This window comes from Megascapheus bottae, chromosome 16, assembly GCF_031878675.1.
Source record: "Megascapheus bottae isolate mThoBot1 chromosome 16, mThoBot2.hap1, whole genome shotgun sequence".
NCBI classification, from domain to species: domain Eukaryota; kingdom Metazoa; phylum Chordata; class Mammalia; order Rodentia; family Geomyidae; genus Megascapheus; species Megascapheus bottae.
This window is the reverse complement of record NC_143524.1, coordinates 12329351-12444653: the sequence shown is the minus strand read 5'-3', so window position 1 is coordinate 12444653 and position 115303 is coordinate 12329351. Positions and strand designations below refer to the sequence as shown.

Sequence of the window (115303 nt, the reverse complement as noted above, 5' to 3'; positions counted from 1 at the left end):
CCACTGAGATCTGAGGATCATACTTTAAAGCCAGACCAGGTAGAAGGAAAGACTTTATCTCCAATTAATCACCTCCAGAAGTGGCTCAAGAAATAGAGAACTAGCCTATGATAGTTAAGGGACAGTGCTCAGGCTCTGAGTGAAGCCCTAGTATCAGCATACATGCACACACACGCACGCGCCGCTGTCCAGCTATCACTCAATAGTTCATCAGATAGGACTGGATAACATCCAGGGGCTAGGCAGTTGGTTAATTGCAAATCAAGAGGAAGCAAAGCAAAATCTAGGTTAAGGGTACCTCCACACACAACCCAAAACAGGGCTTTCCTGGTATGTGTAACATAGATTTCCACGGCTCGCATGTGCTTCCATCTTTCATGGAAAATTTTCTAACCCTAAAAGCAGATGAAGGGAAAATGTAGCATCAAGCAGGACATTTCCCTTGCTCACGAATCCTGCTTTTGTATTTCCTGCTGCCTCTGCTAGGCATGCTGTCCACATCTACCTAACTCAATCTCTCCAGATTCATCTTAAATGTTACCTTCTTTGGAAGAACTTTGATTTGATCCTTTCCTTATCCCAGCTAACTTACAGTGTCCCTCTTCTGTAACCCTTCTTTCTCTTCATGTTTCCTTTCCCATGCCAGTCTGGCCTCAAACACTGCCTACCAAGTTGCTGAGAAACCAACTTAAATTTATTACTTAAAGTATATAAAATATTTAAAAAATCTAACTGACATATAAAAACATAAAAACTATACAAACTTATGGGGCATCATCTGATGTTTTCATATATGTACCATACCTATTGTGTACTGTTTAAGTTAAGTGCATCTCCTGAAATATCAGTTCCTAATGGTGAAAACATTAAAAATTCTTCTAAAAAATATACAGTACATTATCTACAATTATGTTTTGCGATTAGCATAAAAAGAACTTATTATCAAAATTCGTTTCATAGTCTTTTGAGCCCAGAGGGGCCTAAAATTCATGATCCTGTTGCTTCTGCCTCCTGAGGCTGCCTTGACAGGCAGCCACCACACCATGGGCTTCTCTACCAATGTCTTAAAGAAAACTTAGCCGCTCAACATGATTGGCTTCACATCTGTAATCCTAGGTAGTCAGGAGGATGAGGCCTGGAGGGTCTCAATTCAAAACCCGACTGGGCAGAAAGCCTGTAAAAACTCCAGCTCCAATTAACCAGAAGAAAAAAAATAATAAACACATAAAAAGCAGAACTGGGGGACCAGGAGTTTGGCCTAGTGGTCCAGTGCTTGCCTAGCATGCACAACACTCTGGGTTCGATTCCTCGGTACCACATACACTGAAAAAAAGCCGGAAGTAGTGCTGTGGCTCAAGCGGTGGAGCGCTGGCCTTGAGGAAAGCCCAAGGACAGTGCTCAGGTCCTGAGTTCAAGTCCCAGGACTGGCAAAAAAGGAAAAGAAACAGCAGAACTGGAGGTGTAGTTCAACTGCTAGACGCCAGCCATGAGCAAAGAAGGCTGAGCAAGCGCGACTTCCTGAGTTCCAGCCCTGATACCTGCACAAAATTAAAACACCACCCCCACCCCCACCCCACGTCTACGATGTGAGAGGAAGGGGGAGGCAAAACCGAAGCAGATGCTGAAATGGAGAACGGTCTGGCCACCCTCGGCGTTTGGACAACCTTCATCTCTTCGCCTTCGTGAGGACAGCTTTTGTCATGACCGGCGCAGTAAGTCGGGGACAATCTAGGCCTCCCCGTGGGGTAAACAACAACAAACCAAAACGAACACTTCGCAGCTTCGCGCGGCGGCGGCGGCGGCGGCGGCAGCGCGGGCGGCCCCGCCCCCCACGCGCGTCACGTCTTTTGCACGTCCCGCCCCCGCACGCCCCGCTCACCAGGAAGGGGCGGGGCCCCGGCTGAAGGGGCGGGGCCCCAGCGCCGCTCTGAGCGTGTTTGGCGGGAAGTTGGCTTCGCTGCGCGCTGCGTGTGGTGGTGAGAGTTCCCGCCTGTTCTCTCCGCTGACGCTTGGAACCGGCGTGAGACGTTAGCAGCTCCTTCGCACCCGAGTAGGCCATGGCGTCCAAGAAACGCCCAGACACACAGAAGACCTCGGAGATCGTATGCCTGGATAGCAGAAGTCTGGAGCGGGAGCCCGAGGCCAAGAAGCTCCGCGTGAAAGGCCCGGGTACTGCGCCGCGTTATCACGTGTCGGCCGCGTTACCGCGGGTTCCCGCCATTGGGGTGCACGCGCCGCGGCCCGGAAATGGGGTGGTGAGCCCACTTCCCGGTCGCCCGTGCCCACAGGCTCTCTGTTTGGTCCACTTCAGCACCTGAGTGTAGGGTTCTCCACTCCCGTCCCAGGTGACCAGAAGCCTGTGGGCAGAGCCCGGCCTCTCCTCACCTCGTTCGTCCCAGAAAACGTTTGTATGTTGCTTGTGTGTGTGTGGGGGGGGGGTTCTGGGTCTCGAACTCAAAACCTGGGCGATGGCCCTGAGCTTTTTGCCCTCAAGGCGAGTGCTCTACCACTTGACCCCCAACTCCACTTGTGGCATTTTCTTCCCCCTAGTTAATTGGAGGTTTTCTTGCCCAGGCTGGCTTCGCACCATTCTCAGATCTCTGCCTTCTAAGTGGCTAGTTGCCTCCGGATTTTTTTTTTCCTCTTTCACTCCTACACACATTGAAATAATGTGACCACAAGGGTACTACCAGATTCTCAGATCTCAGCCTCTTGTATAGCTAGGATTGCCTCAGGATTTTTTATTTTTCTTTCGCTCCTACACAGCTTGAAGTAACTTACCTTTACTGACCACGCGGATGCTACATACCCACAAGGTGGATTGTTAGCTGTTTGTCCTTGGTGGTTTCAGATGCGAGGATTCCAGTTTCTCCCTGTCCCTCTTAACTCGTTCAATACTTGAACTTGAGGCTGTTACAGGAGTTGGGGTGCAGTGGATTTTTTAATGCATGAGAAGAATTGATGGTCAAAAAAAATGATCCTGAAGATTGGGTTCCAGTACATTTTGTATTTTATTATTTTTTATTTTATCATTATTATTTTTGAGCTGATACTAGGGTGTGAACTCCAATCCTGGGCACTGACCCTTAACTTTTTAACTCTAGGCTAACAATCAACCTTTTGACCCATAGCTCCACTTCTAGCTTTTTTGGGGTGAAGGGGGGTTGTAGCAGTCTCACAGACTTTTCTTGCTGGAACTGGTTTCTAATCATAATACTCAGATCTCAGCCTCCTGAGTAGCTAGGATTACAGACTAGCCACAGGTGCCCAGCTTTTTTTGTTTTGGACAATGCCTTGCTGAGTACCCCAGATTATTTTTAAAGCTCCGGTGTTCCTCCTTCCTCAGCCTCTCCAGTACTGGGATTATACCCTGACACCCTACTGCTAGATTATTTTAATATAGGATTTAAACATACTTTTTTTCTTAAACAATTGTACTCTGCTGCCCTAAAATCTTATTGTGTATTTTGTGTGATTTTAAAACTGTCTTCCAACTCCAGTTTTCTATCTCACACTGGAACATCTTCATTGTTCTTCTTTCTTCTTGTTTATTTCTTTGGCTCAGCTTTCAGGAATACTGCAATATCATTCTTGGGGGGAATATTTTGGGGAAGGGAAGAATCTGTACTCATATCTTTCTTGTGCTGAATGAGACTAAACAGATCATGGAAAGGCTTTAGCAAGTGATGAGACAGATGGGCTCTGCTGAATGAAACAGCAAGGCTGGGATTTTAGCTGAAGACTTTTCTGAGATTGGAGAGGAAAATATGTGTCTGTTCTTCTTGGCAGGTTGTAACAAGAGATGTGAGTCAGACTGCCTTTGGGAAGGTTTGGCCAGCCTGCAGGTCCCTCCATCATGCAGCAGCCTGCAAGTCTCATCCTCCTGCAGCAGCATTGTCAGGGACCTCTACCAGTATAGGTTGGATGAAGCTGCCTGGCTACCACTACAGCAGGTGAGCAGTTCCTTATTGAAGTATTGGAAAGTATGGTTTCAACTATTGTAAGGTTTTTCAACTATTTGGTGCTCTGAAGATAGATGATAGGTTGGTTCAACAAGTTGGCGGAGTGATCGGATCACTTCAATCATGTGACTGGCCTCCTGGGCACTCAGCCAGGGAGAAACATTTTTTTACTGAAGGAATGCACTACCCCCTTGCTTGCCAAATTAATTCATGTATATAGTAGATACTTCACGCACAACTCTAGGTAGCTTTCCTGTGATAGAAGGACTTGGCTCTAAGGTTCATCTGTGAAGGAACCAGAGATTGACAGTTTATTAATGATTTGAGTTTTATTTATGTACTTATTTTGGTGGTACTGGGGTTTGAATGCATGGACTCTAGCTCTCATTCAACTCACAGCTGATGTTCTACCACTTGAGCCTCGTCTCTAACCTGGCTTTTTGGGGAGAGAGGAGGGGTTGCTGGTCCTGGGGCTTGAACTCAGGGCCTAGATGCTTTTATGTTCTACCCTTTGAGCCACAGTTCCACTCTGGGTTTTTGATCATTTATTGGAGATAAGAATTTCATGGAGGAGCCAGGAGTTTGGCCTAGTGGTAAGAGTGCTTGCCTAGCGGCACTTGATTCCTTGGTACCACATACATAGAAAAAGCCAGAAGTGGTTCTGTAACTAAAGTGGTAGAGCTTTAGCCTTAAGCAAGCCCGAGGACAGTGCTGAGGCCCTGAGTTCAAGCCCCAAGACTGGCAAAAAGAAAAAGAAGAAGAAGAAGAAGAATCAGATGTAGTTGGGCACCAGTGGCTCATGCCTGTAATCCTAGATACTTAGGAGGCTGAGATCTGAGGACTGCAGTTCAAAGCCAGCCCAGACATTAAAGTCCTTGAGACTCTTATCTCCAATTAACCACCAGAAAACTGGAAGTGGTACTATGGCTCAAGTGGTTGACTGTCAGCCTTAAGCTGAAGAGCTCAGGGACAGTACCCAGGCCCAGAATTCAAGCCCCAGGACCAACCGAAAAAAAAAAAAAAAGAATTTCATGGACTTTCTTGCCCTTGCTGGCTTTGAACTACTATCCTCAGATCTCAGTTTCCTGAGTATCTAGGATTACATGTGTGAACCTCTGATACCCAGCTTCTAATCTTAGTTTTTGGTGGTTATTTTGGTGACTGAGTTTCATGGGATTTTTCTGCCCAGTTTTGCACTATAATCCTCTGGATCTCAGTCTCTTGAATAGCTAGGATTCTTGGCACTGATCTTCAGGCTAGGACTTGAGATTTGTTTTGTTGTTGGCTTTTTTTAAAATAGAACTTGAGTTTTAATGTAACTATTTCAACTTAGTTCTTTTTTTTTCTCTGTGGCAGAGTCTTCAGAAATCCTTTTTGCATTCTCTGGCTTCTTACCAGATATTCCATAAAGCTGCCCCCTTTGATAGGAGGGTTACATCCTTGGCATGGCACCCGACTCATCCCAGCACCCTGGCTGCAGGCTCCAAAGGAGGAGATATCATGCTCTGGAACTTTGGCATAAAGGACAAACCCACCTTTATTAAAGGGGTAAGCAGTTTCTGGTGCAGGATGATAGTGCTAAAGAAGTGCTTGTTGAGTGAATGGGTGCAATGTAGACATTATCCAGTTAGGGATCAAAACTGGACATTTTCAAACATTTCAAATGGCAATGATACTCATTTATTTTTTGGATGATCATGGGGCTTGAACTCTGTGCCTGGGTGTTGTCCCTGAGCTCTTCAGCTCAGGATACCACCCTGCCACTTTGAGCTACAGTGCTACTTCCAGTTTTACAGTGTTTAACTGGAGGTGAGTCTCATAGACTTTGGTGCTCAGGCAGGCTTTGAATCATGATCCTCAGGTCTAGCTTCCTGAGTAGCTAGGATTACAGGCGTGAGCCACCAGCACCTAGCTAATACTCAGATATTTACTGAATGCCTGCTCTTGAAATATTATGATCACTTAGTCTAAGCCTCTTCTTAACTCTGAGATCTTCTGGGCTTTTTTTCTTCCCTTGTTAATCAAGCTTTCATAATTGAAACAGGTACTTGGGAGAAACAATTTAAAGGAGGAAGGATTTCTTTTATTTTTCGATTTCATTCTGTGCCTGTCTAGTTTTATTATTTCTGGGCCTGTGTTGAGACAGTATATTATGTTTGGAAACTATTGGAGCAGAGTTGCTCAGCTCATGGCAGCCTGGTAGCAGAGAGAGACAGGTAGGGGCCAGGGGATGATATACCCCTCAGAGACATGTGCCTGGGCCTTCATCCTCCAACCAAGTCCTGCCTCCTACCAGCCTGAATAGTATATACTCAGAGTTGATTGGTGAAGTTAGTTCTCTCCTATAGTCACCTCTCAGTATAGATCACCACCTCACTAGTGATAGCTGGAACTAAACCCTTCAACACAAGAACTTTTTGGAGGGCTACTTAATATCCAAACCACAGCCCTTTGCTTTAGATACACCAACTAATGCCTTCCTGCCCGCCCGCCCACCCATCGTCCTTTCCTCCTCCCCTCCACACCCTTCTCTCTTTCCTTCATTCATTTCTTCACCTTCTTCCCCTACCTTACTCTTCTTTCTTTTTCTCCCCACCAGTACTGGGGATAGAACTCAGAATTAGAGGTGTGAGCCACCAGTACCCAGCTTATTCTTTTTTTGTATGTGAGTACTGGAGCTTGAACTCATGGTTTGGTTGCTGTCCCTGAACTTTTGTATTCAAGGCTAGTAGTGTTCTACTACTTGAGCCCCAATTCTACTTCTAGCTTTTTTGTGGAGTGGTTAATTGAAGATAAAGAATCTTACGGACTTTTCAGCCAGACTGGCTTCAAACCGTGCTTCTCAGATCTCAGTTGAGTATCTAGGATTACAGGCGTGAGCCACCAGTGCCTGGGTCATTCTGACTTTTTAAAGATATGTTTACTGCTGGGTACTTTATATTCTTTGAAAGAATGAGGGCTGTGAAATATAGCTTGGAAATTGTATGTATGCATACAAGAAAACTAACAATGCAGTTGCTAAATGCTCCAGACTATGAAAAAGAAAAAAAATCCTTATGAATTTAATTGAAGGAGAAGTTTCAAAGATGAGTAAGAAAAGGAAATAGTAAAGTAAATGAAGAGAGAAACAGGAAAGACATTGTGTGTTGATGCAAAGGATGAGATGGATGTTTAAGGAAATAAGTTCTGGAAACCAGAGGGAAGACAGCTAGAAGAGTGCAGAGCACAGAACTTCGTGGGTCTCCTGCCCTCTGACAAGGCAGGAAATAAGGGGAGCTTTAAATTTGAGTTTGAACACAAAGCTCCTCAGACAAAAAGAGATTTTTTTTCCTAGGAATCTAGGACTTGTGAGTAAAAATTTTTTTTCCTGAAAGTGATAAGTTTATTCTAAGGATGACAGAGCTTCTTTTTTTTTTTTCTTTGCCACTTCTGGGGCTTGAACTCAGGGAATGGGAACTGTCCCTCAGCCTCTGCTCAAGGATAGCATTCTACCACTTGTGCCACAGCACCACTTCCGGTTGTTCTTAGTAGTTCATTGGAGATAAGAATCTCATGGGAAGTGGGACTGTTGCTCAAGTGGTAGAACCTCTTTAGCCTTGAGCCTTTAAAAAGTTCAGGGACAGCACCTAGACCCCAGGTTCAAGTCCCACAACTGACAAAAAAAAAAAAAAGAATCTCATTGACTTTCCTGCCCAGGCTGGCATTGAACCATGATCCTCAGATCTCAGCTAGGCTCAGCTAGGATTACAGGCATGAGCCACCAGTTCCCAGCCCTCATGACTTTTAAAGAATGAAAATTATTTTGAATTTGTGCCATACTGAGGCCACTTTTGTTATGCAACATTTTGTGTGTGTGCACACACATGTACAAATGCTCGAGAGAGGGTGAGCATGTGCACTCTGTGTACGTTTTTGTTTTTTGGTACTGGGGATCGAACCAAGGACATTGCACATGCTAGGCAAGCACCTTGCCACTGAGCTACATCCCAGCCCTGTGTGTGTGTTTTCGCATTCCTACGTTTTGCTGGAGATCAAACCAAACTTATGTGTGAGGGCTTTGCATACTCTACCATTGAACTATATCCCTGATTCCCTGTATCACCCTTTACTAAAATATGCATGCAACTAAAATTTCCTTACACCATCATGGTGATTGGTTTGTGCATTGGGATTTTGTGATTGCAAGGAGTTAGCATAGAGCAGAGGAAGGTATGATAGTTTGAGAAGAACTTTATTTTACTCCTTGATGTTGATAGCAGGAAGCTGATTTAAGATCAGTAACTAGTGGAGCAGTAGTGCAAAGTTTTGTTACTTCTTTATTCATCTGACCTTGGCTCCTATCTTGACATTTTTCAGGCCTCTTGATTGAGAAATATGTATTATAAAAATGAAGGTAGGGGCAGGGCGTTTGGCCTAGCGGTAGAGTGCTTGCCTAGCATGTAGGAAGACCCGGGTTTGATTCATCGGTACTACATATATAGAAAAAGCCAGAAGTGGTGTTGTGGCTCAAATGGCAGACTACTAGCTTTGAGAAAGCCAAGGACAGTGCTCAGGCCTTGAGTTCAAGCCCTAGGACTGGCAAAAAAAATGAAGGTAGGGTTAGTGTATTCATGCGCGATGTCTATTCATCATTCAAATTGAAAAGTAAGTATAAGTGATAAAAGTATAAGTAAGAGGGCCGGGAATTTGGCCTAGTGGTAGAGGGCTTGCCTAGCATGCATGAAGACCCAGGTTCAACTCCTCGGCACCACATACATAGCAAAAAGCCGGAAGTGGTGCTGAGGCTCAAGTGGAGAGCTCTAGTCTTGAGAAAGTCCAAGGATAGTGCTCAGGCCTTGAGCTCAAGCCCAGGACTGGCAAAAAAAAAAAAAAAAGTATAAGTAAGAGCTGATAGTATACATCCATTATACTAGCACTCCAGAAGCTGAGGCAAAGAGACTGCAAAATCAAGGCCAGCCTGGGCTATGTATTAAGACATCCTATCTCAAACCAAAAAGGGAGTGGGGACGGAGAGAGAGGTAGGGTGAGAGGGAGAAAAGATTATAAAGAATAAAATATAAACTGATCCCAAATCCCTATTCCCAGCACTGGTCTATATATGTATACACCATTACACATACTCATTCTATTGCCAGTGTTGCTATATAAATACTTTGCTGTAGAATCTTTCCTGGTTTAGTTATGTCAAATATTTTAGTTTAATCATCCAATACCAGAAGAAGACCATTTAAAAACATCCCATAATTGTTTGTTTCTTTTTTTAATGTCTTCAGTTTTGGTGGTCTGAGTAATGCTAACCATGAAACAATATGGAGAACATTCTCTTTGTTAATGTTTTCTGGAGAAAAAAAAAAGTGTAGATGACAGCTGGGTGCCAGTGGCTAACGCCTATAATCCTAGCTTAGCTACTCAGGAGGTTGAGTTCAAAGTCAGCCTGGGTACTAAACTCTATGAGACTCTTTTTTTGTGTCTGTGTGAGTCATGGGGCTTGTACTCGGCCTGGATGCTGTCCCTGAGCTCTTCAGCTCAAGGCTACCACTCTACCCTGGAGTCAAGCCCCACTTCCCGTTTTCTAGAGGTTAATTGGAGATAAGAGTCTCAGGTCCTTTTGGGCTCAGGCTGGCTTTGAACCTTGGTCCTCGGATCTCAGCCTCCTGGGTAGCTAGGATTACAGTATTGAGCCACTGCCCCTGGCCAGATTTTTTTTGTTGTTGTTGGTTGTGGGGCTTGAACTCAGGGTCTGGCTTCTGTCCTTGAGTTTTTTACTCAAGGCTAGTGCTGTACCACTTTGAGCTTCAACTCCACTTCCATTTTTCTGGTGGTTAATTGGAGAAGAGAGTTTCACAGACTTTTCTGACCAGGCTGGTTTTGAACCTCAGTCTTCAGCCTCCTGAGTAGGATTACAGATGTGAGCTACCAGCTTTCATTTTCAGATAGTTTTTTTTTCTCCTCCTCTTCCTCCTTCTCCTCCTCCTCCTTTTCCTCCTCCTCCTCCTTGTCCTCCTCCTCCTCCTTGTCCTCCTCCTCCTCCTTGTCCTCCTTGTCCTCCTTCTCCTCCTCTGCCTTCCTCCTCCCCCACTCCCTCATTCTTTTTCTTCCCACCTCTTTGTAGCCTAAGTTGTAGGTTTAAATCAGCCCCACTACCTGGGGGTATTTTTGTAAGGATGGATTCCTTGTGTATCATTCTGGATGATAAGAATCCAGATTGTGCTGAGGATTTCTCTAACTAGCTTCTGATGTTTTTATTTCCTTCAGCCTGGGTAGTTTCTCCACATATAGTTATATATGTTTATACAAATATAAATATAAACACACACACCCACACATACACACACACACACACACACACAGCCAAATGCTAGATCATCTCTGGAAAGTCTTCTGAGTTTCTCCTGAGAATTCTGCCATTTTGGCAGTATCTGCTCAGCTGAGTGAAACTAGTTGCTTATAGTTCTTTGTGCCTGTCTGGATACTCCCTTTAAGTTTTTACCTCGAGTAGTTGCCAACCTAACCCCCTCCTTTTTTTGTCTGTCATGTGACTTGAACTCAGGGCCTAGACACTGTCCCTTAGCTTTTGTGCACAAAGCCAGTCTCTGCCACCTTGAGCCACAGCTCCACATCCTGTTTTCTAGTGTTAATTGGAGATACGAGTGTCACAGAATTTCCTGTCTAGGCTGGCTTTAAACTGCAGTCTTCAGATCTCAGTGTCCTGGGTGCTCGGATTATACGTATAAACCACCAGCTCCCAGCTCGTACCCCATTCTTTTCCCTGTCTTGTGTGTCTCATTGTCTAGACTCTGGAAACTGACTTCATACATTTTGTTCACTTTCCTAGATTATTTTTTTTAAATAAGAGAAAGCTTATTTGAAGAAAAGCAGTGAAAGAAAATAGCAAGTACTTTATATGGAGAGGAGATTCAAGAAGAGTTACTCTTTTCTAGTTTTTTAAGGCAGGAGAGCCATTATCAAGGCTGGAAATGGAACTATACATTTATTAATGTATTAATGTGGTGGAGAATCCTATGAAGGTCTGTCTCAAGAGAGACATTTACATATTGAGTTGCAGTACAGGCCAGGTCAGAGTGGTAGTTCAGCAACAGAGCCAGCACCCAAGCAGGGTAAGGAGGGGATTGGAAATAGGAGGGCAGTGTTGGTATTCTACACAGAATAATAAAGCCTGATCAACTGGTGGGAACAAGACGTTGTCTTACTAGCAGCAAAGGTTTGGCAAACGGGGTGCTGGTTAGAATGTTTATAGAACAATTGGATATGCCAGTTAGTATGTAAGTGTTGTGTAGAAGATCTTGTTTGAGTCTAGGTGCAGGGTAGCATTAGCACAAGATAAATAGAAAAGGGTCTCTTAAAATTGTAAAGTTTTTAAAACAGTGCCTAGAGCCAGGAACCTGTGGCTCATTCTTATAATCCTAGCTTCTCAGGAGGCGGAGGTCTGAGGATTTTGGTTCAGAGACAGCCAAGCAGAAAAATCTGAGATCTCATCTCTTTATTTCCAGAACCAGGACTGGAGGCATGGCTCAAGTGGTAGAGTACCAGCCACAAACAAAAAAATCTAAGAGTCCTCAAGATCTAGAGTTTAAGCCCCCATATCCATATAAAACAAACACCAGTAGCTGATATAGATAAGGTAGGGATATATAATAGGTAGGGATAATTTATTATATATTATTTAATAAGCTCTTACTACTTTTTTGTGGTATTAGGAATTAAACCTAGGCCTTCCTGCATGCTAGGTAAGTGCTCTATCACTAGTTATACCCCAAACCCTCTCATAATAATTTTTTATTATCATTGCTAGAATATATTGAAGAATAGGAAAGAATGCAGATCTGTTTCCTGCCCTTCTAACCCACATGTTTGTTCTATGCTGAAGCTTTTCTGAAGAGTGCAGATGATTTGTCATAAATGCAGCACCATCGTGATATAGACTAGATTATTAGTTGCCAGGGGTATTTGGCTAAGTGGAAGACATGATCCAGTGGGAAAGAATGAGGGAATTTTATGGAGGCAGAAAACTGTTCTTCATCCTCATAGGGGTTATTCAAAGATACTCATATGCTAAAATCCATAAAGCTTTAATACCAAGCACAGTCATACTTACTGTATCGTAATTTAAAATATAAAAGTAAAATAATGCCTTAAAAATAGAAGTGCAGGGGCCGGGAGTTTGGCCTAGTGGTAGAGTGCTTGTCTGGCATGCATGAAGACCCGGGTTCAATTCCTCGGTACCACACATACATAGCAAAAAGCCGGAAGTGGTGCTGAGGCTCAAAGTAGTAGAGCTCTAGAACTGAGAAAGTCCAAGGATAGTGCTCAGGCCCTTAGCTTAAGCCCAGGACTTGCAAAAAAAAAAAAAATAGAAGTGCACCAAAGGGACAAAATTGTCCAAAAAGAAATGTACTCATTACCTGATTTATAAACTAACCCCTCTGTACATTGCCTTTATAATAACAATAAAAATAAATGAAGAACTCTATGGAAAGTATCCTAGGGATAGGTGTCTAAGCTGACATAGCCCTGGTGCTGACTAACTGGCCTTTCTGTTGGCATATTATGTATACTCAGGATTGGTCTACACTTTTTGATCCATAGTCACTTACTGGCTTTTTCCTTCCTTGTGTTAGATTGGAGCTGGAGGAAGCATCACGGGGCTGAAGTTTAACCTTCTTAATACCAACCAGTTTTTTGCCTCCTCAATAGAGGGAACAACTAAGCTACAAGACTTTGAAGGCAACACTCTCCGAATTTTTACTTGCTCAGACACCTGCAAGTGAGTAGTTTAACTAGTAAGGTGTAGTTCTGGTAAGAGCATCTGGATCCTGTTTTTTCTACTCAGACATGGCGCAGGGAAGAAAGGAAAAATATTAGCCACTTTTCACCCCTTCCTCTCTTCCTGAAACTCTTTGGCGCCCTGATTTTGGTCTAGGTGGATTACTACTTTGGGAAGCCTTGGCCCTTCTCAGGAAAGGACTTCATCCCCTTCTTTAAGGCATACCTATACTAAACTTGACTTTGACTCTTACAAGCCAAGCCAATAGGGTATTGGTCCAGAAAGCCGCATAAAGAGTGAAGCAGGAGCTAAGAACTGAAGTTTTAATGCCGTTCATTTATTATGCTATAATTACTTGAAGCTTAAATTAATAGAACCTTCTCCTAAGAGAAACTGACTAGAGAAATTATAAAATAGAAATCACTTTTATTTCTAGCCAGAGACACAACTTTACTGCTTCCAAGAAATGAATGTGGGTATGAGATCTAACTAGCATTGAATATTATCCTAGGCTATCCCACAGGGGTGAGAAACACAGGAGCGATCAAGACCAATGACTGGATGAACTCGGCTCCAAGTTCCTTCTCCCTAGCAGCCTCCTCCTTACATCCAGGAACGTAAGGCAGTGCAGCAAGATGTTGAGAGTTTCAGAGAAACACTGTGACTCAGAGCTCTTCTGGCTGTAGATTTGCATCTATGAGGCATCCTCAAGTAGTTTTCTAGTGGAAAGAACAGCTGGCTTCTATTTGCTCTTCCCTACATGCTCAGAAGGGGGCAGACATTCCTCTCTAGCTAGCTGTAAGCCACGGAGCTGAACATTTCCTGTTTGGTTTGTCATCTTCTTTGGCTCAAAGGGTAGAGTGACTGGTAAGTTAACAGCAAACAATGTTTCCTCAGAACCTGCGCTATATGGAACAAGCTAGCTTTAGGACTTGCCTTGTGAATCTGAGGTTTAGCTACTCTTACTAGCTGAGGATGCTGGCTAAGCAGTAACTGGGCACATAATAAACAAGTCTGGGTGCTCCATAGAAATCCATAGTGGGACAATTATTCATTCAGCAATATTTATTGAATGCCTATTGAGGATTAGGTTGGAGCTTCAACAGTGAATAAATGGGCCCAGCCTAGTCCTGAGAGTCTTACAGCGTAGTCTCTTTCTCTAGCATTTGGTTTTGCAGCCTGGATGTGTCTACCAAAAGCCGAATAGTAGTCACAGGAGACAATGTGGGAAATGTGATCCTGCTGAACACAGATGGCAAGGAGGTAGGTACTAAGGTCTGGGTCCTCTATTCCCTCCCTTGGTTTTGTGTTCTCATCTGAATGAGCCTCTTTTCCACAGCTTTGGAATCTCAGAATGCACAAAAAGAAAGTGACCCATGTGTCTCTGAACCCCTGTTGTGATTGGTTACTGGCCACCGCCTCTGTAGATCAAACAGTGAAAATCTGGGACCTGCGCCAGGTTAAAGGGAAAAACAGCTACCTCTACTCCCTGCTGCATAAACATCCTGTCAACTCAGGTGTGACATCCTAAACCTCATCTTTCTTGCGATCCCTTCTCGTTTTACCACTCTTTCAGTTTTTCCTGAAAGTTTGGAAGCTATTAGATCAAACAGTTATCCCCCAAGAGCATCTGTCAAGATGATGGCTGGGAAATCTTTCTGGCTTTAGTTTCTTCTTTCCCTGGTGAATTTTTAGAATGTTTCCAGATTTTCTCTTCCTTTCCACTTCTGTCTAAAGAGGAATGGAAGGGAGGGTGCCCCTACTTGGAAAGGCTTCTAAAGGCCAAAACAGCAGAGGCTTTGGGAAATTTTTAGCTTAAGGGGCTTTTCATTTTTTCAGCTTATTTCAGCTCTGATGGATCCCGCCTCCTAACAACTGATCAGAAGAATGAGGTCCGGGTTTACTCAGCCTCCCAGTGGGACAACCCAATTAACCGGATCCCTCACCCTCACCGTCACTTCCAGCACCTCACACCAATCAAGGTGAGTGAAGGAAGGGGGAGGTATGTCATGGGGACCAACCAGGACTGCCCAAGGAGCAGAAAGGGGCACACATGGCCGGCCTGCAGTTATTCCTAATCTCTTCTTGTCCAGACACAAAGCAGCAGTCTGGTAACCCTTTGGCTTTCTCTGTTCTTTCATCCCACTTCTTCAGTTTCATTTGTTAAGCTTTCTCTTTTTTTCTTTTCCTGTTTTTGGTACTGGTACTGAAGATTGAACTCCAGGTCTCATGTTTGCTCAGCTTTTTGTTCATTCACAGCTGGTACTCTTTCATAAGAGTCATGTCTCCAGTTCCAGGTTTTGGGGGTTTGTTTTTTTGTTTTTGTTTTTTCTGATTAATTGAAGATAATATGAGTTTCATGGATTTGTCTTCCCAGGCTGGCATCAAACTAGGATTCCTTAGATCTAAGCCTCCTGAGTAGCTATGATTATAGCTGTGGGTGCCCAGCTTCTTGAATTTTCTTAAAAATACTCTGTCTCTCTGATAAGCTATTTTGCTGATCTCACTATAGGCATTTTCTATGGCTCTCTGTTATACACATTGTTTCAGTTTCCTGGTGTGCAGATGATCCAAAAATTAACCTTCACATTCTAAGTTTGTCTTACAGGTTTAGGTGGCTTCTAATAATAGAAATAAGTCCCTTACTTTCCCAATTTGGATCTCCGTTTCGTCTGTAAAAAGGGAATAATAGTATGTAACTGATAGGGTTGTTGTGAGGAGGAATCAGTACACTTAAAGCACTTGGCACCATACCTAGCACATGGTGAGTACTTAGTAAGAGATGACTTAGTATCCCGTGTACCTCAAATCAAACCCAACACTAAATAATATCAAGACTTCTTCACCAGTTGCTATTCTTGCTAATCTATTTGTTCACATCTACCTCATTGTATATCATCTAGACCAACTTCTACTTGCTGCTGTTGTTGTTATTGTTTTAGTGACTTATTCCATACCACTGCATATACCATTTCCTTTTCCTTTTAAAAAATTGTGTGTGTGTGTGTGTGTGTGTGCACGCGTGCACGCGCGAGCACGTGCACACGCACCTGTGTGCACATGTGCACGCATATGCCAGTACTGGAGCTTAAACTCGGGGCTTTGCATTCTTGTCTGCCTTTTTTTTTTTTTTTTTTTGTCATGGAACTTGAACTCTGGGCTTGGGCACTGTCTCTGAGTTTTTCAGCTACCACCCTTCCCCTTGAGCCACAGCACCACTTCCAGTTTTCTGGTGATTAATTGGAGATAAGAGTCTCGCTGACTTTAGTGCCCAGGCCAGCTCTGAACCACGATCTTAGATTCTTGAGTAGCTAGGATTACAGGCATGAGCCACTGCGCTAGGCTTTTTCTAGGTCTTTTGAGGACTTGGATGCCATAGAAACTGACCAGAAATTTGCCAGTGATGGTCATTGGCAAAACTCACCCAGTTTCTACCTTCTTGTTAGTTATGTTCATTCTTGCTTTAAAATTCTCTGAAGCAGGATAGTGGAGGTGTCATCTGTAATCCCAACACTCAAGTGGCTGAGGCAGGAGAATCTTTCTGTATAAAATGAATTATTATCTCAAAAATAGAAAAAACTTATTGTATAGATTGATATGTATCTATGAGATACAAACTCTAAGTTCAATTTTAATTCTGTTCTTAATGTGCCAATGATTGCATATAGAGATCCCATTCTTCAGTACTTATTTGTTAAATGTGACATTTGAAATATGATGTAAAAAAAAATCAATGTTAATAAAAGTCAAAAAACCTCAGCTTTTTGCTTGCTAGGGAGACACTGTACCACTGAAACTGTGTGTACGAGTGTGTGTGTGTGTGTGTGTGTGTGTGTGTGTGTGTGTGTGTGTGTGTGTTTTGTGCAGGTCCTGGGTTTAAACTCAGGGCCTAAGTACTGTCCCTGAGCTTCTTTTGCTCAAGGCTATAGCATTCTACCACTTGAGCCTCAGCTCCACTTCTGATATTTTTGAGTAGTTTCTTGAAGATGATAATCTCAATCTCATACACTTTCCTGCCTGGGCTGGCTTTGAACCCAGATCCTCAGATCTCAGCCTTCTGAGTAGCTAGGATTAAAGGTATGAGCCATCCTCTACTTTTTTTTTTTTTTTTTGCCAGTCCTGGGGCTTGAACTCAGGTTCTGAGCACTGTCCTTGGGCTTTCTCAAGGCTAGAGCTATACCACTTGAGCCACAGCACCACTTCCAGCTTTTTGTATGTATGTGGTACCAAGGAATCGAATCTTTATGCGTGCGAGGCAAGCACTCTACCACGAGGCCAAATTCCTGGCCCCCATCCTCAACTTTTTAAGGCTTCAAAAACGAAAAGGGGGCCAGGAGTTTAGCCTAGTGGTAGAGTGCTTGCCTAGCACACGTGAGGACCTGGGTTCGATTCCTTGGTACTACATACATAGAAAAAAGCCGGAAGTGGTGCTGTGGCTCAAGTGGTAGAGCTCTAGCCTTGAGAAAGCCCAAGGACAGTGCTCAGCCGAGTTCATGGCCCAGAACTGGCAAAAAAAAAAAAAAAAAAAGAAAAGGGAACTTGTTGGACCTTTGAAAGCTCAACCTTGACCTAGAAGTCTACTAGCCTTACTTCCTATATTCCAAAGCGTTTAAAGGTATCTTTTCCTGGAAGATACTGAGCAGTTCAGATTTCTACAGTTCCTGGAGATGCAAGTTACAGAGTGAATTATGTCCCTCCCAAAACTTTTCGTGTTGAAGCCTTAATTCTCAATATGATGATATTTGATGTAAGATTTTAGGAAGTTATTGGGTTTAGATGTGGTCATGAGGACATGACCCTTACAAGATTAGCACCATCCTTATAAAGAGATAGAAGTATGTGAGTATGTGTGCACAGGCCCTAGGGCTCAAACTCAGGGCTTGGATGTAGTACCACTTGAGCCATAGCTCCATTTCTGGCGTATTCACCAAAAAGAGATAAGAGTCTCATGGACTTTCCTCCTGGACTGGCTTTGAACCATGATCCTCAAATCTCAGCCGCCTAGCTTTTTTCATTTATTTATTTTCATTTATTTTTGTCTGTCATGGGGCTTGAAATCTGGGCCTGGTTGCTGTCCCTGGCTCTATCTCTTGAGCCACAGTGCCACTTCTAGTTTCTAGTGGTTAATTGGAGATTTTTGTGTCCGGGCTGGCTTTCAACTATGATCCTCAGATCTCAGCGTCCTGAGTAGCTAGAATTACAGGCATGAGCCACCAGCGCCCAGTTCTTACTTTTTAAGGTATTCCACCACTTGAGCCATAAGCCTCCAGCTGCTTTTACTCTATTTTTAAGTTAAGATCTTTTTTTTTTTTTTTAACATTAGTCAGTATGGACCATGATTCTCCCCATTTCCCAAGTAGCTGGCATCATAGCCATCATCATAGACATGAGTCAATCACAGTCAGCTCATGTAGATTTTATCTTCAATACTAAGTTGCTGGCATTTTAGTGGCAAAGAATACCTTTTGTGACCCTCTACACTCTTGTGATCGACCTCTTCATCTCTTAGGCAACCTGGCATCCTCGTTACAACCTCATTGTTGTGGGCCGATACCCAGATCCTAATTTCGAAAGTTGTGCTCCATATGAACTGAGGACAATCGATATATTCGATGGAAACTCAGGGAAGATGATGTGTCAACTCTATGACCCACAGGATTCTGGTATCATTTCGGTGAGGTTTGGGCCCTCAAAGAGTGATGGGAAGAGGCAAGGATTTGACCTACTTTACCTAAAGCTGATCCTATTTGTCCTCTGTCTCTGCCAATACCTTCTCCATCTTCTTACCAGTATTCTTATTTTTGCAGCTCAATGAGTTCAACCCCTTGGGGGACACATTAGCCTCTGCCATGGGTGAGTAGAAGCAGGTATATCTCAGAAATGTCCAGCCTGGCCCAGTTTCATGCAGGGTGAGTTCAACCTGGCCTTGCCACATACACCCTAGGGCCAATAAAGATGCCTGGGAGATAGAGGTATTCTGGCCTTGACCCTTTATGGTGGTCCTAACAATGCTTAGTGAACACTAGTGAGTGCTTGTCTCCTACCATTTCCTTACTAAAACCTAGCTCTCCTAGGCCAGCCCCAAGCCCTAATACTGATAATGGAAGTGCATCAGGCTGCTCTTGCTCTCTTTAGGTTACCACATTCTCATCTGGAGTCAGAAGGAAGTACGGCCGTGGAAAGAAAAAGAGAGACACTGAAGAAGGTTGAGCCACAGCCTGGAGTCCAAAATGGGAACAAGTTCTTCAGAAGAGGCAGCTGTTTGTTAATGGGCCAAAAGTGCCACTGTCTTGGGGTTGGAGCAGGGACACTGGCTTATCACTATTCTTAGCTCTGGAAACTTAGGGCAACCCAGCTTCTCTAAGGGTCCCTGCTGTCTAGAGCCTGGGGCCAAAGCATTTTTCTCCTGTTTGTTTTTTTCCTTGTGTTGCTGGGGATAGAACTGAGGGCCTTGTGCATGTAAGCTAGTTTTCCTGCTGAGCTGTATCCCTAGCTACCTTTTTTCCCTTCTGATGTATGGTGGCAGAATGACGAAGGAGTGTTTTTTCATTTGTGCTTACTATGGACACAGCCAATAAAAACATTTAACTAAGCTTGTGAGCAGATCGGTCACTGACCCAGTCAGAAGGGCTCCTTGGGTCTCAGAAATGAAGAAAAGGCACAGAACCAGCAGCACTAATAGTCCAAAACTTCATTCTCAGAGCTGCCTCAGCCTTACTCTGGGCCATAGTCAGGAGTTGTCCGTTCTCCATCTCCGTTAACCTCATGTCCCTCAAGAGTCCAGCCCAGCTGAGGGAGACTATCATAGGATTCTACATGATTCACTCCTTCCCTTTACCCCCAACTCCCTCCCCAATACAATATAAACATCTTTCCAACTTGCCCAAGCTACCTGCTCAAGCAAGGGATGACAACAGTACCTGAGCACCAATAGTACCGACAGTAATGGTGGCATCAGCCAAACAATGGTAAACTTGGCTGGCTGGTTATTGGGTGATCTGGGCCTTTAGTAGACAATATTGTACCCCCAGTGGTGTGCAATCTATCCCTCTTAGTAAGCACTGAGTGGCAAGACAGTCCTCTGAGTCCTTTGCCAAAGACTCTAGGCTGGAAGAGAGAGAAGAGGGTTGGTGGAAGAGCAAGGCAGATCACACACAAGCTTCTTCAGGTCCTGAGTGAAACAGGAACACTTGTCCACGTCTCAGGTCCTTAAGGAGTATGGAAGAGGCAATCCTGTTTAGAGAAAGCCAGTATCCAACACAGTACTTGATAAACATCAGGCATGGGAATGCTGAATGATAGGTGCCATGGCCAAGCTCCACTCAGTCAGGGAAGCTCAACCCAGGTTCTCCTGTCCATGGGCTGGGGAGCAGCAACAGTCAGGAGGAAGGGCCCAGCCCACCTCCCCTAGGAGGCGGAGGGAAGGGGGCTGAGTGGTTGTCAGGCATGGTCTTCCCTGTCTGCGACGTGGTGGTAGCCGGGAGGCTGGGCCTGCATCCGGAAGAGGACAGTGAGGAGCAGCACTATGAGAAGGAAGAGGATGGAGCCACAGACAGCCAAGGCCACGATCACCTCTGGGCAGGGGGAGGGGAAGAGAAAGGTAATGTTAGCATTCACCCAGCAAATACTGAACACCTGCCATATGCCAGGTACTGTTCTGACATTCAGAGGATATACAAAGTGGTCAAGTTTACATTCTAGGAAAGGAGATGTAATAGACACATGACAGGAAGGACAGGTTAGTGATGGATGCCATAACAAGCAAGGTAGGTAACTCAATGAAGGCATCATAGAAGAGGTGAGAACAGAACCTGGAGTCAATGGGTAAGATACACACAGGGTCCCGCAGTGGAGGAGTCAGGAAGCAAGGACAAAAGGCTCTGATAGGAATGAACATGTTCTGAGATAAGCAAGTGTCACTGAGTCAAATTACTTTTTTTCTTTTCTTTTTTTTTTAGCTTATGCTAGAGGGAAGTAGGAAATGGGCAGAAGACCAGGACAAATAGGACCTGGGAAATCATGGTAGAAAAATAACATTTCATCCTTTATGTGATGGGAAATGTCTTTAAGGGTAGTAGTGATAGGAGCCAATTTGTGTTTTTTTTAAGAAATCAACTGCTATATTGAGACTTGTAGGGAAAAAGAGCAAAAGCCAGAGAGGTTATTAAGAGGCTTTTCAGCAGTTCAGGCAAGAGATGAGAGTAAATTGAGCTGGAGAGACATGGTTCATGGAGTTCATGATGCCTGAAAGGTTGAGCCGAGAGGATCTGCCAGTGGTCTGATGTGAGGTATGAGTAGCAAATGCCTAGGGTCGTGCTATGTGAGTAGGTGCCTAAAATGGGGAAGCCTGGAGGATGAGCAAGCATGTGTGGGGGAAAAAGCATTTGGTTTTAAATGCATCAACTTAAGATGCTCATTGGACACCCATGTAGAGGCCTTAAGTCATCACTTGGCATATGAGTCTTGCTCAGAGAAGAGGTCATGAGTCTGTGAGACACAAAGATGGAAATGGATCACTGTATGGAAGCCATGAGCTGGATGAGATCACCTCAGGCTGGAGACAAGGCCTTGGGTCACCCATTGTTTAGTGGAGGGAGAACCAGTAGGGAAGCTGTCGGTAAGTTAAGCGAATAACCAGAAGAAGCAAAGCAAGTAGATTTTGTTGTTGTAAAAATGATCTCAAGGTAGAAGGGGGAGCCGTCCAGGTAAGTGCAGTAAGATGGCTGGAAGTGGGACAGCTCCCTCAAGATTAGGGGATGTGAACTGGGCACTGATCTGGGCCATGACCAGCACAGAGTCAGGTGGCAGCTCACCTGTGTCTGCAGAATCACTGGCCAGCTGGCACTCCTGCTGCCAATCCTTGGGTACAACAGGCTCTGTGAGGCGAAGGAAGTCCTGCAGTGGGCAGCGGTGAGGGCACCCAGGTAGGGTCAGTGGCCAGGGAGCCTTGTTGCTTTCATTCCGAAAGTACATCTCCACAGAGAAATTCCTGGGAGTTGATAGGAGGCAAGATGGGACTGCTCACCAGGCCCATAACTGAGTCCCTGGGCTGTTCTTAGTCACATGCAAAAACCCCTCCACAGGACACTCTGGTAGCTTACCCATCATCTTCCTGGTGCAGTTCAAATATGTGGCAGGAAGCATAGGGAGCCTGTTTACCATTGTAGACATCCAGTGCCATTTGCAGAGCAACCAGGGTAGTGTCATGCTGCAAGGGAGAGGCCCTGCCCATCAGCATTGCTCACTTACCCCCGACCCCCAGGAACTGAACAGAGAAAGAAACCCAGCTCCTGGCTGGAGACTAGAGTACAGAGTTTAGGAGCTTACCGCAGAGTAAACCAGCAGCTTAGGGAGTTGGGAGGTGGTGGCCATTAGAGTCAGGTTTTTCCGTATCTGAGCCAGCAAGACTCCTGAAGAAGGAAAATCCCAGTGTCTGTATGTAGCTATCACTATCTTCGGTGATGCTGTATGATCTGCTGCTCTCACTATTGGCTAGTCCTGGGTGTGATTGTGAACCCAGAGAACTCTTGATTCCTGGGAACTATGCTGGAACCCTACCTTACTTTCTGCTCTCAACTGAGATGCACAGAGGAAAGATAAAGCAAGGTCACTGTATTTAAACAGACTGGAGCCTGCTTATTTATAATGAAACCCCACCCACGTCTGATTACCCGATCATGGAACAAAAGGTAAACTTTAACCTGCTTCACTACACCCAAGATAGAGGTTCCATGCCAGGGTAACTGCCACATACAGGCTCTGAAAATGACTGAGATGTTAAAGGTATGAGAGATGGCATGTTCTTGGGCATTCAAATGACAAAAGTGGCACATGTTTGATCCTTAGCTTTCTCTTCAAAGAGCCCCGGGAGGTCTCTGGAGGAAGGCTTGAAGTTAGGGGCGGGGAAAGAGCTATCTTCAGACGTGGGTGATGTTTAGTAATAACAGAAAAGAATTGTGCACGCCTGCTTATGCACACACAGGGATACACGTGTCCCAAATACACGTGGGACTTTTTTGGGGAGACTAAAGGGAATGTCAAGAAGGCGATCTGGTTTTGAAAGAACACAGACTACTTTGGGGAGAGACATGTATAAGAACACCCACCCTACCCCCCTCATAACAATTTTTTCAATGTTGGAGGGTTCTGAGGAGGGGAGTGCCATGCTCTTCTTGTCACTCACCCCCCTGAAGCCGTGCCTTCTCTATTTGCTTGTGGATCCCGAAGAGGAAGGAGAAACTGAAGTCCTTGAGCTGGCTCAGACGCTGCATGGTTTGTGGTGAGGCCCAGGCAGGCAGGACCAATCCATGGGTTTGCTGTATATTGCAGCAGGTCAGTTAGCTCCCCAGGCCTAGGCCAAAGCCTCTCTGGGGGTAGCTGTCTTCCCAGAAGGGAAGTGCCTGTGTGTATGATGGAAGGAGAGGAGAGCAGAGGTGAGGGAGAGGGACTGGAAGAGCAGACATAGTGGATGGAAGGGCATAAGAAAGGAAGCTAAGACACAAAGCGGGAGACTCAGCAGAACAGGGTCTCATACTCTGAGAGCTATGTATGGAGAAGAGAACAAATCGCTGACAATTAGTAAACCATTTCCCACTCGGAGGTTCTTTTCACCCAGCAGGGAAGTCCCCAGATTTCTCAAGCCGTGGTTTGTTGAACCTCCCCAGTGGGAATGGCTTATGTTCTCTGACCTTGTGACCTGGGCCTGCTGAGGGGAAGAGAAAAACAATTCTACTGAGTCCCTTGGTGGGCTCACCTCACAGAAGAGTGTGTCATAAACATTCCAGATGGTCTCCAGTGTCAGGTCTGTTAACCCCGTCTCATTGGCCACCATGTCCAGAAATTGCTATGGAAATGGATTAGGAGATGAGCTCTAGCCAGCAGAAAGAGCAACCCGATGAACCCCAGCTTCGGCCACCACTCACCAGATTCTGAAGACTCTTGTTCTGATACTCCGGTGTCTGCCGAGTCTCATTCTGCAGCTGCTCGTAGCGGGGACATGGGCCCAGTGGGAACTTCAGCAACTGTAAATGAAAGAAGGGAAACAAACATAGAGGAATCTGGGATCAGCAGCCGTCCCCTCACTATCTCCAGGGAAGGGCCGACCAGCCTTACCCTATCCTCAGTGACAGGCACAGTGTGGACAGGGATAGGCTGCCAGGAGATGTTAGGGTTGAAGCGCTGCATCCCATCGGGAGGGAAGAGTCCAGCCAAATTGGCCTCAGCACTCATGAGGGTTCGATCAAAGTCTGTGCTTCGCACATAAACCTGCAGAGATAGCAATGTGGGTATTACCTGTGTGTGTATACATGCACTTTGGCCCCTTTCTGGGGCCCCAGGAAGAACCTGTTCTTGATGCTTACCCAGAACACTCTAACCCCCCATGCATTTCCCCCACTTCTGGCTTTCATTATCTCTCAGGGGCTCAGACATTCATCTGGGGGCTGTCATTACTGTGTAAAGAATTCAGCCTGTGGATGGCTCCAGTTCATATATCCCTTCCCTCCTAGTCAATAGTGCTTAGGAGGAGCCAGCCACTGGTAGCTCCCACCTGTAATCCTAGCTACTCAAGAAGCTAAGATCTGAGCATCATGGTTCTAAACCAGCGTAGGCAGGAAAGTCCATCAGACACTTATCTCAAATTAACCACCGAAAGGTCAGAAGTGGTAACTATGGCTTAAATAGTAGAGTGCTAGTCTTGACAAAATGCCCAGGACTGAGTTCAAATCCAAGTACCAAATGAAAAAAAACGTTCTCGGTAGACAAGCTGGTCCGTGGCTCATGTGGGGTTTTGTTTCATTTTGTGTCATGGGGCTTAAAATCAGGGCCTGGGTACTGAGCCCATTGGTAGGCTAGCACTCTACCACTTTGAGCCACAGTTCCACGGTGATAAGAGTCTCATAGACGGGCCAGGGGCATGGTCTAGTGATACAGTGCTTGCCTAGCATGCACAAAGCCCTGGGTTCAATTCCTCAGTACCACATACACAGAAAAAGCTGGAAGTGGTACTGTGGCTCATGTGGTAGAACTCTAGCCTTGAGAAAGCCTAAGGACAGTGCCCAGGCCCTGAGGTCAAGCCCCAGAATGGAGGGGAGGAAGAGACTCAAAGACTTTCTTACTCAGTCTGGCTTTGAGCTGAGATCCTCAGGTCTTAGCCTCCTTGAGAAGCCAGGATTGCAGGTGTGAGCCACTAGGTCAGGTGTTTTATTCTTTTGTTTGCTCCTGGGCTTGACCTGAGGACCTGGGCCTGACCTTTGGCTTTCTCTAGCACTCTACCACTTAAGCTACAGCAACATTTCTGGCTTTTTCTGTGTATGTGGTACCGAGGAATTGAACCCAGGGCTTTGTGCATGCTAGGAAGACACTCCACCACTAGACGACACTCCTGGCCCCTATGTGGTTTTATAATAGCAACTATAACCAGGTTCCAAGCCTAAGTAAGAAAGTCTATGAGATTCTTACCTCCAATTAACCACTAACTATAACTTGAGTGCTAGAACACTAGCCTCAAACACAACACTCAGGGATAGCCCTAAGTTCAAGCTCCAGTACTACACACACACACACACACACACACACACACACACACACACACACACACACACAAAGAGCACCTGTTTCCTCATTTCACATAGTAAGACCAAGACCAAGACCAAGGTCCTTTTTTTTTTTTGTGGGTCATGGGGCTTGAACTCGGCCTGGGCGCTGTCCCTGAGCTCTTCAGCTCAAAGCTACCACCCTACCCTTGAGCCAAGCCCCATTTCCCGTTTTCTAGAGGTTAATTGGAGATAAGAGTCTCAGGGTCTCAGGTCTTTTTGTGCCGGGGCTGGCTTTGAACCTTGATCCTCAGATCTCAGCCTCCTGAGTAGCTAGGATGACAGGCGTGAGCTACAGAGCCGCTGCCACTGCTGCCCAGCCAAGGTCCTCTTTAAAAACTGGCTTAGATATGGGAGAGAGGCTGTGAGAGGGAAGAAGAAACTGGGGAGGGGCAAGCTTAGGATGGAGGGGGGCCTCAAGGGAAAAATAACAAGCAGAGACTCCGGAGAGCTGTGGCTGAGACTCCTATGGCAGTAACCATAGGAGCAGCTACCTCTGTCCCTGAGGTTGAGGAGAGGATCTCAAGTGCCAGTCTTCACTACTCCATTTTATCTTGGACCTATCTAGTCTAACTAGATAGCCTCCAGCACTCCAAGTTGCACTAAGCTCCATGCTGACAGAGATCAGACCTGTGTGGCCCATTGTTCTATGTGAAATGCTAGTACTTGACACCTAGTAAGTACTTAATATTTTGATGGAAAGTCTGCTATCTCAGAGTCAGAAACTACTTTGTTCAGGACAAAGCAGTGTAGAGCCTTGTACAGTTTGACTCCATCCAGTCAAACAGTAGAAACTCAGTCTCCAGGCCTATACTCTCGGCAACTATTTGAGGTTTTTCTCCTGTGACCAAGAAATGAAGTAGGGAGGCCAGAACAAGCAGCCTTACCCTTACCTTCCTTGAAGGCAGAGAATTAGGACAGAAGATCCTATTCTTGCCTCTCTAGCTCTTAGCCTTACCTCTTGTCGGTGGTAAGAAGTGTTCAGAAAGCCATTGTAGCGTTGCCGAAGAGCCTGGCCCAGCTCCCAGTGCTGTAGCATCCCCTCCTGTGGGCAAACACAAGGGTTAAAAGAATCCGAAGGGCTGGGCACCAGTGGTCACGCCTGTAATCCTAGCTATTCACAAGGCTGACCTCTGAGGATCACAGTTCAAAGCAACCTGGGCAGAAAAGTCTGGGAGACTCTTATCTCCAATTAACCACTAGAAAACCAGAAGTGGTGCAGTGGTTCAAAGTGGTAGAGCTCTAGCCTTAAGCAAAAGAGCTCAGGGACAGAGCTCAGGCCCTGAGTTCAAGCCCCATGATCGCCAAAAATAAAAATAAAATTTAAAGGGGCCGGGAGTTTGGCCTAGTGGTTAAAGTGCTTGCCTAGCATGCATGAAGACCCGGGTTCAATTCCTCGGTACCACATACATAGAAAAAAGCCGGAAGTGGTGCTGAGGCTCAAGTGGTAGAGCTCTAGCCTTGAGAAAGTCCAAGGACAGTGCTCAGGCCCTGAGCTCAAGCCCCAGGACTGGCAAAAAAATAAAAATAAAAATAAAATTTAAATTAAAAAAAAATCCAAAGGAAAATCCAAAGCTCACAAGCTCCATAAGGCTTAGGCATTATTATTTAAGCTTACCCGTGGCTGGAAGAGGGAGTGGGTTAATTGGATCCCATAAGTTTTGGTAAATAGCTAGTTGTGCGTACCATTGTCCTAGTCACAGAATAATGTAGTTAAGACATCTGGTCATGCCAGGTGCCCATGGCTCATTCCTGTAATCCTACCTACTCAAGAGGCTGAGACCTAGACTATCAGGGTTCAAAGCTAGCCTGGGCAGAAAATCCTGTGAGACTCCATCTCCAATTAACCAGCAAAACACTATATTGCAAGTGTGGCCCAAGTTGCAGAGTATCAGCTGTGAGCCCAAAAGCTGAGTAAGAGTATGAGACCCTGAGTTCAAGCCCTGATACTGGTATACACACATGCACACAAGTGCATACACACACACACACAAAGATATCTTGAATGGTGGCTCATGCTGTAATCCTAGCTGCTCAGGAGATCTACAGTTTAAGGCTAGCCTAGGCAAAAAGTTCCAGAATCTGAATCTCGGCCAATGAAAAGATAAGCACCCTGATGCTTTTTTTTTTTTTTTTTTTTTTTTTTTTTTGTGTGGGTCATAGGGCTTAAACTCAGCCTGGGGCTGGCTTTGAGGTCTTCAGCTCAAGGCTACTGCCCTACCCCTGGGCCTGGGCATTGTCCCTGACCTCTTCAGCTCAAGGGTAGGGCTACAGCCCAACCCTAGAGCCAAGCCCCACTTTTCATTTTTTAGAGGTTAATTGGAGATAAGAGTTTTAGGTCCTTTTGTGCTTGGACTGGCTTTGAACCTTGATCTTCAGATCTCAGTCTCCTGAGTAGCTAGGATTACAGGCGTTAGTCACTGCACCACTCCACTCTGTGATGCATTTGTCATAAAAGAAGCACTTAAATAGGATTATAGCCCAGGCCAGACCTGACCTAAAAGCAAGATCCTATTTGAAACAATAAAGCAAAAAAGGCTGGAGGAATGGCTTAAGTGGTAGCAAGCACAAGGCCCTAAGTTCTAATTCTAATATTGAAAAAAAAATCTGGCTATTGCTGGGATGTAGCTCAGTAACAGAGCGTGCATGAGGCCCTGTGTTTGATTCCCAACACTTCAAGTAAACAGCACTCATATGTGATTGGGCAGTTTAGGGAGTCTACAGACTGCTCCAGAGGCCACTCATTCTATAGCTTATCCTGAGGGTAGGCTATCTTCTGACCCACCTTGGTTAGTTGGCCAAACCCCTGGGGCCATTCTTCTTCTTGATAGGGGTCCTTGGGATATGTCTTCACTGGTGAGCGATCTCCATGTCGGTACAGCTGAAGAAAGAAAATGGTTAGCTTGCAAGTCATAAGAGTGTCTTTGATGGGGGTCCCTCGGCCCACCACTGACCTATGTTGGGAGAAGGAAACCTTAATCCCTCTTGGAAGCTGCCCACTATCCACTGCAAAGGACTCCACTTCTGAAGGATTCTAACTTGCTAAGCAATGTAATCAGAGGCTACAAGCAAAGCCAAAAGCACAGGTTGGGAAGGAAAAAGTGTAGTGACGGAATGCATTTGGTGGTGTTGGGGGAAATCATCGAAGTCATCTTTGTGGTTCAGACTCTTAATCTTTTAACTACATCCCCATGCTAGGGCAGGCTCATATCACTTACCCTTAATAAAGAAGTCCCTCCTGAGATGCTCTGCCCGCGCCTCTAAATGCCCCAGGCCTGCCTCGAACATCCCCCAAGCAGACTATCTCCTCAAATCAGCTCTTCCTCTACCTCCAGCCCAAACCCTGTCCCCCCCCCCTCCACCTGCAGGCCTCTGCCCTACTAGCTCTGCTGAACCATTTGGCGACTCTGAGGCCCATTACCAAGGTAACGAAGCGCAGACTCCGGCTCTGGGTGGATGGTGTCACCATCAGGTTTACGCCAAGAAGGAGCTGGAAAACAGCCGCCCGGCTCCAACCAGACTGCCTGCCCGCCATCACTGCTGGGCTCTGTGCAGCCAAGAGCGCGGAACACCCGGAGAGGCGCTCGCTGCAGCCGCCCGGACGCAATTGTAAGACGCACCGGAAGTGCGCTCGCCGCCATCTTGCTAAGGAAGGCGTAGGGTGGGGCGAGAAAGGTGGCCTGGTGTGGAGGGACTTGGCGGAGGACGGTGGCGATCTGGCGATGGAGGAGAAGCGTGGGCATGGAGCGCGTCTTTGGGGGAGACTTGGAGACCTCGCCTTGATAAAGAGGCACTGAGCTCGGGTCTTCCTCTTCCTGTACCAAGGTGGCGCTTGTTCCGGGCGGGAACGGTACCCTGGAGAGCGAGCGCTGCCTCAGGGCCGGGGCTCACTTGGGGTGAGGGGTCGTGGGGGACGGGCGTCCGTCCGTCCTCCCCGCCCTTCTTCCTTCGGGTGGCTCTCCCCGCAGCCAGCCCTGAGCCTGGGCTTGTGTGGGGCACTGGGCACAGCGTGTCGACAGCCCTTTGGACTCCCTGCGTCCTTGGGCCAAGCTGCTCCCAGGCGAGTCTGCTGTGTCGTCCGCTAGGGCCCGGAGTAGAGCGTCGCTGGCACTCTCACTTCCCTTTTCCAGCTCTTGCCTTGTCCTCCCATTCACTCCCAAGTAGCAGACACACACACACACACACACACACAAGACGTCACACTTCTTCCCCAAGGAGTTGGTTTCAGCAGGATGTTGCGATTCTCCAAACCCCAAAGCCTTGCATTCCTAAGGGAGGAATTTCATTTCACTTAGAACGATGATATTTTGGGGACAGGCACGTAACAGAGTGGGAGTAGGTGAAGTTTCCACAGAATTCAGAGGGGGCCCTCTTGGCCTTTTAGGATTGAATTAAGCACAGCCAGGACTTTGTGACTTGGCCTTGGGTGATGCACAGTTCCAGGATGTCAGATCATAGGCCCTTGGGATGTGTTGACTCATCTTCTCACTAGAAGTAAATTCACTTCAGAAACCAAACTGATCAGAATCGTTAATATCTTGCCCCAAGATATGTATGTGTACATATACATATATATGTGTGTATATATATATATATGTGTGTGTGTATATATATATACATACATACATACATATATATACATAGGCTGTAGACCTGGAGTATTTTAGTCCAAAGTCTGCTGGGCAGAAAAGTCCCTGAGAAAAGTCCGTCTCCAGTTAGCCAGTGAAAAGCCAGATATGACTCAAGTGATAGAGGTCCTGAGTACAAACTCCAATATTGGTAAAGGGGGGAAAAAATAAAACATAGGAGGTTGAGCAATGAATAGGATTAAAAGGCTAGTCAAATATGTCTAAACTTTCTAAGCCACGTGTTCCTTTAACAGTCTTATGAAGGACTGGGAATGTGGCTTAGTGGTAGAGGGCTTGCCTTGAGCAAAAGAAGCTCAAGGAGTGTCCAGGTCCTGAGTTCGAACCCCAGGACTGGCAAAAGAATCTCATGAAAATTTATCCATCTCTCCAGAAGAATGTCCACACGTAACAGAATTTTGCATATAATCACAAGAGGTTCACAAAGATGCCTCATGAGTTTGTATTGTCGAAACTCTGAATCCCTCTGTTACTTTACAGATTAGAAAATAAACCCAGAGAGAGGAAATGATTTGCCTGAACTTGAATAATTTAGGAGAATGAATGGAATGTCAAGTTTTCTGAATCACGGATAAATGGTTTATTATGGGGTATTTCTTGCAGGCTACTCAAACTTAATTGCTAAGTTACATTTGATAGTCTCAAAGCACCTTGAAACTTCTATACAAAGAAACTTCCACATTAGTAGAATTGAATGGTGACATAGCTAACTGGCAAAATACTGCATATTAGTGGTATTTAATTTTTGCAAAGAACATTTTATTTTACTGTGACCCTTACTGTCTGCAAACTATCCAGATGATTGTGCCATTCAGAATATACATCTTTAGGCTACCAAAGTTTAGTAAGTAGAAAAATAGCCCCTTAAAAATCATTTTTTTCCTTCCCACTTGCTCAAGTATGTCTATATCCTTTTTGTCTGCAAGTATCTTATGTAGGAGGGATTGAGAAAATGATGTTATTTCCATTTTTATAGTTAGAAATGAATCCAGGAAGGGTGTAGATGGACCTGGAACAGAGCCTCAATTTCTTGATGACCCAGATTTTATGTATTTCCTTCCAGACAGATGATTCTGTGTACTTGGTTCCTAATTACAGTTCAAATTAAACAGATACATAAAAAGATGTGTATGAGTAGATAAATGGATACATGGCCCTATTCCAGAACAAACAAATCAGAATCTGAAAAGGTCAGGATCTGGGAAGGTAAGAAACACTGCAAGTCCAAATCCAAATAAACAAACCATCTTCCCATGGTTGTTTTGTTTTGCTTCTGGTGCCAGGGCTTGAACGCAGGGTCTCATGCTTGGCTTTTTGCTTAAGACTGGTGCTCTCCCACTGAAGCCACATCTCTGCTTCTAGCTTTTTGTTGGTTAATGGGAGATAAGACTCATGGACTTTTCTGCCTGAGCTGTCTTTGAACCGCAAGTATGAGCCCATCTTTCTTTTTTTTTTTTTTTAAATACTGGGGGTTTTAACTTAGTCTCAAACTTGGTAGGCTGGCATAATACTGCTGAGCCACACCCCTAGCACTTCAATGAGTTGGGGTTCTTTTTTTTAATATTTTGCTTGATCTTTTAGAGGAGCTTAATGTATATTCAAATTTGATATTTGTATCTTGCCAGTAACTATTCATTTTTCTAGTCCTGGGACTTGAACTCTGTACTTTAGTGCTGTCCTGAGCCTCCGTGCTCAAGACTAGCTCTGTACTATTTAATCCACAGCACTACTTCTTGCTTTTTCTGAGTAGTTTATTGGAGATACAAGTCTCACAGTTTTTCCTACCCTGCTTCAATCCTCAGATCTCAGCCTCCTGAGTAACCAGGAGTACAGGCATGAGCCACTAGTGCCCTGTACCACTGACTATCTCCTATGGTTTATTATAAAGATAGATGAAATAATACATGTAAGTGATATTATATAGATGACCCTAAGTAAATGTTATTTGTCTTTATTTTCTGCCTTCAGTATCATCTCTGAACTTACATGTACGGGGAGCAGGAATTCCTGGCTTCTTTGCTATCTGTGGTTGGGAAATTGGACAGAAGACTCTTGAGTAGGTGCTTGTGGTATGTGAGATAACCCTCATAGCCTTCCAAAAGGAGGAATAAAGGAGCAGTTGCTTTGGTCTATTCCTGAAAATTGTATCTTATGGCCTGCGTTGTGGAAGGAAGGAATTGGGGGCAGAGTTATCTAGAAATATGGGTGGCCAAGGGCTGGTGTATGCACTTATTTCTTTTTCCAGAAGAAGCCTCTGGAGGCCTTAGGGGTCAGAATTGTGGCTTGGGAGATTCCCAAGAGTATTCCAAGGGTTACGGCCTCTGAAGGGCCAAGGAAACTAGGAGAGGTCCATAGGACTGAGACATTTTGGATCAGAACTTCCTGTGGACTGATGGAACTATGCCATGGGGGTGGGCCTGGCAAAATAGGATGTAATTCCAGCTGCTGATCAGTTGATTGCCCTGGCTTAGGACAGCTTTGCTAGTGGCTTGTCACCAGAAACTGAAGACACTGCCAGCAGTTCTTCCCTAGTTTACTCTCTAGCCCCCTTTTTGTGGTGGGGTCTCTTCAGCCCCCATAGCCTGTAGCAGTGAAGCTCTGGTAAATGCCAGCAGCACCCCTGGGAGACTAGACTGAGCTGACTCCCTGACTTGCTCACTCAGTACTGGGCTATATAGCCTGTATCACAGGGTTCTACCTGGGGTTCTTGTGCGGTTCTGTGTGAGGAACCATCTTTGGAGAGACTAGGTTGTCAGGAGAAAATTGAGACTTGTTAACTTATTTTATTTTTTTGTTGGTTATGGGACTTGTACTCTGGGCCTGGGTTATCCCTGAGCTCTTCAGCTTAAGGCTACTGCCCTACCCCTTGAGCCACAGGGCCATTTCTGGTTTTCTAGTGGTTAATAGGAAATAAGAGTCTCACAGACTTTATAGTGCCCAGGCTGGCTTTGAATCACAATCCTCAGATCTCAGCCTTCTGAGTAGGTAGGATTACAGATGTGAGCCACTGCACCCAGCTTGTAACTTTTTAAAGATATATCACTGGGCCCCAGATCAATATATATCCACCCCAGGATCCTTAAAAGCAGATGTCTGAGGAACATCTCTGACTGGTGCTGGAGCTTGGGGCAGAAAGAATGGGAGATACATCGGGATATGGGTCCTGAGACTGAGCAGTTCCAGTCCCTCAGTGGCTGGAGTCCCTGGTTACTAGGAGAGAACAGTGAAAGGAATAGAGAGCTTTATGCTAGTGACTCAGATGTGCCCAGACCAGGGTGGTGTCCAGTGAGGGAATGACCTTGTGATGAGAAGGAACAAGAGCAAATGCTTAGAGGCAGAAGTTTTAGATGGGAGCTTCCAGAGGGGCTTTTCTGAAATGCGAAAATGAATACATGAGCAGATTTTGCAACATCCCCCGCGCCTTCTGTCTTCTCACGTGTACTCCCAGTCCCTAGCCTGTTCCCCTGTCCTACCCTAAGCTTCCTCCTATCTTTCACCAAGCCCCCTTTCTACTTCAGCTTTCTTGTCCTCCCATCCAGTTCCTCCCCCACACCCCATGTCCCCTCTTCCCTGTTCTCTGTTCTCTTCCCTGGTGCCCTGCTCATCTCCATTTTTGGTACCTCTGGCTGCTTGCCCTGGCCCCTGTACTAGGCTTTAATGTGGGCCCATGGGAATGGGAGTTCACAGCAAAACAGGAAGAGCCTGTGAGCAGGAAACTGGGAATGGGGAAGGGGGTGAACGACCAGCAGTAACCTCAGCCCTTGCCTATCTGCAGGACCCTCCCTCGGTATCCCAATGGCCCTGGCTTTGCTCCTCACCGCACTTCACTGGTCCATTAGACCTGAGAAAATAAGACACGAGTTCCTGGACTCCAGTGCTGGAGAAAAAGAGCATAGGCACTGACTGGAGTGGGGACATCTGGATTTTAATCTCAGCCTGGCCACTAACTGACTGTGTGTGGTCTCAGGCAAGGCCCTCACAGGAGTGTCAGAGTGCTGTGTGAAGTGAAGATATTTGCTCTCCCTTCTGAGAGTTGCTCTACAGAGAGTAAGGGGTTTCATATGGAAACAAGGATTTGGAGTGTTAAACAGTACACATTCCTGGTCCCAAAGATATGGGAAAGTAATGATAATTGCTGCCAGTTTTTGAACACCTACTCTGTGCCCAGGGTGCTATGATGTGTATAATTCTCACAATGACCTTACGTGGTAAGGCCAACATACAGGAAGCAATATACAGCCAGGCTGTGAGTATAAATCAGTGGTAGAGCACTTACCTAGAGTGCCTGATATCCTGGATTGGATCCTAACACTGTGTAAAGGGGAAAAAAAATCTTATCTACTGATCTATCTATATCAACATATATATATAGATAGATTTATAACTACATATGTCTAGTTATAGATCTCTGTATATTTATATATAGATACATAACCATGTATCTGTCTGTTTGTCTATCTATATGAATGTATATATGAAATGAGAAGTAAGACCAAGGTTTGAACCCAGAATCGAAGCCCAAATGTTACTAAGTCATAGTGCTGAGTTGAAACTGACTTAAGCTAACAAGGATGGGATAGAAGAGGATCTTTCTTGTTTGTTTGTTTAATTTATTCAGAACCACAGAACCTAGTTTGTTGCCTCCTCTAAATCAGGTCCCAGGAGAGATAAAAATCAATAGAACATGGGGCTGGGTCTTTTGTCCCTTGCAATAGGGGCAGGAAATGGGGCTGTAGTCTCAGTCTCAGTGGGTCATGCCACAGCCTCCCATGGGACTGTGCCAGATGAAGCAACCTGCATACCTTGGTCCCTGGACTGCTGCCATCTGCTACTCTCACCCCAGTCCCACGCCTGCCTTGGCTCAGTGCTGACTTCCTCCCTCTTTCCTGGCTTCTTCCCCTCTGTGCCCCTGCAGGGCACCCATGTGCAGGCTCTGCAAGGCTCAGCACCTGCCTCTCTTCACTCTTGGAGTTCTACCAGCTTGGCTCAGACCTGAGTGGGGAGAGCTTGGCCCCTTCCCAGAGGCAGAGAAGGAAAAGGAGGAGGAGGAGGAAGGAGGGAGGAGGAGGAGGAGGGAGGCTGAGAACGAAGTTTGGAGTTTGGTGTTGCAATTCCTGGCCGTGTTGGGACCTTTGCTCTCGGAGGTGTCTATAGAGGGGAGGGAACGCTGTCTCTGGAGGCTGCGGGGAAAGAGGCGCCTGGGAAACAGTCCTGTAAGAGCAAAGAACCTCCAGGGTAAGGAGAGGAAGGGCAGAGAGAGGACTGAAAAGCAACTGTCTTGGTGGAGGCGGGGGTGGGGGCCGGTAGCCAGCCAGGGAGGAGTCAGCTTGGTGGGGAACTGTCTATCCTGTGGGTGGGGGCCGAGGAGGCCAGGGCTCCAGTTTGTCGGCAGGAAGGAGAGGTGGCCAGACTCCTTGGTAGTCCCTCCCCTCAGTCATTTCCCACTTTTACTTCTCTGGGCTTCAGGACCCTGTTTCGTGCTCAGCTCTGTTCACAGGCCTGCCTGGGGACTCCGGGTCAGGGGACTGCACCAACCTCTTCTCCCAGCGAGGGGGCTCCAGAGACTTTGCAACTAGGAAGTCTGGTGGCTTGGGGATTTGGTGGGTCTCTCCTCAGCAGCAGCCAGAGGCTCTGTGTGGGTGTCTAGTGTGGGGAGAAAGATGGACGTCAGAATCCTTCAGATGGGTTTGTGAGAAACGAGGGGTGTTGGAGATGGGAGCTCGAGTCTTTGAAGAATTCATGAGAGACTTTGGGAAGACTCCCAGAGCAACAGGTTTGTGCTGGGATCCCATGAAAGTGATAGGAGTGAGACTTGGACGCTCAGCGTTGATCCTGTCTCCTGGTACTGTCCAACTTTGGCTCTTACCGATGCTAGAGTGAGGAGAAAAGGACTAGGATAGCCCTATGGTATGATGGTGGAGAGAAGACAACACGGTGATGGAAGACATACTCTGGATTCTGAGAAATTGAGGTTACAGTCTTGGCCATCGGCACTTACTTAATTTCTTTGAACTTTAATTTGTTCTTCTTTAAAATGGGATTAAGAATAGTCCTGACAAGCTAATAGTGTAACTCAGGAAGAGTTTGCTCAAGCTTGTATGAAGCCCTTGGTTTGGTCCCCAGGACTGAAAAGAATAGTCCTGATCACATAGAGACATAATGAAGAAGGCATGCAAAACCTTAGTGTGGGCTAGTAAATGTCAGTTCATAATGTAAGAAATTATTTTTTAAAAAGCAGGCACAAGAGAAGGGAACTGAAGGTCTGAAGGAACCCAGTTTTGGAAGAGTGAAACCTGGGTCATTTCTACAGGACAGTGCCTCGGTAATGTCCAGGGCTCTAGGAAGAGATGTCCTTGTGGCTGGAGGCATCTCTGCCTGATATTTCTCCTGGTAAGCTTCTTTGTTTCTGAGCCCAAACTCTGGGCTCCTCTCCTCCCTTTAGAATCAACCTTTTTTACTCCCTACACTCAGCTTTCCTCCAGAGCCCAGTGCTCAGCTCTTCTTGGTGTTATTTGCCTCTTGCCCAGACAGACCACTGCTGCTCTGGTTTCCTTTTTTTTTTTTTGCCAGAACTGGAGCTTGAAATCAGGGTCTCACACTTGCTTGGCTTTCTTGCTCAATGGCTAGCAGTACTTTTGAATCAGACCTCCAGGCTGGCATTTCACTGCCTAATTGGACTCGGAGTCATTGGTACCCAGCTCTGGCTTTAGTTTCTGATCCATATCTACTCCTGTCCAGGACTCCTCAGTCTGGGTTTGCTGTTGAGGAGAGCTAGCATGTCCAGTGTTTACCCAGCTTTGGCTTTGAAGAGAGCCTCTGTGGCCTCATCCCAAAGGAGTAAACGTTAACATCTTCATTGAAGGTCTTAATGATAGGTTTTGCCAGTCCAAGAGCCCACAAAACCCCAGAGTCCCTTAACATGAGCTCTCCCCTTGTAGGGTAAAGAAAAGCTTTCAGTTTCACAGCTAGAACGCTTGGGGAATGGAGCCTGGATGGAACCAGACCATCTTGTGTCTCTCTTGGGCTGATTCTGCAGTGGAACTATGGGAACCAGACACCCACAATGCAAGCAGCCAGGCCCAGGAAGGCAGCAACTTCCCTAGAGAGGAATCCAGGATGCCTTCATCTGCTGGGGGCACCTTGGGGCTGCGGCTGGAGGCAGCAGAGCCCACTGCGCTGCTCACAGAACCCACAGGTGAGAGCTTCTTTATTTGGAGGAAATAGGGGCTGGATTAGGAGGGAACTGGTGAGTCCTTTTATTTTTAGACTATCATGGCGGGGTCCAAAGGTTTGAAGTCAGCTAGACCTGACTGATCTAAGCATAAATTTTTGTTTTCATCTTTGATCTTTTTGAGCCTCAAGTTCCTTATTTGTAAAAATGAAATGAACAATTATAGTGTCATCAGTGCATGTAAAGGGCTCCTACAGTTCCTAAGACAAGGGGCTTTTGGTGAATGAGAGGTATTCTTAAAATAAAAGAGATAAAACCGGTACTGTAGAACAAGCCTGTAATCCCAGTTACTCCATTGGCCGGAGCAGGAAGATGCCCACCCCAGGAGTTCAAGGCCAGCTTAGGCAACATAGCAAGACCCCATCTGAAAAGAGAGAGATGGGGGGAGAAAGGGCAAATGGACTTTATATAATAAAGGAAAATGAGTTCCCAGAGCAGTGACTGAATTGGAGAGACCATTAAAACTCTTCTCTGAATCCAGAGCTCCGTCCACAAAAGCGGAAAAAGGGACCGGCCCCCAAAATGCTGGGGAACGAGCTATGCAGTGTTTGCGGGGACAAGGCCTCAGGCTTCCACTACAACGTGCTGAGCTGCGAGGGCTGCAAAGGATTCTTCCGCCGTAGTGTCATCAAAGGAGCTCGCTACGTCTGCCACAGTGGTGGCCATTGTCCCATGGACACCTACATGCGTCGCAAGTGCCAGGAGTGTCGCCTTCGCAAATGTCGCCAGGCAGGCATGCGAGAGGAGTGTGAGTGCCTGCAATGGACCAAAGACTGATGAGAAGGAAGGGTGTCAGATATGAGGGCAGATATTTGCATCTCCAGGGGCTTCCCACCTAGTCCCTAAATGGATTAAAATTGCTCCCTTGCTTTTATCCAACACTCTGCATTTCTACAGCTCTGCTACCCACCTCACCCTTGCTTCCCTCCCCCTCCTCTCATGATCACTTCTGGCCCTGTCCTTAGGTGTCCTGTCAGAGGAACAGATCCGTCTAAAGAAACTGAAGCGGCAAGAAGAGGTACAGGCTCATGCCACATCTGTACCCTCAAGAGCCCCCTCACCTCCCCAAGTCCTGCCACAGCTCAGCCCTGAGCAGCTGGGCATGATCGAGAAGCTGGTGGCTGCCCAGCAGCAGTGCAACAGGCGATCCTTTTCTGACCGCCTTCGAGTCACGGTAGTTGCCCTGCCTGGGGAGAGGGGCCATACCCAGAGGGACCAGTTGGCTTCTCCATGTCCGACTCAAAGCAGTTTGCCTTTTCCCTTTCGTTCTCCTGGGTAGCCTTGGCCCATGGCACCAGATCCCCAGAGTCGGGAAGCACGGCAGCAGCGCTTTGCCCACTTCACAGAGCTGGCCATTGTTTCCGTGCAGGAGATTGTTGATTTTGCCAAACAGCTCCCTGGCTTCCTTCAGCTCAGCCGGGAGGACCAAATCGCTTTACTAAAGACCTCTGCAATTGAGGTAGCTGGAAAGGGCAAGGGATGCTGGAAAAAGCAGAATGTGGTTATCTGTTGGGGGAGGTAGGGGTGGCTCCAGACATCCAGCTGGGAGAGCCCAACCCATTGGGAAGCTGGGATAGGAGAAATCAACCCTGCATGGATGGGCCATGCACCACCATCAGCTCTCCTTATCCCTATTTGCATGTTGTTATTTGTGTGCAGGTGATGCTTCTAGAGACATCTCGCAGGTACAACCCTGACAGTGAGAGTATCACCTTTCTCAAGGATTTCAGTTATAACCGAGAAGATTTTGCCAAAGCAGGTGAGAGCCGAGATGGCAAAGGTACTGGGTTGGATGGACAGCTGCTGTATGTTACCAGGCCTTTTATGATTACAGAACCATAAGCTTGAAGTTTTGGTGGTTGTAAAAGGAAGACTCATTCTGGTTGGCCAAAAGAGAAGGTTGGAATGCCAATAAGCCTCTCTCAACTGTTCAATAAATCTTGTCATCTATTGTACTAAGCTAATTCTTTTCTATTTCTTTTTCTTTTTCTGTCAGTCATGAGGCTTGAATTCAGGGCCTGGGTGTTATCTCTGAGCCCCTTTGTGATCAAGGCTGGTGTACTACCACCTGAACCACTTCTGGATTTTGAGTTGTTAATTGGAGCCAAGAGTCTCACAGGGACTTTTCTGCCTAGGCTAGCTTTGAACCATGATCCTCAGATCTCAGCCTCCTGAGTAGCTAGGATTACAGGTGTGAGCCACAGGCTCCTGGCCAAGCTAATTATTTTCAAACTATGTCCTCTGTAATCTGGTGAGTTTATGGAAGCATCAGTTTAGAGGAGATAGAAGAATGGCCTTCATCCATACTTTAGCCAAACAAGAAGTCTCCTTAAATCTCCAATCTCTTTTGTGCTTCTGGTATCATTTTCCTAGAAGAAAAGATTTTTTTAGCCAGTCCTGAGGCTTGAACTCAGGGCCTGAGCACTGTCCTTGGACACATTTTGCTCAAGGCTAGCATTCTACCACATGAGCCACAGCACCACTTTCAGCTTTTTCTGTGTATGTCGTATCTAGGAATCAAACCCAGGGCTTTGTGCATGCTAAGCGAGCACTCTACCACTAAGCTAAGCTCCTGGCCCCGAAGAAAAGATTTTATAGCTAGCAAAAAAGTTGAAAACCACTACACTAAACCACTTTCCTCCTTTCCCTCCCCCTCCTCCTCTTCTTCCTCCTCCTCATCCTCTTTATCTTCCTCTTCCTGTTGTGCCAGTAATGGGGCTTGAATTCGGGCCTTATGCACTCACTTGAGTACTCCACTGGCTCTTGACTCCTTGAGCCACACCTCTACTTCTGGTATTATTTGATTATTTGGAGATAAGTCTCCTGGATTTATCTGTCCTGACTGGCTATGTAATTTAGTCCTCAGATTTCAGCCTCTGGAGTAGCCAGGATTACTGGAATGAGCCACTGATACCCGTCTTACACTAAAACTTTCAATAATGAACAAACTTTTTTCTGAATGATCATCAGATTCACTACCTCCTATTCTTTTTCTCGATCTTTTCAATGAGGTGTAGAACTGGAGTTGAAACATGGCAGATGGTATAGTTATAAGGGAGCAGTGACTGTTTCTACCTTCTTGGTTTTTCTATAGTATCTTCTCTAAGAACTGGCTTATGTGCTTGAAGTCTGATGCTTGCTTGGGTGTAAGCAGAGGGGTTTTTCTGCTGTTGAAAATTTTGTAGGTGGGGGATAAGGGATGGGGAAAGATAGAAAGCTGAAGAAGCTCTAGAAAGGACCAGAACTGAAGCTTAACAGGAGACAAAGTGGCTTAACAGTTGAAGGAACAGATATGTAAAATATGGCAAACACTGCAACTCCATTCTCAGACTTACGTGATCCTTGGTTCCAAGCTAGAATTCACAGAGCCTTCCCTGATTTCTGGTGACTTAGGCCAGTTCATATGCCCTGTGCCCTAACATGAGCCACCCAGTGAGCTTTCTGAGAAGGTCTCCCTTAACTGAGGACAGAGCAGAGCTCTGTTGATCTCTGATGCTTTGTGGAGTGTAAGGTGTGAATGTATAAGCAACAAACAGGGAATTTGATGGCTTCTCTTAGCTTTAAAGCCCAGCTCTCTCACCCTTTATCTACTAAAGCACCTTTCCCCAAATGGCAATTATCCCAGAATTCCTCAGACCCTTCCTCCTTCAGAAACCAACCTTTCCTCCTAAACTCTTCCCAGTTCCAATCTTTTGTCAGTGTTTGTAGACTTGTGCTATCTTCTTTTTAATTTTTTTCTGTCCATTATGCTGCTTGAGCTCAGGGTTGGGCACTGTCCCTGAGCTCTTTTTTTTGGTTGGAGATAAAGAGTCTGGTGTGGGGGCCGGGAGTTTGGCCTAGTGGTTAAAGTGCTTGCCTAGCATGCATGAAGACCCGGGTTCGATTCCTCGGTACCACATATAGAAAAAAAGCCGGAAATGTTGCTGAGCTCAAGTGGTAGAGCTCTACCCTTGAGAAAGTCCAAGGACAGTGCTCAGGCCCTGAGCTCAAGCCCAGGACTGGAAAAAAAAAAAAAAGAGTCTGGTGTGGAGGGTGGGGAGGCTAGGAGTTTGGCCTAGTGGCAGAGTGCTTGCCTAGCATGTATGAAGGATCTAACCTGGTTAGATTCCTCAGTACCACATACATAGAAAAAGCTGGGCTTTCTGGTAGAGCTCTAGCCTTGAGAAAGCCCAAGGACAGTGCTCAAGCCCTGAGTTCAAGGCTCAGGACTGGCAAAAAAAAAAAAAGTCTCATGGACTTTTCCTGCCTGGGCTGGCTTCCGACCGTGTTCCTTAGATCTGAGTTTCCTGAATAGCTAGGATTAGAGGTCTGCTCTTGTGCTATCTTAATCTGTATCTAATTTACAGACTGCTTTATTTCCTTCCCTCCCTCCATCCCCTCTTCTCTTTATTTCTGTCCTTCTTTCCTTTCAGACAGATCCTCACTATATAGCTCAGACAGGCCTTGCACTCTCCAACTCTCCCTCCTGTTTCAGTTGGAACAACCATACCCTACTATAGGTTTCTTTTTATTTTTTTGTGTGTGCTAGTATGGAGGGTTGAACTTGAACTCAGCCTAATGCTTGCTCTCATTTGGCTTTCTAGCATATAGCTGGTGATCTACCAGTTTAGCCATGCCATTAATTCTAACAATTTCTTGTTGTTATTGGTTGTGGGGCTTAAACTCAGGGTCTAGGTACTTGAGTTTCTTCTCTCAATGCTAGCTCTCTACCACTTTGAGCCACAGCACCACTTCCAGTTTTCTGGTGGTTAATTGGTGGTAAGATTCTCATGGACTTTCCTGTGTGAGCTGGCATTGAACCCAGATCCTCAGATCTCAGCCTCCTGAGTAGCTAGGATTATAGGTGTGAGCCACCGGTGCCTGGCTACTTCTGGCATTTAGCTGATGAATTGGATATAATAATCTTGGGGATTTGTCTTCCCAGACTAGCTTTGAACCACAATTCTCAGATCTCCTGAATAGATTAGGATTATGGGCATAAACTACCAGCACCTGGCTTAAGTTCTTTTTCTTTTTTTAAGTTTTCTTTCTTTTATTAACCAGTCCTGGTGCTTGAATTCAGGGCCTGAGTACTTCCTTTGGGCTTTCTCAAGGCTAGAGCTCAACCACTTAAGCCACAGTATGTACTACTTCTGGCTTTTTCTATGTATGTGGTACCAAGGAATCGAACCTGGGTCTTTGTGCATGCTAGGCAAGCACTCTGCCAGTAGACCAAACTCCTGGCAAGTTCTTTTGCTTTAAGCAGGTTTATCTATTTAAACATCTATTTATTTATTTTGCAGTGCTGAGGATTGAACCCAGGGTCTTGCATATACTAGGCAAGTGCTATCCCCCTCATTCACCAAACTGTTTATGAGACAAGGTCATACCACTATCTTTGCTCAGACTGGCCTCATACTGGTGATCCTTCTGTCTTCACCTCTGGAATTGCTGGGAGTATAGTCATGTTTCACCACCTTGGTTATTTAACCATTTCAATGTCATCATATTTGACTTTCTTATTTCATCTGTGAGGTCTTGGGGAGAAAGGACAGTGCCCCCTTCCTCAAAGGGCTTTACTTTGTCAGGTCTCTTTCCCCCGCTGCATTCACTACTGTTTACTGTGGGCAATGGATGCCCAACGATGTGAACTGATCCAATTTGAAGTGTTCATTCACTTGAGTATTAGCAGACCCTGTGTGCATAACTTCCTTCTAGGACCTGTTGTAGTCTGTACGGAGGACCTGTTGGATATATGTTAAAGCTTAAAATTTCAGGAAGTAATGCTTTGTTAAATGGGCTTTGCCCATTTAATGCATTAACACAGTTGGTAAACATCAGGGCAAAAGAACTTTAGGAAGTGACTAATGAGTCTCCAGGGGCAATGTGTAGTAGCTGGCTGCTTAAAAATGAAGTCTGAGAAAGCTTAGAAAACTGTGAGTTGCAGGGCTGACTGTGGGAGAAGTGTCCTCTAATGGTCAAGGCCTTACATCATGTTGATGTTAGAAAGGCTGAAGGAAGGCTGGTTCCATTCAATCTCTTGCTTAACAAACACATACTAAGTACTACCATATCTCAAAAACTTTATGAGATATATTGATCTCCATTTTACTGATAAGAAAACTAAGGCCCAGAAGTTAAATAGTTTGCCCCAAGTCACAAACATCCCAGCATTTTCTTTCTTTTTTTGTTCTTTTTTGCCAGTCCTGGGCTTGAGCTCAGGGCCTGAGCACTGTCCTTGGACTTTCTCAAGACTAGAGCTCTACCACGTGAGCCTCAGCACCGCTTCCAGCTTTTTTCTATGTATGTGGTACCGAGGAATCGAACCCAGGTCTTTGTGCATGCTACTCAAACACTCTACCACTAGGCCAAGCTCCCAACCCTATCCCAGAATTTTCTTTTTTTCTTTTTTTTTCTTTTTTTGCCAGTCCTGGGCTTGAGCTCAGGGCCTGAGCACTGTCTTTGGATTTTCTCAAGGCTAGACCTCTACCACTTGAGCTACAGGCACCACTTCCGGCTTTTTTCTATATATGTGAGTACCGAGGAATTGAACCTGGGACTTCATGCATGCTAGGCAAGCACTCTACCACTAGACCAAACTCCTGGCCCCGTATCCCAGCATTTTCTTTCTTTCTTTCTTTCTTTATTATTGTTGTTATTATTATTATTTGCCAGTCCTGGGCTTGAGCTCAGGGCCTGAGCAAAGTCCTTGGACTTTCTCAAGGCTAGAGCTCTACCACTTGAGCCTCAGCACCACTTCCGGCTTTTTTTTTTTTTCCCTATGTATGTGGTACCAAGGAATCAAACCCGGGTCTTCGTGCATGCTAGGCAAGCACTTTAACCACTAGGCCAAACTCCCGGCCCCCCAGCATTTTCTTATGGGGATTCAGATCTTGACATTCTGGCACTGATGTCTATATTCTCATCCATTTTGCTTAATTCATCCTTCTGGGAGAAGATGCATAGAATGTTGTAGCATTTTACATTACAAAATATGAATGAGAATGTGCTATATATAATTTATATTTTTTCCTTATAGTAAGAAAAACCCACATTGTGCAACTCTATTGTTGGAAAGTTTCTGGGGTAGAGGGAGCTCTTATTGCATTCTTGACTGGATGGTTGTATATGGGTAGAACTTTGAAAAGATTGGAACTTGCAGTTGGGTGCCCATGGCTCATGCCTGTAATTCTAGCTACTCAGGAGGCTGATATCTAAGGATTTTGGTTCAACGACAGTCCAGGCACAAAAATGCTTGAGACTCATCTCCAGTTAACCAGCAAAAAACCATAATTGGAGGCAAGGCTCAGGTGATAAAGCATTAGCCTTGATTGAAAAAGATGAGCAAGCAAGGGTATAAGGCTCAGAGTTCATGCTCCAGCTTCTTCCTCTCTCTCTGTCTCTCTCTCTTGCTCTCTCTGTCACACACACACACACACACACACACACACACAATATCTTTCACAAGTTTTTAAAAAACAAACTGTAAATTGAGAGGCTGGACTTTTGTTCTGTTTTGTTTTTATACTTTAGTTACCGAAGCCTTACAAAGTGAGGTAAAGTAGTATCATGTACAAAGGAGTTGGAGATTTGGCTCAGTGGAAGGGCTCTTGCCTGGCAAGTGCAAAGTCCTGAGTTCTAACCTTAGGTTTTGGGGAAAAAAAAATAAAAATAGACAAGAGAATTCTGTCAATGCTGTAATGTGACTCTATACTGGTGAAAATAACCTTTTGTTTTTCCCTCAACCTTTTTTGTTTCCCTTATTTAAACCCTTAGTGTCCTTTTTCTCATTCATGGCTTTCTGCATTACCCCAATTAATACGTGTGTGTGTGTGTGTGTGTGTGTGTGTGTGTGTGTTAGAAACTATATTCAGATAAAGCTGTTTGCCAGGAAAAAAAAAAAAGGTGTGGGAGTCTTCTTTGCCAGGCACCAATGGCTCATACTTGTAATCTTAGCTACTCTAGAGGCTGAGATCAAGGATTATGGTTTGAAGCCAGTTCAGGCAGGAAAATCCAGCAGAAAAGTCTTACCTCATTTAACCATCAAAAAGCCAGAAGTGGAGCTGTGGCTCAAAGTGATAAGTATTATCCTTGAGATAGGGCGGTAGCCTTGAGCTGAAGAGCTCAGGATCAGTGCTCAGGCCCTAAGTGCAAGCCACAAGACCAGCACAAAAATAAAAATGGAGTGGGGGAATGTCTTTATAAACAAGTCAGAAATGCCTTTATTTCTAGAAATGTAGAATTCTTTGAAAATTCGAACAAAACTTAGCCAGGCACAATGTACACCTGTAATCTCAGCACTTGGAAGACTGAAGAGGAGGGAGAATTCAAGGCCAGCCTAGCTGGTCTTGGTGAGGTGCTGTCACCAAAACAAAGCCAACCAAACCAAACCAAACAGAAAGAAGACAAAAATGAAAAATACTCCTTCTTCAAAATTGTTACTATTTAATTGAGCACTTATATCCCATAACAACATTAATTTATAATTTTAAATTATTTATTCATTATTTTGTTTGTGATAGGGCTTGAACTCTGGGCCTGAGCACTGTCCCTGAGCTCTTCAGCTCAAGACTATCGCCCTACCCCTTGAACCACAGTGCCACTTCTGGTTTTCTGGTGCTTAATTGGAGATTAGTCTCACAGACTTTCATGCCCAGGCTGACTTTGAACCGTGATCCTCAGATCTCAGCCTCCTAACTAGCTAGAATTACAGGTGTGAGACACTAGCACCCAGCTAATTATATATATATATATTTTACAATTTTAAAATAATTTAACCATCACAACAACTAGCTAGTGTATTTCACAGGGGAGGCTTAGAGAGGTGCCCTTACATAGCTAAGCTCTGGAGACATCTTTGTGAGGTCCTAGGGGCTCCTCAAGGTGATGGTTGGAGGACATTCCTGCTACTCTGGTCACCACTTCCTTTGCTTCTTTCCAGGACTGCAGGTAGAGTTCATCAATCCCATCTTCGATTTCTCCAGAGCCATGAATGAGCTTCAACTCAATGATGCAGAGTTTGCTTTGCTCATTGCTATCAGCATCTTCTCTGCAGGTGTGCAGGAGGGACAAGAGGGAAACTGAGTAAGAGACCTGCATGCAAGAGGGCTGCAGGCCCCCAAGCCCACCACCAGGACAGGAATTAATGCCAGTGAAGTTTCTTGCTGTGCTTCTTAGCCAAGTGGGAGAGGTTGCTAGGAGATGTTCCTAACTTTGGGTTGTGCTTGGGGGTGTGGAACTGAGACCCTGGCCAGAACTGTGTTGGTCACCTACAGACCGACCCAACGTGCAGGACCAGCTCCAAGTAGAGAGGCTGCAACACACATATGTGGAGGCCCTGCATGCCTACGTCTCCATCCACCACCCCCATGTGAGTCATGTAATCCTGCCCCGGTGTCCGGTGTCCGTTTCCCCTTTCCCAGGCTTTCTCCCTCTGTTCCTTTCCCTTCAAGTGCCTCTTGGCCTACGTCTAGTGTAGGCAATTATTCATGTTCCCCATAACTCCTCTGCCATTACACCTCCTTCCCTGAGAGAAGCAAAGGCCAGACTTGTCCCTTTTCTTTCCTAAGGACCGATTAATGTTCCCACGGATGCTAATGAAACTGGTGAGCCTCCGAACACTGAGCAGCGTCCACTCGGAGCAAGTGTTTGCGCTACGCCTGCAGGATAAAAAGCTTCCCCCGCTCCTCTCAGAGATCTGGGATGTGCACGAATGACGGTTCTTTCCTTCAAGATTTCTGTGTTCTAGGCTGCATGGCTGGAGGACCCCTGGTTACCGCTATGGGGTGGGACAGACTGAGAAGGGCAAATAGTTCCTGGAGCTGGGTGAAGGAGATTCTCATATGGCATTGGAGAGTCATTGTGTGTGTGGGGGGGAGAGGGAATGGCGGGCGGGGGTGGGGGGGTTATTGCCAAAGTTATGTTTCATCTGAAGGCAGTATTAACCCAGTCAAGTGGATGAACCATGGGTCACTTTGCATAAGGTTCACCAGGGCCCTCCCTGCCCATTCTGCCCTGCCTGCACCACTTCCTGTTATTGGGGGGCCGAGGGGGGGCTCAAAAATATATTCTCCACGGTTCCCCGGTGGCTTGGCCATCATCGCCTCGGGTCTGCCTCACTGATAGTTCTGGTACTTGGAACAGGAAGACAAGATCAATACAGAGAGAAAGGAATTTCTGCCGGGGTGAGGGCTTGGCTGCAGAGGAGGAAGCCCGCGTCCTTTAGCATCCGCCTCCAGACTCAGTCGAGGCTGTCAGTAACAGGGGCCCGCCATGCAACTGCTGAGGCGTCTCAGACCGCGCTCCTCCCGAACGGTGGGCTAGGTGGGAGCGGGTGGAACTTCCGTGCTCTGCGGTGCACCTCACAGACGTGACTCATGCCTTCGTTTTTCCCTGGGCGGATGAAAGAGGACACACACAACCTGCAAGATCTAGGACCGGAAAAATCCCTACTCCCGGTCCCCAGACCCTGCGAGCCAAGAGGCCCCCGCCCCGGAGGGCCGGGGTGGAGTGGTGGGAGGGTCGGGCCGGAGCGGGAACGTGGCCCTGAGCCGTGGACTCCATTTCCCAGCGGGCACCGCGGCGCCGCTCTCGCCCCGCTCACGCCGCGGGGCGCGCACCGGTGGAGGTGTCGCCGCGGCCGCGCCTTCAGTCCCCGCCCTCCCCACCCCACCTCCCCGCCACACCGAATTGGTAGAGTCCGTCGGCCGGCTATTCCGCCTTCCAGTCCGGGCGGCCGGGCACTTCCAAGCCGCGTGCGGGGGGTAGGGGTGGGCTGGCGTGAGGCGAGGTTCGACGAGGTGGGCGGAAAGCGTTCGGGGGCCGCTCCTCTTGACAACTCGCTCTCGGATTAAAGCGTTCTTTCGTTAAAACGGGCTCTGTGATCAAAGCGAACAACGAGAACCAAGCGCTTGTCCTTTGAGTTCTCCCCCGGGGCTCCCGGCGACGCTGGGCTGGCCCAACGCCCCTCACCAGAGGTGTGTCCCTCCGAAGCTCGGCTCCACCTCCCGCGCTCGTGTGGTACGACCCTCCTTCCCCCACCCCGGCGGTGGATGGTACGGCCCCGGCCCCCTCAGCCTCCCCCTCCCGCTCCGCCGCCGAGCAGTGCGCGCCCCCACCCCGTGCGGACGCGGAACTGGCGCCCGCGCACGGCGGCGCCTCGCGGGGGACAGCGGCGCTCCCGGCGGGGAGCCCGGCAGGTTCCTGGACACCCGGGAGGTACGAGAGTCCGGACCTTTGCGCGGGGCTCCTCGGCGGGGTGGGTGAAGAGGGTCCTGGGTAGCCGCGGCGTCTGCGAGGAAACGGGGCTTCGGGAGCGCGGGGTGTTTGGGGAGGCCCTGAAGGGACTTGAGGGGGGCGTGGAGTCCGCGGGGGTCCGGGGAGGGGCGGGGCGCGGCCCGGGGTGGGGGCGCGTGCGGGCCGGGGGCGTTGGCACGGCGCGGCCCCTTCCCTGCCTGACGGGCGGCGCGGGTTCCGGGGCGGGGGCGGGGAACTGTCCAGCAGGTGAGGAGGCGGGCAGAACTGTCCAGCCCCGGGCCCGATCGGCACAGGCACCTGGCGTGTGTGCTGGTGCGCGTGTGTCTGTGTGCGCGTGCGTGCGGGTCTTATTTTCCATCAGGATTTCGAGATTCGCGTTTGGCTCTTTTACATTCATGCACGCGCACACACTCGCACACGGATACACACATGTTTCGGTTTTGATCTGCTGAAGTGTGGAGATACGAACTTATTCTTTCCTGCACCTGCTCACCCTCCCATCCCCATGCATCTAAATTCTTCCTCCTCTTCCTGTGCTCCTCCCTCTTCCCCAGCCCTACCTATCTCCAGCCTCATTGCTCCAGTTCTCCCTCAAGCTGGACCAGTCTGTGCTGATGAACTTGCAAGGTCACTGCCTGGGGAAGGGGAGGAGGGGTGAAGAGTCTCCCGTGGTGCTCACGTCAGCAAAGATGTCCTCAGGTTGGGTGCCTGTGGTTTTTACTAAGATCCGGCCCCCAAAGGGTTAGTTAGCAAAGGCTGAAAAGGCACGGATAACCTAGAGATCTATGGAGTCTAGGGTGTTGTAGGACTTCAGCAGAAGGTATGTATTTGTAACTAAACGATGCATGTGCATTAAATGGGGACAGCAGCTAGGGGTTCTGCATTAGTAAACAGGATTGAGGCAAGAGGTAGAGTCTGGCTGGTTATGAAGACAGTAGGAGTTGTAGTTGATGTTAGAAGAATTAGAGTCTGTGGAATAGAAAAGACACCAGGAAATGGGAAGAAAGGCCTTGATTAGGCTCTGCAGCCTGAATAAAGGCAGTAGCAGTTGGTGAGATATGAATTGTGGTTGCAAAAAAGCTCCACTGGAAGCTAAGGTAGTCACAAGATACCAAGATCCTTAGAGTCCTAGAAGGAGAGGACTCTTGAACATAATGACTTGAGTTTGGATAAGGGTCATAATCCCACCAATCCTGGAAAGACTTCAGTGCCTAATTTATCAGTAAGAGGTGCTCTAAGCCCCATCTTGGAGACTTTAGCCAGGAGTTTCTACTTTTCATTGTAAACCTATATTATAAGATAGTCCTTATAGGACCAGAGTTGTACTTTGAGATGCTTTGATTCTCACTCTGGACATTTCAATATATTTCTCTCTCTCTCTCCCTCTCTCTCTCTCTCTCTCTCTCTCTCTCTCTCTCTCTCTCTCTCTCTCTCTCTCTCTCCCCCTCCTTCCCTCCCTCCCTCCCCCCTCCCCCTCTCTGCTTCTCTCTCCCTCCCTCCCTCTCCCTCTCCCTCTTTCCCTGCCTGCCTGCCTGCCTTCCTTCCTTCCTTTTTATTTTATTTTTTTCTAGTTCTGGGGTTTGAGCTCAGGGCCTGGGCACTGAGTGAGTTTCTTTTGCTCAAGGCTAGCACGCTACCACTTGAGCCACAGCACCACTTCTGGCTTTTTCTGTGTATGTGGTACCAAGAAATCAAACTAAGGGTTTTGTGGGTGCTAGGGAAGCACTCTACCCCTAGGCCACACTCCTGGCCCTCAACATAACTATTATAGAATGAATCATGTTTTTGTCTATATCACATTTTGTCTCCATTCTCTTCCCTTTTTTTGTTCTGCTTAGGAGATGCTGAGCTCAGTTTGTCTCATCTTGTGCAGTATGCTTATGTCTCTAGCAGTTGGGAGAACCAAGAAATTGTTTGGAGTCATTAAACAGTGTGGCCCCCAGAAATGAGTGTGTGTATGACAGGTTTGGTAATATGGTATTGAGATAGCTCTGGAAAAAGCCACAATTGGGTCAAAGTACAAATGAACAGGAGGAGATAACCTAATTCTTAGCAGATGCTGTCATTGGAGGCTGTGTCTTCGGGTTTAGGGAAAGTGAATTGTTGTGGGCTCTGGCCAACTGGAGTAGCAGCTGCTAGCACTGTGCGGTCACCAACAGGGGAGGGGCTGTGGCTCTGCTATAAATAGTGCGGGGAGCCAGAGTCGCTATGGAGACACAACTGAATCCTATTACCTGTGGGTCCTCTGTTGGGAGCAAAGCAAAAGAGGGAGCATATTTTGAGGGCATCAGAGGTGTTGTAAATAAGTCTTACTTATTATTAGAGGAGAAAAATTAGTTCTAATCATTATCTGAATCAAGTATGGCCTTAGCATACAAAGAGGATATATACAGTATGGAAGTACATACAACAATAAATGAAGGAGTTGTGTGTGTGTGTTTGCATGTTGATGCAATGGGTTGCTCTATGTGCTCTATGTATACAGCGAAGAAGGTCTCAGTGTGACCTCTATTCAGAGCACAGAGGCAGAACTGGATGTAGTCCTTTAGTGTACTGAAGTATTTTATATACAGAAGTACATAGAGACCTAACAGAAGCTTACAGATGATTAAGATCATGTAAGTGTTTCCTAATATTAGAACTGTAGTTTAGAAATTCCTTGGAATACCTGTCCTTTCTTTGAAGAAATCCGATTATTTTCTGTTCCTAATTAATAATCTCTGTAAGGTGGAGTGGACAGAGCCTCTTCTGTAAGTGTGGTTTACTGATTCCGATTCCAAGGCTAGAATAGAGAACTTTTGGTTCAGCACCAAGGGCAGAGCCTGCAGCAGTAGCCACCTGACCCCTTTATTTATGGAAGAGAGAGAGCGAGGAGTGGTTGAGATGAGGTTGTTAGGGACATTCTTCACATGAGATCACATGAGCTAGAGTAACCAGCTGTTGTTATTGTCTGAGTGCAATTAATTAGAAAGTCTGTATGATAGATTCACATCAAGCTGGATGCAGATTGTTGAAACAGAACTATTAGATCTCCACCTAGATCTAGAAGTGCTGATTAGTGCTAATTGAAGAATCTCATTTGATTCCGATTACCCCTGGAACAGTCCTGAAAGTGACTTAATTTTTGTTATAATAACTGAGTCCATATTAGACTACCTACATTGTTGTTGTTTTTTTCAGAAACAAAGCCCCAAGAAATAGGCTTGGGAATGAACAAGTTGATAAGAATGGGGTTTCATGGGACCAAAAACTCCTTGCCCTCTTTTTACAGTGCTAGAAATTAAACCCAGGGCCTTGTGCATACAAGGCAAATGCTCTGCCACATGTCTAGCCTACTTGATATTTGGCTTAGCAGCTCATCAGCTTAGATGCTCACTAGACAAGGCAAGTGTCAATTTCTCCTATCCTTAATACTGAAGTAGAAGTCCTTTCAACCTGTGACCCTGGCCAGGATGAAATTGAGAGGGATGATTTCCTAGCACACAGCAATGGATCTTATCAGTACTTTTTTTCCTATTGAACTTGAATTTTCAGATCATATCAGAATTCCTTCTGGAAATGCTGACTCCTCCCTTGCTCAGGACACTGAAGTTTCTCAGATAAACTGATGAATTGGAACCATGGTGCAAAAGAAGAAATTCTGCCCTCGGTTACTTGACTATCTTGTGATTGTAGGGGCCAGGTAACTAAAACTTGATATTGTCTTGTCATCTGGGACAACCACAGAAACTTCAGTTATTCTCCTTCCCTGTTTTCATGTGACTTTGCATATCTTATTCTTCCATATTACTTTACCCTGATGGAAACATAAGTGCGAATAGGGAAAACAACATAAGTTGGGTGGGTTGACAATTTGGTCTAGAGAAAAATGACAAAACTCTACACTTATATCTTTCTAAATTTGAGTGAACACATACTTTTTTTTTTTTTGGTCAGTGTTGGGCTTCAATTCCGGGCTTGGGTGCTATCACTGAGCGCTTCAGCTCAAGGCTAGCACTCTACTACTTGAGCCACAGTACCACTTCCGGTTTTCTGCTCATTAATTGCAGATAAGAGTCTCACAGACTTTTGTACCTGGCTGGCTTTGAACCTCGATCCTTATATCTCAGCCTCCTGAGTAGCTAGGATAATAGGCATGAGCTACCAGCACTTGGCTGAATACATTCTTTTTGTATGTGTGTACTAGTACTAGTGCTTGAAATTAAGTCCTGGGTTCTATTTCTTAGACTTTTTTTTACTCAAGCAAGGTTGGTGCTTTACAATTTGAGTCACAGTCCTACTTCTGGCTTTTGGGTAGTTAATTGGAGATAAGATTCTCACAGACTTTCCTGCCTGTGTTGGCTTGGTACCATGATCCTCAGATCTCAACTTCCTAAGTAACTAGGATTACAGGTATTATCTATCAGCACCAAGCCAAATATACACTTTATTTTGAAAAAAAAAAAAAAAAAGAAAAAAAGCACATTGTGTTTCTTTTATACCTCCAGGTGATATTTTTTTGGTAATTTATTAGCTAATATACTTTAGAAGAGCTATGATCATTTTATTATCAAAAGTATTATTTCAGAATATGTATTCATGACCATGCAGAGTTTATGTAGCCTGCCTGCTAAACATTGCCAGGAGTATCCACACTTTTCAGAGTCCTACAGTTAGCTTAATTTATCCAAGAGAGCATTTTGAGCTTTATCATTATTATTACTATTATTATTTTGCCAGTCTTGGAGCTTGAGCTCAGGGCCTGAGAACTGTCCTTGGGCTTTCTCAAGGCTAGAGTCTACCACTTGAGCCACAGCATCACTTTCGGCTTTTTCTATGTATGTGATACCAAGGCATCAAACCTGGGTCTTCATGCATGCTGGGCAAGCACTCTATCACTAGGCCACACTCTTGGCCCTGAGCTGTATTATTTTTAACTGTGGTTAACATTTGATAGTATGTTCTAGCCCTTTAACTGCTGAGTTTGTCTTTGTCCTTTAGGCACCCAAGCAGCGATAGTGTAGCCCAGACTCCTGAACTGCTGCGCCGATACCCACTAGAGGATCATGCGGAGTTTCCCCTTCCCCCAGATGTAGTGTTCTTCTGCCAGCCAGAGGGCTGCCTGAGTGTGCGTCAGCGGCGCATGAGCCTTCGGGATGATACCTCTTTTGTCTTCACCCTCACTGACAAGGACACTGGAGTCACACGTTATGGCATATGTGTTAACTTCTACCGCTCCTTCCAAAAGCGGATGCCTAAGGAAAAGGGGGAGGGGGTAACAGGGTCGCGTGGAAAGGAAGGCACCCGGGCTACCTGTGCCCCAGAAGAAGTAGGCACCGAGATCTCAGAGAGTGGCTCATCCCTGCAGCCTCCGAGTGCTGACTCCACCCCTGATGTGAACCAGTCTCCTCGGGGCAAACGCCGGGCCAAGGGGAGCAGTCGATCTCGCAACAGTACTCTCACATCCCTGTGTGTGCTCAGCCACTACCCTTTCTTTTCCACCTTCCGGGAGTGTCTCTATACACTCAAACGGCTGGTAGATTGCTGTAGTGAAAGGCTACTGGGAAAGAAGTTGGGCATCCCACGAGGTGTACAAAGGTAAGATTTGTTTCTTATGTTTAGAAGAAGGGGGAAGCATTTAAAGATTAGTTATGATTGGTTTTCTTCAGGTTGAGGTCCTTGAGACCAGACCTTACTGAGCAAAAGACTGTTGGGAAGTTAGACCACCTACCACAATTTATTTAAGGAGTTCAGGAGTTTGCTGTGTGGTGGTATGGCATTGGATCCTTTCACATAAACATTTTGTGTGTGTGTGTGTGAGTGTGTGTGAGTGTGTGTGAGTGTGTGAGAGAGAGATGGTCCTGTCCTGGGGCTTGAACAACATCATGTCTTTTCATATGTATTCATATATGTGTATGTATTTATGTATACATAGATATACATATGTATGGATATATTTGTGTGTGTGAGTGCTGGTCCTGGGCTTGAACTCAAGGCTTGGATGCTGTCTCTGGGCTCTTATGGCTCAAACTTCTCACCCTACCACTTGAGCCACAGCTCCACTTCTGGCTCTGTGGTGGCCAATTAGAGATAAGAGTCTCATGGAATTTCCTACCTGGGGTAACTTTGAACCCCAATCCACAGATCTCAGCCTCCTGTATAGCTAGGATTATAGACGTGAACCACTATGTACTTATTTTCACTCTGTTCTTGCTCTTCTCTGTGCCCTCTAGTCCCAACTGAGCTGAATGAGTAGGCTTTTCCAATGATAATTCTTTTCTAGTTTTCATCATTATACCTTCCATGGTTATATTGGATAGCAGTAGGATATCAGCTCCTGATGTTTGGGTTTGGTTCTTGATGTCTATCCCTCAGAGATACCATGTGGAGAATCTTTACTGGATCACTGCTAGTGGAAGAAAAGTCAAGTGCTCTTCTGCATGACCTTCGAGAGATTGAGGCCTGGATCTATCGATTGCTGCACTCCCCAGTTCCTGTCTCTGGACAGAAGCGAGTGGACATTGAGGTCCTACCCCAGGAGCTTCAGCCTGCTCTGACCTTTGCGCTTCCAGATCCATCTCGATTCACTCTCGTGGATTTCCCACTTCACCTTCCTTTGGAACTTCTGGGTGTGGATGCTTGTCTTCAGGTGCTAACCTGTATCCTGTTAGAGCACAAGGTGAGAGGGTCCACCTTATGGGCCTTTCTAGCAAAAGATCTGTGCAGTAAGACAGAAGCTGAGTGTAAGGGATTATGTCTTTTTCCTATTTTCACTTTTGGGAAGTAACATGGTACCAATACCAGCAGATAATGGTAGTTGTGGGTTGAATTGAGGTTCTGGTACCATGTGGGATGTATCCTTAATCACACTAATCTACTAAACAGTTTCAGTAGTTTTGCTTCAATGCATGATCCTGGGATGGGGGGTGAAAGAGCTAGAACCATGGTGAATCAAGGGATGATTAGTATGGGGCTGGGGTTGGAAAGTGACAAGCATGGTGGGATATGGAACACTGGTGATTGTGGAAGCAAAGCTTCAAGTGTAGACACAGTGAGACAGAAATTAAATTGTAGTGGTGGAAGTTTTTTCAAAATTTCTTACTTTGTGTGAATTCATCTTCATGGCAGGTGGTGCTGCAGTCTCGAGACTACAATGCACTTTCCATGTCCGTGATGGCGTTTGTGGCAATGATCTACCCCCTCGAGTACATGTTTCCTGTCATCCCGCTGCTTCCCACCTGCATGGCATCTGCAGAGCAGGTGAGTCTTAGGTGTCCTCTGATTTTTCTCACCTCTGCCCAGAGAACCTGAAAGTCAGTACTGGTCCTCAATTCCTTATAGATCTGTCGGCAAAATCTGATTGATTTGAACTGAACTGGTGTAGAACCCAGAACTTATTAATACTTTTTTTTTTTGGTGGTACTAGTATTTGAACTTAGGACCCTGAATTTGTTTGCCTTTACTTGTTTGTCTGATACTCTACCACTTGAGCCATGCTTTCAGCCCTGCTTTTTGCTGGTTATTTTGGAGGTGGAGTCTTACATTCTTTTCTCCCCAAGCTGTCTTTGAATTATGAACCTCTGCTTCTTAGTCTCCTGAGTACTAGGATTACAGATATGAGCCCCCAGTGCCTGGCCTTCTAGTTGTTATGGGCTATTTTTTTTGTCGGTTGTGGGGCTTGAACTCTGGGCTTAGGCATAGTTTGTTTGTTTTTAAATAACAGTTAATGATAGATAATGATTGTAGACTATTTGCTATGTGTGGCTTTAGGTGTTCTATAATATATAGAAAAGACATTATGCTACCTTTCTAAATTCTGAAAAATTCTATGTTTTGAAATACATGGAACCTTAAATATTTTGCAAAGGGGATATAGGTCTGTATTTCCTTATCTAGAAAATTGCTAACTTGATAAATACTCATGATAGGATTTATCTTTGCTTCTTATCTTCTTTGTCCTCTTCATAGCTGCTGTTGGCTCCAACTCCATACATCATTGGAGTCCCTGCAAGTTTCTTTCTCTACAAACTAGACTTCAAAATGCCTGATGACGTATGGCTAGTGGATCTGGACAGCAACAGGGTAAGGTTCTTGGCAGAATGAAAATGGGATTGTGCTCTAGATCAGGCCCACAGTTCTCCCTGTTCTAGATGATTTCTATTGTGTGACTTATTGAAACAGTGTTTTTCTTTTTCTTTTTTTGAAACAGTGTTTTTCTAATATTATTTTATTGGCCAGATACGCCCTTGCTTAGCCTTCAAAAAATTACGGGATTTAGTTTTGCCATTATTAAGAGCTCCTCCTACATTCTCTAAGAGCAGTAGGGCAGAATGGGCAGAATATATATATATATATATATATATATATATACACACACACAGAGTATATGTATACTGTATTTATATATACACATGTATACATGTATATATACATGTATATATATGTATATACACACATACACATATATAGTGTATATACATATATATAGTGTAGGCAGCCTGCTATATATGGGATATGGTTTCCAATAAGAAACTTTTCTAATACAAGCAGTGTGCTGTAATATTCTAGCTACTTAGGAGGCTGAGATCTGAGGATCTCAGTTCAAAGACAGCCTAAGCAGGAAAGGCCATGAGACCCTTATCTTCAATTAACCACCAGAAAATCAGAAGTGGACCAGTGCTCAAAGTGGTAGAGCACTAGGCTTGAGCTGAAAAGCTCAGGGACAGTGCCCAGACCCAGAATTTAAGCCCCATGACTGACCACCCCCCCAAAAAAAGAAAGAAAAAGTATGAAGAAGAAATAAAGAGTCATAGTTTTATTATTCAGAGATCCTCACCAATCATATTTCCTTCCAGATGTGAATGCTTATCATATGTATATATGTATCTTATATGTACAGTTACAGAGTGTGGTATGTATATGACATATATATTAAATCTCCCTATGCTTATTAGTTAACATAGAAATGAAACACGTGAGCAGTTAATTATGAGGTTGTACCTCTTCTCTTTACTCTGGTATAGGTGATTGCCCCCACTAATGCAGAAATGTTACCTGTTCTGCCAGAACCAGAGTCGTTAGAGCTGAAAAAACACTTAAAGCAGGTAAGTGATGAATGAGAGAGAAGAAGGAGTAAGAAATGCAATAAGGTAATGGAGGAAAGACAGCTCTTCTAATAGCCAGCTTCCTTTTGGGCTTACTGTGGCATAAGATTTCTTTAACTTAGATGGGATAAGAGGAAATATATCCCAATTTGGAGAGACAGGATGAATCTGAGAATGATTTCTTCTACTTTATTGTATACCCTATCACCCATAATGCTTGTGATGCTGTATAAGACAACCTTTACTTTCTGTTTGTTATCATGGTTGCAATTCTTTGTGGCCTTGGAACATTCTCTCAGTCTTGTAAGGTGGCAGTTGGTAGTTTGGATGCTCTGGCTTTTTAAATCTTATCTTCTTGAATTCATCCCAGTTCCTCAAAATTCCTTTCTTTGAGTAAACTTTCACATCTCTTTTTCTTTGATTTTTCTTCTTCTGCATGCCAAACACAGTACCTGAAGGTAAAGTGTGACAAGGTCCCATTCCCCTTTCCTGCTTTATGTGTTTTGTAGGACCACCAGTAGATAGCCTTGTCCTTATTTTTAGGAATTGCACTCTCATGTGAGGGTCTTTAGAAACATTTTTGTCTGTGTTGTCTGAAGTATTCTGTAGTCCCTCTAGATGGTATCATACTTGAACTGAAATGGGTCATATTGTATCATCCTTCTCACTGGCTTGCTTCATCACTGCTGATGTAATATGATATCTTGTTGCTGCAGAGTGGTGAAGATTGCAAGTTCAGAAAGTTCTCTAGCTGTCCTTGCTATGTTTTTGGTCTTGATGACTAAGGAGATGGAGAGATTGATTTGTGGAATTATGCCGATTTATTATTTTTAAACTTTGTAGGAGTTGAGATCTGTATAACTCTCCCTGCTTTTCAAAGTATGTACTTGCACCAGCTGCATTAGCTGTATCAGAACTTGTTAACAGTGCAGAATCATCTTCAGTATGCAGTTCTAACAACATCCTGGGTGATTTCTGTGCTCACTAATATTTCACTAGTGATCTCCATTAGTGTTTTTCTAACTGCCATGGGGAGTCTCTTAGGGGCTTGCTTAAGTAGGGAGTACTGAGCACTTGAGGGTTTTGTTCCTTCAGTCCTGTAGAGAAGCTTGGTTTTTATAGTTTAGTTTAAAAATCTGACTTGAAAACAGCTGTGCTTGACTTCAGATCTGGTGAAATTGCTTTGAACTAGGTGGACTTGAGATGAAGAGCTATGTATTTTCTGAACTATATTTGGATTTTTTTTCAAAGATGAAGGTTTTGAAATGGGTTAGCCACAATTTGCAGATAAGCACAATTCTTTGTGCTTTTTGACAGAGTGTGTGGTGATGTAGATAACCAACAGAGCTCATTCTTAGTTGCTGTGGATGGCTAGCTGCCAGAGATCTGCCTTAGGTGAGGAATGTCTTATTCCACAGGCCCTTGCCAGCATGAGTCTCAACACTCAGCCCATTCTCAATCTGGAGAAATTTCATGAGGGCCAGGAGATCCCGCTTCTCTTGGGAAGGCCTTCTAGTGACCTGCAGTCTACACCTTCCACTGAATTCAACCCACTTATCTATGGCAATGATGTGGATTCAGTGGATGTTGCAACCAGGTGAGACACAGCTAACTGTACAAATTATGAGTCCTTTACTTCATTGTACTCCTGACTTGAGGACAGACTACTTTTCAGAGCTAAGGTGTTTTCCTTTATATTTAAAATGTATGTATTTGGTGGCACACACCTATTATCCTAGCTAGTCAGGACATGATTTGAAAGCCAGCCCAAGCAGGAAAGTCCATGAGATTCTTTTCTTCAATTAAGCATGCACGCCTGCGTGTGCACACACACACACACACACACACACACACACACACACACACAAACTCAAATGATAAAGTACTAGCTAGCATTAAGTAAAAAAGATCAGGAATAGCACCCAAGCCCTAAGTTCCTGGACAGGCACAAAATAATGTATATATTTGTAACAAATGCAAGAAGAAACAGCTATTTCATTCTCAGAGAAGTACTGACGATTCTTTTTTTCTTTTTTCTTTTTTTTTTGTCGAATTCTGGGCCTAGGCGCTGTCCCTGAGCTCTTCAGCTCACGTCTACTGCCCTTCCCCTTGAGCTACCGTACCACTTCCAGTTTTCTGGTGATTAATTGGAGATAAGAGTCTCATGTGCTTTGTAATGCCCCAGATGGCTTTGAACCTTGATCCTCAGATCTCAGCCACTGAATAGCTAGTATTATAGGCATGAGCCACCTCACCCTGCTGGGCTGATGATTATTTAAGATAGTCCCCCCTTGATGTTAGAAGCATGTGAAATGATGGTGTTGAGAGATGATATGAAGACTTTTGGGTGTGAGAATCCTTGTTCATAACATACGGGTCTTGAGTTTTTTTTACCATTCTCTTCTTTCTCAGAGTGGCCATGGTACGGTTCTTCAACTCTGCCAATGTGCTACAGGGTTTTCAGATGCACACACGTACCCTTCGACTCTTCCCTCGGCCTGTGGTGGCATTCCAGGCTGGCTCCTTTCTAGCCTCACGCCCCCGACAGACTCCCTTTGCTGAAAAACTGGCTAGGACTCAGGCTGTGGAGTACTTTGGAGAGTGGATTCTTAACCCCACCAACTATGCCTTTCAGAGAATTCACAACAGTGAGTCTACCGCCTCCACTCTCACCATCTTCTGCCTTCATACTCCTAATGGTCCTTCTTTTGCCTATTCTTTTGCTATTCTTTAACCTGTCCCTTATATTCCTGTTTTGCTTTAGACTTTAAGAAATTCTTCCTTTTGGGCTGGGAGTTTAACCTACTGGTCGAGTGCTTGCCTAACATGCACAAAGACTGGGTTTGATTCCTTGGTACCACATATATAGAAAAAAAAACAGAAATGGTTCTGTGGCTCAAGTGGTAGAGCTCTAGCCTTGAGAAAGTCCAAGGACAGTGCCCAGGCTCTGAGTTCAAGGCCCAGGATTGGCAAAAAAAAAAAAAAAAAAAAAAATATATATATATATATATATATTGTTTATGCGTAACTTACTTTGTTTTCTATTGCTATTCTCTTTTCCTCTTTGTATAGATATGTTTGATCCAGCCCTGATTGGTGACAAGCCAAAGTGGTATGCTCACCAATTGCAACCCATCCACTATCGAGTCTATGATGGCAATTCCCAGTTGGCTGAGGCGCTAAGTGTGCCACCAGAGCGGGACTCTGACTCTGACCCCACAGATGACAGGTGAATAGTCCTTCACACTAGCCCTTCTTTAGCATATAGGAGAAAAAAAAATCTCACAGCAGTGAGATGTCAGTCCTTGAAGTCTTGACTAGTTTTCTTGATTTCCTTACTTTATCTTGTTCCCTAACCTTCAGTTAAGTGTACATCACTTTTTGTGTTCCCAGGCACTTATTACAGATACTTTTGTCTCCCCTTTACTAATTTTCTTTCTTTCTTTTTTCCCTGTGCTTTTCAAAGGGAAGGGGTGACATTGTCCAAAAAGAACTGTACTCTTTACCTGACTTATATAACTGTAATCCCTTTTACATCACCTTTATAATAATGATTTAAAAAAATTCAAAAATGCTCTTTACAGTGGCAGTGATAGTGTGGATTATGACGACTCAAGCTCTTCTTACTCTTCCCTTGGTGACTTTGTCAGTGAAATGATGAAATGTGACATCAATGGTGATACTCCCAGTAAGTATGTTCGGGAGTTTTGCCAGCTCTGGGCAAGGATCGGATTTTTGGATTATCAAGTGATCTGTATCTGTTTTCCTTGGATTTTGGCAGATGTGGACCCTCTGACACACGCAGCACTAGGGGATGCCAGTGAGGTGAAGATTGATGAGCCACAGAACCAGAAGGAAGCAGAGGAGCCTGGCCCAGACAGTGAAAATTCTCAGGAAAACCCTCTACTGCGCTCCAGCTCGAGCACCACAGCTAGTGGAAGTCCTAGTACCATCATCCATGGAGCTAGCTCTGTACGTGAGCACTTAGAGGGGAGAGGATTGGGGAGAGCCACTGCTCTCATTACTGTTAGCTATTAACTTGCCTCTTTCTTCACATGTTTTCTATCCTTCACTCCATAGACTCTATGGTTTAGAGCCTCTGAAATGTAGTTTCTACCCAAGAAGGAGATCATTGGGCTTTCTTTTGGGTATACCTATGAGCCATCTGTGTAGTTTGTGAGGACAGAGACCAGGGGTACCACACTTTCTTCAGGCTAGGAATCTGACAGGCCTTGGTCTGGCCTGGCCCAAGTGAGATCAGATACTAGATGACTACTTTTTTAATTCATGTGATCCTTAGGAACCTGTGGACTCTTTGGAGACGGATGATAAGGCAGCAGTAGGCATCTCTAAGCCTCTCCCTCCCGTGCCTCCCAGCACTGGCAAATTGAATGTGGACAGGCGTCAAACAGAGATTGGAGAGGGGTCAGTGCGCCGGCGAACCTATGACAATCCGTACTTCGAGCCCCAGTATGGCTTTCCCCCTGAGGAAGATGATGATGAGCAGGGGGAAAGCTACACCCCCCGATTCAGCCAACATGTCAATGGCAATCGGTGAGAGCCTGGGATCCCTTCTAGATGGGTGGCTGAAGGACCTCACTGCAGTGGACCCTGGGTGAGGGTTAATCAGAAGTCTTGAGGAAGTCTGAATGCTCTCTCGGTCCTGCCATCCCCTCAGGGTAGTGCTTTGATCCAGGGCCTTAGGAATTTGGGAAGGAGCAGCACCTGCGGTATAGCATAGGCCCACTCCCAAGATTAGGTACCCCTGCCTGGGCCTCACAGGTACCACTGTGCATTCAAGGGCTCAAAAGCTGCTGCGGCCCAACAGCTTGAAGCTGGCAAGTGACTCAGATGCAGAGTCTGACTCCCGAGCAAGCTCTCCCAACTCCACCATCTCCAACAACAGCACCGAGGGCTTCGGGGGCATCATGTCTTTTGCCAGTAAGTGCCTAAGCACTCTCATTTCTTCTTCTGTTTTCTCTACAGTAGGGCTGATGATGGCACACATTGCCTGGAACTTGAAGTGTAGGGTTGGGTTGGCATTACTAAGCACTAATTCTGATCATTTGGAGGACTCTGAATAATATTTATAGATGAGACCAATAAAGACAGCCAAATCGTCATTATTTTGTACCTGATAGTTGAGTCTGCTTCAGGCAAGATAGCTGAGAGGTTACTGAAAATTAAGCATTCAATTTTAAAAGTCACACACTTAAACATATGCTTTATGGAAACAGTATAACCAAAATTGATATGGATAGATATCTGATATGTTTTTTTTTAGTGGCAAGGAACTTTTACGATCATGCATTTAAGTCTATATGAGATTGATCTTTGTGCCTAGAGTCTATTTCTAGCTTTGAAGGTGGTATCCTTTAAAGATGGAGAAGAAGTAGGAGCTACAGAGAGCCATCACAGGGGATGACTGTGCTTAAGAGTGATTTCTAAAGCTGGGAAGAGACAGCATCCACTTGAGATCAGTAGCTTATTGCTACGGTCTTTTCTTCTATGTTAGCAGCAGTAAAAAGCTTGGATATTGTCACAAGAGATAGCTACAGAAAGTTGTTTCTAGATTTTGAGCATTGGCTCAAATCCAGGCATTGGCTCTTTTTTTTTTTTGATGTTAGACTTGACCCTTTCTAAGATAGAGCAGAGATTATATAATCTGCTGTAACATAACTTGAAAGGTAGGACATGAAGATGGTGTTATTGCTGGATAGAGTGCTTTGTACCACTAACTCCCTGCTCTCACATTGTCACCTTACTAGGCAGCCTCTATCGGAACCACAGTACAAGCTTCAGTCTTTCAAACCTCACACTGCCAACCAAAGGTGCCCGAGAGAAGACTACACCATTCCCCAGTCTAAAAGGTAACTACAACCTTACTTTTGCCAAACAGGTTTCTCTGGAAGATATGTCAGTCTGTAGGGGCTTGTCAGGAGCCTGTGTACCACAAATCATTTGATCTGGCTTTCGCCTATCATATTGCTTCTCATGGCTTTCACTGCACATCATAAGCTCTTGATGGTTGTCAGATGGAAACATCTTTGAAGCTTGAGAAAGTTCTTTTATCTCAGGATGATGGCAACCATGGATTAGTTCTGGGGGGACCTTTTCAGTGGCGTATACTAATTTCAGGATCATCAGGACGGTGGTTGTGGTGGGGTAGGGTTTGTGGAGTCTAACCACTTACTGTGGATTCATGCCAAGTTGAGGAGTTGTGAGTGAATCAGGAAGTTTTTCCAGGGCCAGTTAAGACCTTAACTTCATTTTTACTTGTGATCTCTGTAGTTTGAGGAGCTTTTCTGAATTTAACTTGATTTTTGTGTACTTTCTCTGGATGTTACACTGAAATATTCAACTGTGGCAGAAAGTCCAGTGGGAAGCAGTTCCATGCTTTCTTATTTAATTATTTTTTTTAAGAGAAGGTCTCCTTGTGTAGGCCAGGCTGGCCTCAAGATCATGATCTTCCTGCCTCAGGTTCTGAGAGCTGGGATTATATTTGTATATCACCATGCTGAGCTAACTCCATGCATCTTTTAAATTGACTGCTCACTTCTGGTGATTAGAAGTGTCAGGAATCTAAAGAATGTTCTTTGGTCAGGGTGGGAAAATGGAACAGATGGGCTTCAGAGCAGGAATATAGGAAACTAGTATGACTACTGTGAACCCATACATGGCTGGGTAGATTAGATGGGAAGGTATTGGTGTCTCTGGCTTTCATTTGATGTATTTGAAGGGAAGAACAATTGAAACTGTTTCATTGCATGCTGATGCTTCATCTCATTTGCTCACTTTTCCCGACTGCCCTCCCATCCTCACAGTTCCAATCTACTTCCCATGACAGCATCTGCAAGATGTCTTTTCCCTGTGGATACCTGCAGGTGCTCTGGACCCCTGTGCTAGATGTTTCATGAAAACCAGTGTTCCTTCTTTTTGCATGTGCCTGTTTAGTACCTGAAGGTTTCCTGTGTCATTTATCTTGTCTCTGGCTTTGAGAGGCCACAGGCTTAAGGATGGTCTTTCTCAGAGCCGTGGATGTCTGCTGGTCCTTTGCTTTCAGCTCTAATATACCCAAGAGTCAAGGTTATGTGCATCTGAGCTTTGGGAGAATGCCCAGATGATCTGACTTATTGCTCCGTCAAGGGATCTAGGGGTTGCAGAATTGTGGTGCACTTACTAATTGTGTATTTTGTGTCCCAGTATTTGGGCTAAATACTCTAATGGAGATTGTTACTGAAGCCGGCCCCGGGAGTGGTGAAGGTGGGTTTTGCCCGTGAGCTGTGCATGATCTTTTTTTTTCCCCCCTAGCATCTTCTGTGCCTGCCTGAGGGCCATCTTCCTCCTGGAGCAAGCAGCTGTCACATGAGTGACCTGCCTTGCCCATCCCCTGTGATGCCCATGCTGGTCATGGGATGTGCCGCCATTGCATGTGGAGTAGCCTGAGTCTCCATTCCCCACCTCCTCCACATTGCCATGGCTGCTTTCTACCTGTGTGTGATGCCCTGGTGCCACCCACACCCAGCCTTGCTGGGGAATGGGCATGAAACGTGACAACACAGAACTTTGCTACTGTGAATTTCTGCACAATGACAGTGATGTTTCTCATTTCTACCCTCCCTGCTTCAGGAAATAGGAGGGCTTTGGTGGACCAGAAGTCATCTGTCATTAAACATAGTCCAACTGTGAAAAGAGAACCTCCATCACCCCAGGGCCGATCCAGCAATTCTAGGTAATAAATAGCAAAATGGTTTGAGAGGTTCTCAGGTGGCATTTCTGTACAAAACTTGAAGATTGGGAGAGAAGATCTCTCAACAGGATAGATGAAATCAGTGATCGGTACCCAGCCAGCACTTTATTTTTAATTTTCTTGGTAGTAGTGAGGTTTAAACTCAGGATCTTGTGCTTGTGCTTGGTAAGTATTCTACCACTTAAGCTACCTCCTCCAATCCTTTAGACTTTTTTGCTTTAATTTCTTCTTTCTTTCTTTCCTTCTTTTCTTCTTTCTTTCTTTCTTTCTTTCTTTCTTTCTTTCTTTCTTTCTTTCTTTCTTTCTCTTCTTCTCCTTCTCCTTCTCCTTCTTCTTCTTCTTTTTGTTGGCCATGGGGCTTGAACTCTGGGCCTGGGTGCTGTCCTAACCCTCTACCATTTGAGCCATAACGTCACTTCCATTTTTCTGGTGGTTAATTGGAGATAAGAGTCTCATGGACTTTAGTGCCCCAGTTGGCTTTGAACTGGGATCCTCAGATCTCAGCCCCTTGAGTAGCTGAGATTACAGGAGTGAGCCAATGACACCCCGATGCTTTAGTTATTTTTTCCAGATAGAATCTTACATTTTTTTGTTTGGTCTCAGCTTCAGTCCTACCTGTGTCCCATAGTGTGCCATTACCTTTGGCTTATTTTTTTTTGTTGGGGTCTTGCTTTTTTGTCACAGGAACTGTGATCCTTTTTTTTTTTTTTTTTTCATTCCTGGGGCTGGAAGTCAGAGCCTGAGCACTGTCGTTGGACTTTCCTCAAGACTAGCACTTTTTTCCATATATTTTTTATTGTAATTAATAGAAGGGTTATATTATATTCATCAGATAGAAGGTGCATTACTTCACAAACATTGATACCCTTTCTCATGTCTTAGTCCCCATTTCCCTCCCCCCACACTTCTGGCTTTTTCTATGTATGTGGTACCAAGGAATTGAATGAGGGTCTTCGTGCATGCTAGGCAAGCACTCTACCACTCCTGACTCTTGTGATCCTTCTTTTTCTTCCTCCTAAGTAGCTTGGATTGCAAGTGTGAGCCACTGTGTCTGGCTCCGGGGATTTCCATGCTGACTCAATTTCTATGTAACAGTCATATATAAAGGTGTTGAGGAGGATGAAACCACAGTGGTGGGGGCTTGGCAAACTTGGCATCTGGAGAGATGGGGGACCTAGTGGCTCTAGCTATTTGAAAGCTGGGCTCTGCGTTTTATACTTGAAGGCAAACTGGGGAAAGGGAGGATGCTCTGCCAAGGAGCAGATGACCACAGAAGTGGTATGTGGATCCCATAGTGAGAACCAGCAGTTCCTGAAGGAGGTAGTGCACAGCGTGCTGGACGGCCAGGGAGTGGGCTGGCTCAACATGAAAAAGGTGCGCCGGCTGCTGGAAAGTGAGCAGCTTCGAGTCTTTGTCCTGAGCAAGCTGAACCGCACGGTGCAGTCCGAGGATGATGCGCGGCAAGATGTCATTCCAGATGTGGTCAGTGTTTAGCTGGGGCATCAAAAATCAATTGGGTAAAGGTATATGGATGCTGAAGGAAATGTACCAATTCTAGTACTCGGTTATTGTTGCAGGAGATCAGCCGAAAGGTGTATAAGGGGATGTTAGATCTCCTCAAGTGCACAATCCTCAGCCTGGAGCAGTCCTATGCCCATGCAGGTTTGGGTGGCATGGCCAGCATTTTCGGGCTTCTGGAGATTGCTCAGACCCACTACTATAGTAAAGGTAGGAATCATACCTGATGGACTACATGCCATCCACAGCTTTCCCACTTATCTAAAAAAATCGATGTACTTATCACCATGGCAAGTTTTTCAGTGTTCCATCAGGCCTTGGGATTTTATTCTTTCTGGTACATTATATGTGGTAGATTTTTTTTTTTTGCTTCTGTTTGTTTTGGTGCCAGTCCTAGGGCTTGAGCCCAGGATCTAGTGCTGTCTCTGAGCATTTTCACTTAAGGCTAGCATTCTACCACTTGAACCATAGCTCCACTTACAACTATTTGTTGCTTAATTAGTGATAAGTCTCACAGACCTTCTTGCCTGGACTTTTGGAGATCCTCAGTTCCTTGAGTAGCTAGTATTACAGGCATGAGTTAGCAGTGCCCAGTTTTTTAATCATGAAAATTCAGGCCTTAGCTTTTCTGGTAATTCTGTTCTATCTACATTTTCCTGTATCTTTCCCCTACCTTGATTCCCATATACTACCTCTTCTGACCTCTTTCTGTATTTGATCTTTTCCTTAGAACCAGACAAGCGGAAGAGAAGTCCAACAGAGAGTGTAAATACCCCTATTGGCAAGGATCCTGGTCTAGCTGGGCGGGGGGACCCAAAGGCTATGGCACAGCTGAGAGTCCCCCAGCTGGGTCCTTGGGCACCAAGTGCTACAGGAAAGGTTCCTAAGGAGCTGGACACCAAAAGTTTAAAGGAAGAGAATTTTGTGGCATCTATTGGTATGTATTATTGTGTTTGATGTACTGGAAGGGTCCTGGCTTCTTAAATATCCTTCCCTCTTCTCAATTCATCCAGAATCCTGCCATTCTCTTTCCCCATGCTTTGCTTTCTAGAGAGGGAGATAAGTTGGTGTCCATTTCCAGTGGCATTTCATTATACTTCTGTATCCCTTCTGCTTCATCCAACTCTCACTGCCCTCACAATTCCCACCAGCATCTATGAGGAAGAATGGAAGTGTTGTTGAAGACTGTGGGTCTTAATGCAGGAAGTACTTCTGTTCCCTCTTGTTTACATCTGGATTCCTTCTCTGGCAGAGATACTATATAAAATCTGGAGATTATAAGACATTTATAGATGTGTCTTTGGGTTGTAAAATTAAGGTCACCCGGGTCTCGGAAGCTAGGTTCCCTAGCTCTGAAATTTGCTCCTTTGTGGTATGCCTGGCTTCTGCATCTTGGAGATACAGATTTCTGAGTTAGCTTTTCTTTCCATCCTTCCTCCCTGACTTGTTAAAGGCTTGCTTATTTTGGGTATTTCTCTCATTCTTTCTCTGTTACCTCTGTTTGGCTCACTCCTACTTGATCTTGAGTCAAGCAGGACATATCTTTCATTTTCTGGCCTAGGTTCCTGGGAAGTATGCTTCTGCTGATGCCTCTTTGCCACAACCATTAGAGGTTGTCTTAAATTCTCATAAAGTGTCATAAGGAACCAGCCCCCTTTTTAGAAGAGCTGTACTTCTTTAGTCACCAAATATTTTACTAGAGGTAGTAAACCCTGGCTTTGTCCTGCTGGATGATGTTCCAGGAAAAATATTGATCAGCCAGGCTAAAGGTCTGAAGTTTTAGTCCTATATCTGCTCCCCATACTTGGAATATGACTTAAACAGACCTCTTGGGGTTTCTCCTCATCTGAGAAATGAGATCACACTAAGTAAACTCCAAAGTCCCTTCTAGGAAAAGAAATGCTGTGATTGGTAATCTCTCCATTTTGTCCTTCTCGAATGTTTATCTTAACTATTTTATGTTCTATGCTACTTCTGCCAGAAGCATTTCTCCACACAACTGTCTCAGAATGTGGTTTTGAGAGTGATGGGTGGCATCAAGGAGAGAATCTAGTTGGTGTTATGAGTTGGCCAGTCCAGTGAGTCAAACAGATCAATGCTCATGCTTCTAAAACTTTTGGCTACCTGAGATGATCATCTCTTGCCTAGAATTTGTAAGAATGGCTATTTCTCAGTTCATTTGTCATTGAGAGTATAGTATGATAGAAATCAGACTGATCTTAAGATGCATACGCTTGATCATGTGCTTCTGCCTCTGCAAGGATCAGTTTCCTCATGCCAGAACAAAGGAATTTATGAAAGAGCCTTTTCAGTTGAAATATTCTGCAGGGAGTTTTCCTGCCACATTGTGATTAGAATTAGAAGTCTGGAGTCTTTAGTTCATGTATTTAGACGAAGACATTGGAGCTTTTGATTCCCTTCCCCTCCCAAAGTGAAGATGTCTTTGTATCTCTTGATTGGTAAGCCTGTGCCTAAAACTGGATCAACTCGGGTGGGTGGGTTTCCATTTCGTCTGTCTTACCAGCCTCTGACTCTCTCTGTCTTTCTCTCCTGCTTGCATTGCATCTGGGGTAGAATTGTGGAACAAGCACCAGGAAGTGAAAAAGCAAAAAGCTTTGGAAAAACAGAGTAAGGAACAAATGCCCCTTCCTGTCCCCAAGTCTCCCATACCTGCCAACTCCCCAGGCCCAGTTGGGGCAGGCTCTCTTTGTCAGCCCCATCCCAAATTTACTCTTGTGGGGATTATTTGAACTGAGAGCAGGTAGGTGGTATGTGACTGCTAGGTGTATAGTGTATAGGCTGCTTCCTAACCCTCCCCTCATCGCAATCAGGGTGTCCACTGAGTAAAATCCTTTAGACTGTGGTTTCTGTTGCCGCAGAGCTGGTGGGGAGAACCTTTGCCTATTGCAGTGCCCCTCATTGGCTGATACTTCCCTCACCATCAGGAGACCTGTGGGCACAGTTGGCAGAGATGGTTGCTATCCTTCCGTGTTGAGTCTGTAGCTGCCTAACTGTGGTGGCTTACCTAGGCACGCTCTCTTGCTTTCTGTCATTCTGTCCTTCTTCCATACCATTGTGGTTGGGCGGGATAAAGTGGGGGTGGTTTTTATCTCACATACAGATGGTGTAGAATGGGGTGTAGGCAGTACCAACTGGAGCAGGGTTTCTTTCTCTCTTTTGGCCTAAACTTTTCTGGCCCCTTTGGACACCTTTGTCTGGGAAACACTGAGCAACCTGGAGACCCTTAAATGGTCTCAAGCACCAGTGAAATTCTGACTGGGTACCATGGAATTGATTCATTTGTTCGTTTGTGGAACTTTCTGTTTTAGGATGATTTCCATAGACTTTTCTCAGGTTGAGAAGATGACATCAAAGTCCCTTGAGGCCAGATCTATCCTGTCCTTGTTGTCTTAAGGCATCTGAGGACCTCTTCTTCAGTGGCCTGTTGGGGGGCAGTCTCTGGGAAGGTGACTGGGATGTTCTGAACAGGTCTGGGACAGGCTGTTCGGCCCTCTCACTCCCTTTACCAGTCTGCCCCAAGCCTCTGTGTGTTGAGTAATGGAAGTCTTCCCCTACTCAGGGTCTGAAGTCATCAAACCTGCCTTTGACCTTGCTGACACAGAGGAGAAAAAATCCCAGATCAGTGCAGATAGTGGTGTGAGCCTGACATCTGCTTCCCAGGTTTGTGGTAACCTTGTTGAAAATTGTCAGAATTAAATTATATATTGCATGTATGTATGTATGTATGTACGTATGTATGTATCTATGTATTGTATGTATGTATATTTATTGGTGTTCAAGGGTCCTACCACTGAGCTATACTTGCTGCACTCAGAATACTTGAAGTTAAAAACAAATGAAGCTGGGTGCCAGTGGCTCATGCCTATAATCCTAGCTACCCAGGAAGCAGAGATCTGAGGATTGTGGTTCAAAGCCAGCCAGGGTAGAAAAGTCTATGAGATACTTATCTTATTCGCCACAAAAAGCCAGAAGTAGAGCTCTGGTTCAAGTGATAGAATGCTAGTCTTGAGCACAAAAGCTTTGGGACAGTGCCCAAGCCCAAAGTTTAAGTCCCAGATCAAAATCAAACAAACAAACAACAATGACAACAACAAAAAAGCAGAAGTGAAGCTATGGTTCAAGAGGTAGAATACCAACTTTGAACACAAAAGCTCAGAAACAGCACCTAGACTCTGAGTTCAAGCCCCAGGTCCGGAACAAAACACAAACAAATGAAAGTACCATAACAGAACATTATGAACATAGAGTACAAAGGAAAGACAAATGTGATAAATCAGTGTAGTATAATCTTAGCATCCATTAACAGTCATTTTCAAAAATTTAGTGGCATGGAAAAATTTTTAGAAGTATATGTAATTTGATTATTATTTATTAAAATAATGTATTTAGGCAAGGTTCTGGTAGTTTATGCCTATAATCCTAGATACTCAGGAGGCTGAGATCTCAGGATTGCAGTTCAAGGCTAACTAGGGCAGGAAAGTCCATGAGACTCTTATCTCCAGTTAACCACCAGAAAACTGTAAGTGGTGCTGTGGTTCAACGTGGTAGAGCTGAAGAGCTCCAGGTCAGTGCCCAAGTCCAGAGTTCAAGTCCCACTGCTGACCAAAAAAAAATATGGCGATCCTGGTGATTGATTTGTGGCTTGTTCTCATTTCCTTATTCTTGTGTTTTCCATGAAAAGCTTACATCTTTTCAATGTGTGTTGTTTCTCTTTTATTATGTAAATTTTGCATGTTTTCTATTCAGGGAAAACATTACTCATTGCTCTCTAGGAATGATATCGGTGTTTCTGTGTCTTATTTCAGAGGATGGACCAAGACTCAGTCATCTGTGTGAGTCCAGCAGTTATGGTCCGAAGCTCAAGTCAGGATTCTGAAGTTAGCACCGTGGTAGGGGAACACCACACTGGCATCTTGGTGGGTGGGGTGTGGTCGTCTCCTTGGAAGAGGGCCCTTCTCTCTTTTTGGAGGCTGTTCTTGGTCTCAAATTAACATGGTTTTCATGGTGGAGAAAGGAACCTTCCAGGTGTATACAGCATTTCTCTTCATAAAGAAAGTACTCTAAGAAGCTGTCTGAAATGCCTGTGAAATTTGATACTTTTAATGGCAGCAAAGTCCTTTATCAGTATGGGATCTCCAGGGTCCTTCCCTGGAGAGTATTGCTTACTACCATTTTTCCTTTCCAGGTGAGTAATAGTTCTGGAGAGACCCTTGGAGCAGACAGTGACCTTAGTAGCAATGCAGGTGATGGACCAGGTGGTGAAGGCAGCGCCCACTTGGCAAGTTCTCGGGGAACCTTGTCTGACAGTGAAATTGAGACCAACTCTGCGACAAGCACCATCTTTGTAAGCTTTACTGCCAAAAGACTTTGTCCTTCTCTTCTTATTGTTCTCCTCCTCCTTCTCGTTCCCTTTTTTTGTTAGTCATAGGGCTTGAAGCGGGGTTCTTTTGCTCAAGGCTAGCACTCTACCACTTTGAGCCACAGCTCCACTAATGGTTTTTGACCGATTAATTGGAGATAAGAGTCTCATGGACACTTTTCTGCCCAGGCTGGCTTTGAACTGTGATCCTCAGATCTCAGCCTCTTTATTAGCTAGGATTACAGGCATTAGCCACTGGCTGCTGGCTTACTTTTTCTTTTATAAGAGAGGAAAGTAAAGAGTTAGAAGGAGAAGATAGGGCCCAGCATTTGCAAGTTACTAAGTTCTATCCCTAGACTGTCAAAGGGTGGAGGTGGGGGTGAGAACTTGCCAGTGATCATCTGATCAAACTGTGATTTGCTGTAGTGAAATTAATTTTTTTAATTTATTTATTTTGAGGCAGTGTCTCACTATATAACCCAGGCTGGCTTTAAATCTTAGTCCTCTTGCCTCCACCTCTTGAGTGCTGAAATTACAGGTGTGTACCATCATGCCTGAGGGAAATAAATCCTTGTCTGAGACACACTACTTTGCAATGTATACATGCCTGTCTAGACAGTGTTAAATTCTTTGATATGCTTGCCATTCTGTTAGAGAATAATGGATATTCTTTTTTTTTTGCCAGTCATGGGGCTTGAATTCCAGGCCTGGGCACTGTCCTTGAGCTTTTTCAAGACTAGTGCTCTACCACTTGAGCCACAGTACCACTTCCAGCTTTTTCTTTGTATGTAATACCCAAGACTCAAACCCAGGGCTTTGTGTACATCCGGCCCCTAATAGAATATTCTTAAAAGAGCTCATAGGCCCATGTTTTTAGTCTGTAGGGAGAAAGGAAAGTGAAATTTAAATAAAATTAATCATTTTCACCCCTAGAGCCTTTCCAGTAGAGCTAGTTACCTTGCAAAGTAAAAGTTGCAGTAGGATCGAGAGTCAGTAGAGCCATTCAATTTAGGGCCCTCTCTGTGTCTAGCCAGGCAGGGTTTTTGTTATTAATTTGAAGAACTTGGGGTTACACAGACTATTTTTTTTAATCCTTTGAGCTGGGCATGGTGGCACACACATGAAATCCCAGCACTCAAGAAGCTAAGGTAGAATTGAGTTTAAGGCCAACTAAGGTTACATTGTGAGATCTTTTCTCAAATAACTGACTAACTAATCTTGTCAATGTATATTTAGCATTCTGGATGTTAAAAAAATATCATGAAGTATCAGTCTTGAAAGAAGCTTGTCAGGGGTACCTGACTTGCACCTACCTTTCTCAGACCTTTCTGTAACAAAGTCTTACTTATGCTATGCTGAGTGTAAAGAATCCATATAGTTGAGTTTCTGGACAGCAGTAACTTAAATTTCTTGGCTCAGTAAAGCTTTGTTTCTGTTCATTTGTTGTTATCTATGGTCTTCTTCTTCTTTTTTTTTTTTTTTGCCAGTCCTGGGCTTGGGCTCAGGGCTTGAGCACTATCCTTGGACTTTCTCAAGGCTAGAGGTCTACCACTTGAGCCTCAGCACCACTTCCAGCTTTTTGCTATGTATGTGGGGTACCGAGGAATTGAACCCGGGTCTTCGTGCATGCTAGGCAAGCATTCTACCACTAGGCCAAACTCCCAGCCCCCTTTTTGTTTTGTTTTGTTTTGTTTTGCATTGCTAGGGATCAAATCCAGTGCTTCATGCATCATAGGCAAACACTTTCCAGTGAGCTATATCCCTAGCTCCTAACAAAGCTTTATCTGCAATAAATAAACCATATTAAATCCACATAACCCACTGAACAAAGTAGTGGGCTGTGACCCAGGAGACTGGTGTTTAGTCACACCAATCAGGTATTAACCAGTGACCAACCTTTGAGCAGTTGCTTCTATGCATATATCGTTCCATGTGTTGTGAAGTGACATGATACTGCCTACCTCTTAACCTAGATGAAAAGCCTTTGTAAGTTCTGATATTGTAGAAATGGATGATAAATTAGAGATCCCAACAGAATATTGTATATATGTATATATCATATATAATGTATATTTTATACATGTATATCCAACAGAATGTAATATATATAAAGCAAATAATATATATTTACAATTTTAGGTCCTAAAACTTTAGAAAGGCCCTCATTCTGTTTTTCAGCACTGGCCCTTTATCAGATCTATCTGTAAGAAGTGGTGGGAAAAATGAATTGCTCTTTTTTTTTTTTTGGCCAATCCTGGGCTTGAGCTCAGGGCCTAAGCACTGTCGTTGGGAGTTTTTCTCAAGGCTAGAGCTCTACTACTTAAGCCTCAGCACCACTTCCGGCTTTTTTCTACGTATGAGGTACCAAGGAATTGAACTCAGGTCTTTGTGCAAGCTAGGCAAACACTCTACCTCTAGGCCAAACTTCTGGCCCTGAATTGCATATTTTTAAACCAATTACCAACTATATGTGTGGCAGGTTTAATCTATGGGAGATCTGGAGATGGTTGTCAGTACTAGAGCACCTGCCTAGCATGTGTGAGCCCTAAGAGACTCTTTTCTACAAGTAACTGCCAGGAAATTAGAAGTAGCATTGTGGCTCAAAGTAGTAGAATGTTAGCCTTGAGCAAAAGAGGTCAGGGACAGCATCCAGGCCCTGAGTTCAAGCCCCATAACCACCACCAACAACAACAAAAAGCTAATTCTGTGTAGCAAAGTGAAATAGTACAAAGAAAGGTTTAAAAGGTTTAAAGTCAGATTGACTAAGGTTTATATCCCTGGTTGTTTTTTTGCCAGTCCTAGGGCTTGGACTTAGGGCCTGAGCACTGTCCCTGAGCTTCTTTTGCTCAAGGTTAGCGCTCTACCACTAGAGCCACAGCACCACTTTTGGCTTTTTCTTGTTGATGTGGTACTTAGGAATCAAACATGAGGCTTCATATATACACTCAATCTCCAGAGTAGCTAGGATTATAGGCATGAGCCACTAAATTATAAGAAAAACTTGTTCAGTTGGTTTAGGAGGTAGTAACTGAAGCTGGATTATCAGATTGATTCTTTTTCAAATCCTAGAGGCAAGTATAATAGCAGAATCAGGGGTACTGGAGTTACACTGCTAATGGATGGTACTGGCAGGTGAATCCCTTGATAAAGTGCTTGGTTTGTTTTTCTCCTATTTATTAGCACCTGTGGTAGCTGATCTATTATCTTGTCTCTCTAGGGCAAAGCCCACAGCTTTAAGCCAAAGGAAAAGCTGGCAAGCAGCCCTGTTCGCTCTTCCGAAGATGTAAGCCAGCGAGTCTATCTCTATGAAGGACTCTTAGGTGAGAAACAGAGACTACAAGTACCTTTTGCACTGGAGTTGGGGATAGGGGGAGCAGGGCTTGGCCAGAGGAGAGGCTAGTACTGCTTGGCTTTTTGCTGATCTCAAAGATGTAATGAGATAGTATTTTTATATCTGAAGCAAGGGATCTGTGGGATCTGGAACAAGCGGGATTGAAACCCAGATGAGATTGGATTTTGCCATTAATTGATAGTCTCTGTCTTTCTGTCTTCTTTTCCTTTCTTGCTACCATGGACCTTCCTACTCACAAATTGTCAGGAAGGGACAAAGGATCGATGTGGGACCAATTAGAGGATGCTGCTATGGAGACCTTTTCTATAAGTAACCACCTCTCTTTTGTGTGCTGTGTTCATCCCTCCTGCTTGGGAGAGGCTGGACCTTACTTAGAGGCTTCTGGGACTAGTGACAAGAATGTTAGATCTGGGGTAGAGATATTTGTTTCATTTCTATTTTTGGAATTTTTGAATGATCCAAGTGGAATAAAACTCCATTTTATCTAGAGTTTACTCTTTTATTTTCATTTGGCAGCTATATTTTCTAAATGTTAACTAAGCCTTCTTTCTTCACAAAAAATAAAAACAACAAACAAAATTTTATTCTATACAGGCAAGGAACGTTCTACTTTATGGGACCAAATGCAGTTCTGGGAGGATGCATTCTTAGATGCTGTGATGTTGGAGAGAGAAGGAATGGGTATGGACCAGGGTCCCCAGGAGATGATCGACAGGTATGGACTTAGGACAGCTATGAAAGTATGCTGACCCCAGCCTCTTCCCAGTTAGTTGAGTTGTTCTTGATCTGCTTAGATACCTATCCCTTGGAGAACATGACCGGAAGCGCCTGGAAGATGATGAAGACCGACTGCTGGCCACACTTTTGCACAACCTCATCTCTTACATGCTGCTGATGAAGGTAATGTCAGTTTTACTGGTGTCTCATTGCACCAGTGGTAGAAGGTCAAGACCTGTTTCTACTGCAGCTGGGGATCTATTAAAGCATTTCACGGAGGCTCTTCTGGATTGAAAGAGAAGGCTGTGTACATGCGATCCTCATAGCTGAAGTTGCCAGACTGTTTTGCTAATAAATGTTATAAAGGTAGTTGGTCACTATATATTATTTGTTTATTTTAAATTTTATGTGAGTTCCCTTTGCTAAATATTTTTAGGCTTCCAGTAGAGCTCACAACAGAGCACATAAATACACACACACATATACATATGTATTATAAAACCTTAGAAAGGCTACTCTGAAATTTATTTTTTAGCACTAACCCTTTATCAGATAGAATTTAGCTGTAAAAAAAAGTTACCCATTAACAAAGTAATGTGAAGTATTTGCTTTAATTGTGCTTGATTTTTATAGCCATGGAAGAATTATGTTACTAAATAGAAGAGAGGGCAGAACACTCTGATCAGAAACATGGGCTTGGGGTAGAAGAGAGTTGTTTCATGAATGAGCCCCTGAGTTTCTTCTCTTCCCATTCTCCTCAACTTCTCTAAATGTGAAATGAGAATGTCCTGTATGCCTTCTTAGTTTGCTTCCTTTCCTGTTGTAAGGTTCCCTCCACTTTGTTGAATTCCTGGCTGGAGAAGATCATCATCTTTAACCTTGCAGTGTGTCTTGGCTACAACCAAATCCCAGGGTCACCACTGAGTCATTAGTGGTGATGAACCCTTCAGGCAAATGTGACATTGAGTGGGAAGGCCAGTTTCTATAAGAGTCCCTTTTCTGCAGACGCTAACTAGAAACAGTCAGAGCTTTTGTTCCCTTCACATCACACAATCCACAGTTGGAAGATTTCCCCATATTCAGTGATAAGTAATTCTTTTGTAATTCCTTCTCTAAGATAGGAGGAAACTTACTAGTATATTTTCTTGTCCATGCTCCAGTTGAGAGGTGAGCAGGTCCCTCCATAAGATTCCTGCCTTGACTTTCCAGGTGAATAAGAATGACATCCGGAAGAAGGTGCGGCGTCTGATGGGAAAGTCCCATATTGGACTTGTGTATAGCCAGCAAATCAATGAAGTGCTTGATCAGCTAGCAAACCTGGTGAGTAGATGAGACATCTTTGAACCTTTTCCCTGTGCTTGTCAACCTTCCCAGCTAGGCCTCTGTCACACTGAAGAGCTTCTCTATGGGCCTTTTCTGGCTGTGTTATGTGTAGTCAAATTAATCCCTATTTTTGAGAATAGGTCAATAATCTAGAGGATGCTCTAGCTCTACTGTTGTGTTCTGAAGCTTTCTATACTGAAACTGTCCTAGTAGCAGCTTCATTGTATGGTGTGTGAACCCTGAGTGTCTACAAGGTGAAATCTGTTTTTATCATAATACCAAAATGCCTCTTTGACCAGATTCACATTTGCAGTGATGTTACAAAAAGCAGTACACAGAATACTGGTGCCTTAACTCATATCTCTAAACTGTCATACATAGTTTACCTCTTTGCACTTTCAGTTTTCCAGTTTCAAGTCTGATATGGTAGCATACTTCTGTCCTCTCTTCATTCTCTTCATTCAGGAGGTGGAAGTTTTAGGCCAATCTGAAATACACTATTTCGGGGAAAAAAAGAAAGAAAGAAAGAAAAAAAGAAGAAAGAAAGAAAGAAAAGGAAAAAAGAAAAGCAATGTATCATTAGGCACCAATGGCTCATGCCTGTAATCCTACTTGGAAGGCTGGGGCTGAAGAGGATTGCAGGTCCAGGCCAGCCCAGGCAAAACGTTCATGAGACTTTATTTCAACAGAAGGAGCTGGGTATGGTGGTATACACCTGTCATTGAGCTATAGGTGTGAAGTATAAATAGGAAGGTTGTATTCCAGACCAACCTGGGGAAAAAAGCAAGACTTTGTCAAAAATAACTAGCAAAAAGGGCTGGAGATAAGGTGAAAGCAATAGAAAATACCCATCTTGCCAGTAAGAAACCTCAAATTCAAACCCCAGTACTGCTGGGGGTGGGGGGAAACCAAAGCAAGCACACTGCTTTTGTTAAATCTAAATAGTTGCAGAGCACCAGTGGCTCACACCTGTAATCCTAATTACTCAGGAGGCTGGGATCTGAGGATCACAGTTCAGAGCCAACCCAGGCATGAAAGTCTGTGAGTCTGTCTCCAGTTAACTACCAGAAGAGCAGGAGTGGTGCTGTGGCTCAAGTGGTAGAGTGCTAGTATTGAGCTGAAGAACTCAGGGACCACGCCCAGGCCCAGAGTTCAAGCGCCATGACCGACAAAAAAGAAAAAAGAAAAGAAAAGTAGACAGTTGTTCATACATCTTAGTACTCAATGTAACAAAATGGAAAATAAGTAAAGATGAAACATTTCTGATACAAACCCAGTATGACAGTTTTGAGAAAAACAGATTGGCAGTTGCTGTTCAGAGTTTAGTATTTGGCAGATCTTTTCTCTAAAATAATGTGAACCAGTTGTTTCAAGGAAAACTATTGATAATATTTGTTGTCAATGGCAGGATTCAAGTTTTTTAAGTGAAAATAGAATTTTGAAAGATTTTTTTTTTTTTTTTTTTTTTTTGCCAGTCCTGGGCTTGAGCTCAGGGCCTGAGCACTGTTCTTGGACTTTCTCAAGGCTAGAGCTCTACCACTTGAGCCTCAGCACCACTTCTGGCTTTTTTTCTATGTATGTGGTACTGAGGAATTGAACCCGGGTCTTCGTGCATGCTAGGCAAGCACGCTACCACTAGGCCAAACTCCCGGCCCCGAATTTTGAAAGATTTTTGAGCTTAAAGCTTTCCCACATTTCAAAATGTTTCTAACAAGATTGGAGATGATGTTAATGAATATTATTTTTAACGTATGATATAATGAGATATGTTAGTATTGGGAAGTATTTTCCAAATACACTGTATGACATTAAAATTAAAGTATGAAGCTGGCACCTGTGGATCATGCCTATAATCTTAGCTACTCAGGAGGCTAAGGTCTGTGGATCATGGTTTAAAGCCAGCCCAGAAGACAAATCTGAGATGAGAAATTCTTAAGCAGCAAAAAGCCAGAAAGCTCAAGCAATAGGGCACCAGCCATGAGTGAAAAAAAGCAAACAAAAAAACCCGAGAGCAAACCTGAGTTTCCAGGCAGAAAAATTAGGCTTGGGTAAAATACCTCAAATTTTAAGGTACACAGATGGATTTTGATATAACAGTATAAAAGGCTTATTGATGTGTTTTAGATTCCAAGTTGCAATTAACTTTAAGAAACTGTTGCCTTTTATATTCTGATAAAGTAACAAAGAAGGACATACTTATTTAGCTGCAAAGAGTGCTAAAGTCCTTTTTCAAAAGCCTCTGTAAAGTCAGAGTTTCTTCATATACCTTAACCAGAGCCACATGGTGCTAAGGATCGAATGCAGAAGCAGATAGGAGAATGTAGCCATTTCTATTAAACTAAAAGAGATTTGCAAAAATGTCAACATTGGTAGAGAAAGTACATTTTGCAGGACTCTGATGGCTCACACCTGTAATCCTAGCTACTCAGGAGACTGAGATCTGAGGATTATGGTTCAAAGCCAGCCCAGGTAGGAAAATCGGAAACCCTTATCTCTGATTAGACACTGAAAAACCAGAAGTGAAGCTGTGGTTTAAAGTGGTATAGCACTAGCCTTGAGCAAAAGAGCTCAAGGACAGCCCAGGTCCTGAGTATAAGCCCCATGACCACCAAAAAAAAAGTACATTTTATGAAAGATACATACATTATCATGATTTGAGTATTTTTTTTTTAACAGATCTGGTGCATGAACTCAGGGCCTAAACACTGTCCTTGGGCTTTCTCAAGGCTAGCGCTCTACCACTTGAGCCATAGCAGCACTTCCAGCTTTTGTCTATGTATGTGGTACCCAGGAATAGAACCTGGGTTTTCATGCATGCTAGGCAAGTACTCTACCAAAAGGCCAAACTCATGGCCCTGATTTGAGTATTATTAATGAATTATTTTTATTTATTTTTTTATTACATTTTCTTTTTTTTATTGTAATTAGTAAAAGGGTTACATGATATTTGCAGATAGAAGGTGCATTAATTCACATACATTGATACCCTTTCACATGTCTTGGTACCCATTACCCTCCCCCCCACCCCATTAATGAATTATTTTAAAACTAATTAATATCGGAATATTTGTAACAAATATAAATATAACATATAAGTAAAAACTGAGTCTTCTCAGGGGCCACAGAGTCCTTGAACACTGTCTAGTGACAGGTGAGTCTGTGCTGAGTATAATAATGAATTTAGTGCCGAACAGGGATTCCTATCCTAGACCCATGTGTAAGAAGGATGTATGAATGTCCTTAAATACCTCTTTTCTCAGAATGGACGTGATCTCTCCATCCGGTCCAGTGGTAGCCGGCACATGAGGAAGCAGACATTCGTGGTACATGCAGGAACAGACACAAATGGAGATATCTTTTTCATGGAGGTAGGTGCTGGTTCATTCTGGGGACCTGAAAAAACATCTGAGAGACACAGGAATCCTTGTAACTGGTGCCAGAATAGTTATTTTATCCCATGTATCTTTATGATCAACTTGTCATTAAATTATGAGATTATGCATATGATAGATGATTCTCCATCTTTTTTTATAATTTTTTAAAATTTTAATTGTTATTATGAAGATACTATACAGGGGAATTGCAGTACATTTCTTTTGGACAGTCTTGCCTCTTCCCTTGCTCCCATTTTTAATATATATAGAATGAGTGATATAGTCTCGTCCATAAATCATGACACCATAAGGACACCCTATATTTAACTCTAGTCTAACTCTATTTACATTTTAGTTTCCTACTTACCTTTCCCCTTCATCCTGCAGACAACCTCTTTTTTTTGTTAAAGGATTTTTTTAAGTTTATTTTTAAAATTTATTATTATAGAGGTGATGTACAGAGGGGTTATATTTACATGAATCAGGTAATAAGTACATTTCCTTTCATTCAGTGTCATTTGTTTCCTCATTCTCTCCCATTCCCTTCCTTCTTGAGTTGTCTAGTTTACTTTGATTAATTAGTCAATCTCTATTATTGGTTGCCTTTGTATGTTCCACTCAGTTTTTATGTAAACAGTAAGATTGGAACACAATCCTTATTTTTCTCTTTTGTTACAGAAAGAGAGTGAAGACTTCTCAGTATATACTATTTTAAGTTGTCCTGACTTAGGGACAGTGTGACTCAAACATCTATTCATTAGCCTATATCTAGTTTTTTCATTAAATATTATCCTGCTATCCTCTGTAACAGAACAAAGAACTTTTCCATTCTTGGTGTGTGTGTGTGTGCGCGCGCGCCAGTACTAGAGCTTGAACTCAGGGCCTGGGTGCTGTCCCTTAGCTTTTTTTGCTCAAGGATGGTACTCTATAACTTGAGCCACAGCTTCACTTCTGGTATTTTGGTGATTAATTGGAGATAAGAGTCTCACAGACTTTCTTGCCCCAGCTAGTTTTGAGCCATAACCCTCACATCTCAGACTGATGACTAGTCAGTATGACAAGTGTGAGGCACCAGCGTCTAGCAGTTTTCCCAGTCTTTCTCTGGCTAACTGTATCTTACTGTGTGACCCTGCCATGATTTACTTGCTCACTTAGTACATATGGATCCTTGGGTTAATTCCAGTTCTTTATTATTGAGAATAGTGATTTCATTAATGACACTATACCTGCTTAATTTTGTATGTCTTGTAGATGCAGCTGTAAGAATTCTTAGGGCCAAAGGGGCAGTACATTTGTAATATTGGTTGATGTGACTTTTTTTTTTTTGCCAGTCCTGGGCTTGAACTCAGGGCCTGAGCACTGTCCTTGGACTTTCTCAAGGCTAGAGCTCTACCACTGGAGCCTCAGCACTTTCTGGTTTTTTTCTATGTATGTGGTACCAAGGAATCAAACCCAGGTCTTTGTGCATGCTGGCAAGCACTTTAGCACTAGGCCAAATTCCCGGCTCCGTGACTAGTATATTATTAACCTATCCTCAATTCCTTTATTATATCATAACCTGCTGGCCACAAGATCAGTTAAAAGGTAGCTGTTTGAGCTAGGCATCAGATTACAGGTTCACAGTTGTAATCCTAGCAATTTAAAAGAGCTGAGATCTGAGGACCACAGTTCAAAGACAGGCTAGGCAAATTGGTGAGACTTTTATCTCCAATTAGCCAACAATAAGCAGGAAGTAGAGACATGGCTCTGGTGATAGAGTGCTAGCACAAAAGCCAAGGAGAGAGCCCAGGCCCTAAGTTCAAGCCCCAGAACCAGCACCCAAACCAAAAATAACAATGAAAAATCAATAACAACAACAACAACAAAGGGCAAAATGAACTCCTGGAAATGGAAACAAGAAGTTTTTTTTTTCTTTACTGTTTTCTTTTCTTTTAGAGTTGTTTGTTCATTTATCTGTTTTTAGGAGGGTAAATCAGGCATAGAAATAGAGGGACAAGGCCAGGCATAATGGCTCACTCCTGTAATTATAGCTACTCCAGAGGCAGAAATCTGAGGATGGAGGGTTAAAGCCAGCCCAGGCACTAAAAAAGTCCATGAGACTCTTTTTTTCTTTTTTTCATATATTTTTATTGTAATTAATAGAAGGGTTACATTATATTCACCAGATAGAAGGTGCATTACTTCACAAACATTGATACCCTTTCTCATATCTCCATGAGACTCCAATTAATCACCAGAAAACCAGAAGTGGCATTGTGACTCAAGGAGGTAGCATGGTAGCCTTGAGCTGAAGAGCTCAGGGATAATACCCAGGCCCAGAATTCAAGTCCCACGACCAACCGAAAAAAAAGATGGACCACCGGGCATGGTGGTTCACGTCTACAATCCTAGCTATTCAGGAGGCTGAAATCTGAGGACCAAGGTTCAAAGCCAGCCCAGACACAAAAGGACCTGAGACTTTTATCTCCAGTTAACCTCTAGAAAACAGGAAGTGAGACTTGGCTCAAGGGTACGGTGGTAGCCTTGAGCTGAAGAGGTCAGAGACAGTGCCCAGGCCCAGTTCAAGCCCCATGACCCAAAAAAAAAAAAAAAAAAAAAGGAGGGGCCGAGAGTTTGGCCTACTGGTAGAGTGCTTGCCTAGCATGCACGAAGACCCTGGTTCAATTCCTTGGTACCACATACTTAGAAAAAGCCAGAAGTGGTGCTGAGGCTCAAGTGGTAGAGCTCTAGCCTTGAGAAAAATCCAAGGACAGTGCTCAGGCCCTGAGCTTAAGCCCAGGACTGGAAAAAAAAAAAAAAAAAAAAGGAAAGAAATGAAGAGACAAAGGGTGAACAAATGCAGCAGTGGTACTGGGTGGACACTACGTTAAAAATAAACTATACAGCTTGTGGGTGGAGATGAGAGGCAAAAACTGGGTGAGAGTCAAGGGAAGGGCTCCAAAAAGAAACTCTTTACCCTATTTATATAACTGCAACTCTTCTGTGTATAATAACAATTTAAAATTTTTACATAAAAAAGAAAACCCTGACCCAAATGACTTCAATAATAAATGGCTATGCTCTTCGCTGTAAGTGTGAATTAAAAGGAGCAAAAAAAAGATAGCTGTTTGGAAAGACTTAAAATTTTCTTAAGTACTGGGGTTTTAACTCAGTGTCTTGTTCTTTCTAGGCTGTGCTAGGCTGTGCTCTGCTGCTTAAGCCCTGCTTTTTGCTGTTATTTTGGAGATGGAGTCTTACTGACTTTTGTACTGGGTTGGCCTCAAACCGTGATCCTTCATATCTCAGTCTTCTTTGCTGGGCTTCAAAAGTTTTTAAACCATTGGAAAGTAAAAGAGGGATAGAGATATAGCTAAGTGGTAAAGAATACAAGGCCTTAGGTTCCATTGGAATAAAGAAAAATAAAAATATATGTGAGCTTATTTTTCTCTGAAATCACTTTTTAAAAGTTTGGCTTTTAAAAAATATTTATATAAATATACCTAAGTTACATGGAATTTTGTTTTAGCATTTGTATAAAGTAGTATCAGGCTGCAAATATCAATATCCATATTTTTTTTGCTTAGATATCGTGTTTGTTTTCAGGTTCTAAGTGGGTATTTAGGTATTTTCATACATATCTCATGTCAGGCATTTGGTTGGATGTGGTGATTATAACAGCTACTATGACTAGCAAGGCTCCTGTTATTCTTTTTTAGTTGACAAGGAACTGAAGAAGTCAGAAGTCAGAAATTGCAGTGAGCATTATAGAGAGACATTTAGATAATTAGAGGCATAGAGGTACATAGCAGAAAGTCTGGGAGTTGGGGCCTGGAGCGTAGCCTACTGTTAGAGTGCTCACCTAGCATGCACAAAGCCCTGGGTTCGATTCCTCGATACCAAATACACAGAAAAAGCCGGAAATGGTTCTGTGGCTCAAGTGATAGAGCACTAGCATTGAGCAAAAAGTGTCCAAGACAGTGCTCGGGCCCTGAGTTCAAGCCCCAGGACTGGGGGGGAAAAAAGTGATCTTTTTCTCAGACTTGAAAGAAGAGTAGAGATAATGTTGGTGTGAGGGAAGAGAAGGGCAGTCCAGGGCTATTTGAGGTAGACCTGGTATGACTTGATGGATATGAGTACAGAAAAAAGGAAGGGGTCAGGCATTCTTCCTCCCTTTCTGGCTTGGGCAGCTAGAAGAGTGGTTGTTACTAATATTTACTCTGATAGTGGAATTTGAGAGACTGTTGGACAAGTGGGTTTCAGGTGATATATGTGAGACATCCAAGAAAAGAAATTGGCATATTGAGTATGGAGAAAGATTGAAGAACTATCAACATAATAATAGTGGTCATATTTCTTACATCATAATGATATAATAATGAATGGATTTCTGTATTTTGGTTTTCTTTTTTGTTTGTTTTTCAGTGCTGGGCATCAAACCTGGGCCCTGATGCATGCTAGGCAAGCATTGTGCCACTGAACTACCCTATTTAATCTTCATAATAATTTTATTAGTTATTACTATTGTGATCCTCACCAAACACAGGGAAATTTAGATGGAAGAACTTACTCAACATAACACAGCTAGGCAATGGTGAAGCCAGAATCTAAGCCCAGGCAGTCTGACCTTATAGCCCTTCTCTTCCCTAGCATGCTATAATGTCCCTACAATAATTAAAACCATGAGAACAGGTAAGTCCACTGCTCAGAGATTGTTGGACAAGAAGAGTGTATAAGACCCAGCATGGTAGCTCCAAGCTTGTAATTCTAGTTACGTAGGGGATAGAGATTGGGAAGACTGTTTTGAGGCCCATCAGAGTATAAAAGTTCACAAGGCTCTATCTCAACCAGTGCTGAGTACAGTGGTGTGTATCTGTTGACCCACCAACAAAGGAAAGCATGGGCTTAGTGGTACGAGTGCTTGCCCTAGATTCAATTACTCAGTAACACATAAACAGCATAAGCTGGTAGTGGTGCTGTGGCTCAAGTGATAGAGTGCTAGTCTTGAGCAAAAGGAGCCCAGGAACAGTACCCAGGCCCTGAGTTCAAGCTCCAGGAATGGCAACAAATAAATAAATGAATGAATGAATGCAACAGGGCAAAGTCAGGATTAGAACTTATCCATCTTGTCTCCTTTTTTTCCCCTCCTTGATTATGCCTGCCATAATCCCTGCTTTTGTATTTGTCACAGACATGATTCTTAAACATGGTTGTCTGATGGAGATGATCTCCTAGTGTTTTGGGAATCAAGCAGCTTCAGCAGGGAAGTGTGCAGGAATGTGTAAGAGGCAGTACACACCGATCTGCCTCAAGACTGAGCCTCCCTCTTTGTGCACAGACTCCTTTCAATGACTGCTTCTGTCCTCAGTCTTTCTACAGTACAGTATGTCCATTAGTTCTGGGTTTGTGTCTCCATCTGGAGACCATGAGTAGAGGGCAAAAGATGTGACCATGTTGTGCCACCTTTTCCTTGGGGGATGCATGTAGGTAGTGTGATGTTGGATGTAGGAGGCTTTCACTGACTGCCTTGCATATGCTTCCCTAGGTGTGCGATGACTGTGTGGTGTTACGTAGTAACATTGGGACAGTGTATGAGCGCTGGTGGTATGAGAAGCTCATCAACATGACCTACTGTCCAAAGACCAAGGTCTTGTGTTTGTGGCGTAGAAATGGTTCTGAGACCCAGCTCAACAAGTTCTACACTAAGAAGGTACTTAGGATCTCTGTTTGAGTTGGAGATTGGATCCTCAATAGGGATCCGAGTCCAAGTGTGGAGTTCTAATTCCAGCTCACATCTGGAGCCACCTTTTAGCCTCCAGCTATTATGTATGACAATTCCAGTGGTCTCTGAGTCCTGGTGTTGGCCTGAGCCTACTGCAGCCATCATAGAGGAGGGGATAGGGAGCCGTGGGAGGCTGCTGTGACAGGACAGCTCTCTCCCCCTATTGCTGCAGTGTCGGGAGCTGTACTACTGTGTGAAGGACAGCATGGAGCGTGCTGCTGCCCGACAGCAAAGCATCAAACCTGGTGAGGAGAAATGATCCGCTTCTGTATGCCAGCAGCCTGCCAGGAAGTGGGCTGTGGGATACCCACCTCACCAGTTAGCTGATAACCTCCTCCCTTACCACAGGGCCTGAACTAGGTGGCGAGTTCCCTGTGCAGGACATGAAGACTGGAGAGGGTGGCTTGCTGCAGGTCACCTTGGAAGGGATCAATCTCAAGTTCATGCACAACCAGGTAGGCATAAGCAGCACCAGGCTCCTTGGCCCTGTTAGATCACTTGTAATAAGGATCAGTGTTCAAGCCCTCAGTGCTTTCCCAGTGAACATGAGGGACAGCCTCGGGTCACAGGGAGAAGTGGACAGCTGGACCAAGAGGAATCAGGGGAGGGGACAGTGTCCGTGGCAAGACGAGCCTGCGGCGGGAGCTGGGAAAGAGAGTGAGGCTTGGTGGCTATGCCGCCTGGTCTGTTAGACTCACAGTGTGAGTGGGAGCGTCTCACTTGGCCCCTTTTTTTCATGTCTTTGCCTTCCTGTATTCCCAGGGTGTGCTTCGCTTGTGGTTTTTGCATTGAGAGTCTAGACTGGCTGATTACCTCACATTTCTAGTGTGTGTGTGTGTGTGTGTGTGTGTGTGTGTGTGTGTGTGTGTACCGTGCAGCTTGTTTCTGTCCTTGTAGTGTGTGTGTTTATTCGCCTTTTCCTTCTGCTGATTCTTCTTCCTGTTCTTTCCCTTCTTTTGGGTGTTCCTACTTTGTGCGCTGCTCTATCGACCCAGTCCCCCTTCTTCTGATGGGGAACACTTCAGGATCATCTTTTCCTTACTGTGATTCCACCCTAGGAGCTGACTTCCCCTCCCCCTTGGTCTTTTAACACAGCGTTACTTTTTCTCTCCGTGGAAATCCTTAAGCTATTTCCCTCTGAGGCCAGCGTATCATCCCAGGTCCGTTCCCGGCTTTGACTCTTCACACAAGTGCCTTTCCTCTCCTTCCCTCCCATCTTAGTTCCTCTCCCTGAGGCTCTGAGCCTCGTCCCAATGCGTCACCTGCACCCCTGGCCAGGCAGCAGAAACTGGGAATTGGACATGTCACTCAGATGGGGCTTTCTCCCTCCACTCATAAGTTTAGCTCTCCCTCTTTTAGGAATCGAATTGGGCAAGCTTTGGTGTGACAGCTGTCCATCTTCCTAGCAGCCTATTAGTGTTTTCCAGTCTGGGGCCTAGAATAGCAATAAATCTCTGAAGATTGGAGGGTCTTGGAACCCAAGCAGGGGTACTTAAGCACTTTTCTGGACCATGAAAATGCTTGCTGACTCCATTTCAGTGCTGTGGCCCCTCTTTCTGAAGATGAGCTATTGTTAAGCCATGCAAGACACTCTGCCCACCTCCTTGTTCTGTCTTTTGGCAGCCCTCCTTCCCCCAGGCCCACTGTGTTCTCTGACCATTACACAGCATGTGCAAACTGCTACACCAGAAGGCCTGGCCCCTAGGAGAGGCATCCAACAGATACCAGACATGAGGGCTACCTGTGACCTCGTGATCTGACATAATGGGCAGTGACTTATGGACTGTCTTCTACATGGCAGGCTGTTTCAGGGTGGAATCTGTGGCCCCTTTCTGCAGTGATAGAGTCTGGGGAAACAGATGGGGAAAGCACAAACTTGGAGTGAGGATGTGCTTGCATTGTAACTTTCTGATCCCATTTCCCCATCTGTCAAATGGGGCAGCACTGTAGACTGTGCCACATAGGTGGAACCATCACAGTTATGTTTGTAATGTTCCAAAATGGGTGCTCAGCAGGTGGGAGCCATTGACACTATGACCACACACTTCTTGGGAGGCTCTAGATCCTGTGCCAAGGAAGATACCATCACTTCCCACCCCAAGGACAGTCTGAGGGGAGCTTTGCACCGTGCCAGCCCTCTGCGCCGGAGGAGGATGTATGGAAGGGTAGAGACCTGACGGGCTGAGTCGGGAACCCCTGGAGCACTGTGTCCATGAGTGCTGCCCTAAGCAGAGGGTACGGGTGGGCAGCCCAGGCCAGCAGAGGGGGCCTTCGGGTTGAGTTGGACCATTCAAACTAACGCCTTCATTTCTCTCCCATGCTTTCTCCTCCGGCCAGGAGCGGAAGGTACTTGCCCTTTCTGCTTTCTTCGCTTCTTAGCGCTTTTGGTTGTGTGTGCGTGGATTCTTCTGTCTTCCCTTCGGAACTAGGTTTCCTGTGGGGGTGGGGCTCGAGCTGGGGGAAGGGCTTTGTGGGACAGGGGTGGAGCCTCTGGGCCTTACCCCACCCTCCCTCCCTCTCTTGCAGGTTTTCATAGAGCTGAATCACATTAAAAAGTGCAATACAGTTCGAGGCGTCTTTGTCCTGGAGGAATTTGGTAATTACACTATTTTGCTCTTAGGTCTGGACTCACATGGCAGTAACTCAAACCTTGGAGTTCCAGAGGAGGGACTAGGGGCAGGGAAAAACAAACAAACAAACAAACAAGAACCTCTGCAGAGAGGTGAGGAGGAGCAGGAGTGACAGGAAGGAAAAGAAGCCTGGAGGAGAGAGAGGAGGAGCAGGGTGAGACAGAAAGTGGCCACACAAGAGCAAGGGGCCTCGGACGGGCGTGGAGTCTAGAGACGGCGCTGCAGAGGCCCAGTGAAGCAGCACTGCCTTCCCCTGCTCACCAGCTGCCGGTCAGAAAGTTCTGGGGCAGAGCATACTAGCCGTCCCCAGCTCTGCTGCTTCCATGTTGCCTGTTGCCATCTCTCTAGCAGCCCAGCGCTCCTCCCTGGTGCTGCTCTGGGCTCTGCCCAGCCTCTCTGCTACAGAGGAGCATGGGGGACCCGGGGCCCAGCATACTCAAGGCCAGAGCAGCCTAGTGAAGCTCAGAGGCAGAGAAGCAGGTGTCTCTGAAAGCTAGAGCCACCCCTCGCCAGCAAGCGCTAAGGAGTGGTGGAGTGGGGTCTCACCCTGGGCTTTGAGTTCCTGCTGTGTTTGTGCTTCATTCTTTTGTGCCCCTCATCGCTGCTATGAAAACCTTCGTTCTCCAGCAGGTAAAGTGACTCAGCTCGGCTCGGCACGCGCTGCCTGTCCCCAGGCCTTGGGCCCTACCATGGGTGGGCGGCCCCCTTCATCCAAACCAGCTGTGCACATCCTTTCTCTCCCTCTTCCTTCCCAACACCCCCCACCCTGTGCTGGCTCCCTCGTTCCAAGTTCTCTACCCCATGTGCTCCCTTCTCTCTTCGGCCTGAGAGATATTTGAGGGACTCTTCCAACTCAGAAGAATGACCTGGGGCTTCTTATTCCACCTTTGATGAGTTTATTCTCTACTAACCCTGAGGAACTCCGGACTCTATCTCCCAGGGTCAGAAGGAAGTGTGGCCAGCTCTCATCCTACTTTTTCTGGCCCCCAGGGGTACCACACCCCTCCTCCCAGGCTCCCAGAGGCACAGCAATGCTGGGCTTGAGGGGGTCTTCTCCTCCCTCTGGCTGGGCAGAGCCCCCGCATGGCTGGGCAGAGGTGACTCCTGATTTTGCACTCTGGGCTGTGGATATGTGTGTATTTGCCTGATGCTCCCCTTCACCTTGCTCCCTGGGCGCTGTACTTGCCTGTCTCCTGCTCCATGTGTCTGCTCCAGAGCCCTCTGACGCTCTCCCTCACACAGGCAGGCCTGGGCTTCTCCTGCCACTCAGGGAACGACACTCAAGTCTGATGGGTTCAGTATCATGTCACCCCTTCATTCACCCTTCACACACCCCTGTACAGGGGCTGGCAGTGGAGGGAATCCTGTGTGGGCTGGAGACAGGGATGCGTTCACAGGCATCTCGGCAAGGCGAGGCACAGGCTAGAGACCACTGTCTTCCCCACTGCCACTCCTCGAAGACTGCACAGTAGCTGTGACCAGGCCCTCCCACGTGGGGCCGCCAAAGAAGCACATAGAACCACAGCCATCCAGAGAACCACTGCAGACTTCCGAGATATAGCTGAGAAGTCTGGCTGGAGGAGGCCGGCCTCTGCGCCCTCATAGTCTAAGCTGCTGCAGCCACTGTGAGAGGCCACAGAGGGAAAGGGGACCCTGGTGCCGGGCGCTGCCGCCTGGGGGAGTATGGCACAGTTGCTCTTAGTGTTGAACTTTCTGTTTTGTCTCTTGCCCGTCCGGTTTTAGTTCCTGAAATTAAAGAAGTGGTGAGCCACAAGTACAAGACACCAATGGTGAGTATGCCGAAGTGCGCAGGGTTCCCAGGGGACCATCAGACCTGAGGAGGGGTGGGCCCTCATGGGGACTTGCTCTAGATGCAGTCAAAGCAAGTCGTCTACCCTGGGAGACAGACGCGCGTCCGAGTCCCTTCTCTGACAGGAGCAGCTTCTGAAGATTTGTTTGAGGCTCTCTTTAGCCCAGAGGCCTATGCCCGGTGTTAGAGCAGGAGTGGCTTGCTGTCCAGACCCTCCGTGCATGACGGTGCAGGAACTGCAGTGTGGCTGAGCTGTCCACCTTTCTCTCCCTTCTAGGCCCATGAGATCTGCTACTCTGTGTTGTGTCTCTTCTCGTACGTGGCTGCAGTTCGTAGCAGTGAAGAGGATCTCAGAACCCCACCCCGGCCTGTCTCCAGCTGATAGAGAGGATTCTGAAGCTGGCCCAGCCCACGGCTCACCCCTAGCCTTTGGCTGCTCCCATGTGCACGAAGCTGCTGTGACTGAGAAGGGGAGGATGTGTGTGTATTCTCTGCAGGCCCCTCTGTGGCTTAGCTGGCTACGTCTTCAGGTGTGTCTTTGTGCGTGTCTGTCACAGGGCTAAGCTCGTCCCTCTACCTTTCCCCTCTCCTAGACCAGCCTCCTCTCAAGGCTCAGGAGAAGAATGAGGGGGGGGGCTGGTGAGCCCACCATTGCGTGTCTTTGAGATGTTTGTGTTGCGGTTCCTTGCCCTTGGCATTATACCCTCAAGTGCAGAAATCTACTCGCCATCCTCTGTGATCTGGCACAAGGCCTCCTGGGGCAGCGCTGCCCTACGGTAGATGGGAAACTTAGGAGCCTGCCCTCTGGACGTGGGTGAGCAGGAGAAGGGAGGGATGAGACAGGCCGTGACAGTTGCGTAGCAGCCCCCTGCTTCCTTCTGCAGTTTTAAGTTGTGGCCCAAGGGGCTGCCGCCACCTGCCCCCACTCCATCCTCAGCAGCACAGAGGAGCCGCTTTGTACCCAGCAGTGATTTCTGCCATCTGCCCACCATTACCACAGAGGACAGTGGTTGGAGTAGAGTCCCAGGAAGTACTGGTTGATCTGTTCAAGAGCCAGGGAGGGTAGCTCAAGGCCAGTGGACATGCCTGTGTGCAGGCATTGTCCCCTGGTATCAAATCCAGAAGGGAAAGCTGTACTGGGGGTAGATGATTGTAAATATTCCAGCTCCACGTTATTTATAGAAAATGTACAGCCGTGTGAATGTGAAATAAATGTCCTTTACTCTCCTGGCTGCTTTGCATTAAATGACAAGGAGGCTATCCCAGAACCCTTGAAAGTTATCTCAGGCTTGAAGGAGGAAGATGAGCTCATCCACTTGCACGCTGAGGCCCCGGCTCCTGCCTCCCACTTTCTTCCCAGAGAGAAGGGTGAAGCACCATACACAGGCTTTTCTTCCCTGCAGTGTCTGCAGGACCCTGCAGAGGACTGGAGTGCTATGAACTGGCCACTAGAGGGAGCTGCTGAGCTTTGCATTGCCTGGACCATTCATATACAAGAAGAGAAAAGCCCCTAACCCTCTCCATACCCTCAACAGATAGAATCCAGAGTGATGGTGTTTCATGCTTTGTTCCCCAAGGTCCAGGGCTCTAGGGTCTTAGCCAAGATTATGGCTGATACTGGGTAGAACTCTCCAAGCGGCAACCCAGAACCATCCTGTATGGATTTCTATGTGCGGGAAACCTAGCTGAACACCACCTCATTGTCAGGACACCTCTTCTAAGACCTAAGCTTCCAGCGCCCTAAAGGAAGCTGATGGTCAAATTTAGGTTCTCAGTGGGAGAAGAGCAGAGAAGGTCCAGGCCCTGCCTCAGCCACTCCTGATCCCCTCTGTCTTCAGTTGCACAGATTGTTTTCTCCACTGGATAGATGTAGTCATGGGTATTGCTCAGTGGGGCTCTGGAGTAGTGCCATTCTATACCAGACCTGTTGGGCACAGGACCATGGTAGACTACTTCATTCCACCCCCAGCTGCTGCAACTCTGGGTCACTGGGACAAGGCTCATGCTAGGCCTCTGGGCCTAGGGGAAGGCCTGCGTTTCTGGCATTGTTGCCTCCAAACTTTATCTGAAGAGTGAATATAAGGGGGAGATGGGTCCCTTCCATTGATAATGAGACTCATGGAATCATCTAGGAAATAGGCTACTACTGCAAATATCCTTGTGCATTCCTGTGAAAACAAGCAGCTGGACAAAAGCGTCCATCTTGCGATTCCATTGAGATTTATTGCCCTTAAACATTGAGAAGACAAGGCAGTCAAGAAGGCATGTCCCCAGTCACAATTCCCTAACCCCACACACTTTGTGCCCCAAAGGCCGAAAGCTCCCTAGGGAGCTGTGAAGTCTGCAGAGCCACCAGGCCTGCACATCCTCCACATCCCAGCCAGGACACAGAGCTGCACATGTGTGTGTGCACGGGCGCACACGCACACACACAGCTGCGGGAAGTGGGCTCCTCCAGCTCTCCTCCAGGCTTCGGCACACGGGCTGGCATCATGCTGTACCTGTGACACAGGCTCCCCTGTGAGTGAAATGAATCTTTCTGCACCCATTTCCAGACTGCCACCACAGGACCAAGAACCAGGGCTCAGCCTCTGACCTGGGCCCCGAGGGGCTGGGTGGCCCAAGTACTTACATGGCTATCCATGGAAGCCAGCCAGGTCACTGAGGCACTACAGGAAGAAAGGAGGCCATGTCATTTGATGTCAACCTTCCAGAAGCCAGGATCAGGACCCATAAGACAGCACAGGGCCAGTATTGTGACAGAGCCAATGCCACCACCCTCATTCTACCTGTGAACCCTAGCCCGGCCAGAGCCTCACCTCGCACCTCCAGGCGGCACTCACACTCTGCCTCGCCCTGCAGGTTGGTGGCTTTGCAGACATAGACACCTCCATCAAAAGGGCAGGGCTTCCGGATCTCCAGGGTCAGAACCCCCTGCTTGCTGAACATGCGGAAGCGGGCATCTTCTCCCAGGTCCAGCCCATTCTTGAACCAGGAAATCTTGGGCTATGTCAGGTAATAGGAAAAGCGAGAGAAAACAGCTCAGGGAAAGGCCTGGCAGGAATCAAGAGACTGGCATTGGTGTTTCTACTCTGAGGATCCACAGTTCACACTGGAGTTTAAAACTAGGCCCACAGCAGGGCCCCTGTTCTGGGAAGGAACTCAGCAGATACCCAGAGTGGAGTAGGGGCAGCTGACAGGCTCAAGGAAGTGGGAGGAAGGAGACTGCTTCAGGGTAGAGCCCGGTGACACAACTGCCACCACCAAGGGCCTGTCCTTATCCTTTCACCTGAGCTTAAGCCCCTACCTTGGGACTGCCCCGGACAGCACAGCAAAGGACAGTGTTGTAGCCTGCAATGACCGAGCGGTTTGCCAGTGGCTGGGTGAAACTTGGGGCCTCAGAGAAGTCCAGCGCCTTGTATTTGGGTGGTTCATATGTGATGCCTGTTGGTGAAAAGCCTTGGTACCAAGAGCCCCACCCCAAGTTAGGCCCCTTCTCCCCAGCTCCCCTGGGGAGGTGAAGAAAGGTATAGTACCTGGTCTCGGGATGAAGACAGCCTCCTTGGTGGTGGCGGCTGTGTCACTGGGACCCACCATGTTATGGCTGAAGACCCGGAAGTAGTAACCATTGCCAACGACGAGCTCTGACACCACACATTGGGTGCGGCGGTAATGCTCCAAGACCGTGAACCACTCCTGGAGGGCGGGAGGGGAGGGAGAACCTCTGGGGACCCCTGCCAGGGTCCATTGTGGTTCCCCTGGTGCCTCTGTCCCTACTGTGGAGGGAGCCATTGAGCAGAGAGTGGACAGGACATACGAAAGGCCCAGCTTCAGGCTCACCATGGTCTTCTTGTCAGCTTTCTGTACTGTGTAACCGGAGAGCTCTGAGTTGCCATCATCTTGGGGTGGCTTCCACTCCAGAGCCACACTGAAGCCCCAAGCTTCCATGACCCGGATGTCCTGAGGAGGGCTGGGCTTGTCTGTGGAAGACAGCTCTGATTGGATCCTTGCATCTCCTGAAGGGGCTTAGCAGGATATCCTCACCCACACCTGGCCTGCCACTTTGTGAGGTGGTTCTAGGCTGGAAAATGGGGTGCTTTGGATTGGGTCCCCTAGCATTGTTCTGGATCCCAGCATCTCTGCTCAAGGACAGGAGATGAGTGGGCTCAGAGGCAGGCCCAGGACCACGTACCCACAATCTGCAGGACCAGCGTGGCCTTGTCCTCCATGTTCTCGATGCGTACTGCCACCTGATAGGTGCCTGAGTGGGCGCGGCGGGCCGCACGGATGAACAGGATGGTGTCTGTGGAGCTGTTGCGGACGCTCACGTCCTCACCCACCAGTGGCTGGCCCTCTTTGGTCCAGATCACTTGAGGCCGAGGCTTTCCCTGCAGGGAGGGACAGCTCTACCGTGAGCCTAGCTTCCCCCACAGACAGGCTTGTACTCAGCTGTGTGTGTGACCATGAGGCTGGGGGTCCAATCAGATCTGAGACAAACTGTTCCACGGTAGCCACTCTCCTAGGCACAGGGAAGGGACCAGCCTACCTGGAAAGGGATGAGGAGGTTCACAGACTCTCCGACCTTTCTCTGAATGGTCTGGCGCAAGTGTCTGGGCAGTTGCAGCCGTGGTCGTTCTGTGGGTAGGACAGTGGATGATTGAGCAATAGCCCCTACAATCCCAACTCCGAGTTGCACCACAGCTCCCTTCTCTTTTTTTTTTTTGAGGGGGGTCATGGGGCTTGAACTTGACCCAGGTGCTGCCCCTGAGCTCTTCAGTTCAAGGCTACCACCCTACCCTACCCCACTTCCTGTTTTCTAGTGATTAATTGGAGATAAGAGTCTCATGTTCTTTAGTGCCCAGGCTGGCTTTGAACCACAATCCTCAGATCTTAGCCTCCTTAGTAGCTAGGATTACATACTTGAGTCACTGCACCCAGCTAGACTCCTTTCTCTCTCAAGGCTGGGCACAGAGAACTGCAGCTAAGAAGAAAGCTGCCCTGGGCCCAGCACATTAATCCACAGCAACTTGTCTACACAGTTCCACATGGTTAATGAAAGCTCCTGATTTCTCCTGAGTCTCAACACACAGATGACAGGGACCAGACAGGGGAAACAGTTTGCTTACACAGGTCACACAGCAGATTTAAGTCACAAGCCAGGCTGCAAAACAAAGCTTTCAGACCCCATGCCCTGTACTTTCTAGCAGCTTACTGATTCTTTCCAACCTGAAGGACCAATCTTGACATCATCAATCCTGGGCTGAACAGGAACTAGACAAATGGGAAGTGAATGCCAGGTGCCCTGTCTGACTCTGAAAGGCCTCGCTGCCCAGTTCTGAGGACACAGAGGACCAACGCCTCAAGACTCACACAACACTGGTTAGAGACTACAGCCTATGATCCCCTATTTTGCAACTGGAAGAACGATATGGGAAAACCAGGAGAACCCTAGGCATGCATGAGATTCCAGACATCCCCTCCCCCTGGCCCGCATGCAGCCCAGCCCTCTGGCAAGGTCTTCCTGACTTTGCCCACCTCCAGCAGACTCCAAAAGTCTGGAGGTCACTGGCAGCCACTGGCTGTACTGGGGGACACTCACGCAGTATCTCCTGCACCGTCACAGGCTCCTTGGTGGTGACAGGGGCTCCGGGCCCAGCCACATTGTGTGCCCGCACACGGAACAGCAGCCGGGCCCCAGTGGGCAGATCCTTCACCAGCAACGACGTGCGCTCGGTCAGTCCCTGAAGGGCAGCCACCCATTCGGAGCCTAGGGGTGGGCACAGGGACAGGGTAGCCACAGAGGCCACATTCTGTCACTGGCATCCCGCCCATCCCACTGCCCACCCGCCGGAGGTTATTCAGAGTCATCAGAGGGTGGGGCAGGCCTGGGGTGGAGGTGGCCTCTGTGGGGCACTCACAACCCTCATGGCAGAACTCCACGCTGTAGCCATCCAGGCCACCGGCGCCCACACGCTCTGGAGGCCGCCACTTAAGCGAGACGGTGGTATCAGAGACGTCCTCCATGGCCAAGTGGGTGGGTTCGCTGGGAGGACCTGGAGAGGGTTCATGGAAGTTCTGAGGGCCCCATTTCCCCACCCCTCAACTGCTCTCTGGTTTCCCAGGCACAGCTTCCCCTTTGGCTGGCCTTCAAGCACTTTCAGGAATATCTGGGCTGTATTAAGACATCTGTCTAGACTGATGTATAAACAGCAACAATTACAAAAGAGCTGGGCACTAGTGGTTGCGCCTGTAACTCTATTAGGGAGGCTGAGATCTGAGAATCGAGGGTCAAAGCCAGCGTAGGAAGAAAAGTCCGTTAGATTCCCATCTCCAATTAACTACCTTTTGGTTAATCATAAATGGAGATGTAGCTGGAGACATAGGGCTCAAGCCTTGAGTGAAAAGCTCAGGGACAGAACCCAAGTCTTAAGTTCAAACCCCAGCACTGGCACGCACATGCATCCCTGTGTCTGTGTGTACGTGCATGTGCACACAGGGAGAACTACATAGGAAAAGACAGCCAAGAGAACACAGGAAGCTTACATGGAACTTCTCAGTGCAGGAAATGCTATAAAGGGAATTGAAGAAAAATGAAGAAAAATGCACAAGGCCCTGAGTTCGATTCCTGGGTATCACATACACAGAAAAAGCTGGATGTGGTGCTGTGGCTCAAATGGTAGAGCTCTAGCCTTGAGAAAGTCCAAGGACAGTGCCCAGGCCCTGAGTTCAAGCCCTAGGACTGGCAGAAAAAGAAAGGAGAGAGAGAGAGAGCGAGAGTGAGAGAGAGAGGGAAGAGGAAGAAGAAGAAGAAGAAGAAGAAGAAGAAGAAGAAGAAGAAGAAGAAGAAGAAGAAGAAGAAGAAGAAGAAGAAGAGGAGGAAGAGGAGGAGGAGGAGGAGGAAGAGGAAGAAGAAGAGGAGGAGGAGGTGGAGGAGGAGGAGGAGGAGGAGAAAAGAAAAATGAAGGGTAGCTCTTCTATACATGACCTTTATAATAATAATTCTTTTTTAAAAAAAAAAAAGGAAAACCGAAGTCAGGTGTTGGCGGCTCACATCTCCTAGCTACTCAGAAGGCTGAGATGTTTAAAGGCTGAAAGTTGGAAAGACTCCAACTCCTCCTATTCACCAGAAAAAAAGCTGAGCTGGAGGTGTGGCTTAAACATACTGGGGTCACTACACCTCAAGTCCATTGGCTAGAGGATCCTGATCCGCTCCCTAAGGCCTCGCAGCCTCAGTTTCCTCATCTGCGAGCTAAGACAGATTGTCACAGACTAAGCATTAGAGACCAGGATGTAGATTCCAGAGTGGCAACTGGAACAGCAGCTACTCCTGGGGAGCCCGGGCCCCCCCGGGGAGGGTGCAGGGCGGGCAGCAGGCTCACCGATGGGCATGAAGGGCTGGGAGGCGGCGCTGGGCCGGGACATGCCCACGGCGTTCACGGCGTAGACCCGCATCTCGTAGGCCACGCCCTCGATCATGCGGCGCGCCTCGTGGCTCAGCTCCCGCAGCAGGTCGAAGTTGAGGCGCATCCAGCGGTAGCTCTTCTTCTTTTTCCGTTCCAAGATGTAGCCTGCAGGGGAGTGTGATGTGGAGGCTGGCCCCCCGCCGGCCCTGGGCGCCCCCACCCCGGCCATCCCCACGCGGGCTCTCACCCAGCACAGGCTGCCCCCCGTCGTAGGCCGGCGGCGCCCACCGCACCGTGCAGCAGTCCTCGCCCACGTTGCTGATCTCGGGGGCTGCAGGCGCATCTGGCACATCTGGAGGGAGGAGGAGGCCGTCAGCCACCACATCCAACCACAACTGCCCACTGCGCGCGACACACACACACACACACACACACACACACACACACACACACACACACACACACACACACTCTCCGCCTCCCCCCCAACCCCTGCCCTGGAACCAGGGGCCTTTCTAGAATCCGATCATGTCCCTGGCCCTGCGCTCAGCCCTTTATGGTCCCCCCAACTGAGCGCTTCCTATCCACCTTACCCAGACCTCTGCCTACAGAATGCTTCTTCTTTTTTTTCTTGCCAGTCCTGGGCCTTTAACTCAGGGCCTGAGCACTGTCCTTGGGCTTTCTCAAGGCTAGAGCTCTACCACTTGAGCCACAGCACCATTCTGGCTTTTTCTATGTATGTGGTACTGAGGAATTAAACCTGGGTCTTCGTGCATGCTAGGCAAGCACTCTACCACTGGGACAACGCCACCCCCCCCCCCAAACAAAATGCTTTTATTTAATTAATTAATTAATGCCATTTTTTTTTTTGCCAGTCCTGGGCATGAGCTCAGGGCCTGAGCACTGTCCCTGGATTTTCTCAAGGCTAGGGCTCTACCACTTGAGCCACAGCTTTTTTTCTATGTATTTGGTACTGAGGAATTGAACCCGGGTGTTCGTGCATGCTTGGCAAGCACTCTACCACTAGGCCAAACTTCCGGCCTATGCCAATCTTTTTGTTGTGTGTGGGGGGGCAGGGTTCATGGGGTCTAAACTGAGCCTGGGCATTGTCTCTGATGTCTTCAGCTCAAGGCTACCACCCTACCTTTGAGCCAAGCCCCACTTTCCATTTTCTAGAGGTTAACTGGAAATAAGAGTCTCAAGTCCTTTTGTGTTCAGGCTGGCTTTGAACCTTGATTCTCAGATCTCAGCCTCCTGAGTAGCTAGGATTACAGGCGTGAGCCACCAAGCCCAGCCTAGCCGGAGCCTGACTATGCTAATCTTGAACTCAGGGTCTGGGTGTTGTCCCTGAGTTTTTTGGCTCTAGGTTGGTGCTCTACAACTTGAGCCACAACCCTACTTCCTGCTTTTTGAGTTTTTTTTCCCCACTGTGTGTGTGTGTGTGTGTGTGTGTGTGTGTGTGTGTGTGTGTGTGTGTGTGTATATGTGTATGTGATTCCTGAAGCTTGAACTCAGGGCCTAGGCGCTGCCCCTGAGCCTCTTGTTTTACCACTTGAGCCACAGAGCCACTTCTGGCATTTTCTGTGTATGTGGTACCAAGAAATTGAACCCCGGGCTTTGTGCATGTTAGACAAGCACTCTAACCATTGAGCCACATTCCCAGCTCCAGATTATTTTTTTATGGTTAATTGGAGATAAGAGTCTCATGGAGTTTCATGCCCTGCCTGGTTCAAGCTGCAGTCCTCAGATCTCAGCCTCCAGAGCAGCTAGAATTAGGGGCTCCTGGCCTCCTCTACTAGACCCACATTCCCATCTCAGCCTCCTAAATGCATTGTCCTCAGGCATGGGGGAATGCTTCCTCTCACACTGCACCCCAGCCCAACCCCAAATCAACCCTTGTGTCACAGTACGGGATATTTCTGCCTTCATCTCCTCCTATAGCAGGACTCCTTGCAAATGTAAAATGCCTATCAGAGTCATCCCCCTTGGCTGGCTCAGAGCACACCCTGTGATTTGGCCAGGGACTGAACCATCACATGTGTAAGATCTCTGCCTGGCCTGGAACCCTGCCAGCCTCACCGATGACCTTGACTGTGAGGTTGACCTGGTCCTCGCCCACGGGGTTCTTCACTGTGATAGTGTAGACACCCTCATCTTCCTTCTCTGCCCCCTCCACTGTGAAGACGCTGCGATCCTTGGTGGTCTCCACGCGGACCCGGCCCTCTGTCTCGCACAGCAGCTGAAGGGGAAGGAGGATGGGGGTCAGCACAGCCTCAGAGGACACTGCGTCTAAGTGAGGGTCATGGGTGTGAGCACTGGGGTACCTGTCACGGGGCAAGGCACCAGGCCCACCACATGAGAGAAATGCCAGAGGACAATGAACTATGTGTCTTGTCATCAACCTCACTCACCTTCTTATCAAACTGCCACTCGTCACTGTCCTCTGCGTCTTCTGGGGCATCAGGGACTGGCCTAGCCGAGGCCTTCTTTCCCTGGACCAGGGCAAGAGGGAAGCTGGGAAGAACTTGACTCCGCCTGGAGAGACCCCTCCATCCTCCATCCGCCCCCACTTGTGCCCGCCTGCCTTCCTTTCTTCCTGGCCAATGGAGCCTTTGAACGGCCAGTGTCTAGGAGCTGGGGTGGTGCATGGGTGGGGTGAGGTGGGGTGTGAAGCAGGGTGTGAAGCAAGAACTCACATGGAGGCCACACATCCATCTTGTCATTGGGGAAACAGAGGAAGACCCACTATACCTGGGTGATGCTCTTTTGCCAAATAACAGTGGGAGCAGGGTCCCCAGAGATGGGGACATCCAGGCGAAGCTTGTTCCCTGCCACCACCACAATGGTGTCTGGTGTGCGGCCAGGGCAGTCCAGGTGGATCTTGGGAGGTTCTGAGTGAGAGATGACATAGATGAGGAAAAGGCGAGGAGCCAGGACCATGAACAAGGCTGTGTAGGCTGAAGAGCCAAAGAAGGGGACAGGAACAAAAGGCCATAGCATTTGGATGATTCATTTTGAGGTGTGGTTTATTCATGGTGAAATAAAATTGAACTTTAGGGCTTTTCTTTGGGCTCTTATCATTACATAGTTATACAAAGGTGTTACAATTCCCTAAGTCAGGTTATGAATATAATGCTTCTTGGTCACTGTCACCCCTGTCCTTATTCTCCACTATATTTTATATATAACTTTATATATAAAATATACATATATGTAATTTAATTCTTTTGGGGTTTTTTTATAAACGGTCTCGCTTTACCACCCGGCTGACTTTTTCTTTTCTTGTCTTTTTTCTTGTGGTGGAGCTCTGGGTCTGGACTTGCTCCACAGATACTGTATTGCTGAGTCATAGCTCCATCCCTGACATTGAACTTTTCTGCTCCTTCTGCCTCAGCCTTCTAAGTCTGGGATTCTAGGCATATGCCAGGGAGTCTGGCAGTCTTATGAGTTTTGACAAATGTGTACACTCGTGGAACTACCAAACCCAGACAAGATCTAGAACTTTCAATCACCCAGGAAGTTCTTCAGATTTGTAACATTCAGGTCCTCTCAGGTAGCATTCTCCACAGCGTTTGGGGGATACCAAATGTCTTCTCCCAGAATATGTTTTCAGTGGGAGAATATTAAGTGAATGGAAAAAGCAAAGTAGAGCTCAGCCTGGATTGTTCTTCTAAAGTCGAAACTCTGAAGTGTCTGACAAAAACAACCTTCACGCAGAAAAGGTCAGGCCTAGCTACTCAGGAGGCTGAGATCTAAGGACTGAGTGTGGAAGTCAGCTGGGGTAGCACAATCCCTGGGACTCTTATTTTCGATTAACCACCAGAGAGCTGTAAATGAAGTTTGATACAAGTGGTAGAATGCCAGCCTTACATGAAAAAACTTAAAGACCAGCACCCAGGCCCTGAGTTCAATCCCCAGGACTGGCAAAATAAATAGGGAGAGCACTGGCCTTGAGCCCAAAGCATCCAAGGACAGTGCCCAGGCCCTGAGTTCAAGCCTCAGGATTGGCAGAATAAATAGAAAGAAAAATAAATACATAAATTTATTTCAGAAAGGGCCGGGAGTTTGGCCTAGTGGTAGAGGGCTTGCCTAGCACACATGAAGACCCAGGTTAGATTCCTCAGTACCACACACATAGAAAAAGCCGGAAGTGCTACTGTGGCTCAAGTGGTAGAGTGCTAGCTTTGGAAAGCCCAAGGACAGTGCTCAGGCCCTGAGGACTGACAAAAAAGGTACAGCAGGAAAGGTACAGCAATAAAAGGCATGAAACATCAACCATGTGACATTTCACATCACCCATCTTCATGACCACTGTATGGAGGATGCACTATCAGCAGCCCTGCTTTAGAGATGGGGAAACTGACTGGGTGTGGTGGCTCGTGCCTGTGAGTCCTAGCTACTCAAGGAGGCTGAGATCTGAGGATCGGAGTTTGAAGCCAGCCGGAGCAAGAAAGTCTATGAGACTCTTATCTTCAATAAACTACTCTGAAAAAGCTGGGAGTGGCACTGTGGTTCAAGTGGTACAGTGCTAACCTTGAGCACAAAGAGGCTCAGGGACAGTGCCCAGGCTGTGAGAAGGAGGGAGGGGAAACTGAGGCAGATTATATTGTCCCAAAATGAGTCGTGGGTAACAGAACTGGAGCAGGGGACCTGTGGTTCCCCCTCCACGATCCTTGCTCTTCGTTTTGATAAGAACAGAGAGGAGACTTCTCTGAGGTGGAATGTGATGAACTGGACAGAATGGAGGTGGCACACAGGGACCCTGACACTCACCTTGCCTGGGCACGAAGTCAATCTTGACCTCTGTAAGAGAAAGAAATGCAAGTGACACCATAGTAGAAGCATGGCCCAGTCCCAGAGGGTCCCAGTGCCACGGCTTCACCTTGCTCAGTGCCATCTCACCCATGAAGTGGAGTTTGGCTGACAGGTTGCAGGCAAAGCCCTCAGGTACAAAGCTGTAGTCGGCTTCGTCTTCAGGTGTGACATCATCAATGGTCAGTTTGTGGACCCTGCAGGTAGTTGTGGCTCAGAGATGCTACTGGGCCATACAGCCCTGGTCTTGCTGGGCACTTGAGCTGCGACTTCAGGAAAGCATGGCCTGTCCTAGCTCCTTGGGAGTTTTTTGGTGGTGGTGGTGTTTTTGTGGTTGCTTTGTTTTTGTTGGTCTTGGGGCTTGAACTCAGGGCCTAGACACTGTCCCTAACTTGTTTTTTTGTTTTAACTCAAGGCTTAGACTCTGCCATTTGAGCCACAATGTCACTTCCAGTTTTCTGTGGTTAAGTGGACATAAGAGTCTCACAGACTATCCCGCCTGGGCTGGCTTTGAACTGTGATTCTCAGATCTCAGCCTTCTGAGTAGCTAGGGTTATAGGTGTGAGCCACCAGCACGTGGTTTCTTTGTTTTCTTGCTTTTAAAAATGATTTCTTCTGAGAGAATGAGAAAGAAAGAGGGAACAACTGAATGCCTAGCAAAGAGAAGAAATATAGCAGCTGACCTGGAAGAAATGGTTTCATTGCCAGTACTCAAAGAGTTAAACCTTTTGTCCTATGTATGTCTAGAGATTTGTATATATTCCAACATTTATAAATCTTGTAGACTAGAATGATGGTGCTTAGTATTGTAATAGTAAAATAAGTGAATGTGATAAGTGCTAAGAATAACTGTCATGATACTATAAAAATATGTATATGTAACCACTTAATCGTAACAATAAAAAACGAACTGAAAGGCTGATGAGGCGATTAATCTTTCAAGTATCGAATCAGCACTAAACAAGTACAGGAACTTTTAAAGAATGGAATGCAAATTTTATGAACACACTAAAAAGTCATTAAAAAACAAAACAAAAAAGGTTTCTTTATGGTGTTTTCTAGCGAGGTGGTATGGAAAGTGGAGTCTGGCATAGGCCCCTCAGAGCCTGCATGAAGGCTGCCCTAGGTAATCTCTATGAACTCAGGTCCAGCACGGCCAGCCCAGGAGCTCCGGGGCATTCTCTGGCCAGAGCTGTCCCCTCCACAACGTCCTGTGCTGCCTGGTCAAGGAGGGGGTGAGAAGGGGGTGGGGACGTCTAACTCTGAGTGTTCCCTGCTTTCTTGTTTCAGGTGGACTCTTCTTCTGCATGGTTTTTCTCTTCTCATATCTTTTGCTCTCTCTAGAATTTGATGTGTGTTTTTCTCTCTCTCAGACTATGTGCTTTCTCTCTCTGTGTCTGTCTCTGTGTCTCTGTCTATCTGTCTGTCTGTCTGTCTCTCCTCTGTCTGTCTCTCTCTGGCTCTGGCTCTCTGCCTGCCACATGTCATGTCACACTCACCGCCCGATGTGGGACACTTTGATGCGGCTGTCAGGCACGAGTTCCTTCCCATTCTTCAGCCACACGCCCCGCACATTCTCATCTGAGACTTCACACTTGAACACAGCCTGGTCCTTGGCACCCACTGCCAGGTCCGCAATGCTCTGGTACACTTCCAGCTTTTTCTCTAAAGGACAGCCAGCACCAGTGAGATCCCAGAGGTATGATGGTGGGTCCTTGTGGGAAACGTGGGCAGGCGGGGATGGCTGGGGTGGTGTGGGCATTTGGGGATACTGCTGCTGACCAGGCCCACCTGAGCCCTCAGCCCTCCCATTTTACAGATGGGAAGGGTGAGGCTCGGGAGTCCCAGATCACACCAGCTTTATTCCAGGTTTGCCCCCACATGCTGGGCAGGGTTCGACTGAGAGGCCCCAGCCCACCTCTGAGCCTCACCCTGCACGATGAGCTCGGCCAGTGCCTGGCCTCCACTAGTTCGCAGTGCATAATGCCCTGCGTCCTCCAGCATCGCCTCATTGATGATCAGGTGGTGTTTCTGTCCGTCCTTCTTGAACCGGTATTTGAAGGTCTCCTCCCGGGTCAGCTCAACCCCGTCTTTCAGCCTGATCAGAGAGCAGACAGCAAGGATTGTGATTGCCCACAGGCCAATGCCCCCTTACCCCAGGTCTGCCCTGCTCCTCCATACCCCGGCACTCACCATTTGACCTGGGCCCCCTCCTCAGACACTTCACACTCAAACTCCACCCGCTGGCCCACCATCACCAGCTGGTCCTCCAGCGGACGCGTGATCAGCACGGGGGGCTCTGTTCAGGCGGGCAGAGCGTCAGAGCAGCTTTCTGGGGCTGCCCCTTGGCCCCTTCTCTGGGCCCCTAGGTCCCCAGCTCCCCAGCTCACCTTTGACAAAGAGCTCAGTGCTGCATTTCTCGCCGCCCACCACGCACTGGTAAGCGGCGTCGTCTGCCAGCGAGCACTGGCTGATGGTCAAGGTGCGTTTGGTGCCGATGGACTCGAAGATGTACCTGGTGGTGTCATGGAGACTGTCAGAAAGGTTGTGGTCGCCCCTCCCAGGCTTCGTGAGCCCACACAACACCCGGGCCCCCTCCCCAGGCTGTCCAGGGGGCCTCACTTGCTGTGGGGCAGAAGAAGCCATTGGGTGATTTCCCGTGGGAAGAGATGAAGACCGGAGGAATGAAGAAAGCGATCATCAGAATCGAGGTGGTGGGGAATTAGACCCCAGAGTGAGGGAGAAATGGGAGAGAGATGCCATAAAGAGACCCTCAGAGAGGGAGGGAGGGAGGGGCAGGGCAGTGAGAATGGGCCTCCCCACCCCTCCCCTTCTCTAGGTCCCCCCCCCCACCGACCTGCCACTCATCTGGATCTCCTGTCCATTCTTCAGCCACTTGACCTCGGCATCAGGGTCAGCCAGCTCCACGGTCAGCCGGATCTTATGGCCCTTGCTCACCTGGTAGGCCGGCTCCAGCTTCTTCTGAAAGGCTGCACACCACCCCACAGCTCAAAGTAGCCCCGAGGTCCCCACTCTGCCCTGCCAAGCCTGCTCGTGGTGGCCTCGGCATGCCTTCCCTCCACCAGCACTCCTGTTCCTGTGCCTACATGGCTCCCTTCTCTGTCTGGTCTTTGTGTCTATCTGCCTCCAGGTCTCCCCCACCACCACCCTCGACTCTGGCTCTGTCTTATCTTCCGGGGGGGCAGAAGGACCCCCCCTAAAGGCTGCCCCTGCTCTGGCTGGATGGGAAGCAGCTGCAGAGATACAGAGTTACAGGCTGGTGCTCTGTGACCCTTGGACTTATTCCTTAACTAACCTCTTGCTGTGTCAGTTTCCTCATTTGTAAAATGGTCACTACAGCAAGGTGGTGCAAGACATTAAATGTGACAACTACACAAAGTGTAGTGCTTGGCTTCACCTCAGCTTCCTATGGCTACTATTGCAACTCCTGTTATAAGATAAAGCCTTGTTCCCACCCCCAAAGGCTTCTCCTATCACATTCAGGCCTTTGCTCTGTGCCTGATGGCCAAGAAATCCAGAGGTTTCATTGTGACCAGCAGACTTGATTTCAGTAAGCATCAGGGACAGGCCATCTAGCCTGGACGCTTATCCCTCCAGTGGATCAGAATGTCTGAAACATAGCTGGGCTGGTGGCTCACGCCTGTAATCCTAGGATGGCAGATCAAAGCCAGCCTGGGCAGTAAAGTATGTGAGACTCTTATCTGCAATTGATCTGAAAACCAGAAGTGGCAAGGTGGCTCAAGGGACAGGGAAGTAGCCTTGAGCTGAAGAGCTCAGGGAGAATGCTGAGGACCAGAATTCAAGTCCCATGACCAACCAACCACAAAAAAAAAAAGAATTTCTAGAATGCTTGCTGTGTGCTAGGCATGATGCTAGATGCTCAGGACATGGCTGTGAATTCCAGGCTCGGTCATCACTCTCCCTGGCTCACATCCCATTCTAGATTCAGAAGGGCTAACCTAGACCCTTCTCCTCTCACCTTCCTATAGGTAAGGGAAGCTAACCCAGGTAGAAGATGAGCTAGGCCTGCTTCTCTCTTCCCCTCCCTCACCCCCCACCCTCTGTGGCTCCCCAGGATTTTTTTCCTCTTTCTTTGGGGTGAGGAGAAGGGTAACTAAGCTTCTTTTACTTTTCAGAGGAGTGACCTGATGTTTACTCTCTGAGGAGAGTTTTCTTGTCCTCTGTCCTTTTTTTCATGGTTACCTCTGGGCTAACCTTTCTCTGCTCATTTTCTGTCAGTGTTCTTGTGGTTTTCTCTATACAGTGTGGGAGGCAATGGGGGGGGTAACCTGGGCTTTTCTTCCCAATGTGTCTCTGGACTAAGCTGGATTCTTTATTTTTCATGTGTAGGGGTGCAAGGGGCTAACCTGTGCCCTCTTCTTTTCCCGCATGGGGGCAGGGCTAACCTGTGCTCTTCTTCTCATCATGCTTCATGCCTTTGAGCCTCTTGAGCATGCCACGCAGGTCTGTGACCCCATACTGGAAGGCGATGCGTTCGTACTCCGATGGGGGTGCCTGCCGCAGAATCTCCCACACATCCTCCTCTGCGGGTGCCTCCAGCCTTGAGTCCCTGCGTCCCCCCAGTCCACACGGAGGCTCAGAGCAGCCCCTTCCTCTCCCCTTCCCAGTGGAGCATCCTGGGTCCAAGATCAAGGAGCAGAGGCTCTCCTGCCATCCAGGCTTCCCTTCTGGGAAGAGGGTTGAGGACCAGGGGCTGGGGGTGGGGGGGTCTAAGGAGGGGCTCCTGGCTGAAGGAGGGGAGGGTGGGTGATGGTACTCACCGTGGGGTCCGGAAACTGCTGCTCCAGGCAGGGCAGACAGGGTAGAAAACATATTAGAGGTATGGGCCCCTCCCCACCTTGGCTTCCTCCCTTCCCTGCACCAGCACCCCTACATTTACAAGAGCACCTATGATGCCCTAGGGGCCAGGCAGGACAAGTGTGTGCCGTATGTCCTGTCCCTCCCTCCTGATCTCAAACCAGCAGCTAAACGTGAGGGTGTGGAGAGCTACCCCGAGGTTCAGATACTCTCCTCTGCAGAGTGGAGTCTCACCTAGGCGCCCCAACCCCCAAGGGTCAGCTCTGTCCCTGCCAGTGCACTGTACCCCAAAGCCCCCCAACCTCTCCCCCATTCCTTACTCTCTGGGCATCAGCAGCATCGGCCATGGAGAGGGGTTAGGAGAGAGAGGGAAGAGATAAAGATTGTGAGTCAGGAGGATGGAGGGAGTGAAGAGTTCCTGCAGCTTTGGGGACCCACCCTCAGCTTCCTTGGGGGTTCTAGCCTGTCAGAGTGAGTTCTTATAGGCTGGCTGTGAGGTGCTCTCGGGGACATCTGCAAAGCCCGAACTCATCCCACAGCCGGATCATGCCACTTGCCAGACAAGGAAGCCTGCTCAGAGAGGCTCAGGACTTGCTCAGGGACACACAGCTGTGAAACTGCAGTGCCAGGACTCAAAACAGCCTCGCTCCCTGCCCTGAAGGAGGAGGACAGGGCCTTACCTCTTCTTCAGCAGGGAGCTGAAGTCCAGAGTCCCACTGTCCTCGTGGCTGTCACTACAGAGAGAGTGTGGGTAAGGCCACAGAGAAGGGGGCTGGAAGGGACTTGCCAGGTGGGGCCTTGGGTGGGGGAGACACCACCCAAGCTAGACACCATCCACCCCAAACCCCAGGATCTGAGTCCAGGGCTGGGAGGGGCCTGGAGAGAGAGGGCTACCTGGTTCGCCGACCTGCTCCAGCAAGGCTCCTATGGGGGATTAGGAATGATCCTTAATTGGTTGGGGAGCTTACTCTCCCCAACCTGGACTTCATCCCACTCCCTGTGTGTCCCCAGCCCTGAAGAGAAAGAGGACTCACGGGCGGCGGAAAGCTGATCGCAGGTCCAGCTCTCCAGGACCAATGGCCTCTGGGGTCAGTAAGAGAGAGAAAGACAGGGGAGGTCTTCAGAGGGAATTCCTGTTCTGGGTTCTCTGGATTTCTGCAGATCCACCCATAACTCTGTGAGGGTGGACACCTGCCCCAGGACCCTCTCTTCTCTCGTGGCCCAAGCAGGTGGGACAGCTCCCCATCTCCTACCCCTACCACGTCAGCCTCCCGCTCATCTCTCAGCTCACCTACAGTCTGATACGTCAGGCCCTATGCCAGAGGCAGGGTGGACCAACTAGCAAGTCCAACTGTAGGTGAGCTCTTGACTTGTCTTCCCTCCCTGCAAGCCTTTGAGGGTTTATTCCCCACTGTTTTGGAGGAGCTACAGGTCAGCACTGATGTCCAACCAGGATCTTAGTGTTGGAAGATGGAGGCAGGCCCCAGAGATTAAGACCCTACAGGATCCATGAGCCCAGGACAGACCTTGGGGCTTCCCTTACCGTGGACAGTAAGATTGAAGTTGCAGCTGTCAAATTTGTCCTTGGTGGATACCTCACAGCGGTAGCCCCCAGAAGAGGTGGCCTGAGCATCAGTGATATGCAGCTCAAACTGATAGACCTATGGGAAAGGAGTCAGAGGAGACTAAAGCCTAAAGGAGAGTCCACCTTACAAAACCCATGACTGCCCTCTGTTTGCATTTGGTCATGATTAAATATAAATCAGAGATAATTACAGGGCAAAGGATATCCACTTAAAATAAAGCTGCTAAGGTAGTTCACACCTATAATCTTAGCTACTCAGAAGGCTGAGATCTAAGGATCATGGATCAAAGCTAGCCCATGCAGGAAAGCCTAGGAGACTTATCTCCAATGAACCACCAGAAAACCGGAAGCGGAGCAGTGGCTCAAAGTGGTAGGGTGCTAACACTGAGCAAAAGAGCTCAGGGACAGGCCCTGAGTTCAAGCCCCATGGCTGTCAAAGTGAAATAAAATAAGGCTGCTTGTACACCTGTATTCCTGTACACCTGCACACCTGCCCTGTTCGGCTAGGGGCTTCTGTATCTGGCACTGGACTGGGGAAGACTAGAAGATGCAGAGGCTGTGTCAACACACAGGGGTTTCAGGTTCTAGGCCTGGCTTTGTGTGACCTTAGAACAGCCCATTCACCTTGCAAGCTTTGGGGGTTTTTGGTCTGTGCAAAGAAGTATTGTTCAGGTGGAACCCCTGAAAGTCCCTTGTATGCTGATTTATATCCACCACATGCTGATTACACCCAGCTGACGACAACACCAGCTGTGTTTCCCATGGGATCCTTGAGACCCTCATATCCTTTGAAGCCCAGCTTCCCACACGCCTCTCTTGAGGCCCTCTATGCAGCCCCTGTATCTCCCAGGGTCTCTCTCTGTGCCTCCAAATCCCCACAATGCCAGACCTGGCTCCCAGGCCCACCTTGCTGGCCCGGTCGTAGCTGTCCTGGAGCTGCAGGTGCTGGCCCACCTTGCTGCTCAGGTCCACCCACTTGCCCTTGAACCATTTGACCACTGGCGGTTTCAAGAGGCTGGCCCCAGCCACGCGGGCTGAGAAAGTGATGCTGCCACCTGTAGGGTGGGGAGAGGGTGACAGGTAGGGCTAGAGTTGTGCTGCTGCCTCTCTTCCCATACCACCCCTGGGACTAGCAACCCACACTCACCCACGGTCACCTCGCCATCTTGTGGCCTCACCAGGAAGAGACCAATGGGGTCCTCGGGGGCTGCGGGGCTCCCCTGTCCAGGGCCATTGGGGGCTGCTGAGCTCAATCCTGTGAATGAAGACCTTTGAGATTTGCCCTAGACAACCCCTCCCAGTGACCTTGTCAATCCCTGCCCAGCCCCCCCTCACCTTCTGGACTTTGGGTGCTTGATTCGAGTTCAGTGGCTGAAGCCGGGGTTTCTCCAGGGACTCCTGGAGCCTCAGCAGGGGCTGGCCCAGGCTCTGCCTTCTCTGGAGGGGCTGGGGTGGGGTGGTAGCACAGTTTCTGATCAGGGACCCCTCTTCTTCTCTGCCCTCCCTCTCTCCTTCCTGGGCATTGGCCTCCTGTACCCCACTCCCAGTAGGCATCTTACTGGGATGATGCTGTCCAAGTCTCTTCCAGGCACACCCTCCTGGTCCCCAGGGCCTCTTCAAAGATGGCTCATGCTGAGCAGGGGTGCTAGCCTGCATTTTCCCCTTCTGACCCCCACAGTCCTCTGTCCCCACAACCAGGTGTCTGCCGGCACAGTTCTGAAATCCATGTGTTCTCTTCCCCCATGCCTTGACCTCGCCCAGCCCCCCCACCCCCAAAGCTAAACTGGGCTCTGATCCCCCACAGCCACCCAGGCTCCCCCTGCCAACACACGTAGCCCGCCCCCTCACTGCCATCTGTGTGTGGCCAGTGCCCCAAGGGTTCCAGTGGAAGGCAGCTGGGCCAAGCTCTTCTCTGTATTTTTTTCACCTCTACGATGTCAGGAACTGGTCAGAGAAGGACATGAAGAGGGGACAGGGGGTTTCTGGCAAGGAGCACAGGGAGAGAATTCAGTACATCTGTTGTTCCCAAGATCCGACCAGCTGGGCCACCTGTCTTCAAACTCAAGCCTCAGAGAAGGCTAACCAAGCTCTCACCTGCCTCTGTGACCTTGAGGTCAAACTTGACCTTGGAGGAGCCTGCGATGACCGCATAGGAGCCCTGGTCTGCAGCACTCGTGTCCCTCACCGTCAGTGTATGCCGCCTGCCCTCAGTTGCCAGGCTGTACTTGTCATTGCTGCTGATGTCACTGCCTTCCTGCTGCCAACGCACCTTCACGCCAGCCCGCTCCGTCTCTGCCTCGAACACAGCCGGGCTTCCCACAGCCACCTCCACTGACCGAGGTTTCTTGCTAAAGGCCGACACTGTAGATCCAGATGGAGGCTTTGGGACCTTTGGCTTACCCATGCGTCCCACACCTGCAGCCTCTCTTAGTAAACGCTGTAAAAAGCATGCTCAATGTGTCACCTTATTTAAATAAGGTGATAATATTCAACAGGAGCGGTTGTTGTGTTCTTTTCTCAGAGACCAGAGTGGCTAAGCTATTTGTTTAAGAGCCCACAGCTCATAAGTGAACAGCCAGATAGTGTGATGGTCCTAATTTCCACATAGCTGTCTTTAATACAAAACAGTACTAAGACTTGAACACAGGGCCTTGAGCTCTTGTTTAGCTTTCTTTCTTCTTCTTTTTTTTTTGTCAGTCCTGGTGCTTGAACTCAGGACCTGGGCACTGTTTTTGGACTTTCTCAAGGCTGGAGCTCTACCAATTGAGTCACAGTACCACTTCCAGCTTTTTCTGTGTATGTGGTACCAAGAAGTTGAACCCAGGGCTTCATGCATGCTAGGCAAGCACTCTACCACTAGGCAACACTTCTGGACCTCTTTTTGTTTAATTTTTATCGTTGTTATAAAGGTGGTATACAGAGGGGTTACGGTTATGGCTTGGTTCTCTTTCTCACAGTTGAATCACATCTCCAGTTCCAGCTTTTTTGCAAGTTAGAGATGAACCTCTCAGTTGTTTGCTCAGGCTGGCTTTAAACCATGATCCTCATATCTCATCCTAAGTAGCTAGGATTATAGGTTTGAGCCATCAGCACTCAGCAATTCTACATGGACTTACGCTGAATATGTCCCCCAATCCTTAGGGCCTGAAGCCACCAATGATGATCCCAGCCCCTCCCCCACCACATGGGCCTGTGCAGGGGGCAGGTACTCTGCCTGCTTGGAATGCGGCTAAATTTGTCCCCCAAAGGCCTCAGGCTGTGAATCAGCAGCTGAGATAAAGCTGGCCTGGGAGGGGGTTGGGTGAAGGGACCTGGATCTCTGCCTTGGACAACCTCAGCAAGGGCACAGACCAGTCCAGCCTCCGGGCTGTGGTTTCTCTCTGCCCTTCGCCTGGGTTCCAGGCCTCTTGACCCTTGTCTCCCAGAGCTTCGTCACCTTCCAGTGGAGTTCATACCTAACCACCCAAATGATACAGGCCAGGAAGCAGACAATGCCACAGCCGAAAGGGACGATTCCACCCATGCCTAGAAAGATGGAGAAACCGGGCTGGGAGTTTGGCCTACTGGTAGAAGTGCTTGCCTAGCATGCACGAAGACCTGGGTTCGATCCTCAGTAGGACATACATAGAAAAAATCTGGAAGTGGTGCTGAGGCTCAAGTGGTAGAGCTCCAGTCTTGAGAAAGTCCAAGGACAGTGCTCAGGCCCTGAGCTCAAGCCCAGGACTGGCAAAAAAAAAAAAAAAAGATAAAAGGAAGATGGAAAAACCAAAACCCAGAGGGCAGGACTACTCAGGCATTCGCTCATTCAGCTGTCTAACCTGGATTCTATCTGTACTCACCCTGGCTACAGATGAAGGGGATGGGCGGGAAGGAACCGTTTGCATTCTGAGAATAGGGTATTGACCTGGATGCTTCCTCACTTGGTGCTGTCCTGACACTCGGTTTACCCTTGGTCTCATCAGAGAGGTGAGAAAAGAAACAGGAGAAAGAAAGGAAGAAAGAAAGAAAGAAAGAAAGAAAGAAAGAAAGAAAGAAAGAAAGAAGGGAGGGAGGGAGGGAGGGAGGGAGGGAGGGAGGAAGGAAGGAAGGAAGGAAGAAAGGAAGGAAGGAAGGAAGGAAGGGAGGAAAGAAGGAAGGAAAAGAAAGAAAGAAAAAAGAAAGAGAGAAAGAAAGAGGAAGGGAGGGAGGAAGACCAAGAAGCTGGGTGATTGTGGCTCACTCCTGTAATCCTAGCAACTCAGGAGAGCTGAGGATCAAGCAAAGTATGAAGACAACCCAGGGAAAAACATCTGTGCGACTTCAATTAACCACCAGAAAGCAAGAAGTGGAGCTGTAGCTCAAGGGGTAGAGCCCTCGCTGAGAGGGAAAAAGCTAAGGGAAAGCGCCTAGGCCCCAAATTCAGGCCTAAGTATTGGAACACAAATAAATATAAAAATAAAATAACCAAGTCCCTTTGAGAACTCTCTTCATCCTTGTCCCCCAGCTCTGTACCTCCCCACCGACCCATACTCCAGCCCAGCCCTGGGCCTGGAATTACCTGGCTTTTTCCCTGGCTCAGGCATTTTGAGAAAGATCACACGAAGCAGCCAGCAGGCAGGGCCACCCAAGGAAAGACTGAATGGGGTCCTGCCCTCCCCATTTTATGTGAGGACCTCCACCCCCCCCCCAGCTCTGCTTATCTGCCTCCTGCCAGCCACTTGCTAAATATAGACAAATTCCATCCAGCTGAGGTCTCTCCAGGGAGAAGGTAGGCCCTCATTTCCCTCAGCCATCCTACCCCCTCCCTCCTTCCCCCAGCGCATTGTGATAGCCTTTGTCCTTCCAATCCTTGGTAGACCTTGGGAATACCACAAGCCCTGTCTTTGTGTCCATCTGACAATAAATGGCTTTTGGTGGAGAGATGCTGGGCCCATCGCCTTTCAACTAAAGGATCAAGAGCAACCTGGGAAACAGGCCTTGAGATTGGCTACTTGAGTTCTGCCATGTTGTTCTTTAAGCCCACAGTGCCTTGGTGTTCTCTTCTGTGAAGTGGGCTGAGGATCACAGCACCCAGCAGATAGTGTCGGTGCATGTCCAAAGTGGGTTCACAAATGAAAACCCTTAGGAAACTGCTAACATGTGGAACATGGAAAACCAAATGCTTGTTCTTAGTAGTTGACCCATGCTGTCCATCACAAGGGCTTTGTGCTGTGGAATGCTGGCTTAGTACAAAGCCAGATGGGGAAGACACAACACTGGGGGCAGATAGCACACAAGAAAAGGGCTGGGTGAGTCTGCTGGTGAGGGCATGAGAGTGAAAATGTACCCCCAAAGCAGAAGACATAGGAGACAAAATCACCAAGATAAACCAAAGATGACTGCCAGAATGTTCTGTTTCTCCAGCCTACTATTTCTCTGTGACCTCTTCTCCCTATGCCCTTTGATCAAGGTCATTTGTTTTACATAAGAAAGCAAATCAAACTGAGTGTTAGTGGCTCACGCCTGTAATTCTAGCTCCTTAGGAGGCTGAGATCTAAG

The 115303-nt window shown here is 46.7% G+C and overlaps 5 protein-coding genes across 62 annotated transcripts; 3 read left to right on the top strand and 2 right to left on the bottom strand.

Moving 5' to 3' along the window:
• Positions 1-1937: 1937 nt before the first annotated feature.
• Positions 1938-19339, top strand: Ddb2 (damage specific DNA binding protein 2). 2 transcript variants are annotated; one of them, XM_090347790.1, is made up of 10 exons: positions 1938-2169; positions 3790-3953; positions 5319-5510; positions 12602-12747; positions 13911-14010; positions 14087-14264; positions 14587-14729; positions 18257-18421; positions 18555-18600; positions 18883-19339. In XM_090347790.1, the coding sequence occupies exons 1-10, from the start codon at positions 2058-2060 to the stop codon at positions 18945-18947; spliced, it is 1311 nt and encodes a 436-aa protein (XP_090203916.1). In that variant the 5' UTR covers positions 1938-2057; the 3' UTR covers positions 18948-19339. The 2 variants fall into 2 exon arrangements, with proteins under 2 accessions (XP_090203916.1, XP_090203917.1); XM_090347791.1 differs by having other exon boundaries at positions 18555-18656.
• An 82-nt stretch (positions 19340-19421) lies between these two features.
• Acp2 (acid phosphatase 2, lysosomal) lies at positions 19422-28905 on the bottom strand. The gene is made up of 11 exons (XM_090347789.1): positions 28762-28905; positions 28126-28221; positions 26299-26385; positions 23860-24012; positions 23670-23768; positions 23501-23590; positions 22931-23063; positions 22075-22157; positions 21849-21955; positions 21561-21736; positions 19422-20321 (listed from the first exon to the last, which is right to left on the bottom strand). Exons 1-11 carry the CDS (start codon positions 28873-28875, stop codon positions 20188-20190), a joined length of 1272 nt encoding a protein of 423 aa, XP_090203915.1. The 5' UTR covers positions 28876-28905; the 3' UTR covers positions 19422-20187.
• A 105-nt stretch (positions 28906-29010) lies between these two features.
• Nr1h3 (nuclear receptor subfamily 1 group H member 3) lies at positions 29011-47064 on the top strand. Of its 8 annotated transcripts, none has more exons than XM_090347782.1 (12): positions 29011-29165; positions 31050-31192; positions 31955-32042; positions 36222-36376; positions 36925-37181; positions 37699-37965; positions 38183-38391; positions 38497-38676; positions 38877-38976; positions 46138-46251; positions 46472-46566; positions 46766-47064. In XM_090347782.1, exons 5-12 carry the CDS (start codon positions 36968-36970, stop codon positions 46910-46912), a joined length of 1326 nt encoding a protein of 441 aa, XP_090203908.1. In that variant the 5' UTR covers positions 29011-29165; positions 31050-31192; positions 31955-32042; positions 36222-36376; positions 36925-36967; the 3' UTR covers positions 46913-47064. The 8 variants fall into 8 exon arrangements, with proteins under 8 accessions (XP_090203908.1, XP_090203906.1, XP_090203913.1 ...); XM_090347780.1 differs by having other exon boundaries at positions 31955-32055; XM_090347787.1 differs by lacking the exon at positions 46472-46566 and having other exon boundaries at positions 31955-32055.
• Positions 47065-48385: 1321 nt separating this feature from the next.
• On the top strand, positions 48386-92374 carry Madd (MAP kinase activating death domain). 50 transcript variants are annotated; one of them, XM_090347744.1, is made up of 36 exons: positions 48386-48413; positions 51987-52134; positions 53433-54029; positions 54807-55110; positions 55560-55691; positions 56400-56513; positions 57455-57535; positions 58954-59132; positions 59948-60183; positions 60608-60764; positions 61120-61223; positions 61317-61507; positions 61836-61960; positions 62337-62476; positions 63304-63405; positions 64739-64798; positions 65165-65267; positions 66581-66767; positions 66863-67013; positions 67534-67740; positions 69378-69431; positions 70384-70484; positions 71630-71701; positions 72010-72168; positions 75401-75503; positions 75782-75844; positions 76130-76250; positions 76330-76435; positions 77462-77572; positions 80836-80943; positions 86471-86635; positions 86880-86952; positions 87056-87162; positions 89234-89303; positions 91081-91127; positions 91425-92374. In XM_090347744.1, the coding sequence occupies exons 2-36, from the start codon at positions 52073-52075 to the stop codon at positions 91527-91529; spliced, it is 4797 nt and encodes a 1598-aa protein (XP_090203870.1). In that variant the 5' UTR covers positions 48386-48413; positions 51987-52072; the 3' UTR covers positions 91530-92374. The 50 variants fall into 50 exon arrangements, with proteins under 50 accessions (XP_090203870.1, XP_090203868.1, XP_090203856.1 ...); XM_090347742.1 differs by having other exon boundaries at positions 71630-71713; XM_090347730.1 differs by having other exon boundaries at positions 61836-62089; positions 62364-62476; positions 71630-71713.
• A 997-nt stretch (positions 92375-93371) lies between these two features.
• On the bottom strand, positions 93372-114379 carry Mybpc3 (myosin binding protein C3). Its single transcript, XM_090348902.1, has 34 exons — positions 114324-114379; positions 111881-112147; positions 111122-111223; positions 110934-111041; positions 110693-110841; positions 109745-109862; positions 109236-109284; positions 109096-109125; positions 108882-108935; positions 108165-108185; positions 107790-107953; positions 106220-106352; positions 105985-105987; positions 105753-105877; positions 105556-105661; positions 105294-105460; positions 104862-105027; positions 103453-103559; positions 103324-103353; positions 101302-101441; positions 100962-101042; positions 100630-100789; positions 98798-98902; positions 98527-98715; positions 97066-97200; positions 96747-96914; positions 95694-95782; positions 95340-95535; positions 94988-95127; positions 94684-94843; positions 94455-94591; positions 93974-94153; positions 93780-93816; positions 93372-93665 (listed from the first exon to the last, which is right to left on the bottom strand). Exons 1-33 carry the CDS (start codon positions 114346-114348, stop codon positions 93784-93786), a joined length of 3837 nt encoding a protein of 1278 aa, XP_090205028.1. The 5' UTR covers positions 114349-114379; the 3' UTR covers positions 93372-93665; positions 93780-93783.
• Positions 114380-115303: the final 924 nt, after the last annotated feature.

What these genes read in the sequence shown, in the direction of transcription:
- Acp2 (XM_090347789.1), bottom strand. Translation starts at nt 28,875, where the DNA reads ATGGCGGGCAGGCAGTCTGGTTGGAGCCGGGCGGCTGTTTTCCAGCTC. An exon ending in GGTTTGGCCAACTAACCAAG is followed by an intron (nt 26,386 to 28,125) that starts GTGGGTCAGAAG and finishes GTTTGCCCACAG; the next exon opens with GAGGGGATGCTACAGCACTG. An exon ending in GAAGGCACGGCTTCAGGGGG is followed by an intron (nt 22,158 to 22,930) that starts GTGAGTGACAAG and finishes TTCCTTCTTCAG; the next exon opens with GAGTCTTGCTGGCTCAGATA.
- Madd (XM_090347727.1), top strand. Translation starts at nt 52,073, where the DNA reads ATGGTGCAAAAGAAGAAATTCTGCCCTCGGTTACTTGACTATCTTGTG. An exon ending in TCTCTATGAAGGACTCTTAG is followed by an intron (nt 75,504 to 75,781) that starts GTGAGAAACAGA and finishes ACAAATTGTCAG; the next exon opens with GAAGGGACAAAGGATCGATG. An exon ending in ACAGCAAAGCATCAAACCTG is followed by an intron (nt 86,953 to 87,055) that starts GTGAGGAGAAAT and finishes CCCTTACCACAG; the next exon opens with GGCCTGAACTAGGTGGCGAG.
- Nr1h3 (XM_090347782.1), top strand. Translation starts at nt 36,968, where the DNA reads ATGGAGCCTGGATGGAACCAGACCATCTTGTGTCTCTCTTGGGCTGAT. An exon ending in AGAAGATTTTGCCAAAGCAG is followed by an intron (nt 38,977 to 46,137) that starts GTGAGAGCCGAG and finishes GCTTCTTTCCAG; the next exon opens with GACTGCAGGTAGAGTTCATC. An exon ending in TATCAGCATCTTCTCTGCAG is followed by an intron (nt 46,252 to 46,471) that starts GTGTGCAGGAGG and finishes GGTCACCTACAG; the next exon opens with ACCGACCCAACGTGCAGGAC.
- Ddb2 (XM_090347790.1), top strand. Translation starts at nt 2,058, where the DNA reads ATGGCGTCCAAGAAACGCCCAGACACACAGAAGACCTCGGAGATCGTA. An exon ending in CCTGGCTACCACTACAGCAG is followed by an intron (nt 3,954 to 5,318) that starts GTGAGCAGTTCC and finishes TCTCTGTGGCAG; the next exon opens with AGTCTTCAGAAATCCTTTTT. An exon ending in AGCACCTCACACCAATCAAG is followed by an intron (nt 14,730 to 18,256) that starts GTGAGTGAAGGA and finishes TTCATCTCTTAG; the next exon opens with GCAACCTGGCATCCTCGTTA.
- Mybpc3 (XM_090348902.1), bottom strand. Translation starts at nt 114,348, where the DNA reads ATGCCTGAGCCAGGGAAAAAGCCAG. An exon ending in GAGGGGGCCCAGGTCAAATG is followed by an intron (nt 105,461 to 105,555) that starts GTGAGTGCCGGG and finishes CTCTCTGATCAG; the next exon opens with GCTGAAAGACGGGGTTGAGC. An exon ending in AAAGTGTCCCACATCGGGCG is followed by an intron (nt 103,560 to 104,861) that starts GTGAGTGTGACA and finishes AACTACCTGCAG; the next exon opens with GGTCCACAAACTGACCATTG.